The following is a 144,179-nucleotide window of genomic DNA, read 5'->3' on the forward strand; positions in this document are numbered from 1 at the left end:
CACCTCTCCAGGCCTGGGGACTCGTGGCGCGGAGCCCAGGTTAAACCAGGATCGTTGAGCACCTGGCAGCCGCTGAGCCCCGCGTCTCGCCTTTGCAGAGGGGCGTCTCTTCATCTCGGACCAGAGCCGGAAGAAGGACCTCTCCGACCGGCCGCCGCCGGGTGAGTGAGCGAGGGAGGAGGAGGCCGGTGCGGCGACTCACAGCAGGACCCAGCGGGCGGGGCGCGCGTCCCAAGACAGCGGCTCCCCTCCGGGAGGGACGCAACTCCAGGGACGCCCTGGGAGAGAGTCAGCCAGGGCCGAGCTTAAGCTGGCGGCCGCGGCTCCCTGCACTATTGGGCGGCTGAGGCTGGAGCTGAGGTTCCCGAAGATAAACAACTCGGTCTCCGCTGTTCGACCGCCCTCTGGCCTCCCGGTGTGCGGAGGTCCCGGGGGAGTTATCCAGGGACAGGCCAGGCCTGGGGGTTCGCCTTCCAGGAGTAAAGGAGGGCGAGCGAGAACGGTACAACTGCCCCTAAAATGTACCTCCCCGTTTATGCCAAAACCTTTAAACGGTTTCCTCTTAAATGTTTTTGTTGTTATTAAAGTAGTGATTTACCTGGAAACTTCAAATGTATGCCCCTATTACATTACTAGAAGGGCTATAAAGCAGTTAAAAACCAGAAATTGTTAACAGGTAGGGGCCATTAAGAATAGGGCCAGGGACTGTTATGTGCCTTACGCGTGGCCAGGCATGTAAATTATTATTTCAAACAGCTTTGGACGGAATGAAAGAGGAAGTAGCCCAGGCTCCCAGGAGTATCCATTACATCTCAATGTTTCTGCCCAGACATCCAATTTTAAGCTCTGAAGGGTGAAATTATTCGGAGTTCTTTACCTTAATTTACCCTCCTTTTGTGAAATTCTCTGTAGAGTTTAAAATCTCTTCCATACCTGTAATACACACCGTAACCAATTGTAAGTAACATCCACGGGAATTATAAAATGTTTAAATTCCTGAAAATCAGTCTTGTGTGTGTGTGTTGGGGGGGGTGATTTGCTAAGGGATCAAAAATCTATTTCATAAAGGTTTTTCTATTTAGAGCATATCGGAACAGGAATATTAGAATGCTAATAGAATCTGTATATACTTTTGTTTCTCCAGAGAGACGCAGCCCAAATCCCCAAGTACTAACTCTTCCAGAAGCAGCAGCTCTGCTCTTGGCTTCCTTGCAGAAACCACAAGAAGGTACAAGTACAGTGACCTCTTTCAGCTGCAGGACAGGGAAGCTTTAATTACTTTTGGGATTCTGTGTTGAATACAACAAACTTGCTTTTATTCAGATTTTTAAATATAATTAATAGTTGCCCCCGGCTCCAGAAACTCAGACAGGTTTATTATATAAACACTAGTACATTTCTCATTAAAGCGAGTCCCCAGGAACATAAAAACATTTTCTTGATGACACTGGGGAATTTCCTATTAATTTCATAATCCAGAGCCTATTGTAACCTTATTTCACTTAGAACCAAATGACTGAACCAAATGAAATTGCTGAAAATGACTTATTTTTATTTGCAAATATAGCAATATTATATGGTACATCCTAATAGATATGGACCAGTTCTGGTTCTAAGCCTGTGTGATTTTCATTATACAGTTTTTTCTATATGAAGATTAGGTGTACTTTTCAAATAGAGACACTCTGTCCACGGGGCACTGAAACCACTAGTTGAATTAAAGCATCTTGGTAATAGATAAGCCAGTGCTTTGGAGTATGTAGCAGACAGGGTTCAAATCCTGGTTCTGCTGCTTTACTAGCTGGATGATCCTGAGTCTTAGTATCATTATTGGTAAAATGGAATAACGATACCCATGTGCTTGATTGCTATGAGAGCCGATTGAAACAGGGCACATAATTTGAATTACTATTAACAATAGAGGTCATCAAAGCATAATAAACAGACCTAGAGTTTTCTCTCTCAAAATTGTAGTGATGCCATATTGTGACATAATTTAAATGTTTAAATATTTTAAAAATATATAGTAGGTGGTCTGGTGGTCAAAGCACAGGTTGCTGCTGGCCTAGTGCTCTGAGACTTATGCTAATGGAGAAGAGATATATATCCTCGGTGCCTAGTATTGAAGGGGCCATGCAGGGAGAAGAGAGCAAAGGGTACTTTCTGGCTTCAGGCTTATGGTTTTCTTGTGAAAAAGATACCGATGAGAAGCAAATGCAAGACAGTGGCATTGGGGGGTCCTCTGAATTCAGAGCAAGGCCAGGGCAGCTGTGGGTGGGGAGAGGGGATTATATGCACTTATGCCTGCGAGGAGCCGGCTGCTGGAAGGCAGACAAGAAAGTAGATTAGGGGAAGCAGGAATGAGAATGACCTTTGTAGCAAAAAGATAGGGTGAGGAGCACCTGGGTGGCTCAGTCAGTTAAGCGTCTGCCTTCAGCTTAGGTCATGATCCAGGGGTCCCTGGGATCAGCCCTGCTCAGCAGGGAGTCTGCTTCTCCCTCTGCCCCTCCCACCACTTGTGCTTTCGTGGGCGCTCTCTCTCAAATAAATAAATAAAATCTCTAAAAAAAAAAAGATAGGGCGAGCAGTCAGTGGAATAGCAAAACGCAGGAGGCGTGGTTATGTTAGAGCTAGGACTATGATTACCTGTTATAATCACTACTACTACCTGGAGCTAATAGTTGTTGAGGGCTTACACAATACAGGGGGTCAGGCACTGTTCTCAGCATGTGATATGCATTAATACATTTAACCCTTGTAGTGACCCTGGGAGGTGAGCACAGTATTATCCACACCCCAGGCGAGGAAACAGAGGCACAGAAAAATGAAGTAGCTTGTCCACTATTACATAGCAGGTACCTACTGGAACTGGAATGAAGAATGAAGGTAATTTACTCTTGAGAATCAGTAAGATGCCCTCTGGATTGGCAGCAGAGCGATGACATGGTGAAGGAGGATGGATCTGATCGTGGCACAGAGAGTAACATTAAGAACTGTAACAATAGCTACAATATAGGAAGGTCAGATATGAATGTGCATTTTTCTAGCCCAGAAAACTGAACCTTCATGAGGTGTATTTACTTTCCTAAGGTCACGCTGTTGGTAAGAAGTGATGTTGGGATTTTAACTCAGGTCCACGTGACTCTGCAGCGCTCTTCATTATGCCATGCCAGCTCTCAAATGCATTGTGTCCAAGAGGAAAGACCCATGGAGGGGAATTAGGGAGAAGCCAAGGAACATGACAGGAAACCACAGGAGTGAGGAGATGATGTACAGTTAGTCAGTGGGAATCGATGGGAGGCTCAACTCTGAGGGATCCTGGAGGGAAGAATAAATAACATGGATAGCTATTTGCTGAAGGGAATAAAAGGAAATCCAGAGTCAAGCACATTTTGAAATGATGATGCTGGTGATGAGTGAACATTTCTGTGGATATAATTAAGGTTCATTTTGAGATAACAGAAATGGTCCAGTGAGTAAAAGTGTGTAGGTCAGTGGTTCTCAACTATCCATCTATGGACGGGTTCCATCCGAGTTAACTGGAGAGCTTGCTCAAAATACAGATTTCTCAGCCTTAGACCCAGAAATTCTGATTCTGTGAAAGTTGAATGAGCCTCAGAATCTGTATCCTTAAGAAGTTCCCCCAAATGATTCTGATGATCAGTCAGATTTGGGAACAACTGGAAATTCAGAGCCAGTTAATAAAGCTTAAATTGTGAAAATGGAAGTCTCTTCTAGGCCTCAGATATAGCAGGAGAAAGGCAGATGATAAAGGATTCACCTTAGAGAATACCTAGAGATAGAGGGAAAGGGAAGACAGTCCTATCAGTGAAGGGACATTTCAAGGAGAAAGCAGCAATGTAAGAGGAGAACCAGAATAACAGCATATCCAGTAATCAAGGGTGGAAAGTTTTAAGAAAGGCATGATTAAAGCATCAAATGTAGCAGAATGGTTAATGAGAGAACAGAAATCAGCAGGAAAGGAAGATCGTGTTGGCTTTGAGGGGTCATTGAACAGCAGTTCACAGGATTTCCGCTCAGCTCCTGCTCGGTGATACTATTTGCTCCTGCCATGCCCCTTCTGAAGCCTTGTTGAGAGGGAATATGGGACAAGAAGAAAGCGAGTACTAGCCAGCATGGCTCTCAGAACTCTTGCAATGAAAAGGTGAGAAATAGTTGGTAATGGGTGGAGGATGCTACAGCCAAGGTGATATTTTCTAAATTCAACACTTGGCACCCCTACTGTTTGTTGAAATGAGTAGGAGGAGAGTGCTGGTGAAGTTGGATCGAAAGAGAAGTTTTAGATTTGGTTGCTGGGAAGATGTGTGGAGCCAGAAAGGAAAGAAAAAAAAAAAAAGGTGAGCTAGAATGGAAAGGGAGGAGCTAATTTTAAAGAGGGGAAGAAGGATTTTCATTAGCCACTTTAGGGAAGGCTCCAGAAAACCAATATTGCACTATATGTTAACTAACTAAAATTTAAATTAAAAAAAAAAAGAAACTTTAGGGAAGAGTGTGTGATTATAGGTCCCAATTTCAAGTCTTTTTGTGGAAAATAAATGTAATTTTTTAATCATTGAAGTTTCCAGAGTAGCTTGTTTCTGATGATGAAATAAGGAAACAGTATCTTACTAGTTTAAATTGATGGAAAAGTATTTAATTTCCATATGATATATTCATTACTAGCCACCTTTAACATTTTCATTCTAAAGTCCCTAAGTATTATTTGGTAGGCTCTTATTTTATATAGTGTGTTTTTATTTTAGTGACCAATGTACAAGGATGCCCTTCTTATTGAGTTTTTTTTTTCTTTAAAGAGCAACCCATCATCTGTCATATTCTAAAATGTGCTAGTAATTCAGGTTAAAATGTAACTCAGACATTCAAATTATATTGTAACTAGCTAAAGGAATGTGGTTTTATCTAGAGATAACCTTAGAGAAAGTTAGGAGAGGCATTTTCCTCCGGCAACTCCCTCTCCCTACCTTTGGTAGGTTTTAGCTCTTCTACCCATTGTTACAGTCCCAAGAACCTGCTATCATCTGACTCCTTAGCCACTTTGTCCTGGAAGTGATACCTCACGCTCTAAAGTTTTCCAATCCCATGCAGCTAACAAGTATCCCTTCCTTTTGTCTCATTTGTTCCCCAGGCCTAGTCTAGCTCAGCTAATAAGAGAATATGTGCAAAAGTGTTCCAGTGTCATCTTTCCCAAGTAACATGCATTGTTAACAGGAAACATGGAGGCAGTACCTTGATGCAACTGAACGGTTCTAATGGTGGATATTTAAGATATGATGAGACACACTTAGAGCAAGACAATATGGCCTTTTCAGATTTCTACCAAACATACCACGTTATAGTTTTATTCATTCTGGAGAGTCAGATGTGAAATGTGAGTTCCCCTATGTATCTTGAGCTGAGGAGGAAGATTTTTAAACCAAATCAATCGAAGCACACTTTTTTGGATTCTCAGTAGCAAAGTGCAGTAGTTAACATAATTTAGGAAACTAAATGTTTATTTCTGGAAGTTCTCTTCATCTTATCTTTTCCCCTTTTAAAATGCAGAGAAGTGTGTTTATTTTATGCACCTTTTTTTTCTTACAGCTGGAGAAGAAAACTTTGATCAAACCAGAGTCCTAGAAGACAGTCTACTAAACTGGTGAAAATAGACCAACTCACATTTGAATACAGTTCCATTCCTGCTGAAAACATAAAGCATGTAAATAAAGCCCTTGGACCCTTTTTACTTCCATTGTAATGTTAGGAACATGCATAACCAATTTTATTCTTTCCAGAAGTAAAGGTAATATAGGGTTCTTAGCTGGGGACACCATGGCCTTCTTTCATTGCTTCAGGTCCTGTTTAGGTCACCTTGTGTCTTACTCCCATTCGTAATTATAAGGCTAGAGACTCTTTAGAGTGTGCTTTCTATTTGTTATAACAAGTATCCATCTTAATCTAGTGAGTTTTAGTTGTTGGCTTTTTCATTCCTTTACCCCTTGCATTGTCTTGCACTCAGCAGTGAATCTCCCTCTCCTTTTCTGCCTTTTTCCCATCTCCATGGGGGGTGAGGGGAGAAGCATGGCAGGATGGGAAAGAGCAGAGTGTGTTCTCTGAGTAGTTCATCTTGGAGATGGAAGTCGTTAAGAAGGGAAGAAGGAGGGAGGTGACTGGGAAGAAGCCCGTGATAAGAACACTTCACTGTAGTTGCTAAAGGGGGGAGAGGGCGGATCTGTGAGGCTGGTAGAAGGTTCCTTAGTGGGGCGCTCCCCTTTGTGCTCTTTGGGGATGTCCCTGAATTCAGGGGGTTACTGGTAAATAAGCAGATGGAGACACTCTGCTCCTGTGTACATTGTACAAAAGGAACAAACCAGTTTTTCAGAGGCAACTCATGTTCCACAGCTAAACAGACTCAAAGACTCTGCTTACTCTAACTGACTAGAGCTCTCGGCTTTATTATACATTAAAACGTTAGATAAAGGTGCCCTGATAACATCAGTACTCGGTGATATGCCTCATCTGCTCCTTCTGAAGACTTTTAAGACTATCTGAAAACACACACACACACACACACACACACACACACACACACACTCATCCACAGTGGGCATAATAACCTATTTATTCGGAGTTACAATATGATCAACATGTTAATTTTTTTGACCTAAGTAGTTGAGAGTTGTTACTGATAAATGTCATAAGTGGAAAATATTGTTAATTCTTACTGTCATCAGTATATAGCCATTATTCAGTAGCTAAAGGATATCTTTATGTGAATGTATTGGTACTTAGGAGTTACAATTTCACTGTGTTATGAAGTCAGAACCCTGCTTATAAGATTTGTCTGTATCTTGTATCATAATTGAATAATGAAACTATATTCAAGTAATTGTCACACTGATCTCTTCCAAAAAATAATATGCTAGCATTAAAAAATATGTGGTATCATAATAGGCACTTGTCATTTATTATGATTTGATTTAAGTGGATTTTCTAGATAGTGCATATGTCCCATTTGTTGAGATTTTACTCCTCTGACATAGAGGTGTACATACTGGCTATTCAAACCTTATGCTCATTCCAAGACTGTTTTAAAACCCCAACACATGAAACAATTCTTCCCACAACTAAATAGAACAATCTCAAGTCTTTCACACTAAAACAGAGTTTTTAAAAACCTTTTAAGTGACCAACAACTATTAAAATCATTCAGTATCATATTGGAAGACTATTAGTATTGTATATAATACCAAGTATTATAGGTGCTTGAATTCCTTGAATGTTGTTCTGCCATACAGATGTGCTGATTAACATAGTAGTTGCAGGCCGCCTGGGTGGCTCAGTTGGTTAAGCATCTGCCTTCGACTCAGGTCATGATCTCAGGTCCTGTAATTGAGTCCCGTATCTGGCTCCCTGCTCAGCGGGGAGTCTGCTTCTCCCTCTCCCTCTGCCCCTCCCCCCACTCATTCTTTCTCTCTCTCCCCTTTCTCAAATAAAAAAAAAAAAATCCTAAAACAACAGCAACAACAACAAAAAGCATAGTAGTTGCATACAGTCCCCTTTGCCTGGCTGCTGTAACATTCTGTCTCTCTTGGGATATCTTTGCAATTCTCTTTATTTCTATATTTTTCAAAATTGAAATGAACAAAAGATGTTCACACTGTATGGCTTGTATTTTAAAACTGGGAAATACCCCCCTGCCAGGCAAACCCACGTACTTGAGTATCGCTACCTCAGGTGGGACTTTGCAGCCCCTTCGAGCACAGCTCCTGGAGCCTTCCCCTCTTTGGGTGGGAATCCTTCCTCCCCTGTGGCTATCTGCCTTCCAGCTTGGGCTCTCAATCACTCTTTGTTTCCCTGGGTTTCCCCAGTGGATACCTTCTCTCTCCCGACAGCACCATTATGACCCCAAGAGAGGAGAGAAGGCAGAGGCCCCTGCCTGTTAAAATCAGCCTCCAACTGGGCGCCTGGGTGGCTCAGATGGTTGGGCATCTGCCTTCGGCTCGGGTCGTGATCCCGGGGTCCTGGAATCGAATCCCACATCGGGCTCCCTGCTCCTTGGGAGCCTGCTTCTCCCTCTGCCTCTCTCTCTCTCTCTGTCTCTCATGAATAAATAAATAAAATCTTAAAAAAAAATCAGCCTCCAACTAACATTTCCACTTTATCTGGTTATGAGAAATGAAAGTCTGTATCCTATCCACCTTGAGTTACATTGTTTTGCTTCAGCCTCAGGAAAAAGGGAAGTTGGGAATGTAACCAGTTGGTCCCATCCTACTGGACTATGAATTCCTTTAGTAAGAGCTTATTTCTAGGGCGCCTCGGTGGCTCAGTTGGTTAAGCAACTGCCTTCGGCTCTGGTCATGATCCTGGAGTCCCTGCATTGAGTCCTGCATCAGGCTCCTTCTGACCCTAACCCCTCTCATGTGCTCTCTCTCTCATTCTCTCTCTCTCAAATAAATAAATAAAATCTTTTAAAAAAAGATGAGTTTATTTCTAATATGATCTGATCCTTATAATCACCATGTGAAGCCAGCACTTGTATTCCCCACGTGACTTCACAGAAGTGTATCCTCACCCTTTGGACCTCCCCAAGTGCCTTTGACCAGTCCCTCTCCTGAGTCCTCCTTGTGCCCTGGGAAACTATTAGCAGAACACTTGTAACATTTTATCTTCTCATCAGTATATGTAAAACCAGCTCTGTTCACCCTAACTCTTAACATGGAAGACAGGGTGGGACAATGCATAAAAGTCTTCGGTCAGCTGGTCAGGCACACATTAACTATTTTCTATAGTTCCTATACTCCAACTTATGCAAATATACATTCTTTAAAAACATCCTTTTTTTGTAACTATATTTCTCCCAGTGAGACCATTCATTTGTGCAGCTACTGTGTATAAGGCACTGTGCTAGAAACAGAGTCATCTACTAAGGATCTTTATCTGTTGCTCCTCACCCGGCTTCGTCAGTCTTGGGGAAGGATGAAGAAAGGACTGGAGCAAGGGGATGGAGTCCAGTGGCAGCAGCTGTCTGAATGGAGAAGCGAGTGCAGGGCAGAAACCTGCCACTCAAAACCAGGTGTTTACAGGTCTGTGAATTTTGATGTAGCTCTTTCATTTGTACTTTGTTGCAGTCAGATGGTATAGTGCAGATGGTAACATCTTCCCATCATTAAGTTGATATGTATCAGTTAATATGTATCAGGATCTGGATTTAAGATAGATTTTTTTTCTTATGGATTTTGATTGTGTGCAAAGCTAGATAGAAAATTCATGGTTCTGAATCATGTGAAACATGAACATAATCATTGAAGACAGAATTATTTAAAATATGTACGTAGTGCACGTTCAGGGCTCAGATCAGGATCCTTTGCAGGGAAAATGGGAGACTTGTTTGGTAGATATGGCAGCTGTATAAATACTAAGCACAGGATTATGGTGATGATAATTTAAAAATAAACACTAGCAAATGAAAATTCTTATTGCTTAAGCTAATATTTTAAAACCATTTCTGGTCTTCCTCCTTTAATGGACATTCTTCCTCGTGCCTAAATTTACTGGGGAAAAGGAGTAGGGGAAAATAACTTGGATTTTATTAGACATTCCAAATTGCCACTCACTTAATCTTCTCCCCTTCGTAGGCAGAGAATAAATCCCGTTGTAACACTTAAAAGAAGAAAATGGAATTTGTAGCATTTTCATTTCTTTAGATAATCACTCTTACTCTGTTCTTACTACATTAGCTCTGCTCAACAAGCGTGGAATTCAGTTCTTGTATTCATCATGCAGCTTTTTATTCCCACGAGGAACACGGCCCAGAGAAAATGGCGACTTGATATTTAACCGATCCCTTTCAGCTTCCTCTTCCTCATTGTATCGCCCATCCTCTTCTTCGTCTTCCACATCACTGCCTTGAGGACTAGAGACCTGAGACCCTGAAGGGGAAGGTGGAACTGAAGAAGGCCTGGGGTATTTAAATCCTTCAGTCTGCCAAAGACAAAAATAAGTCACAAACATTATAATGATATAAACACTTTGCATGTGCATTTAATACAAAACAGTTGCATATATTTGTGGTCTGTTCGTGGGCTATTATTATTTTTGATTCCTTTTGATTCTGGTACCACCAAATTCAAGAGAGATTTGTTAAGTAAATAGCTTTCTTTTCTTATGCACTGAAATGTGCCAGGTGCTATATGTATTTATGTATGTGTATATATATATGTGTATATATATATAAAATCTTATTTAATCCTTGTAACAACACCAATAAATGTGTTTTTCCCATTTATAGGTGAACATTGAGGGTTAGAGAGACCAGATGACTTGCCCAAGGTCATGCAGGATGTAAGTGGTAGAGCAAAGATTTGTACCAGGGCTGTGATCGCTCCCTAGCCTTTAACATCAACTGTCATGTTACACTGCTGATAATGTCAGTCCCTATGTCACTTTGCGGATTTGCTCAACAAAATTACAGAACATGGGTGTCGTGGACATGCCATGGACAGCCACCATTAGAAAGAATCCTGGAAGCCAGGCCACTCTGAAATTCCACCAGTTACTTTTATTTCAGTACATGAGCAAATGTCACTAGGTTTTAATCAAATTGCCCTTCTACCTAAGATTCACTGAGATAACTCATTTGATCAATGAACGCTAAGCACAATTATGGGTCAGGCACCAAAATGCCACTGAGGAAACAAAGAAGAAAAACATGACTCTTGCCCTTCGAGAGAGCACATGTTTGACTGGGGAGGACGGTTGTATAAAATAGTTGCAGCACTTGTCACTCTGTATTTCAACTACTCGTGTTCATTATTATCATGTCATACCTATACAATCATTTCAACGTTCAGATATTTGGCCTGAAAGCAATAAAAAAATAAATTAAAAAAACGGGGCTGATTCATGCACTTAGGACCTGGCTCAGAGTAGGAGTTCAATACTTAGTAATTGAATCATTTGAATAAATGGATGAATACAGCTTGATGAATAAGACCTTGAATTAACATCAAGTTGAGCAACTGCCTCTAAACAAGCTAAGCCATTAATCCTGTTAAAATCCTGAGCGTAAAAGTTGGAATTTATATTCTGAAAGGTTTTCAAAACCCTGTCACCTTCTGCATGAGCAAATTTTACCTCGGGCTAACTTTTGAGATCTGTTTCCCTTGACACTTGATATAGATGGAATATAAGTTGTGCAAAATTGATTATGGTAAAAGGGACTCCTGATTAGGAAATCACATCTGAACTCAGAGATTTATAAATACTCGATGAGGATCTACAGCTTTTGGGAATCCCTGAATTGGATGACTCTCGTACTTGTGCATATTCCTCGTGGAGGCCATGGACGCTGCTGATCTGGGAGATTTACATGAGATCTTGGCTCCCTGGGGCATGAAACTACTAAGCTAAGATAGATCTCATACCTAATGATAGGGATTTCATCTTCTTGCACCCAAGCTTTCGCCTGGTGGGCGGGCGGGGGGGGGGGGGGAAGGGCGGACAAAGAAGTGTGGCTTTTGGACCGCTGTGTAGACTGCTGTAAGGACTGATCCCACTGAAGAGAAATGTCTGATGCTGTCCTACTTCAAGCTGTGTTTCCTATCTTATATCCTTCTAAGTGAATGTGATGCCAAGTAGCCAATGCTCGTCTCATGAATATAAATGTCTAAGAGAGCTTCAGAAGAAGACTCCCTGCTGGGCACTGCTGACTGGTACATAAAGAGTCATCCAGTCCAATTCCTCCCGTGGTTCCTGAATTCACTCTATGTTACTGTTGCCAAGTAGTTACCTGTTATTTAAACATTTCCTCAGAGAGTGAATTCACCTGCTGTTAAAGCAGGCCAGTTCATTTTTCAGTAACTCCCAAAAGAATGGGTGTCTAACACAGAGGTTTCAAGTACTAAGGCAGGGAGAGTTTTAATGTGGAAGTGCTTCTCCAGTGACATGAATTAGCTGATCATCGGCTCATCTGCTAAATAAGGCTAACTCGGAATCAAGGGCTTTGACTTGGTTTGCCTTGTCGGTTCCTCTATTCCTTGCTTTAAGGCAACATTATGAAAAAGCATAAAAGTTTCCGTCCTTAACTAATTCTAAATTAAAAAATATTGGTAGGACTTACCATACACAAGAAATTTAGATTTCAAAATAAATACATAATACATAAAATACTTACCGTTGGTGGTGATGTAGGCTCCATATGGAATTTATCTGGAAAAGCTTTGCTTAAGGTCAGGTACCTGGCATGCTGATAATACTATGATAGAAAAACCAATTCACGGTTTAAAAAATATTATATATCACAAGAACCATGTTATTATATAAAATCTTATTCTCCTAGTAAAGTGGCAGAACCTATTCACCCTAAATTTAAGAATCAGAAAAAAAACTGATGGTTTACAGTTATTATTTTCCAGTTAATAAGTAAAGAAATACTACAAAAAGTGGAACCGAAAAGCCATACTGGCCTTACTGAAAACTCTGAATTGTGTGCTAAAACACTGGCTTCATGCTACAGAGAAGCAGTATGATATGGGGAAAATGGGGTACCTGAGTAATTAGACAAGCTGGACCTAAGTCCTGCTTGAGACCTTAGATAAGAAACAACTTCTGGGGCACCTGAGTGGCTCAGTGGGTTGAGCATCTGCCTTCGGCTCAGATCATGATCCCGGAGTCCTGAGATCGAGTGCCGCATCATCAGGCTCCCTGCTCAATGGGGGTCTGCGTCTCCTTCTGCCCCTCCCCCGGCTCGTGTTCTCTCTCTCTCTCTCTCAAATAAATAAGTAAACAAAATCTTAAAAAAAGAGAGAGACATAACTTCTAAGAGCCTTATCATTCTGCTTTCATTGTAAAATATAGACAGGACAATGAATCACTCAGGGTTGTGATGAGCACTGTCATTAGTGTGTGTAGCCGCTCGGCAAATGGCAGCATCTATCATTTGTCAGGGAGAATTTAGTGGCATCTAAGCAGATACATGATGTGAAGGCAAAGTCAGCTTATTTTTTATTAAATCATCCAGTACTAAGATATATAGAAGTCTGGGTATTTAAAAACCTATTGCATAATTGAAAGGAGGTATTTCCTGTACTTGTCATTTGAAAACAATATTATTCCCACTCCCACTGTACTTAAGGAATATGGTCACATTATTGCTTAGAGTCAAGCAAAATGGAAATGTTTCTTTAGATGTTTTCCTCATATTCATGAACCAATAGCTGAAATGCATCAAGTTAAGCACTGACAATAGACTAACTAGAAAGATCCCAGCTAGATCCTGACAGACTTGCTGTTATAAGCTCAAACTAAATATGAAAATTTGGGGGTAGGACTTTGCCAGCTCATTTTAAGTAAAAAAAGTACATGAAAACATCGCTTGAGATTTCAACAATTATGGTACAGGGTTGACTTTGCAGATGATGACTAGAATCTATATTTTTATAGCCCAGTGGGATTTTCTTTCTTTCTTTCTTTTTTTTTAAAGTAGTCTCCACACTCAGCACAGCTTGAAAGGCAGGGCTCGAACTCATGACCCCAAGATCAAGACCTGAACTGAGATCAACAGTCAGATGCCCAACCAAATGAACCACCCAGGGGCCCCAGTCTAGTGGGATTTCTAAAGCAGTTCTCTCCATCCCAAACTTAACTTACTCTGCCCAAGTATCTCCAATCCAGAAGATCAGAGAGCCTCTCAGTTCGGTTTCTCTGAATAATTCTTTGGCGGCGGGACTGTTTGCAAAATCCATAGAGAAACTGAGTCAGCTGATTGCAGGAATCATCCGGAGAGCGGAACCTCCTGTCAACAATGTAAATACCTGAGGAGCACAAAAGCCAAAGCACGGGTAAACATAGGGCTACCTTAGAATGTTTCTTCTCCCATTCCTTAGGTTCCATCACAGACCACCACACGTAGTACCTGCCCCCTGACTCCCCTGCTGCCTCTGTTTTATCTTTCCCCTTCCAAGGCTGTATTTCTTCTGTGATCTCCTCCTAAGGGTTTACAACTGTCACTAACACACAGGCAACACGATGGATCTTGTTAAAAAAATTTGGCAGTAGAGGGATACCGTGGATCAGTGATTCTCCCCGGGACTGCTCACTAACCACAATCTCTGGGGTAAGACCTGGGGATCAGTGATTTTAGGCTCCCCAGTGTTCCCACCATGCAGCCCCGACTGAGAACCAGAGCACTAGCCTGAAGAAAGGGAACAGTGATGAGGAGACCATAGAAGACCAGGAAATTGGCAATGTGTAGGCAGACAATCCATCCCATCTCGCTTTTCTTGCTGCTAGGCAACACAGACAGAGATGGTGGTATGCAAATTCTTCTGCCATCTTCAACAATTTAAGTGAATTTTGCTAACTTGGCGCAGACCTTTAAAATAATGACGCTGACTACTCTATATACTCTAAGGCCTTAGTTACTGTAACATCAATATATGTAATATCAATAGCATTTTTATCTTTTCTATGAACCACATAATTAAATCTACTTTTAATTAAACAAGAAGTATAAACATTACTTTAATCATCAGGATAGCTTTAAAGTTAGGCTCTCTAAAGACCCTGTGTTTGGTTAGAGGTTACTTCTCCCTGCATTGGGTGAATGATGAAAAACCTCACCATAAGCAGTAGGATCAGCCACGTGCTCCTGCATGAAACAGCCAAAGCCGGAAAGGTTGCTTGTCACACTGGGGATACCCATCACAGTGCATTCAGCTGCCAGGGGAAATAGACAAAGGCTTGGCTTCAGACCACCTTCTATATCCTCTTATGCATACGGAAGGGGGAAAAGCCCAAGCTGGCCTAGTAGTAGTGATATTTATTTTGTATCAGGCACAGTACTAAGCTCTTTACATGTATTAACTCATTTAATCTTCTCAAGAACCACGTGAACTAAGACTGACATTATCTCCATCTTACAGATGAAGAAATTGAGGCACAGAGAGGTTAGATAATTTGCCCAATGTCACAAAGCCAGGGAATGGGGTAGAGTTGGGATTTGAAGCAGGTGCCCAGCTCCAGGGCTCCTGTTTGGAACTGCTACTCTACCCTGTCTCTCTCATTCTGGCTGGTTTTGTTTTTTTGCTCCATTCTAAGCTGTGTCGCTAAGTCTGTGGTGAGTTTGTGGGTTTTGGACATGAGCAACTCCTCCCATCAGATGACTCTCGCTTGCCACAAATCCCTCCAATTCCCCAAGTGTCCATTGTACCCATACCTCCCCCGTCTTCTTCCCCCATCTATTCAAAACCTGTTTTTCATAAAATAGTGGATATGTTTCTTTTAAGAAGTATTACCTCTCACAAGGATGTCTACATTTTTCACAAGGAATTCATATTTGATTATGGAATTAATCTTGGTTGGCTAGTGGGGGTGGGTTAAAAAAAAGATTTCACCACTAATCAAGAAGTAATGCAGTTTATTTCTCCAGCTGTTCTGAAACTGTTCCAAAAACAGAAATGGAAGGAAAACTTCCAAACTCATTGTATGAGGCCACCATTACCTTGATCCCAAAACCAGACAAAGACCCCATCAAAAAAGAGAATTATAGACCAACATCCTTGATGAACACAGATGCAAAAATTCTCACCAAAATACTAGCTAATAGGATACAACAGTACATTAAAAGGATTATTCACCACGACCAAGTGGGATTTATCCCTGGGCTGCAAGGATGGTTCAACATCTGCAAATCAATCAATGTGATACAATACGCTAATAAAAGAAAGAACAAGAACCATATGATCCTCTCAATAGATGCAGAAAAAGCATTTGACAAAGTACAGCATCCATTCTTGATTAAAACTCTTCAGAGTATATGGATAGAGGGTACATACCTCAATATCGTAAAAGCCATCTATGAAAAACCCACAGCAAATATCATTCTCAATGGGGAAACACTGAGAGCTTTCCCCCTAAGGTCAGGAACACGGCAGGGATGTCCACTCTCACCACTGCTATTCAGCATAGTACTAGAAGTCCTACCCACAGCAATCAGACAACAAAAAGAAATAAAAGGCATCTGAATCAGCAAGAAGAAGTCAAACTCTCACTCTCTGCAGATGATATGATACTTTATCATACTTTTGGGTGGACAACCCAAGAGACTCCACCCCAAAACTGCTAGAACTCATACAGGAATTCAGTAAAGTAGCAGGATATAAAATCAATGCACAGAAATCAATGGCATTCCTATACACCAACAAGACAGAAGAGAGAGAAATTAAGGAGTCCATCCCATTTACAATTGCACCCAAAACCATAAGATTCCTAGGAATAAATCTAACCAAAGAGACAAAAGATCTGTACTCAGAAAACTATAAAATACTCAAAAAAGAAATTGCGGAAGACACAAAGAAGTGGAAAAATGTTCCATGCTCATGGATTGGAAGAACAAACATTGTGAAGATGTCAATGCTACCTAGAGCAACCTACACATTTAATGCAATCCCTATCAAAATACCATCCACTTTTTTCAAAGAAATGGAACAAATAATCCTAAAATTTGTATGGAACCAGAAAAGACCCTGAATAGCCAGAGGAATGTTGAAAAAGAAAAGCAAATCCAGTGGCATCACAATTCCGGACTTCCAGCTCTATTACAAAGTTGTAATCATCAAGACAGTATGGTACTGGCACAAAAACAGACACATAGATCAATGGAACAGAATAGAGAGCCCAGAAATGGACCCTCAACTCTATGGTCAACTAATCTTCGACAAAGCAGGAAAGAATGTCCAGTGGAAAAAAGACAGTCTCTTCAACAAATGATTTTGGGAAAATTGGACAGCCACATGCAAAAGAATGAAACTGGAACATTTCCTTACACCACACACAAAAATAGACTCAAAATGGATGAAAGACCTCAATGTGAACAAGAGTCCATTAAAATCCTAGAAGAGAACACAGGCAGCAACATCTTTGACCTCAGCTGCAGCAACTTCTTCCTAGAAACAGCACCAAAGGCAAGGAAAGCAAGGGCAAAAATGAACTATTGGGACTTCATCAAAATAAAAAGCTTTTGCACAGCAAAAGAAACAGTCAACAAAACCAAAAGACAACCGACAGAATGGGAGAAGATATTTGCAAATGACATATCAGATAAAGGGCTAGTATCCAAAATCTATAAAGAACTTATCAAACTCAACACCCAAAGAACAAATGATCCAATCAAGAAATGGGCAGAAGATATGAACAGACATTTTTCCAAAGAAGACATCCAAATGGCCAACAGACACATGAAAAAGTGCTCCACATCGCTCGGCATCAGGGAAATCCAAATCAAAACCTCAATGAGATACCACCTCACACCAGTCAGAATGGCTAAAATTCACAAGTCAAGAAACAACAGATGTTGGCGAGGATGCGGAGAAAGGGGAATTCCCCTCCTACACTGTTGGTGGGAATGCAAGCTGGTGCAGCCACTCTGGAAAACAGTATGGAGGTTCCTCAAAAAGTTGATAATAGAGCTACCGTACGACCCAGCATTGCACTACTGGGTATTTACCCCAAAGATACAAATGTAGTGATCCTAAGGGGTGTGTGCACCCCGATGTTTATAGCAGCAATGTCCACAATAGCCAAACTATGGAAAGAGCCAAGATGTCCATCGACAGATGAATGGATAAAGAAGATGTGGTATATATATGCAATGGAATATTATGCAGCCATCAAAAAACCATGAAATCTTGCCATTTGCAATGACGCAGATGGAACTAGAGGGTATTATACTAAGTGAAATAAGTCAACCAGAGAAAGACATGTATCATATGACCTCACTGATATGAGGAATTCTTAATCTCAGGAAACAAACTGAGGGTTGCTGGAGTGGTGAGGGGTAGGAGGGATGGGGTGGCTGGGTGATAGACATTGGGGAGGGTATGTGCTATGGTGAGCGCTGTGAATTGTGTAAGACTGATGAATCACAGACCTGTGCCTCTGAAACAAATAATACATTATATGTTAAAAAAAATAAGATAGTAGGAAGGGAAAAATGAAAGGGGGAAGATCGGAGGGGGAGATGAACCATGAGAGACTATGGACTCTGAGAAACAAACTGGGGGTTCAAGAGGGGAGGGGGGTAGGGGATGGGTTAGCCTGGTGACGGGTATTAAAGAGGGCACGTTCTGCGTGGAGCACTGGGTGTTATACGCAAACAATGAATCATGGAACACTGCATCAAAACAAATGATGTAATATATGGTGATTAACCTAACAATAAAAAATTAAAAAAAAACAACTAATGATGTAATATATGGTGATTAATGTAATAAAATAAAATTTAAAAAAAAGAAGTAATGCAGTTTAGACAGTGGCCTTTTCTTCTGCTCTGCAAGTATTGCCTCGTGGTTTATCTCTAGAGAGATGTGGTTTCCTAATTTTTAGAGGGAGTGGTGGAGGAGAAAATAGGAAAGGGATTCTTGACCCACATGAAAATCTAATGTAAACCTGGAACTCCTCCCCAGAAAAATTCTTATGCATATATGTATAAAGAATTTTGCCTACAATTCCATGGAAGTTCACAGAACCTTATTTTTATTAAATACTCATTAAAATACATGTAATGAAGTGCTAGGTACCCATAATCTCTGCAAATTTTCATTGAATGAATTTAATGGAATAAGTACTTATAATCATTGGATTTTCTCAAAACACAGCCTTAAATGAATATTTTCTGCAGTGTGTTAAACTTAGTATCAAATAAAGAGTTATTTTTAAAAAATTAGAATTATCTAATATGCTAACACCAAACTTAAACCTCTAGGGGTCTTGTTATTTCTGTAACTACAGGTTAGGTGAAGAGTGGCCAACCTCCTCTGGTTAGTTCAAAACAGAGAATGACTCATTCTCAAACTTCTTTTTCTATCCACTTATCTTTTATAATAGTTTTGCTGATCTTTATTTTAAAATACTAGATGTATCTCCTCTATCATTTTGGCTTAAGTTTATCTTTGTCCTTTAAAATGATGTTTGGTGGAAAGTCTGCTGTAAGTTATAGAACATTCTCTTTACCCAATGTAAAGGATTTCCCACATCCCTCAGTCACTCAGACTTTGGCTTTGTGCTTCTCTATTTTTGAAACTTCTTTGATAATAAATTGTGTTACTTACTGGAAATAATAGGAACAAAAGTCAATAACAAAATGTTAAGTTCATCAGTGAAATATGCATTTTATGTATCTTAAAAGATAGATACTCAATTATAAACAATTTCAGATAATATGTGGGTACCTCATAAGTAAGAAGACACCATCTTTACAAAAGTGACAACTGACACCCATAACAATTTTTAGAACTACAAAAGAGATAGCTGGAAGAGTTAGATCAATAGCTTTTCTATGTCATGTTTCAAGAGGAGATAATATTTTATCTATTTTCCCCAGAGGTTTTAATAATTTTACAGCTGCTGGCAAATTATTCTTGGTGGAACCCAGAATGATAGAATAGGACCTTATGTCAAAAAAAGGCAGAGATTTCATGTTGCTCCTTATGTAAAGATACTACTTATATAGAATTTTAAATTCTATATTGAAATTCTGGGATCAGAATACAAAGACTAGAAAAATTCTTCCTCTTCATAATTCAACCATGATCTCCCTAACCTTGACCGATGCCACCCCTTGGTTGGACAATGATGACATTGAGATCAGAAAGCAAAATTTATTAATTATGCATAAAAATGTTTTCTGAACCTTTTCTTTTAAAATTATGAATGGAATTATATTTAAATAAAGAGGAAAATCTCTATTAATATGAGATGGAAAAGTTAGTATTATATACGTTCCATTGGCATTTATTTAAAGTATTTGTTTCCTTTTTAATTAGGCATTTCAGTACAAATACAAATCGATTGCTCTTGATACTAATGACAAACATGCTCATAGGGGACAAAAAAGAAAAATAGGTAGTGCATCTGGGAATCCACCAACGGGGAGGAAAAAAAAAAAGGCAGATGAAGAGGTGGAGGATCTGAATGGAATGATGTCAGGGTCATAATACCTATCACCGAACTGACATTTTATCTTAAAAGTACCTCTTTTTTGAGTGACGAGGGTGTGAAGAAGACTTTTCACTGTACACCTTCTTATACTCTTTGTTTCCTTAACTATGTGAATGTGTTACCTATTAAAAATTAAGTACATCCATTAATTTAAAAAAATTCTGAAATATGTTTTAGAGAACACTTTTGCTGGACCATTGTTTCTCATCTTAAACCTACTTGCACTCAGTTTCTCCTTTATATGAATAGTTGGGAGTGGTAGAGATAACTCAATAATACATAATCTTTATAACACATTCTTTTTCTTTGTCATACAGTATATTATTATAATTTAACCTTAGTAGAAATTACATATCAGCTTTGAATATTATATCCATGTGCATAAAATAGTAGATTAATAAAAAATTAAAACATTCCACAATCTATACATGCCACATACCTGGAGTATAACCCCACGGTTCATAGTATGATGGAAATACTCCAAGATGACAACCTCGGACAAACTCTTCATAATCCATGGGTAATAAGGGGCTGGTGGACGATAGAAACTCTGGGTGCAAAATTACCTAAAAAAGGAAAATTCTAATGAGAAAAAAAGAAAAGAAGAAATTACAGCAAAACTCTCCTACATTTCGGTATTTTGATACTGTAGAAGCCTTGTGTTCTAGATTCAGGGAGAGAGAGAGGAGAAAAAAAGAAAAAGAAATAAGCTTGGGTGCTTTTTTCTCTCACTCCATTCTGTGTAAGTATCTACTCTGTGGACTAACTTTCTCTCAGGTTCCAAGGCCTGGATTGGAGGAAAGGGAGTTAATATGACCATTTTTGTTCTCATGCTAAACTACATCCTTCAACCCAGATTGTTATCGAAAATAAAGGTATTTTTTTAAAGATCTTATTTTTCAAGTAATTTCTACACCCAACGTGGGGCTCAAACTCACAACCCTGAGATCAAGAGTCACATGCTCTGGGCACCTGGGTGGCTCAGTCCGTTAAGCATCTGCCTTCAGCTCAGGTCGTGATCCCAGGGTCCTGGGATGGAGCCCCGCATCAGGCTCTCTGCTCAGTAGGGAGTCTGCTTCTCCCTCTGCCTCCCGCTCCCCATGTTTGTGTGCTCTCTCTCTCTTTCTCTCTGTCAAATAAATAAATCTTAGCAAAAAAAAAATGTCACATGCTCTACCAACTGAGCCAACCAGGCATCCCAACAATAAAGGTTTTATTTTGTTTCCTAATGGCTGACTGCTGTCTTATTTCTCAGTTTGCTCCTACCTGGAGGAGGAAAGATGGGAGCTATGTAACTGGCTGCCCTCCTTTGCGCCAGACACAGGTTAGCCCAGGGAAATGGAACTAAGGGACAGAGATGTACTAGGAATCTCATCTAGATTAGATCAGACTAGAAACCTTCATCCAAGTTACTATCCTCTCTCACCTGGAGGTAATCACCTCCTAACCTAGCTCCCTGCTTCTATTCTGCCAAGGTCTCTACTCAGTACGACTAGAGTGAAAATTTAAAAGTGCCAGGTACTCCCCTGCTCAAAATCCTTCAGTGGCTTCCCATTTCACTCAGAGTAAAAGCCAAAGTATTTATGATGGCCTTTAAGCAGTGGTGTTCTGGTACATGTTTAAGAATGAAAAACCAAGATATAAGAATATATTTGTACATAAATTTACTATACATTTTACTGGTATAAAGAATGTATAGCAGATGGCGGAGGAGTAGGAGACCTGGATTTCGTCTGGTCTCAGGAATTCAGCTGAATAGGGACCAAACCATTCTGAACACCTACGAACTCAACGGGAGATCGAAGATAAGAAGAGTAACAACACTCTGAACGGAAAAGCGACCACTTTCTGGAAGGTAGGACATGCGGAGAAGTGAATCCGAGGCGATATTCGGGAGGATAGACGGCGGGGGAGGGGGCCTCCGTGGGCCGCTTCTGGCAAGTGATAGAGCCGTGCGCGAAGCACAAAATCGGGACTTTTAGAAGCCGGCTCCGCTGAGGGACGTCGCTCCAGGGGCTAAGCTGGGGGTGGAAACCTCTTGGGACAGTGTGGTCTCAGGACCCTCGGGGTCACAGAAAGACCGAGGGTGACTGAGTGCAGCAGAGCTCCCAGGTATCGGAGCGGAGAAGCCGGCTACAGAGACGGAGCCGAGGCGCGGGCTCTCAGCTCGGGGTTGCCATAAACTGTGATCCGCGGCCCAGTCAGGCTACTGCTCCTCCAGCAGGGACCCAACAAGCGGCAGAGCCGGGGAGACTCTCCTTCCTCCCAAAGGGAGGAGCGGCGCAGGAGCGCACCGCAGGGATCTGCTGGGTTTGGAGACTCCACGCGGGGTCGGGTGCCAGAGATAGAAACGCTTGATCACAGGCCGGGTGAGCACGGAGTGCGGCCAGAGACCGGGGAGACGGGAGTGACTGCTTTTCTCTGGGGGCATACTGAGGAGCGGGGCCCCAAGTTCTCAGCTCCTCCGGGCAGAGATTGGGAGGCCACCATTTTCACCCTGGTCCTCCAAAACTATACCAAGAGCTTGCAGGGAACAAAAGCTCCTGAGAGCAAACAGGAGCAGCTTGCTTAGCCTGGACACACAAGGGCGGGGCAATTCAGCCACCGGCAAAGACATCTAGGAACCACAGCAACAGGGCCCTCCCCCAGAAGATCAGCACGAACAGCCAGCAAGCCAAGACCAAGTTTACCGATCAAGGAGAATGGGAGAACTCCAGCGCTAGGGGAATACTGCACATAGAATTCATGGCTTTTTTACCATAATTCATTAGTTTTTCAAAGTTAATTTTTTAACTTTTTTTTGAATTTTTCTTTTTCCCTTTTTCAAACAACATCTTATCAATCCCTTTTTTAAGAAAACATTTTTTATTATTCATTTTTAGAGTCATATTTTTATCCCTTCATAGTAGTTACCCTTATTTTTGGCATATATATATAAGTTGTTCTCTCTTTAAATTTTTGAGATACAATTTCTTCTAACAGATCAAAATATACCCTAAATCACTAGTGTATGGCTTTGTTCTAGTCTCCTGCCTGATCACATTCTCTCCCTTTTTTTTTCTTTTTTTTCTTTTTTCTTTTTCTTTTTAAATCTTCTTCTTTCTTTTTAAAAACAACTTCTTATCTTATCAATTCCTTCTATAAAATCTTTTATAATTTTCATCTTTACAGTCATCTGCCATCCCTTCATTGTATCAACCCTTATTTTGTACATATATAAGTCTTTCTTCCTTTAAAATTTTAGCAACCACTTTCTTCTAACAGACCAAAATATGCCCAAAAGCTAGTGTGTGGCATTGATCTATGCACTAGCCTGATCATATTTGATCATATTCTGTTTTTTTTTGTTTTGTTCTGTTTTTGTTTGTTTTTTTTTTTTTTTCCTTTTTTTTCTCTTCTTTCTTTCCCTTTCTTGTCCCTTGGTTTCAGGTCTTTTCTGATTTGTATAGAGTATATTTGCTGGAGACATTGTTAACCTGTTAGCATTCTGTTCTCTCATTCATCTGTTCTTCTCTGGACAATATGACAAGATGAAAAAAATCACCTCAGCAAAAAGAACAAGAGGTAGTACTGTCTGCCAGGGACCTACTCAATACTGACATTAGTACGATGTCGGACCTAGAGATCAGAATCATGACTTTAAAGATACTAGCTGGGCTTGAAAAAAGTGTGGAAGTTATCAGAGAAACCCTTCCTGGAGAAATAAAAGAACTAAAATCTAACCAAGTCGAAATCAAAAAGGCTATTAATGAGGTGCAATAAAAAATGGGGGCACTAACTGCTAGGATAAATGAGGCAGAAGAAAGAATCAGCAATATAAAAGACCAAATGATGGAAAATAAGCTGAGAAAAAGGCAGATAAACAACTACAGGATCACGAGGGCAGAATTCGAAAGATAAGCGATAGGATAAGACGAAACAACATTAGAATAATTGGGATCCCAGAAGAAGAAGAAAGAGAGAGAGGGGCAGAAGGTATATTGGAGCAAATAATAGCAGAGAACTTCCCTAATGTGGGGAAGGAAACAGGTCAAAATCCAGGAGGCACAGAGAACCCCTCTCAAAATCAATAAAAATAGGTCAACACCCCGACATCTAATAGTAAAACTTATGAGTCTCAGAGACAAAGAGAAAATCCTGAAAGCAACTCGGGAGAAGAGATATGTAACCTACAATGGTAGAAATATTAAATTGGCAACAGACCTATCCACAGAGACCTGGCAGGCCAGAAAGGACTGGCATGATATCTTCAGAGCACTAAATGAGAAAAATATGCAGCCAAGAATACTATATCCAGCTAGGCTCTCATTGAAAATAGAAGGAGAGAGAAAAACTTCCAGGACAAACAAAAACTAAAGGAATTTGCAAACACGAAACCAGCCCTACAAGAAATATTGAAAGAGGTCCTCTAAGCAAAAAGAGAGCCTAAAAGCAGCATAGATCAGAAAGGAGCACAGACAATATACAGTAACAGTCACCTTACAGGCAATACAATGGCACTAAATTCATACTTTTCACTAGTTACCCTGAATGTATATGGGCTCAATGCCCCAATCAAAAGACACAGGCTATCAGATTGGATTAAAAAACAAGATCCATCAATATGCTGTCTGCAAGAGACTCATTTTAGACCCAAAGACACCCCCAGATTGAAAGTGAGGGGGTGGAAAACCATTTGCTATGCTAATGGACAACAAAAGAAAGCTGGGGTGGCAATCCTTATATCAGACAAATTAGATTTTAAAACAAAGACTGTAATAAGAGATGAAGAAGGACACTATATCCTACTTAAAGGGTCTCTCCAACAAGAAGATTTAACAATTGTAAATATCTATGCCCCTAACGTGGGAGCAGCCAAGTATATAAGGCAATTAACAACAAAAGCAAAGAAACACATTGACAACAATACAATAATAGTGGGGGACTTTAACACCCCCCTAACTGAAATGGACAGATCATCTAAGCAAAAGATCAACAAGGAAATAAAGACTTTAGATGAAACACTGGACCAAATGGACTTTACAGACATATTCAGAACATTCCATCCCAAAGCAACGGAATACACATTCTTCTCTAGTGCCCATGGAACATTCTCCAGAATTGATCACATCCTAGGTCACAAATCAGGTCTCAACCGGTACCAAAAGATTGGGATTATTCCCTGCATATTTTCAGACCACAGTGCTTTGAAACTAGAACTCAATCACAAGAGGAAAGTCGGAAAGAACTCAAATACATGGAGGGTAAAGAGCATCCTACTAAAGAATGAATGGGTCAACCAGGAAATTAAAAAAGAATTAAAAAAATTCATGGAAACCAATGAAAATGAAAACACAACTGTTCAAAATCTTTGGGATACAGCAAAGGCGGTCCTGAGAGAAAAGTATATAGCAATACAAGCCTTTCTCAAGAAACAAGAAAGGTCTCAAATACACAACCTAACCCTACACCTAAAGGAGCTGGAGAAAGAACAGCAAATAAAAGCCTAAACCCAGCAGGAGAAGAGAAATAATAAAGATCAGAGCAGAAATCAATGAAATAGAAACCAAAAGAACAGTAGAACAGATCAACGAAACTAGGAGGTGGGTCTTTGAAAGAATTAACAAGATTGATAAACCCCTGGCCAGACTTACCACAAAGAAAAGAGAAATGACCCAAATCAACAAAATCATGAATGAAAGAGGAGAGATCACAACCAACACCAAAGAAATACAAACAATTATAAGAACATATTATGAGCAACTCTATGCCAGCGAATTAGATAACCTGGAAGAAATGGGTGCATTCCTAGAGATGTATCAACTACCAAAATTGAACCAGGAAGAAATAGAAAACCTGAACAGACCTATAACCACTAAGGAAATTGAAGCAGTCACTGAAAATCTCCCAACAAACAAAAGCCCAGGGCCAGATGGCTTCCCAGGGGAATTCTACCAAACATTTAAAGAAGAATTAATACCTTTTCTCCTGAAACTGTTCCAAAAAATAGAAATGGAAGGAAAACTTCCAAACTCATTTTATGAGGCCACCATTACCTTGATCCCCAAACCAGACAAAGACCCCATCAAAAAGGAGAATTACAGACCAATATCCTTGATGAATATGGATGCAAAAATTCTCACCAAAATACTAGCCAATAGGATCCTACAGTACATTAAAAGGATTATTCACCATGACCAAGTGGGATTTATCCCTGGGCTGCAAGGATGGTTCAACATCCGCAAATCGTCAATGTGATACAATACATTAACAAAAGAAAGAACAAGAATCATATGATCCTCTCAATAGATGCAGAAAAAGCATTTGACAAAGTACAGCATCCTTTCTTGATCAAAACTCTTCAGAGTATAGGGATAGAGGGTACATACCTCAATATCCTAAAAGCCATCTATGAAAAACCTACAGCAAATACCATTCTCAATGGGGAAAAGCTGAGAGCTTTTCCCCTAAGGTCAGGAACGCGGCAGGGATGTGCACTCTCACCACTGCTATTCAACATAGTATTAGAAGTCCTAGCCACAGCAATCAGACAAAAAAAAGAAATCAAAGGCATCCAAATCGGCAGAGAGGAAGTCAAACTCTCACTCTTTGCAGATGATATGATACTTTATGTGGAAAATCCAAAAGACTCCACCCCAAAACTGCTAGAACTCATACAGGAATTCAGTAAAGTAGCAGGATATAAAATCAATGCACAGAAATCAGTGGCATTCCTATACACCAAGAACAAGACAGAAGAGAGACAAATCAAGGAGTCGATCCCATTTACAATTGCACCCAAATCCATAAGATACCTAGGAATAAATTTAACCAAAGAGGCAAAGGATCTGTACTCAGAAAACTATAAAATACTCATGAAAGAAATTGAAGAAGACACAAAGAAGTGGAAAAACGTTCCATGCTCATGGATTGGAAGAACAAACATTGTGAAGATGTCAGTGCTACCTAGAGCAATCTACACATTCAATGCAATCCCCATCAAAATACCAACCACCTTTTTCGAAGAAATGGAACAAATAATCCTAAAATTTGTATGGAACCAGAAGAGACCCCGAATAGCCAGAGGAATACTGAAAAAGAAAAGCAAAGCTGGCGGCATCACAATTCCGGACTTCCAGCTCTATTCCAAAGCTGTCATCATCAAGACAGTATGGTACTGGCACAAAAACAGACACACAGATCAATGGAACAGAATAGAGAGCCCAGAAATGGACCCTCAACTCTATGGTCAACTAATCTTCGACAAAGCAGGAAAGAATGTCCAATGGAAAAAAGACAGTCTCTTCAACAAATGGTGTTGGGAAAATTGGACAGCCACATGCAGAAGAATGAAACTGGACCATTTCCTTACACCACACACAAAAATAGACTCCAAATGGTTGAAAGACCTAAACGTGAGACAGGAGTCTATCAAAATCCTAAAGGAGAACACAGGCAGCAACCTCTTCGACCTCAGCCACAGCAACTTCTTCCTAGAAACATCGCCAAAGGCAAGGAAAGCAAGGGCAAAAATGAACTATTGGGATTTCATCAAGATAAAAAGCTTTTGCACAGCAAAAGAAACAGTCAACAAAACCAAAAGATAACCGACAGAATGGGAGAAAATATTTGCAAATGACATATCAGATAAAGGGCTAGTATCCAAAATCTATAAAGAACTTATCAAACTCAACACCCAAAGAACAAATGATCCAATCAAGAAATGGACAGAAGACATGAACAGACATTTTTCCAAAGAAGACATCCAAATGGCCAACAGACACATGAAAAAGTGCTCCACATCGCTCGGCATCAGGGAAATCCAAATCAAAACCTCAATGAGATACCACCTCACACCCGTCAGAATGGCTAAAATTAACAAGTCAGGAAATGACAGATGTTCGCGGGGATGTGGAGAAAGGGGAACCCTCCTACACTGTTGATGGGAATGCAAGCCAGTGCAGCCACTCTGGAAAACAGTATGGAGGTTCCTCAAACAGTTGAAAATAGAGCTACCATATGATCCAGCAATTGCACTACTGGGTATTTACCCCAAAGATACAAATGTAGGGATCTGAAGGGGTACGTGTGCCCCAATGTTTATAGCAGCAATGTCCACAATAGCCAAACTGTGGAAAGAGCCAAGATGTCCATCGACAGATGAATGGATAAAGAAGATGTGGTATATATATACAATGGAATATTATGCAGCCATCAAAAGGAATAAGATCTTGCCATTTGCAACGACGTGGATGGAACTGGAGGGTGTTATGCTGAGTGAAATAAGTCAATCAGAGAAAGACATGTATCACATGACCTCACTGATATGAGGAATTCTTAATCTCAGGAAACAAACTGAGGGTTGCTGGAGTGGTGGGGGGTGGGAGGCATTGGGTGGCTGGGTGACAGACATTGGGGAGGGTATGTGCTATGGTGAGCACTGTGAATTGTACAAGACTGATGAATCATGGATCTGTACTTCTGAAACAAATAATGCAATATATGTTAAGAAAAAAAAAAGAAGAAGATAGCAGGAGGGGAAGAATGAAAGGGGGGAATCAGAGGGGGAGACGAACCATGAGAGACGATGGACTCTGAAAAACAAACTGAGGGTTCTAGAGGGGAGGGGGGTGGGGGGATGGGTTAGCCTGGTGATGGGTATTAAAGAGGGCATGTTCTGCGTGGAGCACTGGGTGTTATGCACAAACAATGAATCATGGAACACTACATCAAAAACTAATGATGTGATGTATGGTGATTAACATAACAATAAAAAATTATTTAAAAAATAAATAAATAAAATGGCACCCTGTGCAAAGTGACAGCCCTGACCCCTGTCACTCCTCATCCCTTTCTTGTTTCTTTTCTTCCACAACAGCTATTACCATCTGATCTACTGTCCTCACTTGGTGACTTTATTTGTCCATTTTCGCCCTACCAGTATGTAAGTTCCATGAAGACAGGGACTTCTGTTTTGTTCATTGCTGTATCTCCAGTACCTAGAATAGTGCCTGGTACTCGTTGGTGCGTAATAAATATTGATTCAATGAAAAAAAAAAGAATGTATAGCATACAATTTCCAAATAATAAAAAATGTACACACAAAAACCTGCACACAGATGTTTGTATCAGCTTTATTCATAATTGATAAAACTTGGGAGCAATCAAGATAACCTTTAATAGATGAGCAAATAAACTGTCCAGACAATGGAATATTATTCAATGCTAAGGAGAAATGAGCTATCAAGCCATGAAAAGACATGGAAAAAAATTAAATGTACATTACTAAGTGAAAAAAGCCAATCTGAAAGGCCACACACTATATGATAATTCCAACTATATGATATTCTGGAAAAGGCAGAACTATGAAGCCAGAAAAAAGATCGGTGCTTGGATGAGGGCAGGGTTGACTAAGCAGAGTACAAAGAATATTAGGGCAGTGAAACTATTCTGTATGATTTTGTAATGATGGATACATGTCATTATACATTCATCAAAAGTCACAGAAGGTAAAGCACCAAGAGCATAACTTAATGTAAACTGAATCTTGGTGGATAATAATGTGTCAATGTAGGTTCATCAATTGTAACAAATATAAGATCCTGGTATGATATGTGGACAGTGGGGGAGGCTGTGTATGTGTGTGGGCAGGGGTATGTGGGAACTCTCTGTACTTTCTGCTCAACTTTGCTGTGAACCTAAAACTTCTCTAAAGAATGAAGTCCAATAAAATATGTGTAATACACTCCTTATTATAAATTCTAGATGGTTAAATACTCCCACGTGCTTTTGTTGACTTTTGCAAAAATCCTGTATTCAGAACCAACTTATGGTTTCAACTGATGAACCAAATGTAGTTATGAAGTGACTTCTTTCCTGAGTTCGATATTAGCTTTTGAATATGGAAAAAATATTTCCTCATATTTTTGTGCCACTCACAATTTTGTGTGATGACTGTAGACACAACCCTTCTAAGTTTAATCTGTATTGTTCATATTTCTCTACCACCTTCTTAAGTCAAGACAATCGATACACAATTAATTAATCAAGCCATGATGTGTAGTGTTCACCTATTTTCACTCTCTAGATACTCCCCCTATGGTCGGTTTCAAGCTACCAATGTGATGTCACTGAACTGGAGATGGGGAAGGCAATAGCACACCATTATAGAATATTTCCACCACAGGTGGGTACAATAGCCATAAATAGCTTCAAGTGCATAGATCATCATAAAATGTAGTAAACGATTAGGACGTGATGAGTTTGAGCATTACCTTTCATTTTAATATAATTGATTTATATTTTAAGTTGATATAATTTAATTTTTAAAAAATAGCTATTTTTAAAACTGGCTCACCTTCTGAAACAAATAATGCAATATATGTTAAGAAAAAAAGAAGAAGAAGAAGATAGCAGGAGGGGAAAAATGAAGGGGAGTAAGTCGGAGGGGGAGACGAACCATGAGAGACGATGGACTCTGAAAAACAAACTGAGGGTTCTAGAGGGGAGGGAGTGGGGGGATCGGTTAGCCTGGTGATGGGTATTAAGGAGAGCACATTCTGTGTGGAGCACTGGGTGTTATGCACAAACAATGAATCATGGAACACTACATCAAAAACTAATGATGTAATGTATGGTGATTAACATAACAATTAAAAAATGGGAAAAAAACTGGCTCACAAAATTTCTGAGAATTTAGCACTTGGTTCTCATGCACTGGTATGAGCTAGTACTGAGACTGCACTGCCTGTAATGTTATGCAAAGGCAGAGACAAGAGAGAGAATGGCTATCATTGGGAAGGTGTGATTAGAACGGCTACTTAAGTGGTCACCTGGATGAAAGAATTCTCCAATTTCTCCTATTTATTGAAGTTTTTCTTGAACCATTATTAGGTAATTTGTCAGCCTCTCCCCATAGTTAGTAGTTATTAAAAATAAATAAAATCTGATGTAAAAGCATTGGGATTATATATATATGTAATATATATATAGTATATACTATATAGTATTTATATTGTACACATATAAATAATATACATCATATACATACATATATAACATACATAATATATGATATATAGTACATATTTATGCTGTATATATTAGGTATTATATGCCATAATATATAATATGTTATTATATATTATATAGTATATGCCATATAATATACATATAAAAATATATATTATTTATATTGTATATAAATATAATGTAACATATATAATAAAAGAATAAGTGTATATTTTTCCAAAGAGGTTACTTTGAAGAAAAACCCTAATTTGGATATATAACAACAATGATAACAGTTGTAGGATACTTTATATATTATAAATAATGTTCTCATATATTATTTCATTTAATCCTAGCAACATCATGACATTCTCATTACTGTAATTTTAGAAATAAATTATAAATATTATAAATAAAATATATACATTAGTTCCATGTCAGGAGATCTACAAATGGGACCTAGGTTAAACCTAAGCAATAAAATGGTAAAATATCCAAAAGTAGTACCTAAAAATGATAGTTCAATCACAATCACAAATCCCAAAATAAAAATAAAACATTTTCCTCCATAGAACATGATTTGAGTCCTTATTGTGTGCAAAGTCGTGCATGAGGAAAAGAAACAAAGACGCAGATCCTGTGTCCAGACAATCATCAAATCAGCAGACCACTGTACTCCTGGCAGATATCAGCAAACAGGGATTCGAAACTCATTGTCCTACTTTGGCATTTCTGAGCCTGGGAAAATCTGTACTCTCCAAAGCCCATTTTGGAACATGAAAATATCATGGCTCATTCCTTTTGTTTCCAGCCAAACAGAATGACAGCATAACTAAATACTAATGCAGCTGCTCTGGGCCCTGAACAGCCAATGACGGAGGCCCCGGGCAGAGGAAGGGATGTTAGAGGTCAGCCCAAGGTTACCGGGAGGATTAAATGAGATCCTGTATACAAAAGCCCCCAGCAAAGCACCTGGCTCACAGCAGGCACTGGATCAGTAGGGAAAAAAAACAAAACAAAACAAAAAACAAATAAAAACCAAAACGTTGTCTAACCACATTTATCCTGTGAGGGAATTAAGATCCCAGGCAGTTAATTTACTTTCACAGAGTACTGGCACAGGGTCAAGACTTGGAGTCTGCACTGTAGGTTTTTCTCAGAACACCCACTGCCGAGGCAGAATTGATGATAACTTCAAATTCAAAATAATCTGCAACGTTTCCTGAATCAAGTGTTGCATTCATATAAAGCACTCATCTGATGGGAGAATCAACATTGTGAAGATGTCAATGCTACCTAGAGCAATCTACACATTCAATGCAATCCCCATCAAAATACCATCCACTTTTTTCAAAGAAATGGAACAAATAATCCTAAAATTTGTATGGAACCAGAAAAGACCCAGAATAGCCAGAGGAATACTGAAAAAGAAAAGCAAAGCTGGCGGCATCACAATTCCAGACTTCCAGCTCTATTCCAAAGCTGTCATCATCAAGACAGTATGGTACTGGCACAAAAACAGACACATAGATCAATGGAACAGAATCGAGAGCCCAGAAATGGACCCTCAACGCTATGGTCAACTTATTTTTGACAAAGCAGGAAAGAATGTCCAATGGCAAAAAGACAGTCTCTTCAACAAATGGTGTTGGGAAAATTGGACAGCCACATGCAGAAGAATGAAACTGAACCATTTCCTTACACCACACACAAAAATAGACTCCAAATGGTTGAAAGACCTAAACGTGAGAGAGGAGTCCATCCAAATCCTAAAGGAGAACACAGGTAGCAACCTTTTCGACCTTAGCCGCAGCAACTTCTTCCTAGAAACATCGCCAAAGGCACGGGAAGCCAGGGCAAAAATGAACTATTGGGATTTCATCAAGATAAAAAGCTTTTGCACAGCAAAAGAAACAGTCCACAAAACCAAAAGACAACCGACAGAATGGGAGAAAATATTTGCAAATGACATATCAGATAAAGGGCTAGTATCCAAAATCTATAAATATCTTATCAAACTCAACACCCAAAGAACAAATAATCCAATCAAGAAATGGGCAGAAGACATGAACAGACATTTCTCCAAAGAAGACATCCAAATGGCCAACAGGCACATGAAAAAGTGCTCCACATCGCTCGGCATCAGGGAAATCCAAATCAAAACTTCAATGAGATACCACCTCACACCCGTCAGAATGGCTAAAATTAACAAGTCAGGGAACGACAGATGTTGGCGGGGATGTGGAGAAAGGGGAACCCTCCTACACTGTTGGTGGGAATGCAAGCTGGTGCAACCACTCTGGAAAACTGTATGGAGGTTCCTCAAACAGTTGAAATTAGAGCTACCGTTCGATCCAGCAATTGCACTACTGGGTATTTACCACAAAGATACAAATGTAGGGACCCGAAGGGGTACGTGTGCCCCAATGTTTATAGCAGCAATGTCCACAATAGCCAAACTGTGGAAAGAGCCAAGATGCCCATCGACAGATGAATGGATAAAGAAGATGTGGTATATATACACAATGGAATATTATGCAGCCATCAAAAGGAATGAGATCTTGCCATTTGCAACGACGTGGATGGAACTGGAGGGTGTTATGCTGAGTGAAATAAGTCAATCAGAGAAAGACATGTATCACATGACCTCACTGATATGAGGAATTCTTAATCTCAGGAAACAAACTGAGTGTTACTGGAGTGGTTAGGGGTGGGAGGGATGGGGTGGCTGGGTGATAGACATTGGGGAGGGTATGTGCTACGGTGAGCGCTGTGAATTGTGCAAGACTGTTGAATCACAGATCTGTACTTCGGAAACAAATAACGCAACATATTTTAAGAAAAAAGAAAAAGAAGAAGATAACAGGAGAGGAAGAAAAGGGGAGTATGTCAGAGGGGGAGACGAACCATGAGAGATGATGGACTCTGAAAAACAAACTGAGGGTTCTAGAGGGGAGGGGGGTAGGGGGATGGGTTAGCCTGGTGATGGGTATTGAGGAGGGCACGTTCTGCATGGAGCACTGGGTGTTATGAACAAACAATGAACCATGGAACACTGCACCAAAAACTAATGATGTAATATATGGTGATTAACATAACAATAAAAAAATTAAAAAAAAAGCACTCATCCGAGAGTTAAGAACCACTGTATAGAGTTCTGTAAATATGCAGGTGATCAAATGAGTACTCACATTAGCACAGGGCCTGAGTCAGTGTTAAGCTTTTAAAGGATACTATTTATAAATAAAATACCTAATTATGAGTTGACCAAAATTTATCTCAGTGCTTTGAGAGTATATTGCTATGAAGGGGCTATTCTTTTATTTCTTGTGCGTGTGTTTGCTTCATGATAATAACCAATGAAAGTCTCAAACTATTCATGAGTTTATCTATATAAACATAATTTGTATGAGACAAACTTCCTTCTCCATTCACTCTACAGAAGCTATGTGCTTTTATATTTCTGTGTCTTTTTATCTACTTCTGCCGGCTCTCTGTATGATGAACTGTTATCCACATGATAAACTCCTGCTCATCAGTCAAGATCTAGCTAACATGTCATCCTTTTATAAAACATTATCAAATTCTCCAGGCAAAGATAAATCCTCCATTTTCTACTCTCGTCATACCCTATTTGCACCTCTCTTCTGAAAGTTACTGGGCACCATCATCTGCTACATACCCAGCTAAGTACAGATAAGAGCTGACATTTATCATGCACTTGCCACGTGCCACATACTGCACTAACTGCAGCATCTATTACTTATTTAAGCCTCACAACAATTCTGTGAGTGTGCGCCTATTTTGCCACCATTTTACAGATGAGAAGACTGAGGTAGATTAAGTAAATTTGCAAATTGATTAAGTGGCAGAGATTTAAAGGCAGACAAGGGATCTCGATTGACAGCCCCAACTGCTTCCCCTCTGGAGAAACTACAGCAGCTGCTCTAGCCTATAGACCCAGCAGAGATGGGTACTAGTGCCAACTCATTTCTGCACAACCAGTGACTCTTTTAATGGGCAACTTTTGGTTGGAAAATCCCTACTCCGACTAATAGGAATCCCTATTAAAATTCTTGCATGCAATTGCTCATAGAATAAGGCACCCATCTGCCTACCAACCTGAAACTGTTTGGTAAGTGAACAAATCACATGAAAGTAAAATATAAAGGGAAGGTTTAGATATAGGGAAATGATGTGTGTGGTAATGCTAATATATTTAAAATAAGTCACAGTAAACCACAATTCAACCCCCCCCACACACAGAGGCATCTTTTGTATTAAGAAAGGAAGCATTGGAAAATTATTCAGAATCTGTGTTAGCTATAGATTAATTGTACTGTTGAAAACTAAACTTTCTGGCACACACAGAAGTGCACATGTTTCTGTGTGTGTGTGTGTGTGTATGTTTCTTTCCCCTAGCTGACCAGCCATGTTAGTGGTCTGCTTTTCCCTTTATGAGTCACTACATAGCGCTGCTAGGTGTGTATATTTTTAATGCATTTGCTAATTTTTATTAATTCTAGTTTTTGTTAATGAAATTTGACTTTCTGTAAAAAAAAAAAGGTTGAGAGGTGTTTAGAACTGGCTGCAGTCTGTGGGTCTTCCCTCCTCACCCTTCCTTCCCCCTCTTTCCACCGCATCGGACTACCCCTCCCCACCTGCTTTCACTTTCAATCTCTATCCTGCACAGGCATTTTCACCAATAAGTGTTTTCACATCTAATCCTGTCTCGGTGTCTGCTTCTCAGAGAATGGAATGTGAGAAAATTTATATGAGACACGACTGCTGCCTCAAAGAACTCACAGTCTCACCGGAGGAATGGACATACATATTTTAAAAATACAAATAACTCAGTGTGATGATTCCTATATTTGTGGTAGATATAAAGCATCTTGAGAATGCAGATAAGAAAGTGATTGCCCTGTCTGGAGTAGATGAATGCATGTTGGACAAACAAAAGGAAAAAAAGACTTCTAGGTTGGATCCCAAAGAAGCTGTTAGAATGGCTGAGATAGGGGCACTTCAGAAAGAATAACAACAGCAAAGACACAGAGGGATGAAGTGTTTAACACTTAGGAAATAATGTACTTGTCCTTTCCTGAAAAATGGCTTCACTGTTATCATATTAACACACACACACACACACACACACACACACACACACACACACACACACACACATCAGCAAAGCATACTTTGTTCAGAGCTCCCAATTTCAGGGGACCTTCCAGACTCAGTCTTCCCGAGACCAAAGGAAGCATGAACCACAGTCATGGCTCCACATCCCCTGTTCAGTCTATATTTATTTTATATATCGTGTGCCAGGCACCCGACAGATCCTCAGAGGAAGAGCCACAGGTTTAAATATAAGTGTGACAAAGTTGTGTAAAACAGAAAGCTACAGGAAAATAATAGGCTTTCCTTCTGTCACTATTTCCTTTCTGAGAGAAAAAAAAATTGAGAAGGACTGGTCTAAACTACATGAAAATGAAGTCAAATTAGCGCTGATAAACTCTGAAGTGAGGTAAGTTCCTGCAGATCCAATTGTGCTGATCCAATTGTGTGCCTTTGGGAGATACATCCCTGCATTTCCAGGGAAAAATCTGTAGCCTGCCTATAATGTGATGTGTGCTAGCGGTAAAAATTTTGGAAATGCAAAAACACAAATGAGAAAATAAAAGTCACCCATAATTCTATGGCACAGGGAAATATACACACATATGTGTGTGTCTATGTACACACTCATGCATGTGTGTGTAGAACATGTTTAAAATGGATGGGATAACACCACATGGAACATTTTATAAACAGCTTGTATCAGTTAATTCTGTACTATGAGCTGTTGCTATCTGCTACCATGAAAATTTTTCCTGCCTTGATTTCTGAGATATTTTTCTCTTCTAATTCTTGCTCTTTTCTTGCACTGACTTTTCCTCCTCTAATCTCCTCTTAAATCTTGAGGTTTTCTTGGGTCAACACTTTTTCTCTGCTCATTCAGCCTGGTCTTCCAGCATGGCAAGGTCGTCATTCCCAGGTATCCCCTGCTGCCCCTCCACTGATAGCTCACTATTAAGCCCTGTTTTCTAAGTACCCGTGAAACATCTTAACTTGAATAGCTCACATGTAACTCAAACACAATCTCCCAAGAACTGAACTCAATTCTTGATGCAATCCTCAAGCCAACTCTGATAAAGTCTTTCCTTAGTTTTTTAGAAAGTATTGACTAAATACTGAAGCCAGAAGGCTATCGTCCTTGCCTTCTCCCTCTTTTTCCCTCCCAATGACCATTGGTTACGAAGTATGATGTTTTCTATATACAACCACCTCTTCCATTATTCCGTCCTCTCTAGCGCTTCCGGCGTGGCCTTTGTAAGGGCCCCTTATCATCTCTCTCCTGTCCTGTGGCAGGAGATCCCTAACTTGTCTCCCTCCACCACATCCACTCATGCCTATATCAAGGAGTGAATGCAAGGTAAGGAATGAATTTACAAATAGACTATTTTTTTTCAAGAGATTTTGCAGAGAAGAATAGAAAAGACCAAAACATTTAAAAACATCAAGAGAAGACCAGGTTAAGGCAAAGTTTGTTTGCTTTCTAATGTGAGAAAATTTAAGGAATATCTGTAGACAGCAAGGCAAGGAGCTAGTAAACCTGCAGTATAAGGGAAGTTTAACAGGGTAAGTTTCCCAAGCATGTCGGAGGGAATGAGATCCCACAGCAATCCCCAGAACCCAAAGGAAAATAGGGAAGAATAGGTCAAAATCTATATTTGAGAGGCACTGAAGGAGTTTATACATTGAATTCTCAAGTCATCTGCTAAAGGTGAAAAAAGGAAGAAAAAGTGGGACCTTTGAAAAGATTGGTAAAAGCTTGTGACAACCTGATCTTGAATACTGGTGAATGGGATTGAGTAGAGATAAGCAACTGTCTACATGTTCAACATTGCGTCCCACACTTAGCACTGTGCCTGAACATAGTACTCCCTCAGTACACATCAGAGAGACTAAGCTCCACAGTGGCAGAAACCAGGTCTTAATAAAAAAAACTCACACTGTACTTAATCATTTAGAAACTCAAGCATCAAAAGAATGAATTGGTCTATAGAAAATTCCTTAAAAAAAATCATTAGCCATATTCTCTGAAACTGGAAGCTTCTCATATTATTCCCCTAAAGTTGAACTTTATCAGGAAGAAACAAAGACAATTCATTTTCATCTCAGAGATTCACTAATTAAAGTAATTCTTAGAATATGTTTGTATCATAAATATTAGGCAATTTCCCTATTCTTACTGATAATATTGTACAATGTTAAGAATGATACTAAAATAGTCATTAAATTTTAATTACCCAAGACAGGAAACAGAATTAATTTTTTTAGGAATATCATTTGAAATAGTTCTGAAACATGTCAAAACAAATACGGAAGACTTCTAATAAATTCTGAAAAAGTATATTCTATGTCATTTTGAAGTGCTTTGTGTAAACAATTAGTTCTACCTTGACTCTGTCCGTGCGGCTGTTGAAAAGTCCTATCCGTCTAATGGTGCTGAGGATGGGATCAGTGGAGTCATCAATCATGTTGTGAGTGGTCACTGGAGGCAAAGACTGTCGCTGAAGTCACAGAGGAAAGAAAATGTCAATTGTGGAAAGAATTAATAAGTGTGACTAATTTCAACAATAGGTTATTGGCAACATGTCATCCAACCGTTATGCCTTCCATCTTTTGGATGACACTAATGATGATGACTAAGTTTTGTGTGGGTTTCAGAGGAGGATAATGGCTTGAAGAACTTCCTTTGGATATTATGAACATGTGATACTTTTGTTTCTCACTTGCAGCCACTACGTGAAAGGCCTAGACTTCTTGATTGCTCTTAGGACCTATTTGGAATGAAGGTGTCCTGAAATTGTGACTTAAGATGAACTCCTCTCCTGGATCCTTCTAGCAGGGCTGTCCTCTGATGGTGCCTAATGCCTCACTGTTACGACAAGATGTCAGTGCATGCCTATCTTCCCTTTTTTCAATAAGTCCACTCAACTGAGAAACATTCACCTTTTCTTGATCGTGACTCAAAATGCTATGCTTTTCGAAAATTTGGGGGACTATTTTGTTGTCATTGCAATATACAGAGTTTTTCAAATGGATATGTTGGTTCCAAAGGAACTTTTTAAGTGGATACAAGATAAGTTTCTTGAAATTTTTTTAAGGAGCCCTGAAAAGCACTCAAAAGAAAATAAGCCAAGTTTTCATTTAGGTGAATGCATAAGAAAGACTTTTCTAGCTTTTGGGTTCACACATTTCCCAAACTAGTCCATTCCAATAAATTAAAATATTGGTCTAAATTGTTTTTAACAATCTTGGGAAGTGTTGGGCACTCTTTTCTTTATTACCTGGGTTGAAAAGATGGCTCTTTTCATAATTGTTACATCATCTCGATCCAAAATCTTGTCCATGTCAGGAATTTCTCCTCTGTGGGCAAAACAATGTTAATAAGAAAAATAAAAATAACAGGCACTAATTCAATGCTTCCTAGGTGTCAGTGTTCCAAGCACTTTAAAAATAAATATAAAGCAAACATGGTTTCCTGATGACGCTCATAGACAAATTCCTAGAGCATGAAGAAGTTTGATAAAAGAACAATTTTGATAGCATAAAAGAAGTTAAAATTCATTTCTAAAGCATTAATGTTGACCATCAGAAGGACACTTTCATTATATTTTGCCTACTCTTGAGTACTACATTCCGAAGTGGCCATAACTGTCCATCTCATCTATAAGTTGATATTTTTACTCGTTAAAGGAAATGATGCATGCCTGCCACCATCAGTCAGGAGACAACACAGCTTTCTCTTCATATTCTAACAAAATCCATATATTTTATATATATTTTTATTCTTTTATAATATATTTTGATTTAATTATTTAGATTTTATTTTATACATTTATATATTTCATTTATTTTATTATGTATTTAAATGTTTATTAAACATAAATATAGGTTACTTAACATTACTTAATGTTAATATTTTAATTTAATATATAAGTAAATATATGTATTTAATATATATTTTGACTTAAAAAATCTCATGAAATTTCCCTCAGTTTCACATTGATATATTAACTCTTAATGAGAGTCCCATTGAATTAGAGCCTATTTGCATATGGGAATATATTCTCATTTGTACAACCTGTTTATAAGTATTCATCAGATGAAGGATAAAACAAAACCCGTTCCCATGATATAATATTACTACTAATAATAATGATGAATATAATATAATTCAAAGGCTACTAATTCCTTTGTATTTGGAACAAAAGAAAAATCAGGATAGTGTATAAGTTGTTGAATTCGAATAGTGAAACCCTAAAATGTTTGAAGTGTTATGTACTCCCAGCACCTACCGTAACAATGCATCATAGAGTTTCCTCCCAAATTTTTCCTTCACAGAATGTGCAATGTCCCTGTATGAATTGAAAGATTTATAATTTAAACAGTGTCACAATTCAAAATCTTTGTTTGCCATGGCCATGCTGATGTTTTGTCAAGTGCATCCTTTGAAATTATGGGTCTCTTTTGTGGAATCTCTTCTACTGTTTTTCCTAGTTGCCAATTTAGCTTGAGTTCAAACCTTCAGAGCTGAGGCAGCAGAACACCCTGAGCGGCTCACAGAGTTTAACATTTTTTTGCTTGATGATTTTCAGGTGAGGGTGGAGGGTAGGGCAGGGCAGTGGATGGAAGTATAGATGTAACAAGATGGCGAATTCATTGGTGATTGTTGAAGCTGGGCTATGGGCATGGAGGGGGTCATTATACTAATCTCTTTACTTTGGCATTCATTTTTAAATTTTCACAATAAAATTAAAAATAAATTCAACCCATCTTTAAAGATTTCCACAGACGTTTTTTTTCCTTCCATGGTGGCTCATTCCAAAGTTTTTATAGTAACACAGTTTGATAGGCACTACATAATCTGACATAGTAGCCTATGAGAAGAGAACCCAGTAGCATTTGTGCTAAAATAATCTTTTTTTAAAAAGATTTTTTATTTCTTCGTTTGTGAGAGAAAGAGAGGGCAGGAACAGGGGGGAGGGTCAGAGGGAGAGGGAGAAACAGACTCCCTGCAGAGCAGGGAGCCCAAACTGGAGGGTTGATCCCAGAAGCCCAGGATCATGACCTGAGCTGAAGGCAGAAGCTTAACCAACTGAGCCACCCAGGCACCCCTTGTGCTATAATAATCTTAAAGAAAAAACAGTTTAAGGAGCTATATCAGAAATTATGCATGTTAAAAAAATCTCTTGACACTTATTGAGAACATTCACAAGATATGAGATTACCATAGCTGTTTCCGCACTGCCTGGCCTTTCAGTGTTTCCACATTGAAATTATTTGTCTTGGCAGGCATGATGAAAAACACCACCACTGTGACGTCACTTTTATGCATCTAATGAGGGATTAGGAAACACAAGTTAACTACCAAAGGTAAAAGAAAACATCAACAGATGGACCTTAAACTTAAAAAAAAAATGTTTTAAATTACCTTTAGATAAAAGGAATACTTATTTATGATTCACAGAGAAATTAAACCCACCTTTCTGAAGCTTAACTCAGAAATATTAAATAAATCTGGCTTTCAGTCAAGATCTGTTGATTAACAATTTGAAAATTCAGACATAAAATATTTTCCTTAAGCAGCTAAAATACATAGCAATTGCTAGTGACATCACAGTGCTTTTCTGGGGTTAAAAAAAAAGTCACATGAATGTGAGCTAATGTTACAAGGCCAAAATTAGCTCTTTAAAATTTCAGATTGGAAAATTCATGGGGGTTTACTTTTGTTTTATTCTATTTTTTCTAGTTTAGTCACATTGATTTGCATAAATAGATTATTTACACTTTTCTGTTAAATGTCTTACCATAATGCCACATTTTGGTTTTTTAGTCCTAAAGTACAGGAACAAGCATGTGCTCAGCCCCTCTGGTGTGTCAGGCACTGTGCCGGACACTTTGAATGCATAATTTAATCCAATCCTCATAAAAACCATGAACAATAGATATCACTCTCTTCATTTTACTAATTGAAAGAGTGGCATGAGAGTTTCAATATTTTGTCTGAGATCCTATAACAGGTTATTGGCAGAGCTGAGATTCAAACTGGTGTTTTTTGATCCTATACTCTGTTTTCTTTTCCTCTTCCCTAGCACATCCCAGAAGGAAATGACATATCCAAACCGCTGTGAGAATGGGAGCATAAACTCACTTAAAACCATGCACATATGAATGTTTGTATATTCTGGAAATGAATATATCCTAAATGTGGGCACCGCATACTTATAGCCCCCTCAAGGGTCTGACATTCTATTAAAATAATCTATAGAGGTCATAGAATAGGAAACTAACTCCAGGAGTAGCCAATGTGCTATGAAAGAATAAATGTACTATATGAAAGAGAATGCTTTCTTTTAATTTCTCCAGGTATTGTAATGATCTTTGATGTCTAGAATAGCAATTGGCTTTTTCTTCATACTTAAAGATAAAGTGACTATTTAATAAATGTATAGATAAATTGATTAATATCCCTAAACATGATATATGTTTGATATAACTTTGAGTCCATCTATAAAAGCTTGTTGAATAGATACATACCAGGAAATATTATGGAATAAGATTATTCCTGCCTATTAAAGAATAATCTATGTGGTCTTCAGTCCTATTTTACAGAGTTGGGTTTTTATTAATGTATTATTTCCTTATTAAGTGGTATCAGTAAATCTTTTAGTGTACTTGGTGTGATGTCTGCTCTAAGGCAAAAATAAATCTATGTCCAAGGAAAAAAATTAACTGGAGAACAGTACAAGCTCAGGAAAGTTTAGGTTGTCTTGGTATCTCAGTAAGATTGAAATTTTACACTGGTCTCCTGTAGCTTACTGTTATTTATTTTATACTTTTACATGATAGGATTAGAATATAAGCCAATAACTTTAATCACTAGCTATTCCATGGTACCATTTTGCATAGCTGCTTCTATTGGCACAGGTTTTATTGCTGGCTTAATTGGGAACCTATATTAAGTCCCACCTTCCTGAGCAGAAACTGATTCCACATGGAAGCGGGAACCTGCTTTCCCCTCCTTTTTTCCATGTGGTGGGACACCTCCTGGTTTCATAGCTTAAGACTCTTATTAATCTCGGGGAGGAGACATGGCTGGTGAGTAGGGAGAGGAATAGTGTTTGTGTGTGTCTACCCCTTGTACAGAGAGCAACTGGTTGGTTGCCAGCTGTGTGGTAGAGGCTCCTCTGAAGGCCTTCTTTGGTTGGGGGAGCACAGCAAAGTGATGAGCTAGCTAGGTCTAATAGCAAGGTTCAATATCAGGAAACCTATGGGTGCCATATACCAAGCCACATCTTTCATTACAGTCTTTATTGGTTTTATTTTATTTTTTATTTTTTAGATTTTATTTATTTATTTGAGAGAGAGAGAGAGGGACAGAGCGGGGTGCGGGGCTGAGAGAGAAGCAGAATCCCCGCTGAGCAGGGAGCCTGATGAGGGGCTCAATCCCGGGAGTCGGGGATCATGACCTGAGCCGAAGGCAGAACCTCAACCGACTGAGCCACCCAGATGCCCCTCAGTCTTTATCGGTTTTAAAAATGGCAAATTTTGTTCTCCATTTGCTTGATTTCTTCATATTTATCTTTCAACTGGTTAACTCTTGGGACAGGGAAAGGAATGTTTAATGTCATCTTAGGAAAGTATAATGTCATCTTAAAACAGAACACAATAAGCTTGTGGCTCTCTTAACAAAATACCAGATAACAGACAGATACACAAGTGAACAACATGGTGGTCCCAATATGTAAATTGAAAAGCTGGAGCCATTTTCAGAATAAGGTTGTCATTTTAAGTATTCACAATCACATATCTGTTGGATACTTCTTAAGAAGCCAGAAAGTTCTTTACTTCCCACAGAAGGAAGTCCGCCTATTATTGCATGGTGTTCTACAGCGTTCTTACCCTCAGCAGAAAATTTAGCCTGGATAAGGCTTCTAGGAAGATGTCAGCTCCTTTGTTGGAAAACTCATATCTCCCAGCAATGAAAAGGAACAAAGTCTTTTCAAGATCAAAGTCCAGATGACTAAAACAAAACAAAACAGTTTCAAATGAAATAATGCAACAGCAACAAAATATACAAATAAATTCTGTTAAAGTTCAAAGGGGGCTGGGAAAGATAAACATTTACTATAACAATTTTGTTTTTCCTATGCTATAGGTCCCTAAGACACATGTCATTTTTTTTTTTAAATAAAGAAGAGCATACCCATAGAAATGACCTCGAACAAAATCCTGGATCCTGGCCTTGTACATGGCGTGTAGATTTTGAAACTCATGTACCGCTGAAAATTTCTTAACATTCAAGCCATTTGGAGTAACCACATCTGGAAAAGCAAAAAAAAAATCATCACAAAAATCTTCTTTTGAGAGAGGGTACCATTGTAGAAAAATAGTGTGTTTAAATATATAAAATTAGATGTCCCTTAACATTTCTAGTTTCTATCATAGAACTGAAAATTCATAAAACATCACAATCAATTCTTGAAATGGGAAATTAGGAGTGAGTGACCAAAATAACATTAACTAGTAAAGTGAAACATCTAATTAAAAGCACTAAGAATGATTATTATAGTTTTCATTTATAGATGGCTTACTATTGCTCTGAATGCTCTAAACACTTTATAATGTAACTCATTTAATCCTTCCAAGAAGCAATGGAGTAGGTGTTCTTATCTGCATTTTCAGAGGCAGAAACTGAGGCCCAGAGTTGTTAAGGAATCTGTCGGAGAACACAAGTATCAGTAGGAGTAGAATCCATGCAGTCGCCTCCACATGTTGTGTCTTTAGCCATGTTGTGCAAGAAACTACCTCTTAGCATCTTAATTGGCCAAGCATGTGGGAAATGTAGTATTTGGAAAATTGGAAAGGCAGTCCTTTATTTCTAATTCCCAGAAGTTTTTACTCAAGCAGGAAGACATTTTGGTCTTCCAGAATAATTATTAGTCTGTGACAAGATAGAGACTCCTCAGGGTACAAGATGGGAACTACCTAGTGACTTGAATACATGGGTTGCTGCATTTAGTAGCAGCAAAAACAAATGAAATTTAAAAAAAGAAGCTATGTCAAAAAAAATTTAACACATGGCAATGGAGATTTGAGCTAGAATTATAAGTATGCCATCATTTTGAAGGATATTTTATAATTAACAAGCTATCTTTTGAAATGGTTCCACAAAATCAACAAAGGCTTCTTGGTCATTTCTCATAAAAACAACAACAACAAAGTGCTGGTTCTTCTGATTTTTTACTAAGTAATTGGGCAAATTCTGTACTCCACAGCAGAGTCAATTTTAGGTTGCCAAGGTTTCTAGTGAAAGCCCTCATATGAATAATTCCTACAGTGTGATCAGGATAGTAGACAATCCCCCCTTACAATATATTTCCCTTTCCATAACATTATATAGTACTTACTTTGTTCTAGACTCTAGTGTCTTTGATAAATACCTAATTTAATTTTTATAAAACCATATAAAGTAACTTATGTTTCTATCCCCATTTTATAAGTGAAGAAACTGACCTGTAGAGAAGTTATTTGCCCAAGATCAAGTAACTACAAAGTAAAAGAGGTAGCATTTAAAACTAACCCAGCCTGGAGGGGCCTGGATGGTTCAGCTGGCTAAGCTTTGGACTCTTGATTTCAGCTCAGGTCTTAATCTCAGGGCCATGAGATTGAGCATGCCTCGGGCTCCATGCTCAGCTCAGAGTCTACTTGAGATTCTGTCTCTCTCTCTGATGCTCCACCTGCCCACCCCCCCACCCCGGCCTCTGCACTCTCTCTCTAAAATAAAATAAAAAAATTAATAGAATGGAATAGAATAGAATAGAATAATAAATAAAATAAAATAAAATAAAATAACAGGCAGCCTGGCTCTGAGGTCTATACCTTTATCCACTATGACAGTCAGTTGTCTTGTCCAAAAAGGTATAGAAGCCAAGAATGTATATTAATATCACTTTATTATGACTTTAATTCCTCTGGAATTTTTCCAGTGTTTCAGAAATGAGGCTATATTTGGCAGCAGGAGGAAAGATAAGATTGTGTAGACATTTGATAGGATAGTAGTCTCAAGAGAAAGTTTTATTTTAGAATGGGAAAAAAACAAAGAATTTTTGTAAGCACAGAAAAGGATACAGTAGACAAGAAACAAGAAAGATGTAAAAAGAAATAGCATATTGATGGAGTAAACTTCTGTAAGGGGCATGGCAGTGAGAATCCAAGAGAACTTTAGGGAATACTTCAAAAGACAAAAGAAGAACATAGGATCTTTATGCTGCCCTTATTCAAATTTCTTGGATTCTTCCTCTTTTTTTAACTACCTAGCACCTTGAAATACCTCCTTCAGATATCCAACTAGTATCTGGAAGAAAGACAAAGACAAGATCACAGGGATTAAAGAAGAGAATATATTCATTAGGACTGTTTGGTAGCAAATAACAGACCCAGTGCTAACACCAGGTAAGTAGGTACTAACACTGGCTTACCTATAATAATGAGGAATTTATTCATGGGATGCTAGAGTGTCTCATAGCAAAGGTTTAGCTGGGCTTCAAGAATTAGTTTAAACCATTAATTTAAATCACTGTGGAGAATCTAGAGTTCTCTCAGTCTGTTTCCATTTTTCATTGTACTTCATTGTAGTTTAGCCTTCTTTTTAAAAAATTTTTCAAAAGATTTTACTTATTTGAGAGAATGTGTGTGTGTGTATGTGTGCATGAGCAGGGGAGGGGCAGAGGGAGAGAGAGAATTTCAAGCAGACTCCCCACTGAGCAGGGAACCCCACCAGGAGATCTCACAACCCTGAGATCATGACAGCTGAAATCAAGAGTAGGCAACTTAACCGACTGAGGCCACCCAGGCGCCCCTAGTTTAGCCTTCTTTGCATCCCATGCAACATAAAAGAAAAATGGACAGTGCCAACAGCTGCAAAGCTGACATACCTATCCTTAATGAGTGCATCCATAAAGATTCATCTGTTTAGTCTCCCTCTTGTGGGAGCATTCTGATTGGCTGGTTTATGCCAGGTATCTACTTCTGGGCCAATCAGCTCTGGCCAGATGATAGGGTCATGTTTTATGAACAGGCCTCTCAGCATTGCAACCTCTGGATGGGTCTGGGGATAGTTCCCAGAAAAGCTTTCAAAGTCTTCGGAGAAGTAAAACAATAGGTTTCTACTAAACAGGACCAATGAGGCAATGTCGTTAAGATGTAGGACTGGGATAGTCTCGTATGAATTTCTTATATTTTCTGAACTTTCATTTCCTTAAAATAGAAAAGTTAACTTGCTTACATACACCAGGTCACTGTGACAACCCTAGGGCGTAGGCTCATTTCTAGCATAGCCCATTTATTCACCAAGCACAGATTGAACACTTCTATGTTCTGGATATACCTTAGGGTTGGTGTTACCACAAAGTTACCGACATTGAAAAGTAAAATACGTGTAAAGATTTGGGTGGTAATAGTGAATGCAAGTTTTCCTCTATTATTTTATGCTTTTTTGTTTCAAACAAAAGTTTTAGACTCTAATGTCATTTAGGACTGAAAGGTGGACAGCAAACTCAGAGATATTAATTACCAGGCTTCCTCTTCAGCACATGTTCTGCTTCTATTGCTGTTATTTCGGATACTGTGGTGAACACATGAGCACAATGGACAGAGGCCCGCTCCATGCAATACCGGTGGTAAATCTGCCTTTCCCCAGCCTCTTTGTCTATGTTAAACTGTTAACAAAAAAAAAAAAAAAGAAAAGAAAGAAAAAGCAAATCACATATACATTTGATATACTTTTGCTCATACAATTGACCCTTGACCAACATGGGGGTTAGGGGGACCGACCCTCTGTGTAATCAGAAATCCATATTTAGGGTGCCTGGGTGGCTCAGATGGTGAAGCATCTGCCATCGGCTCAGGTCATGATCCCAGAGTCCCGGGATCAAGTCCCGCATTGGGCTGACTGCTCAGCGGGGAGCTTGCTTCTCCCTCTGCCTCTCTCTCTCTTTCTCTCTGTCTTTTATGAATAAATAAATAAAATCTTTAAAAAAAAAAAGAAATCCGTATTTAACTTTTGACTCCCCCAACACTTAACTACTAATAGCCTACTGTTGACCAGAAGCCTTACCAATGACAAAAACAGTTGATTAACACATATTTTGTATATTATGTGTATACTATATACTGTATTTTTATAATAAAGTAAGCTAGAGAAAAGAAAATGCTAGTAAGAAAATCATAAGGAAAAGAAAACACATTTATAGGACTGTACTGTATTTATCAAAAAAATCCATGTATAGAGGTGCCTGGGTAGCTCAGTCATTAAGCGTCTGCTTTCGGCTCAGAACATGATCTCAGGGTCAAGGGATCAAGCCCTGCATCGGGCTCCCTGCTCCATGGGAGGCCTGCTTCTCCATCTCCCACTCCCCCTGCTTGTGTTCCCTCTCTCACTGTGTCTCTCTCTGTCAAATAAATAAATAAAATCTTTAAAAAAGAAAAATCCATGTATAAGTGGACCCATGTACTTCAAACTTGTGTTGTTCAAGGATCAACTGTACTGATCCTTCTACACAAGCAAAACAAAATCACATATTATTCACATTGTTTTTCCTCAGTGCTGTGTAAAGGCTTATGACCACAAAAAAGTAATAATTTGTTATTAAACCTATTACTAAAATGCACAGCTACTCATGCTTTATTTTATTTTATTATGTTTTGCTATTCACCATACATTACATCATTAGTTTTTGATGTAGTGGTTCCATGACTCATTGTTTGCGTATAACACCCAGTGCTCCACTCAATATGTACCCTCTTTAATACCCATTACCAGGCTAACCCACCCCCCCACCTGCCTCCCCTCTAGAACCCTCAGTTTGTTTCTCAGAGTCCATCGTCTCACATGGTTTGTCTCCCCTTCCGATTCCCCCCCTTCATTTTTCCTTTCCTACTATCTTCTTCTTTTTGTAACATATAATGTATGATTTGTTTCAGAGGTACAGGTCTGTGATTCAACAGTCTTACACAATTCACAGTGCTCACCATAGCACACAATCTCCCCAATGTCTATCACCCAGCCACCCCATCCCTCCCACCCCCCACCACTCCAGAAACCCTGTTTGTTTCCTGAGATTAAGAATTCCTCATAACAGTGAGGCCATATGATACATGTCTTTCTCTGATTGACTTATTTCGCTCAGCATAATACCCTCCAGTTCCAACTACGTTGTTGCAAATGGCAAGATTTCATGGTTTTCTGATGGCTGCATAATATTCCATTGTATATATATACCACATCTTCTTTATACATTCATCTGTCGATGGACATCTTGGCTCTTTCCATAGTTTGGCTATTGTGGACATTGCTGCTATAAACATCGGGGTGCACGTACACCTTCGGAACCCTACATTTTTATCTTTGGGGTAAATACCCAGGAGTGCAATTGCTGGGTCATATGGGAGCTCTATTTTCAACTTTTTGAGGAACCTCCATACTGTTTTCCAGAGTGGCTGCACTGGCTTACATTCCCACCAACAGTGTAGGAGGGTTAGCCTTTTTCCACATCCTCGCCAACATCTGTCATTTCCTGACTTGTTAATTGTAGCCACTCTGACTGGTGTGAGGTGGTATCTCATTGAGATTTTGATTTGGATTTCCCTGATGCTGAGCGATGTTGAGCACTTTTTCATGTGTCTGTTGGCCATTTGGATGTCTTCTTTGGAAAAATGTCTGTTCATGTCTTCTGCCCATTTCTTGATTGGATCATTTGTTCTTTGGGTGTTGAGTTTGATAAGTTCTTTATAGATTTTGGATACTAGCCCTTTATCTGATATGTCATTTGCAAATATCTTCTCCCATTCTGTCGGTTAGCTTTTGGTTTTGTTGACTGTTTCTTTTGCTGTGCAAAAGCTTTTTATCTTGATGAACTCCCAATAGTTCATTTTTGCCCTTGCTTTCCTTGCCTTTGGTGATGTTTCTAGGAAGAAGTTGCTGTGGCTGAGGTCGAAGAGGTTGCTGCCTGTGTTCTCCTTTAGGATTTTGATGGACTCCTGTCTCACATTGAGGTATTTCAACCATTTGGAGTCTATTTTTGTGTGTGGTGTAAGGACATGGTCCAGTTTCATTCTTCTGCACCTGGCTGTCCAATTTTCCCAAAATCATTTGTTGAAGAGACTGTCTTTTTTCCATTGGACATTCTTTCCTGCTTTGTCAAAGATTAGTTGACCATAGAGTTGAGGGTCCATTTCTGGGCTCTCTATTCTGTTCCACTGATCTATGTGTCTGTTTTTATGCCAGTAACATACTGTCTTGATGATTACAGCTTTGTAATAGAGCTTGAAATCTGGAATTGTGATGCCACCGGTTTTGCTTTTCTTTTTCAACACTCCTCTGGCTATTCGGGGTCTTTTCTGGTTCCATACAAATTTTAGGATTATTTGTTCCATTTCTTTGAAAAAAGTTGATGGTATTTTGATAGGGATTGTGTTAAATGTGTAGATTGCTGTAGGTAGCATTGACATCTTCACAATATTTGTTCTTCCAAACCATGAGCATAGAACGTTTTTCCACTTCTTTGTGTGTTCCACAATTTCTTTCATGAGTATTTTATAGTTTTCTGAGTACAGATTTTTTGCCTCTTTGGTTAGATTTATTCCTAGGTATCTTATGGTTTTGGGTGCAATTGTAAATGGGATGGACTCCTTAATTTCTCTTTCTTATGTCTTGTTGTTGGTGTATATAAATGCCACTGATTTCTGTGCATTGATTTTATATCCTGCCACTTTATTGAATTCCTGTATGAGTTCTAGCAGTTTTGGGGCGGAGTCTTTTGGGTTTTCCACATAAAGTATCATATCACCTGCAAAGAGTGAGAGTTTGACTTCTTTGCCAATTCGGATGCCTTTTATTTCTTTTTGTTTTCTGATTGCTGTGGCTAGGACTTCTAGTACTATGCTGAATAGCAGTGGTGATAGTGGACATCCCTGCCGTGTTCCTGACCTTAGGGGGAAAGTTCTCAGTTTTTCCCCATTGAGAATGATACTCGCTGTGTGTTTTTCATAGATGGCTTTTATGATATTGAGGTATGTACCCTCTATCCATATACTCTGAAGAGTTTTAATCAAGAATGGATGCTGTACTTTGCCAAATGCTTTTTTTGCATCTATTGAGAGGATCATATGGTTCTTGTTCTTTCTTTTATTAATGTATTGTATCACATTGATTGTTTTGCGGATGTTGAACCAACCTTGCAGCCCAGGGATAAATCCCACTTGGTTGTGGTGAATAATCCTTTTACTGTACTGTTGGATCCTATTGGCTAGTATTTTGGTGAGAATTTTTGCATCCATGTTCATCAAGGATATTCGTCTATAATTCTCCTTTTTGATGGGGTCTTTGTCTGGTTTGGGAATCAAGGTAATGGTGGTCTCATAAAACGAGTTTGGAAGTTTTCCTTCCATTTCTATTTTTTGTAACAGTTTCAGAAGGATAGGTATTTATTCTTCTTTAAATGTTTGGTAGAATTCCCCGGAAGCCATCTGGCCCGGGCTTTTGTTTGTTGGGAGATTTTGATTACTGCTTCAATTTCCTTAGTGGTTATAGGTCTGTTCGGGTATTCTATTTCTTCCTGGTTCAGTTTTGGTAGTTGATACATCTCTAGGAATTCATCCATTTGGTAGTTGATACATCTCTAGGAATGCATCCATTTCTTCCAGATTATCTAATTTGCTGGCATATAGATGCTCATAATATGTTCTTATAATTGTTTGTATTTCTTTGGTGTTGATTGTGATCTCTCCTCTTTCATTCATGATTTTATTTATTTGGGTCCTTTCTCTTTTCTTTTTGATAAGTCTGGTCAGGGGTTTAGCAATCATATTAATTCTTTCAAAGAACCATCTCCTAGTTTCGTTGATCTGTTCTACTGTCTTTTGATTTCTATTTCATTGATTTCTGCTCTAATCTTTATTATTTTTCTTTTCCTGCCGGGTTTAGGCTTTCTTTGCTGTTCTTTCTCCAGCTCCTTTAGGTGTAGGGTTAGGTTGTGTATTTGAGACCTTTCTTGTTTCTTGAGAAAGGCTTGTATTGCTATATACTTTCCTCTTAGGACCGCCTTTGCTGCATCCCAAAGATTTTGAACAGTTGTGTTTTCATTTTCATTGGTTTCCATGAATTTTTTAAATTCTTCTTTAATTTCCTGGTTGACCCATTCATTCTTTAGTAGGATGCTCTTTAGTCTCCATGTATTTGAGTTCTTTCCAACTTTCTTCTTGTAATTGAGTTCTAGTTTCAAAGCATTGTGGTCTGAAAATATGCAGGGAATGATCCCAATCTTTTGGTACCTGTTGAGACCTGACTTGTAACCTAGGATGTGATCTATTCTGGAGAATATTCCATGGGCACTAGAGAAGAATGTGTATTCTGTTGCTTTGGGATGGAATGTTCTGAATATATCTGTGAAGTCCATTTGGTCCAGTGTATCATTTAGTCTTTATTTCCTTGTTGATCTTTTGCTTAGATGGGTTGTCCATTTCAGTGAGGGGGGGTGTTAAAGTCCCCCACTATTATTGTATTGTAGATGTGTTTCTTTGCTTTTGTTATTAATTGCCTTATATACTTGGCTGCTCCCATGTTAGGGGCATAGATATTTACAATTGTTAGATCTTCTTGTTGGAGAGACCCTTTAAGTAGGATATAGTGGCCTTCCTCATCTCTTATTACAGTCTTTCTTTTAAAATCTAATTTGTCTGATATAAGGATTGCCACCCCAGCTTTCTTTTGGTGTCCATTAGCATGGAAAATGGTTTTTCACCCCCTCACTTTCAATCTGGAGGTGTCTTTGGGTCTAAAATGAGTCTCTTGCAGACAGCATATCAATGGGTCTTGTTTTTTAATCCAATCTGATAGCCTATGTCTCTTGTTGGGGCATTTAGCCCATTTACATTCAGGGTAACTATTGAAAGATATGAATTTAGTGCCATTGTATTGCTTGTAAGGTGACTGTTACTGTATATTGTCTCTGTTCCTTTCTGGTCTATGCTGCTTTTAGGCTCTCTCTTTGCTTAGAAGACCCCTTTCAATATTTCTTGTAGGGCTGGTTTCCTGTTTGCAAATTCCTTTAGTTTTTGTTTGTCCTGGAAGCTTTTTATGTCTCCTTCTATTTTCAATGAGAGCCTAGCTGGATATAGTATTCTTGGCTGCATATTTTTCTCATTTAGTGCTCTGAATATATCATGCCAGTCCTTTCTGGCCTGCCAGGTTTCTGTGGATAGGTCTGTTGCCAATGTAATGTTTCTACCATTGTAGGTTACGGATCTCTTCTCCTGAGCTGCTTTCAGGATTTTCTCTGTCTCTGAGACTCGTAAGTTTTACTATTAGATGTCAGGGTGTTGACCTATTTTTATTGATTTTGAGGAGGGTTCTCTGTGCCTCCTGGATTTTGATGCCTGTTTCCTTCCCCAAATTAGGGAAGTTCTCTGCTATAATTTGCTCCAATATACCTTCTGCCCCTCTCTCTCTTTCTTCTCCTTCTGGGATCCCAATTATTCTAATATTGTTTCATCTTATGATATCACTTATCTCTCGATTCTGCCCTCGTGATCCAGTAGTTGTTTATCTCTCTTTTTGTCAGCGTCCTTATTTTCCATCATTTGGTCTTCTATATCACTAATTCTCTCTTCTGCCTCATTTATCCTAGCAGTTAGAGCCTCCATTTTTGATTTCACCTCATTAATAGCCTTTTTGATTTCAACTTGGTTAGATTTTAGTTCTTTTATTTCTCCAGAAAGGGTTTCTCTAATATCTTCCATGCTTTTTTCAAGCCCAGCTAGTATTTTTAAAATCATCATTCTGAACTCTAGTTCTGACATCTTACTAATGTCCGTATTGATTAGGTCCCTGGCAGTCGGTACTGCCTATCGTTCTTTTTGTTGATGTGATTTTTTCCATCCTGTCATTTTGTCCAGAGGACAACAGATGAATGAGAGAACAAAATGCTAACAGGGTAACAATGACCCCAGAACAATATACACTAAACAAATCAGAAGAGACCTGAAACTGGGGGAAAAGAAAGGGAAAGAAAGAAAAAAGATAAAAGAAAAAAGATTAAAAAAAAAAGAATATGATCAAATATGATCCAGCTGGTGCATAGATCAGTGCCACACACTAGATTTTGGGCATATTTTGGTCTGTTAGACAAAAGTGCCTCCCAAAGTTTTAAAGAAAAAAAAAACATATATGTACAAAAATAAGGGTAAATACAATGAATGGAATATGATTATAAAAATGAAAATTATAAAAGATTTTATAAAAGGAGTTAATAAGAAAAGAAGCTGGCTGAAAAAAGAAAGAAGAGGAATTGAAAAAGAAAAAAAGGGGGGGCAGAGAATGTGATCAGGCAGGAGACTAGAACAAAGTCATATACTAGAGATTTAGGGTATATTCTGGTCTGTTAGAAAAAACTGTATCCCAAAATTTTAAAGAGAGAACAACTTATATATATACCAAAAATAAGGTTAACTACTATGAAGGGATAGAATATGACTCTAAAAATGAAAAATAAAAAAGATTTTTTAAAAAGGGATTGATAGGGGCACCTGGGTGGCTCAGTTGGTTAAGCAACTGCCTTCAGCTCAGGTCATGATCCTGGAGTCCCGGGATCGAGTCCCGCATCGGGCTCCGTGCTCAGCAGGGAGTCTGCTTCTCCCTCTGACCCTCTTCCCTCTTGTGCTCTCTATCTCTCATTCTCTCTCTCTCAAATAAATAAATAAAATCTTTAAAAAAAAAGGGATTGATAAGATGTTGGTTGAAAATGGAAAAAGAAAAATTAAAAAAAATAGAAAAAGAAAATTTAAAAAATTAACTTTGAAAGACTAAAGAATCAGGGGGGAAAAAGCCAAGAATTCTATGTGCTGTATTCTCCTAGCTCTGAGGTTTTGCCATTCTCATTGATCAGTAAACTTGGTCTTGGCTGGCTATTCTTGCCCATCTTCTGGGGGAGGGGCCTGTTGCCGTGCTTCCCAAATGTCTTTGCCGGAGGCGGAATTGCCCTGCCCTTGCCATCCGGGCTAAGTGATCTGCTCGGGTTTGCTCTCAGGAGCTTTTGTTCCCTGAAAGCTTTCCATACAGCTTTTGGAGAACAAGAGTGAAAATTGCAGCCTCCCAATCTCCGCCCCGGAGGAGCCGAGAACTCAGAGCCCCACTCCTCAGTGTGCCCCCAGAGAAAAGCAGTCAGTCACTCCCGTCTCCCCAGTCTCCAGCCGCACTCCATGCTCACCCAGCCTGTGATCTGAGCATTTCTATCTCTGGCACCCGACCCCTTGTGGAGTCTCCAAACCCAGCAGAACCCTGTGGTGTGCTCCCGCGCCGCTCCTCCTGTGGGAGAGAGGGGAGTCTCCCCGGATCTGCTGCTTGTTGGGTCCCTGCTGGAGGAGCAGTGGCCCAACTGTGTCACCGATCACAGTTTATGGCAACCCCGAGCTGTGAGCCTGCACTTCGGCTCCGTCTCTGCAGCCGACTTCCCTGCTCCAATACCTGGGAGCTCTGCCACACTCAGGCACCCCCAGTCTTTCTGTGACCCCGAGGGTCCTGAGACCACACTGTCCCACGAGGGTCCCACCCCCCACTTAGCCACTGGAGCAATGTCCCTCAGTGGAGCCGACTTCTAAAAGTTCCGATTTTGTGCTCTGCGGCTCTATCACTTGCCAGAAGCAGTGGACAGAGGCCCCCTCCCCTGCCATCTATCTTCTCAAATATTGCCTTGGATTCACTTCTCCAAACATCCTAACTTCCAGAAAGTGGTCGCTTCTCTGTTCAGAGAGTTGTTGCTACTCTCCTCTTCGATCTCCTGTTGAGTTCGTAGGTGTTCAGAATGGTTTGATCCCTATCCAGCTGAATTCCTGGGACCAGACGAAATTTAGGTCTCCTACTCCTCCACCATCTTGCTTCTCGCTCCCCCCCACTGCTACTCATGCTTTAAAAAGTATTGTTCAACCAAAAACTAATGATGTAATATATGGTGATTAACATAACAATAAAAAAATAAAAAAAAAAAAAGTATTGTTCAGGGACACCTGGGTGGCTCAGTCGGTTAAACGTCTGCCTTGGGCTTGGGTCATGATCCCAGGGTTCCAGGATCGAATTCCACATCAGGTTCCTTGATCAATGAGGAGCCTGCTTCTCCCTCTGCCTGCCGCTCCGCCTGCTTGTGCTCTCTCTCTCCCACGCTCCCTCTCTGGCAGAAAAATAAATAAAATCTTTTAAAAAAAGGTATTTTTCACTTCATTTCTGCTTCTAAACTGCTATTTAATCCCCTAAGTAAATTTTTCTACTTTGCTATAATTACTAGAATTCATAATTTTTTGGTATTTTAATTATATTTACTCACCTTACATCTTACAAATATTGAGCTAATTCCTTTCCCCATGGTCCTTATCATATTTTCTCCATAAACAAAGAAACAAAACTGACATTAAGCTCAATACTGAAAATAAGGATAATTATTATCACTCCTAATTCACTTAAAAGATACCCGACAAAGAGAAGAGACAAATGCTTTTCCAGGGTTGTATAACTCTCACAAATGTATAATTTCAAGGGAGTGTACAGTTACTTTAACTGGATGGTGTGTTAGATTGTGCAATCATCCATTATTCTGGGTATCTTAACTTAAAAAAAAAACTTTAAAAACCAACATGCCAAGCACCAATCAATTAGTTGGCTACAGTTGTGGGCTTTTGCCATTTTGCTTAGTTGCTGAATATTGTTATCTCTCACATAGCTGTAGATTAAACTAGCAGTGTTTAAGAGAGAAAAGTATATAAAGTTTTTGGCATTATATTAGCAGGATGCTTTCCATAATAAAGATTATTAGAATCTCAACACTATGCATCGGGCTCTCTTCTAAGCACATATCATATTTAATCCTCATAAACCACTGAGGCTTGTATTTTGTCTTCAGTTCATGGAGGGGAAAATTGAAGCTTGTAGAAGTTAGGACACTTGCCCGAGATCACATTCCTATTAAGTGTCTTAGCACCCTGAACTGATCCCAGATTAGTCCGACTCCAAGCTTGTGCACTCTCCTGCTTTTATATCCTTTAGACTCCAGCTCCACTAACAAGTCAGTCCCAATAATTACTGAGCCATATAGGGGAAAATACTGAAAAACACTCATTAGATGATTCTAAAGATTACAACAAAGAAAGTCCTAAGGCATTCTTTCTTGACAGTAATAGTTGTAATATTTCTCTGAAAATGTTCGAAGCAGGGCTCTATATGGCATTCTTGGATCAGCTGAAGTTTTCCTAAAAGCTTTATTTGGCTGGTATTTATTCAACCAAATCTCTCATTCAACCAACATTTGTTTGTTTCTGTGGCCTTCAACGAGCTTATAAATTAGTGAGAAAACAGGTTAAAATTAGGCAGAAATGAGTAAGTGCCTGAGGAAGGCATAGGATCAGAGAGGGACTGATTCACTGGCTGAGAATAGGGAAACGTATCTCATACTATGCAAGTGTTCGTATTGTCATTATCACCTCCAGAGCGTAAGATTTTCAAGGGCAAGGACCATGACTTATTAACTTTTGTACCTCCAAATTGGATTGGATAAATAAAATGGCATTTGGACTGGGACATGAAAGTTTAATTTGGGGAAAGCCTATTTGGATTGAAAAATTAGCTGCTCTAAAGAACACATATATTAAGTCAAATAGCATGTGCAGGAAATCACATCTGATGTGACTATAGGATAATAAGATGATAGACAAGGCTAGAAAGTTGGCCTTTGTCCTACGTACAATGGAAAGCACCGAAGGGGTTCATTTAAACATATGGTAAAGACAGCCTATACTTAGGAAAGATATCTCTGGAAAAAGTATGAAATGTTTCCTATGTTACTGAACTTTTGTGAAGATTAAATGAGATAACACACGTCAGATGTTTAGAAAAGTGCCTGGCACTGTAACTTTAGCTATTGTTACTACTATTGCTGTTGTGGTTATTGCAGAGAGTAATAAAATTTCATATATGGGATGACATTTAACATCTGGACATTTAGAGATAAGAAGACAGGATTTCTAAATGAGAAAACCAAGTATGAAGATATTTAAGGGGAGGACAGCAGAGGCCTGGAGAACCCATGAAAAGTCTCCATGAAGACAGGCATGTGCCTTTTCCTGGTCTCATGGGGCCCCTTACTTCCCAGACTGCTGTATGCATGGCCACACCTGTGGTTTACAGCAACCCTAAGTGTTTATACAGGTTGTCCACTTTCCCACATGTATGTGATAGTCTGTTAAAAATCTCTGTCTGGGGGGTGCCTGGGTGGCTCAAGTTGATTAACCATCTGCCTTCGGCTCAGGTCATGATCTCAGGGTCCTGAGATGGAACCCCATCTGGCTCCCTGCTCAGTGGGGAGTCTGCTTCTCCTTCTCCCTCTGCCCCTCCCCACCCCCGTTTGCGCGCTCCCTCACTCTTGCTCTCTCTCTCTCTCAAATGAATAAATAAAACCTTTAAAAAAACTATAAAATCTCTGTCCAGTAATTCCAACATCTAGGACATATCTGGCCCTGGTTGTTTTGACAATGGATCTTACTTTCCTACATTTTCATGTATCTCATTACTTTTTGTTGAATTCAGTAAAACATGTACAAAAGAACAAAAATGAGGCAAAGTATATATTAGTCAATAAAGCACAATCCAGTGACAGAGGAGGATTACCCTATGACTAAAGGTTATGAGCTCAAAACTTGGTCAGATGAAAGAGTTAAAATCCATCAAGCAATCGTGTATGGGTTCCTTCACAGTTTTTTCATCCCAGACAGCACTGTCCTTACATTTCCACCCAGGAGACCTTGAAGCCATCAAGGAAAAAGAGGCCAAAGCATAAGAAAATCAATGGCCTTCTTTTTTTTATTAAAGCAGTAGTTATGTAACCATTATAGTTGAGGGGAAAATCAATCAATGGCTGGACCCATAGAATGAATTTGGAAATATCTTCCTGAAGGGGCGCCCGGGTGGCTGAGTCAGTCAAGGGTCCGACTGTTGGTTTCGGCTCAGGTCAGGATCTCGGGGTTGTGGGATTGAGCCCTGTGTGGAGGCCCTGTATGGAACCCCTCACGGAGCCCTGCTTTGAGCTCCTCATTGGTCTCCTCGCTCAGCAGGGACTCGGCTTCCCCTCCCCCTGCTTGCACTCTCACTCTCTCTCTCTCTCTTTCAAATAAATAAATAAATAAATAAAATCTTTAAAAAATATCTTCTTGGAGAGTCTCAGAAGATTCATACCCTGGTTGAAAATGGTTGAAATGCTATTTTAGTTAACAAATTTAACTAAAAACTTAAACCAACATCAAAGTCCTGTGAATTGGCTATTAACCAAACACGTTTTCAGTTGGCAACTAGTATTTGAGTAAAATAATTCTACTCTTTCTATTTTTATAAAAGTCGGATACTTTAATTCTTGTTCCTATTCTTCCCCTATGTTTATTTGCCTGAGCCAGAGCATTACCCCCACATCAGCCAGAGCGTTACCCCTACATTACTCCCACATTAACAACTGATTCCGGGTCTTGCATCAGAGACCAAATTATGACTCATTTCTTATGTTAAACTTTTGAAAACTTTTCATGCTTATAACTTCTTATTATATGACATCCAGATTCTAAACCTACTGTAAGCATAGAGTGGGGGGATCTGCTGTAGAAAATGATTACGGGGAGGGGGGCCTGGGTGGCTCAGTCCTTAAGCGTCTGCCTTCGGCTCAGATCATGATCCCAGGGTCCCGTGATCGAGCCCCGCATCAGGCTCCCTGTTCCATGGGAAGCCTACTTCTCCCTCTCCCACTCCCCCTGCTTGTGTTCCCACTCTCGCTGTGTCTGTCTCTGTCAAATAAATAAATAAAATCTTTAAAAAAAAAGAAAATTATTCTGGGGGCCTTTTCTGTGAAAAATGATTATGAGTTTCACGCAAAATCTAGTTCTTAACTACTTGTGATCTACTAGTCACTCTGCTGGGCAGGATATTTTACTAGAAAGATGGGCTGGGGCCGACTAAGCTCACATATTTCAATGAGTGAAGAGCTTTAAGCTGGGGAGATGCATTTTGAGGATAGTATGATATAAATACTGACCTTCTATCCAAAGAATAAAATTGTAATATGTAACTATACACTATAACCATTTGTTACTTAAAAACAACTTTTAATATGTGATGAATTTTATTAGTTGTTTTTATTAGTTGTTACTATATAATGGTCTTAGATATTCTGAAGTAAAATATTTGATATGCCTCTCCAATATATTCTCTTTCACAAAAATCAAAGTCTGCTCTTTTCTGGGACACAAGGTTGCTGAGCTATCACAGATCACTAGTTTGCCCTTATTAGTCTACCATTATCATATACCGTTAGGAAATTTCCTTGATCTGATTTCTGAATTCCTTGGTGACTTTATTTTAAAGGTAAATCTTATGTTTACAGTGTGACCTTTAGGTTAGGCTGACCTTTTTACAGGAAAGCTCTCTTTAGGACCACACACTGCTTTGCAAATGTTAAAGTTTGTCAGAAAGAACTTTCCTGCACTCAAAGTGTCTTCAGAATTGTAGGACAGCTTTCCACTATCATTATCTAAATGTTCATGTATTACAAACACTCTGTCTCTCTCTCTCTCTCTCACACACACACACGCACATATTCTGTTTCTAGAATCTTTTTTAAACTGGGAAAGTCTTTAGAAATCAACTTTCCAACTTCCTAATTTTCCTGACAGTAAATGGAACCCTAAAATGCTAGGTTGATTTGATTGGCAGTATAGATACCAAATCTGTAAAACCCTGACGTTCGGGTACTCAAATGCTTTGTTGATATTACTGATATGATGATACAAACGATATATTTTTATTAATCTGATTTAACTGTCAGCAAATAAAAGAAAAAGTCAAAACTGAATGTCTTTGGTCATAGAGTTGGGCAGTCTTCTAAGATAAGGAAACCCAAATGTTTGGTACCCAAGGACCCACATCCCTGTTTTAAATAGCTGTCTTACTCGACCCCCACACCGACTCCACCTACACCTCGTGGAGTTACAGGAGAAATCTGACCATTTATTCACTTGAAGGAGAGAGGGAGCCGCATAGGGCAAGTTGTATGCCTAGATTGGTCTGCAGCTGCCGCTCACGGCGGTGTGTGGACCCAGCATCCTCACAGTGTTTCCTCTTCTTCAGGATACACAGGAGTCCAAGCCTCTCACACCCGCTTATGCCTCTTCGGATCTTGGATCTATTGTTCCAAAGCAGACACGCATCTGCCCTGTCACCACTATGCTCTACTGCACTCTGACAAAGTTAAACGGCAGCAACTCTCTGTCACCTCAGGGGAGGCTTTGTCATGAATATTGATTAGTTAAAAGGGCATTTCTGCCATCTGGCTGGCAGATGAAATGTAAAGATCAATACTTCTCATCCTTCAGCTTCAAGGATGAGAAAAGAAAGGTGGTGAGGGCGAGGAAGGAGGGAGAACTATTTACCTTATCGAGATGGTTGTAGAAATCAATGTTTGCTGCACAGAGATACCTCCCAAGCAGTGTGGCGTGAGTGGTAAATATTGTAGCGATGGGAAGTTTCCGAGCTCGAGAAAGGATCAGTCCAGTTCCCGCCTGCCATTCATGGAATTGGGCAATGACATGTTTCGCATCTGCATGATCTGTCACCTACATCAGAAAAGAAGCATTTAGAACAGTTGTTGGTAAAGCTTGATCTTGATCGTGGCCCACAGCTTAAGGAAAGTTACCGTTCATGCCTGTAAATTTTAGCAAAATCTAAAGAGAGATAAGCATGAAGTATGCAGATTTAGCAAGCAGAATTGTTTTATAGGACTTAGTTGCATGTTCATAAAGCCCATATATTTGTATGGCATAATCCTCCCTTTCAGGAATGGATCAGATTTACTTTTGTATCTACAGAGGGGCCTCATAGAACAAATGCACACTAGGCACTCCATAAATATTCTTCAAATGGATGAATGAATAATAGCAATAATATCCTTGAAGATATCTCTGAGCAGCTGAATCAATGGGGACTACCCACTTACAAGCTTCTTTTGAAATAAACAATCCATGACTTCATGTTTTAAGTCAGTCTTATTTGGATCTTCTGTAATTGGAGCCAAAAGCACTTTAACATTATTTTAAGAATATGGAACTGGACAGAAGGACATGAATAACTTGCTTGGAAGCAAGTCCTAATTTAGTAACATGCTGAGGACCCAGGTCTAATCCCAGTCTAGTTCTAAAACTAGGCAGGGCATCAGTTTCCTTGCCTTAAAGTTACCTTGTTTCACCCTTACAGAAATTTAATATTTACATTCCACTCCCCTTATGACTGCCTGTTTCCTCAGTGGGGGAGTAGAATTGATCATGCAAAACACGTGCATTCAAGGAGACTGAGCAGAAGACTGGGAAATTGCAAGTTCACCCAAGAAGACAGTTCTCACACTTGGAGGACATCAGCATCACCTGGAAGTCTGGTCACGCGCAGATACCATGGTCCCCATCACCAGGTAATCTAATTCTGGGCTAGGGACAAGAGTTTGCATGTCTTACAAGTTTGCAGGCGATGCTGCTGCTGGTGGTCCGTGGAAATACTCTTTGAAAACCATTGACTTAGTCTAGGACCTTTGTAGTTTAAAGTACTCGTTCTTCAAAAAGTTCCTCATGGTAATTAACAGGTGCACAGATTGGTGGCAGCCAAGTGGTGACTGCAGAAACAGGGCTTGCCCAGCAGCCTTGGATTTTTGTCAATGTCTTTATTTACCCTTTGAATCAAAGAAAATTTCTGTTTCTGTAATAGCTTTACTTTAGAGAACACTGGGGCTATCACTTTCTTGCTTCTCTCCTCTAGTTTCCTTTAACAGAAAAGATGAAAGCGCGTGCGCGCGCACGCGCGCGCACACACACACACACACACACACACACACACACACACACACACACAGGCTGGCCTCAGCCCTGAGGGCCCTCGCTCAGACAGGCAGTTTACTGAGGAAGAATTGGTTCCACCAACTGATGCTAAAACAAGACTGCTTATTGTCATTAGGTCAGATCTCGTCAGCACCCTCACCCTGTTCTCCTAATTCTGTCACCAACACAAAGCAATGGTACTGTCCCTCCACCTTCCCCTTCACTTCAAGGCAGCCTTTCATGGCTATTGGAATACGACTTTATCAGTAAGAAAGGCTGGTCAAGGGGATGCGCTGCCAACATACAGTTCTATGATTTGTCCTTAGACTATCCCCCCCACTTGGCTAAGGATGCTCTTCCTTCACCTTCTGATTTTTAAGTCAGGCATAATCATTTTGAGGTAATGCAAGGAATGCAAAGAAACCCTCCTTTGAGAACTGAGAGTGCAGGCTTGGTTCATTTCACAAGGATTGATATCTAATGCTTTTGGGGTATTTTGGGGTTTGGGGGGTTGTTTTTTGGGGGGATATTTCACTGCTACAGATCCTCAGCAACTGCCGAGACCACTTCAGCCCTTAGAAAATGATGAAAATATCTAAAAGCCACTGCAGTTGCCCAAGTACTCATGCATAAACAAAACCAAGTATTTCAAGCTATTTTCTATTGCCATAAGTCTAGAATTCAGGTACACAGTGCATGATGTATACTGTTTTTTTGCTTGTATATATATTACCATCTAGTATCAGGCAATATAATTGGTTGTTTTATACACATCATTCTATTTAAATCTGACATGAGGTATATATTAATAAGCATGATTGTTAACCTGTTCCAAAAGCTAGGATTTAGTTAGAGAAAGGCTGAACATTTTCTCAGATTCTTTTGAAATGTATTAGGACAATCATAATAGCATCATCTCATTTAGCGTAATCTAAAAATCATGGGACCATTGCTGAGCACAGAGCACAATTATGCTCCTCTTCTGTTGCATGACTATACAAAAAACTGTACCTCTTTTAAGAACCAGGCAGTCAAAGATCCGAATATTAGCATATCATTTGCTTCCCGGTCATGGTAAGGTATGCCAACATTGCATGCTTCCCAGAGGTCACCCTTCCACCTGTCCAGGTTCCAAGCAGAATAGCCTATGTCAAAGAGCACCACGTAAGGACTCCCTTCTATCAGCCATCTTCCAAAGTGCACCTGCCATATAAAGAACACAGAGCTTTGCAGTAATACCAGGCAATGCAAGGGAGAAAATGGTATTTGTGCTTAGAATATTTAAACTTTATTTAGAACTCAACAGCAGACTATTCAAGCTATATAGGAAACTGTAGTGGTAACACAAACCATCTGATATTTGAGCCTGAACATGGAATGGGCTTGCATCCCTTCATCTAAACCTCCAAGTTCTTATCCTTCATTAAATTTGGTCATTTAAAAATAAAGTATCTAGATCATGTAATCTCCGTCCTTTTTTTTTTTTATTTGAGAGAAAGAGTGAGAGAATGAGAGAGAGCACAAGCAGGGGGCAGAGGGAGAGGGAGAAGCAGGCTCCTGGCCGAGCAGGGAGCCCGACGCGGGAATTGATCCAGGACCCTGGGATCATGACCTGAGCCAAAGGTGGATGCTTAGCCTACTGAGCCACCCAGGCACCCCAATCTCTGTCCTTCTGTTTCTCATTCCCCTCCTGTGAACTTGAGCTCATGGTTTTAGGATTTAATATCATGGTCTATGTTTTTATGATAGAGTCATAAGATGAACTGCTCTGTATCTTTAATTTGTAGTTGGATATAATGTCTAGAGTGTCATTTATTTTACTTTATACAACAGGACTTCGTATAATATTTCACGCTAGAAAAATTTGTTTCTATAAACAAATGTATATGATTTCTCTCATTCCTCCTATCAAAAAAAAAAAAAGTGACACAAAGTGTTTCCCAACATGGTTGTTGCCGGGTGTCTTAACTAAATATATTGCCCAAGATACTTTATCTCTTTAATCTAGCAGCTCAAAGTCTAACCCTGTTACATTCTTCAAATTGAATTCTTTTATTCCTGTTTTATCTTGTACAAGTTTTAATGTATTAGCTATCTCATTTTTTCCCAATTGTAGTTATATAATCACTTGTATATCCAAATTTCAACTTTCTTTTTGACCTCTATTTTTCTATAGTAACTTATCACTCTTTTGTCCTGACTTTTATTTTAGATTTATTCTCCAATTACATGGTATGCAACTCCATAAATTACTTCAAACACTTCTTGGAAGTTGGCAAAAGCTGAGAGCCTCTCATAGGGCATCCAGACCTCTCTAATAAACTGAATATGTCCACATTGCTTAGTTATTGACACTGTGACTCTACCCAAGGTTGAATTTGGGGAGCTTGAAAGCCCATATAATCATCATTCTCTTCCACAGGACTCAGAAATGCATGGTGATATCTCTCCCATCTAGCTTTGGACAACTCTGAAAGACCCCCATTATCTGTTGGTTGCTTCCACTGTAATTAGTATTTATCATGGTACTCTTCTCTTTTCAGACTGAATTTTCCTTTTCAATTGTTTTCTCTTTAGGACTTTCATTGATTTATGTATTCATTCAATGAATAGTTACTGACTGCCTAATATATGACATATGATACAGTGAGCTGAGATCACTAGAGAATGTAAGCTAGCTTGTTTTGACTTTCAGTGAGTTCTTGGCTCTGACATGGAAACATCTTACATCAGAAATCCATTTAGAACCTTGAGACCAGTCAGACCATTATGCTTTTCATCTCCCTCTTCTTTCATGAGAGCTTCAAATGCAAGCCCCTTCCAAAGTCTCACTCTTTCATTCCAATAGTACAACATGCATCCCTCTTTCACTTTCCTATGTTCTCTCTGCTACAGTCACTATGATAGATTTCCCTGTTGCCTTCTGGGACCTCAAGTTCCTTTCATTTAAAACTTCTGCATCTTAAGCCTTGCATAGCCCTTGTAGACCCTGATACTCACATGGGCATCTCCATAAGGGCCTTTAGTTTTTTCACCCCCAGAAACTATATTCCTGGGATGAGTATGAATGAAGTTTGGATTTTTTAAAATCACACTGGAACTTATTATTTGTGTATAAAGACATTTTTGAAATTTATGTTATCCAAATACACTACCTTTCCCTGTTCTATTAATCATCTGGCTACTTTTCCACTTTTTTCTGGGCAACTTCAAAATCCAAGTTTTTATCCTACACACTTAACCTCATATTTTTCTGACTTTATTGACTTCAAAGAACTTCATGTCCTTGGCATTCCAGCTACACAAGCTCATGGCTGCATTGTTATCCTTGTCAAAACCCAAACTGTTCCTTCTCTGAAATATTCAGCCTGAGCATTTTGTTACTTGACTACATCTATACCTCCACTTCCCTCACTCTGTTTCTCCCAGCATATATATTCCTTTTTTTCTCATCAAGACCTCCAGTTTCTGGAACCCTCCATTTTTTCCTACATCATCACTTCCTTTCTGGCTTTGCTTCCTTTCCTACCCATTTCAGACACAACTGTCCATCAATTCAACCATTAATTCAGTCAGTCACATAATCATACTTAATTATCCTTTTTCTTCATAGAAGAAACTTCTATGCCACAACTTCTGGACTCTTTTCCTCACCATTCACTCATTCCTCAATCTGATTTAACTCTCTTCTCCCTTGAGGCTGTATTTGGCAAGATTACCATGAATGACCTGAATATTGCTAAACCCAACTGACTTTGGTTAAATTCTTTCATTGACTTAATCCCTCCTTCATACTAGAAACTCTCTCCTCTCTTGTTTTGACCTATTGCTATTGTGATGGCAACAGATTAAGCCACAAACCTAGTGGCTTAAAAAAACACAAATTTGTGATCTTTCAGGTTTGGGAGTCGGTAATCTGAAATGGGTCTTTGGGGTTAAAATCAGCATGTTGGCAGAGTCACAGTCCATCTGTAGCCTCTAGCGGAATCTGTTTCCTGGTCTTTTCCAGCTTCTAAAGGTAACCTGCATTCCTTGGCTTGTGGCCTCTTCCTCCATCTTCAAGGCTCATCAGCCCAACCTCTGCTTCCATTGGCACATCTTCTTTCTAATTCTAACTCTACTGCCTCTCTTTTATAAGGACCCCAGTGATTACATTGGGCCCACCTAGATAATCCAGGATAATCTCCCCACCTCATGATCCAAATCTACAAAATCCTTTTGTTATATAAGCTAACATACTCACAGGTTCTGAGGATTAGGATTTGCACACCCTTGGTTCTACATCATTAGCTGTATTTGTACATGTGTAACCTCTGAGTTTTGTTTTTTTGTTTGTTTGTTTTTTTAATGTAGATGTTCTAACATGTTGACATTCCCAAAGGTTTGGCTCAAAACATTTGCTCTTAGTCTATAAACTTCTGCTTAACACTGTTATCAACACCTATAATGTCAACTACAATTTAAACACAAATGACTTTCCCCCAAACATCTTTATCCTCTACCTTCTGCTGAGCTCCAAACCTATTATCCTATTAGACATTTCCCAATGGATTTCACAAGGTGCCTCAAATGTAACCTATTTACAATCAAATTCATCATCTTTCTCACAAACCTGCTCCTTTTCCCTAAGTAGATAGTCTCCTGTGTGTTCATGTAAATGGTGGTCTGTTCTCCCATAACAGGTTACTAGTGTTGCTGAGTGAAGTGTCAGTCTGTCCCTTACCTGGCAGCCATGTTTATTCATTGTGTCCACTGCCCTTCTAACAGCATCATTTATAGGTTCACACTGTTCCACCTGAGTCTTCATATTATGCTCAAAATATGGGCCAATCAGAAAATAATTGTCTCCCCATTCGTCTGCTGTGGTTTTGGCCTTTGTCTGAATCACAGTATAGATGCCACCAACTGTTAAAAAGAAAAGGTTCCATTTATCATTCAGGTTAGTATTTCATTGTAAGTGATGAAGGCATGGAAATGAGTTCTCATTTTTAAATTAGCATTTAGGATTTATCAAGCACAAGGGTTTATTTAACTTTCTAAAAGAAATTTTCTAAAGGACACTAATAAATAGTTACTATTTGGTTCAATTCATGCATATTTTAAAGCCTTTTCTGGGTGCATTTCATAGAGCAGCAGGTTGGCGGCAGCCAAGAAATACAAACATTTCAAGGAAATCTGAAGAGATGATCGGAATAAAGCAGAACTTGGCCTAAAGCTCTATCTACACTGAAGTGTCAACATTGGTTCCAACAGCCACTGTCAGGACACACACCCTCAGCAACTGTAGTTACCTTTTACCCCTTCTCCTACACTGCTCCAAGATGGGGGCTAGGGTATGTCCAAGTAACAGCCACTGCGGAAATTATGAGTGAGTCTCTCAGGCTTAAGAGCCACTTGCCTTGGAAGGTACCCAACAAGGTACCTTTTGACAAGGGAGAAGAGGTGATAGGTTTTGAGGGGGGATGCTTGGCCCAACCCTCAAGTCAAGCCCAATGACTCACATACAAATTTTCATGTGCTCTTTCATTTTCCCCTCTGGCATTGCTGTCATGACTACTAAAACACAGAACCAAAAAATATGTACACTCTTGGAATATATGTATATTTTTGGATCAGCATGTCTACATCTAGAAAATTGTTCAGGGAAATGAGAGTGCCAAAAGTTATGTGTATTAGGATATTTATGGAAGCATTATAATGGTGAAAAATTGGGAACAACTTAAACTGAACTAGTTAACTCAATCTGTCTAAGGTTCAATTAGCTCATCTGTTCAGCAGGGATAAAATATTACTTAGCTTGGGGGCAAAGGGCAGGTTGTAGCAGCAGTTCAAAAACTAGGGCTGGGGGCACCTGGGCGGCTCGGTCGGTTAAGTGTCTGTCTTGGGCTCAGGTCATGATCCCGAGGTCCTGCGATCGAGCCCCACATCAGGCTTCCAGCTCAGCAGTAAGCCTGCTTCTCCCTCTCCTCCCTGCTTCTGCTCTCTCTCACTACCTCTGTCTCTCTCTCAAATAAATAAATAAAATCCTAAAAAAAAAAAAAAACAAACCCAGGGCTCATTGAAAAGGTAGTATTTGAGTAAGTACATAAAAGGGTGAAGAAATTAGGCCAGCAGCTATTATAGAGAAGAACTTTTTAGGCAAAGAGTAGAGTTAGAGCCAAGGCCCTAAGTTGAGAGCACTGCATGCAAGGAGAGAGTAATGGGCATTCAAAAGAAAAGGTTTGAGATGCAACAACTAAGCAGGAGGAATAGGAAGGACCGAGGGGAAGAAGACCTTCAGTAAATTTAGGCAGGATATCTTGTGCTGGCTCTAACCAATCATCTTGAGAATATGAAAGCAGTCTTAATCAATTTCTTGAGTAATACTCTGTCCATGAACTATAGGTGAGGAAACAATTCAGGAAATGCTGTGTGAAATCCCAGAGCCAACACAGATCCTGACACCAATCTTCAGCTCTATTTTCTAGTGATTTTATTACTTGTATATTTTTTTAAAAAGGTTCCTATTTTTACTTCAGTTTTTCCAGAGTTATTTCAATTCATCAGGATATAGGGTTCGATAGCAATTGAATCACTTAAATTGTTTCAGTAATTTAGACTTTAAATGATAAATTTTATCAAGAGTCACAATCTATGGCCAAAAGGTAATATTTACCATCTGCAAATTTTTCTTTAAGCCTGAACCACTCAAAATATACTTTTTGGTAAACTGCCTTTTAAGAGATGAGACACAAAATGCAAATGTTGGTACTGTTGTATAAATACCAACAGGATTCATTAATTCATAAAAGGGTAGAGCTAATATAACTCCCAACATGTAATTATTACATGCGAACAATTTTCACATAAGCCTACATAAACTTATTGTCTTTAAGATCTTCATCTCTAAGAAAAGACTTTGTGACTGTAGAAAATTTAAAGAAACTTAAAACTGTCACTTGAACAAAGAAAAATAAGGATGTTCAATCACAACTCAGATGGTAGGTGATGAGAATAGCATGGGATATGAAGATGATCTGTAAGCCCTGCATGTAGAGACTTCCAGAAAGGACCAGGACAGACATGATTCACTTATCCAATCAATAATGAATCTGAGGCTACATAAATCGATGCCAGCATCAAGTATGCCTGAATATTTCTCCAAATTCCAGAAAATGTTATGAACTGTCAAAACTATTTGTTGAGGAAAACAAATTTAGAGGAAAAATTTGCAAGAACAACTAAAATTTTTTTCTTTAAAATGTATGAGTCACATCTTAGCAACATATTTAGATATATATAAGCTTTATTCACACTATCCATAAAAAAGCAAAATTTTCAAATAATTTCTTCTGTAGACTTATTTCCTTCACCTTCATCTTATCAAGGAGCTAAGCTATTGGGTTCTGATGGCACACATTTATTTTTGCCTTATTCACATTTCTATTCTTTTTTTTTAGTGGAGCTAAAATTTTTTATTATTATACTACATATTTTTATTATTATATTATGAAGTATAGTTGACATAAAATGTTATATTAGTTTCAGGTGTACAACATCAGGATGAATTCAACAATACTATACATTACTCAGTGCTCTCAACATAAGTGTAGTCACCATACAACAGTATTATAATATTACTGACGATATTCCCTATGCTGTACTTTCCATTTTCATGACTTATTTATTTTATGACTTCTTAATCTACATTTCTGTTCTTAAAGCTCTCTTTTATTTGCAACTATGTAGCTTGCCCAGAGATCTTAGGACATCCTTGTTTGTTAGACTATGTGTTTCAAGTTCAAATACACTAGGGCAAATGCAAACATGTTTTTATTTGCTAAAGGGCGAAAAGGAGAAGAGAAATTCTTTACTCAAAAAGAATGATTAGATGTGGGCATTGAAATGCAAAATTAAACATGGTTAGTTAATTTGCTGCTTCTTTTTCCCATTTGAGGCCTCCAACCTTGATAGAAATAGTCACCAAGTAGCCTTAGAGTGTTCATAAATACTATGGATATGCTATTTCAGGAATAAAAACGTAAAATTCAAAAAAAATCATCAATCCTATATTGGTTGAGACCTAATGGTAAATTAATCATTTCCCCTTAGACTTCTTCATGTACAGTCTCTCCGTGGGGAGGTCATCTTACCACTATTTCATACGCTCAAGCTCCATTTTAGTTTCTCTCTGTCCTCCCCATGTTTGTATACCAACTACTTTCCCTCAGCTTTTACTTTGTCCAGATACCACATTTACCCCCAAACTCCTCTCCTGGCCTGCTAATTATAGGTGACTGTGATGGCATAGAAAGAAATAGGGTCATTCCTATTTTCAAATTTGGAGTATAAGCCTGAGGTTCCCCAACACATATTTTTTAATGAATTTTTACCAGTGTAGGTCATTGAATTTGGACTTACCCTTCACTTTCAAACATGTACTTTGTAGTTTATTGATCTATATTTTCCTGAAACAACATGGGAGCTATCTTTCGTGTGAGGGCAAAGTATCAGGCCTTTCATAAGAAAGAAAAGATGAAGTCCCATGTCATATGCCATGGAGATAGCTAAAATCCCAAGTTCTCATCTAGAAACATGGCTGATATTGCTAAAATCGGGATTCCAAAGCAGTACGGAATGTGGACACCAGCCAAAATAAAACTGTACACACACACACACACACACACACATTGCATATTATTATGCTATATATATATTATATATAATAAGGATATATAGTTAACCCTTGAACAATGTGGTGGTTAGAGGTGCCAACCCCCCATGCAGTCAAAAATCTAACTATAACTTTTTTTAAGATTTTATTTATTTGAGAGAGAGAGACAGTGACAGAGACAGCAAGAGAGAACACAAGCGGAAAGGAGGGGTAAAGCAGGCTTCTGCCGAGCAGGGAGCCTGACGTGGGCCTCGATCCCAGGACCCTGCGATCGTGACCTGAGCCGAAGGCAGACGCTTAACTGACTGAGCCACCTGGCACCGCCTAACTATAACTTTTGAGTCCCCAAAAACTTCACTACTAATAGCCTGTTGACCTGAAACCTTACTAATAACATAAACAATTAACACGTTTGTAGGCTATATGTATTTTATACTTTCTTCTTACAATAAAACAAGCTAGGAAAAGAAAATGTTATTCAAAAAAATCATAAGGCAGACAAAATACATTTATAGTACAGTATTTATTGAAAAAAATCCGTATATAAGTGGATCCATGCACTTCAAAATTGTATTGTTCAAGGATCAAGTGTACTTTATAAAAACTGGGAGAATTGTCTACAGCCATCGCACCCTGAACGTGCCTGATCTCATCGTCACTACTTTTAAAAATGCTTAAAAGTTACAGAATTGGGAAGTTATATGACTTCAGTTTGCAGAGCTACTAATCTGGCCCTCTAGTCTCAAGATAACAGCTGCAGAATGGGGGTAGTCATTCTATAGTTAGACATCATTCTTTGAGACAGCAAACCTGATAGGAAAGAGGAAATGTTAGTGATGACCATGGTCAACAAATGTTTATGTGTCCAGAGCTTTGCTGGGTCTGTGGCTCAAAATAAAGGGTCTGTAGTCTTGGGCAGTGGGAGATGATATGCTTAAAGCAAGCCTGTAGCCACCCCCCACATTGATTGTACCACAATGGTAACTCCAAATGTTCTAGACAGGAAGGGCTCAGACATGGTAATCTGGATGAAAAGGAAGTGAGGATACTAGGGCTCATCTTGAAGCTATGTGTGTGCCAAACGTGATTTTTGCATGGGTTGTGTTTCATGTGGTGGGGCTCGGGGTGCCATTGACATGGCCACGGCGTATCCGCGCCAGGCAAAGGAACCTCACCCTTACTTACTGTAATCCTGATCCGTATCTTTTTTCCCCTCTCTGCTTTTGCACTTAAAAATAGAATCATGGAATTGCTCAAAGTGAAAGGCAGTATGAAAACAAATGATTCAACTTCCTCATTTGATGAATACGTTTTATGAAGAAATAATAATAAGCTAACACCTACAGAGCATTTACTAAGTGCTAGGCCCTGTTCTAAGTGATTTACAGCTGGTATTACTTTTAGTTTTCACAACACCATTATAGCTAGGTGTTATTATTGTCTTTATTTTTTTAAATAGGGAAACTAAGGCACAGAGAGGCTATGCGACCAATCCAGCATCACACAGGTAATGATGGAGTTGGGATTCCAATCCAGGAAGTCTGACTCAAGAGTCCACAGGCTGTGGACAGCAAGACTATAAGTAACTGTCTGGAACAACATATTGATGGATTTTTTTAAAGATTTTATTTATTTATTTGACAGAGAGAGAGAGATAGGGAGAGCAGGAACATAAGCAGGGGAAGTGGGAGAGGGAGAAGCAGGCTTCCTGCTGAGCAGGGAGCCCGATGTGGGGCTCGATCCCAGGACCCTGGGATCATGACCTGAGCCGAAGGCAGACTTAACCGACTGAGCCACCCAGGTGCCCCCATACTGATGGATTTTTGAAAGAGGTGGGTGGGAGGGACAGAGGAAGAAGATGAGCAATATCACAGAAAGATCAATATCTTTAGGTCTTGGGGAAGGTGGAATCCTTTCTATTCTGCCCTAAAGAAAAGCCATCTGGGAAACAATACTTAGCGTAAATAGCTTTTTTATTTTGGCTCTTGGCACTTCTGATTAACGAAAAGGAACCCAGAGTCTAGGGAACTTGAGAGCAGCAGTTCTCACATCAGTCATGGAGGCTTTTGGAAATCTAATGAAAGCATTCAGTCCTCTTCTCCAAAAGAGGACTTACACATACCATTTTCAGATACAATTTTAAAGGTTTACAAACTCCTTGAAGCCCACTTTTATCAAGATCCCACCTTCAGAACCTCTGCCTCAGAATAGCAGACTCGCAGTTATGATCTGTTTCTACCACACCATTCTGACCGTAGTTTTCGGCATTTTTCCATGTGCCGCTCACACCGTGTGATCGAGAGCTGCGGTGTCCAGTTGGAGAAGAAAGTAGAAGTATTATATATATTATCTTACATGCTGGCCTCGAGCTAAAATGGATTGTTTTTTTGTGTTTTGTGCAAATATTTTTTAAAGATTTTATTTATTTATTTATTTGACAGAGAAAGAGAGAGAGCGCGCAAGCAGTGGGAGAGGGAGAGGGAGAAGCAGGCTTCCCGCGGAGCAGGGAGCCCGATGTGGGGCTCGATCCCAGGACCCTGGGATCATGACCTGAGCTGAAGGCAGACGCTTAACTGACTGAGCCACCCAGGCACCCCTAAAATGCATTGGTTTTATTAATTTTGTTTTTTAAAGAGAGAGTGAGAGCACGCGAAAGCGTGTGTGGTTAGGGGAGGGGCAGAGGGAGAAGGAGAGAGAGAACCCCAAGCAGGCTCCAGGCCCAGCACTCAGCCCAATGTGGGGCTAGATCTCACCACCCTGAGATCATGACCTGTGCTGAAATCAAGAGTTGGATGCCTAACCAACTGAGTCACCCAGGTGCCCCTGTTTTTAGTAAATTTTTTAAAAGCATTCATTCAGTGACTACATTTCAGAATTGTTCACACGTATTAAATAAGCAATCATTACTTGTGACAATTTTCATTAAAGTTTTTTTTTAATAATTTCAGATATCCTCAACATAATAATTGGTCCATAGTCTACTATGATTTGGGCATGTCTGTGCAGAAGGAATGATTGTAGTGAGGCCCAAAGAAAGGAGAAAGTGAAACTTTTTGTTTCTAACATTTGAGAAAACTTTCCTTCCTAGGCCATGCCACAGTCTCTAACTTGTCTGTTACTTTCCTGCTATTCTCTCGCCCAATTAGCCGTAGCGGTTTTCAAAAACATACCTGACCGCTTAGCACTTTCCACTACTTAGAACTTCCCATCGTTAACCATAAACTTCATAAACTTCCCCCTGCTGGTCCCTTCCATCTGCTCTCAAGCCTCCAGTCTTTTCCCCTCTCTAAGCTTCCCTCAGATCTTTGAACAGAGTACACTCTCTCACCTCTGCCTCTTGGCACATAGCACTCCCTCACAAAGAACACTGTCCCCTCCTTATCCCTCCTCCTTCATTCCTACCCAGTGGCTATTCATCCTCCAGGTGTCAGCTCAACTGTCTCTTCCTTACAGAGGTGTTTGTCCCTAACCCAGATTTAGGTAGAAACCTTTCATACCCCACACCCAATGTATAATCTTTTTTTTTTTTAATTCAGTTAATCAACATAGAGTGTATTATTAGTTTCAGGGGTAGAGTTTAGTGATTCATCAGTTGCATATAATACCCAGTGCTCATCACATCCCGTGCCCTCCTTAATGCCCATCACCCAGTTATCCCCTGCCCCCACTCACCGCCCCTCCAGCAACCCTCAGTTTGTTTCCTGTCGTTAAGAGTCTCTTATGGGTTCTCAATGTATAGTCTTAGAGCCCCTTGTTCTCTTATTCTTATTGTCATCACATTTGACTATAATTGCTTGTTCAATGTCTACTTGCACGTTTGTAAATTTTGGAAGACTGGGAATCAATTCCGTATTAAGTTCAATCTTCTTCATTTCCCAGTGCCTGACACCTAATAAACACTTGATGAATCTTTATTGAATAATAAATGAAGAGCAATGATAAATGGATAAATGAATAAAAGCAATAAATGCCAAGGGTAATATGAACAAGTAGGAAGTGTTATATTGAAGTCTGAGAATTAATATCCAGTAATTTAACTGTGACTTTCTCATTTGTTATATTTTACACAAATCTATTTTTCACTGGCAAAATTCTGGCAGAAAGGGATTTTTTTTTTCCTGTAAGAAATCTTTTGTTTTCTTAGGTATGAATAGATTTCCTTGCTTGCCACAAAACATCATAAGATAGCTGGATTATAGTACATTAATTTCATTCATGAAAAAACTTGATATTCAGCTAGTTTAAAGAATGTTTTTACAAAGTCTTAGAAATTTAGAACAAGTCCTGTGTTCTTTCATCTAAAGGACATTTCCTTAGGCAATGATTTTAATTTTTAATTCTTGTATGGTAGTGAAAAAGAGAAGTGGCCTTGAAGAAGACCTAAATGCTAGTCCCAACCCTTCCATTTGCTTGATCATTTAATGCCGTAGGCATCCATTTCATCTCTGAAATAGAGGAGTTGGATTCTAAGATGCCTCCTATTACTGCCATGAACTGCAGGGAGGTAAAAGTTCAAAGTAAATTAAAAAAAAAAACTATATATATAGTGTCGTTTTATTGTCAGGGATGAACACAGCAATTGTCCATTTATATGAAAATTTCTAAAATATCCGACTGTAATAAGTATTAAAATAAAGACATGTTGGAGATGATGTCAGCTGGGTAAATCATATTGTGGTTCCCTTCTCCACACACAAAAAAATTTCCTTTCCCTTGTATGGGAAATGAAAGAAAATAGGTTTCAAAGGCAGTGAGGGCTGAAAACAAAATGTATTCATTCCTTCATTCCAAAGGAAAAAAATCCATTGAGCATTTTCTGAGCACCAGTCCCCGTTCTAGGCCCTAAGATCAGGCTGCACGGCACCAGGATGGAAGTTCCATGGGATAACATGTTCACAGTGTGTTCCTAGCGCCGGACACAGTGCTCCATTAATGTTTGCTAAATGGAGAGAAAAGGAGGAAAGAAGGAAGAAGGACTCTGTTCAGGTACTGGAACTCACACACTCCTCTGAACTGACTCCCAGTGCTAAAGAATCCCCCCAGTTTTTCCACCAACAAGCTACATCTGTAGAGAGAAACCTTCTTTCAAGTCATAGTCTGGGAATCTATGAATAATAAAGATGACTCTATTCCTGGGAACTTTGGGCATATTTAAACACCCTAGAAAAAAGCACCTTAGGAACAGCACTTCATAAAACACTTCTCCATAATAAGGTTTCTGCTCTCTTTGGGGCTTCCACCTCACTAAACTACAGAGAGGAAGACTGCTTTGTTCTCTCACATTCCTTCCGGCATTTCTATATAAGTAGGATTGATTTTTCACTTTTGATTTCAAGATTTTATGAATTTTATAAAAGAGATTTAATTAATTTTGTGAATTTATACACATGAGAACTCCGAACACTTAGCATAAGGTGAAAATCAGAACTGATGCCAAGTACAATTCCTCTAAGTTTGAAATATTCTCATTCTTCTTAATAGGAGCTCGACATAATGCCTTCTGCGCAGCTACTAAGTTAAAACTGTAATTCCAAGCTCGTTGTGAATTATTAGCAATATTATTAAGTATTTCATATAATCTTTAACAGTGCATGGCTTAAAGACTTGTCGTTGGTCTCGCTTGCATATGGTTCTCCTTAAAATAAAGTTGAGAGAAATCATAAAACCAAAAAAGGAAATAATAGCTTTTTATTCCTGTGTTGTCATAACCTGCGTTTCAGATTTTAGCTTAAATGCACATTCCCTGGCAATGACTAATATTTTCAACATTCTCTCGCTCCAAAACACAGCCCCATCTAATTTATCCTTGCCTGTTGAAATAGACAAGGTGAAATGTAACTGAAACTTACATTCAGCTTGAATATTTCCCTCACTCCCTGTCAATTCATTCTCACTAGGGTCACTTGTGAAATCAGAATCTACATTATTCAGCAGTCTGGCAAATAGCCACCTTCCAGGGTAGTACAAACCTTTATTGGTTACTTCCCAAGCAACTTCAAAAAGCAGTAAATCCTCCACAGGAAGTTCTTCAACTTCCCACTGAGGAAGCCCACTCAGGGATGTCACAGATAGAGATCGGCCTCGGAGCATTCTTTTTCCAGTCGTCTGAAACTTTTTTCAATCTTTTTTTCAATAAACTGTGATCCCAGGAGCGGTGTGCTGACAGCTGCCCAGATTCAGGGTGGAAGGTCTCAGGCTTGGGGAGCTTCTCATAGGTATAAACCAGTCAAATGAAATCTCACGTGCTTCCCAGAGAACTCTCAGTTTAAGGAGGAATTTTCGGCTCCTCTTTACAGTCTTTTTGGGCAGGTCCGGTGAGGACAGTATCTCCAATCAGTATTGACCTGACCAATTCAATCACACATAAAATCTTCGGGTTCGGGGCTTAGGCAAGCACCCCTTCAGATGGTGGAATCCTCATAGGCTGAGCATGACACAAATCCAGACCTTTAGCCCTTGTCCTTTTGACCAAACTCCTAGACTCCTACAGTCATCAGTGCTTATTTCATCACTTCCAAAGTGATCCAAGATTAACAATTCCCCTTATCTTAATAAGGGGAAACTTATTTGCAAACTTATTTGCAGACCACTTTAGATTACATGAAGAATTCACTGGGACCGTTTCTATGCTTTAAATCCTTTTAGATTTCCTAAGTATGCTTTTGATTCCTGTTTCTAGAACATTAAAATAATTATTCCTAGTTATTATAGTCTACATTTATAATCTAAATTTTAATGTTAGGCATAGATCTTGGTTCCTTTCCTCTTAATTACTTTTCTTAAAAATTTCCGTATGAAAAAGTATAAATCCCAGTGTGTCTTTGGGTATAACATACAAAGAATGTAATTTTCTCTGATCAATGATGATTAAAAAGTAAAAAACTGTTTTCAAAAGTTTAATCAGATCACCTGAGGATTGTTTCACTCACTCCCACTCTCATTACTCTGACTTTTTGAAATTCCTGGTCCTCAATTCTCCTTTGAGGTTTTTGCCTCAAGTACCAGCATTCTCAAGGACACATCATCTCCTAATGACCCTTCAAAGTAGACTTATGTAACTCTTTTGATCCTATAATTCCTAACATGAGGACACCTTTACCAATTCTTTTCAATAATGAATGCCATTTTCAAAATTGCTCCTTCAGTCAAGAAGAGTGAAGTAAATGGAACCATATGAAATACGTCCACGGAATATACCTTCATCTATCCATGTTATGTGGGTGAATTCTATTCTTTCCTGTGTGTGTTTGTGTGTGTGTGTGAGAGAGAGAGAGACAGAGAGAGAGAGACAGAGAGCGAGAGAGAGAGAGAAAGAAAGAGAAAAAGAGAAAGGCAGTAATTTCTGCAATAAGATTTGGAGGGGAATCAGAAAAAGTTCTTTGTTTTCCATATTCCTGAATATTCTCCTCTAAGATTTGTGCTAAAAACACAAATTGATGAGCTGGGAATAGAAAAAGAATAGTCATTCAGACAGAAAGGCAAGTGAAGTTTCTCCAAGATGGGAGAAGGACTCTCCAAAGTCCTGATCCCTAATGTCACACTCACACTAACATTTTATCATTCAGTGAAAATGAGGTGAGAGGTCAATTAAGGAAAAATGAAGACCTGTATTTGGGTTCCTTGGTAATTCCAGCAGAGGTCACTAGATACATTTAGAAAACCACACATTTGCTTCGGGACAGTGTGTAATCTTCTTGTAAATCTTTAGGATATTGAAGGCTTGATTAGCCTGCACCTGCATATCCAGAAAGGGTCAGTTAATGTCTTTACAGGACACCTACTATGTGTTGCTACTCTGGAAATGGAAAGTATTTTAATAAACAGTACACAAGTGCTTGCCTTCATGTGGACAGGAAGACATTCATCATGGAAACAAATAAACATTATTTCAGGTGCTGCTGTCTCTGAAGAAGAAAAGCTGTGGAGTGGTGGTGCCATTCAGTGGGATGGGCCCTTAGCTGGGGAGTGCTGGGAAGATCATTCTGAGAAAATTATATTTGAATTGAGACATAAAGGATGAGTAAGAGGCAACCCTGAAGGTCTGCAGGAAAAGGAACCGTGGCACCTTGTTGGTGGGAATGCAAACTGGTGTAGCCACTATGGAAACCAGTATGGAGGTTCTCCAAAAATTAAAAATAGTACTACAATGTGATCCAGCAATTCTGCTTCTGGGTATTTAGCTGAAGGAAATGAAAGCACTAACTCAAAAAGACATCTGCATTCCTGTGTTCCTTGCGGTATTATTTGCAACAGCCAAGACTAAAGATGTGTTTGCAGGATTTGGATGTGCATGATATGAACATTTAACTTCTGGAAGTGCAATTATATCTGCTAGACAAAGAGAAAATAGAAAGAACAAGAGAGAACAATTTAAATAGCTTGCGAGAATCCATGTAATGAGGAGAGAGGTTGCTCCAGATGAGGAGGAACTAGGAAACGGCATTTTCTACATTTGGTCTTTCCATAGTCTGAGTATCTCACTGGCTGAATGTGCCTGAGGGTTTTTTTTTTTTAAGATTTTATTTATTTGTTTGAGGGAGAGAGAGAGAGAGCAAGAACGAGCGGGGGGAGGGGCAGAGGGAGAGAGAGAGAGAGAGCAGACTCCCTGCTGAGCAGGGAGCCCAACAGGGGCTCCATCCCAAGACCAGGAGATCAGAGATCATGACCTGAGCCAAAGGCAATCGCTTAACTGACTGAGCCATGCAGGCACCCCTGTACCTGAGGTTTGATATACATTTTCCCATTTGTATGATGGCTATAGATCCTAACCTCAGGAAAAATGTCTCCAATATACTCTACACAAAAGATGGTTAACAACTTGCACTAGAGTAATAGCAGTGAGATTAGAGAGATGTGGATAACGGGATATGTGTAAAAATTGGCACAACTTGGAATTGATGGGGTATGGAAAAGTAAGGGTAGTTAGGTACCTACCAAACAAGGCAGGTGTCATGTAGTGTACTAATGTAAGAAAGGGGGGAAGAATGGATTTATTTGAGAGATTAGATAATGACTTCAATTCTAGACACGGTGAGTTTGGGATACCAGCCAGATGCAGAAAGTTATAGATATTTCTGCCTACTCAGAAGCTCAGATGAGAAGTCTGGGACGTGGCTGGTAACTGAAGCCACGGGAGTAGTGAGATCTCAGGAAGAGGGGAGTGCAGAGTGGGTAGGATAGACTGACCTGGAAGCGTAGGGTAGATTGCTCCAGAAAGTTCAACTTTTATGGTAAAGTCAACAATATGGTGCTCTGGGTTTTACTTGGTACGTACAATACTGCACAAAAGGTACAATTATTTCTCAAAAAGGGAGATTTCACATAAAATTTTGGTTCTCTATTTTTTTCTTGAAAGCAAAATCTAAATCCTGTTTTCCTACCTTCATGGTAACAATCTGCTGGAACTGGGTAAATCTGTCCTTTTAGCTGACACCATAGTCACCTTAGCCTCATGGGGCTACTTCACTCATTTACACTGTCACATCTCTAGAAACACAGGAATCTTAATTTTTGATTTAATTTTTTTTCTGTGCCCATTTGGAGTTGATGATCAGGAAGTAGCCAAAGAAGGAAGAAATAATTATCCTTAAAAAAAAAAAAGAAATAATTATCCTTAAATTAACATTGTATCTAAATGGACAATTCCCACCCATCATATTGAAGATAATGAGAGGGATTTTTGACCTCGACTGTTGAGATTATTTTAGAGGCAGCATAAATGGAGTCTTACTCAGACACCCAGGGCTTGTTTTTGGAATAGACCTTTTGCTTTACTGGGCCCTCTTCTCTGGTTTTATTTTTAAACTCTTCTTTCACTGAGTAGAGTATAAAAGATGAAGAGATTCAGAAGAGTAGCTTTAGCCCCTGTGAATAAAGAGGGAAAGAAAGAGTTTTTGAGCAAGAGAGAAGGCAGAGATATCTCTCTGGAAAGAGTTAGTCACCCTGAGAAGTTCAATCACATTTTATGATGTTTTTGTCAATGCACACCCGTCCTCCATTTTCCCATTAAATTTTCAATAAAATCAATATGACCATTTTTTTAAATCAGTTAAGGGACACCTGAATGGCTCAGTCAGTTAAGTGTCTGCCTTTGGCTCAGGTCATGATCCCAGGGTCCTGCAATCTAGTCCAGCATCAGGCTCCCTGCTCAGCAGGGAGTCTGCTTCTCCCTCTCCCTCCGCCCCTCCCCCCTGCTCATGCACGTGCTCTCTCTCTCAAGTAAATAAATAAAAAATCTTTTTAAAAAAATCAGTTAAAATATTAGAATCTGAAGGAAAGGTGTGTGAAGATGAGAGCAAAATCTGCCAAGAGCAGAAGCCAAATGCTGTATGTTTACCAGAAGGTTGTTAGAGAGGTAGCATAGTGAAATGGTTAAAAATAAGGGCTTTGGAGTTGGGCTCATCTCAGTGAGAATTGGACTGTTTACTAGCTTGTAACATAGGGGTGATAGATGTTGTAAGGTTTAGAGAAGAGAATGTATGCATGTCCCTCCTACAGTGTCTTCCAAATCCTATTTCTCAGATTGCAATGTAGACGTGTGAGGTTGACTAATGGCAGCCCAGCTCAAGGTGCTAACCTGCCTCCTGCCTTGGTCTCAACTCATAAGACCATTAACTGGCTGTCATTAAACTCCCTTTTCTCCAACCTCTATTTAGATGCAGGGACACTGGTGTAGAGGTTAGAATATCAAATATAGGCTTACTTTTCTGATATTCTCCCCCACATTCAGGATGTAAAATATTGCCAAATATTTTTACATAGTGATTTTTATATTAAACACAGGTATACCATGCAGAAGCTTATCAGACACATATATATATAAATGCCAAATATGACAAGGATAACAAGTCAAATAATGTATGTGGTGGTGTTAAACTATTTTCCTTCCAAAATGGTGTCATGGAAATAGTTAATTTAGTAATATTTGCTTGTTTTTTTTTAATATAAGGAAAGAAACTCTAATGGTAGTAGGGCCATTGCACTAAATCAGTTTCTGTTGGGTTACCGTCAATGTTCGCCAGATGTCCCCTTGAGATCATGTATTTTTCTATTTAGCTCTATCAACCTCATAAATCTCCATTTTTGTGTGTAGAAGGCATAAAAGCTTGTTCTCATTCAACACAAATCCTGGATGTGATGGTGTCAGCACAAAAGGAAAAGTCATAATAGTCCTAGACATCAGCTAGCCCTATTATAAACACAATTCTGTGGGAAAACCAGATTGTAAAATTTAAGATTAGATTATATTCGCATTTAAAGTTTTTTATTTTTTTAAAGATTTTTATTTATTTATTCATGAGAGACAGAGAGAGAGAGAGGCAGAGGGAGAAGCAGACTCCCAAGGAGCAGGGAGTCTGATGCGGGACTCGATCCCAGGACTCCGGGATCATGACCTGATCCGAAGGCAGACGCTTAACCATCTGAGCCACCCAGGCGCCCACACATTTAAAGTTTTTAAAAAATCAGATCTTTCACAAGACCAATTTAGGGTTATTTCTCAAGTGCCACACTTGGAAGAGAAGTATTACTTTGTGTAGTGGGCAATTCCACTTGCACATTGACTAGAAAACAAATTGTTCTTGTAACACTGAAGTGGTTCCCAAGGAATGCCATTAATAATATGAACAAGTTTTTAAAGATTTTATTTATTTATTTATTTATTGAGAGAGACCACGTGTATGGAGTGGGGGAGGGCAGAGGAAGAGGGAGAGAGAATCTCAAGCAGTCTCCACACTGAACATGGAGCCTGACTCAGGGCTGGATCCCACGACCCTGAGATCATGACCTGACCTGAAATCAAGAATCGGACACCCAACCGACTGAGACACCCAGGTGCCCCATAATATGAAAAGCTTTAAACATTTCACTGAAGCATAATCTATACAGCAAAAACAAATGATAATTCCATTATTAATTTCTAGTTTCCTCTTTGCAAGAAATGCTGAAAGCCCTTAGCTAGCTGTGGCTGAGAGAAAAGTCTTATCATTTCTGCATCTTCTTTTGAGATGTCCAAGTTTTTTTGTTTTGTTTTTGTTTTTTTTTTAAAGATTTTTACTTATTTATTTGACAGAGAGAGAGATAGCGAGAGCAGGAACACAAGCAGGGGGAGTGGGAGAGGGAGAAGCAGGCTCCCCGCGGAGCAGGGAGGCCGATGCGGGGCTCGATCCCAGGACCCTGGGATCATGACCTGGGCTGAAGGCAGACGCTTAACGACTGAGCCACCCCGGTGCCCTTGAGATGCCCAAGTTTTACTGAAGCTTTCCCTAATGTTCCTTGGCAATCTGTCTCATGATAACTCTCTAGTGGGGGTCACTACATCTCAAGAGCCCATTTCTCTCTGCTGCCTCTGTTGCCACCATGGTCCAAGTCACCCTCATTTATAACCTGTTAACTGCCTCAGCCTTCTTAATCCTCCTAATGAGGCTCTCCACATTACCCTGGCTCTTCCTCCTGCCGCAAACACACACAATCCATTTTCTATGCAGTAGCTAGAGTGATCATCTTAACAGGAAACTGGGTGTTCCTAGTGTACTTTAAATGTCTCATCTAATTCTATTGCACTAGGATAAATCCACCACCACCAAAACAACCACCCTCCCCTCAAACCTTTCACTCCACCAAAACAAAAACAAAAGCATCAGTTCATTCAGATTCTGTTTGGAGTTCAAGTAGCTTCATATTGTGAAGGACAGGTATTGTTATGATTTTGTCTCTCCACCCAGGAATATAAAGTATGTCTGTGTTCAAGCCTTTTCATTAGTAAATTTCATAACATAAAATTATTTTATTATACTTTATAATAGTAATTTTATAATTTTTTATGTGAGATTTTACTTTTATTTTACTTTTCTCATTTAATTTACTTGTGTATTTTAAAGCTTTTATCATTAGTGTGATATGTGAAGTGAGATTTTTTTTATTTCCATTTTGAATATTTCTAGTATAAAAGAAAGCCATTGATGTTTATATAGTTATCTTCTATCTTCTATCTATCTGCCATCTTATTATATTGTCTTATTAGCACTGATAGGCTTTTAAATATTGTTTCTTGGATTTTTTTTAGGTAGGCAGTCAGCTAAAAATAGTAATTCTTTCCCAGTATTTATAGCCCATTTCATTTTTGTTTGGTTGCAATAGTTAGAATATACCAAACATTGCCAAATAACAATGACAAGCATCTATAATGTTTCCCTGACTTTAATGTAATGTCATTAAAATAGTCATAGTATTTTAATACAATATTTGCTATTGACCTCTGAAATACAGCCTTTCTCATGCCCAGTAAATTTTCTTAATTTTGTCCTTTCTTTTTACTTTATCAGTTCTACTTCTTTGCTTCCATTTGTTAATTTCAGATACAGAGTTTTATTTTAAAGAATCTCCTGAGTTTTGTTTACCATCATCGGTCTCCCACATTAACCTGTAAGCAGATAGGAACCCTGTCTGTGTGTCGTGGTCACTTCTCTATCTCTGCACCTGGTGAATCACCTGACATACTATAAGCACTCCGGAAATAGCTCCTGAAATAATGGATGAATGATAGTGTCTCCATAGCTTCCTAACAAGGTTGCTACTAATTCTTTATTGCCCAAGGAAAAGTTTCTTATGTAATTTTAATATGTGTGCTCTGTGATATCTGGGCAGCTGTTTGTGATTTTTGCTCTTTTGGTGTTCAACATTCCTTGGCAAAAATGATGTTCTTTTGTTTTTAATCACTTGTTGAAGGAAAAATAATTTCCTCTTTGGGTTCTGACGTAGAAAAAAAAATTCTCCCACTGGGCAAAAGCACAGTCCTTTTTTGTAGATTGGTCCTAGTTTAGAGCTTAACAATTTCATGCCTCTGAATGATTCGTTCTACATCAGTTTCAGCCAGGTTTGAAGGCAATAGATATCATTTCTGAGAGTCGTTCTTGACTCCTCCTCTTCTCTATCCACAGCCCCATCCCCAATGTTTGGGAGCATTAAACATTCCTAGAGAACTTGCATGTGTCAGCCAGTGTGCTAGATGCTCTATGTCTTTTAAGTGTTTTGTTCTCACGATAATCCTGGGGGATGGGAAATACCAATATGTTTGCCCATTTTACAGAAGTGAAAAATCAAGGCTAAAGGTTTAAAGTCAAAGAGCCAACCAGTGTCAGAGCCAGCATTCACATCAGGCAGCCTGGCTCTAGAATCACCCCTGACTGCTATGGCCTAACCACGGCTTGTTGCTCTGAGTGCTATCAATGTAGCCTCTGTTCCTCTACTTCGCCATCACCACCCGAGGCTAAGTTACAATCATCTCTTATAATGGTTTCCAGGATCCACTCTTGCCACTTGAAAACTATAGTGCTTTTTGAAAATAAAAATCTGATCAAGTCATACTCAAACTCAAAAAAAAATTCAGATCCTAAACCTAGTTTCCAGGATTTTGCAGAATATAGTAAATGTGTGCTTCTGCAACAATTTCTTTCTTTTTCTTTTTTTTAAACTCTCTCTCTCTCTTTTTTTTCCTCTGAGCCCCAACCACACGGGCTTTCTTTCAGGTGCTTGAATAAGCCATGACCCTTTCCACCTCATAGCCTTTGTACATGCTGTGCCCTCTTCCTGGAATGCTCTGCTTGTCTTTCACCATCAGATCCAATGTACCTGTCCACGAGGGAAGTTTCTGTGTTTCCCAGAATAGGGCAGATTCCTCTGTTAAAAGTTCTTGTGAGTATCCTGCAATTTTCCTTCGTCATACTTAATGAAATTTGTAATTATATGTGTCTAGTTGTATAATTATTTGATTCGTGTCTTTTTCCCCACTAGGGTTCATGTGTGTTGCCTTCCGTTCTTTGTCAAGAGCCTGTCACAGTGCCTGGTACCTAAATGCTCAATCAAAATTAATGACTAGATTCATGAATGCATATCTGTTTCTGGAGACACAGACAGAACTTTTCATATTTAGGCACTTAAAAGCAAGATTAGGCAAGTTTCAGTCATCAGGCATGAGTAAAATGTTGAAATGTCACATTTGCAAAAATCCTGAGGGTTTCTTCTAGGGAAAAGATGAAAGATTTGGAAACGATTAAGTGAAGGATAAAAAGAGGAAGGGAAAGAACAATGTGGAGACACATCCAAGGCTTTCTAACCCAGCCCTACCAGGGAAGAAAGTTGAAAGCACTTTTCAGGACCAGGAGCTCTGCCTTCCCGGGGAAAATCCCTCCTTCCAGAAATGGTGTATTTCTTTCCTGCGTCAAGCGTGTCCATACATACTAATATCATGGCGGTCAGTTCTCAGGTTAAGGAATCGAGGAAAGGAGGGGAGAGATTCTTTGTCTTTTATAAAATATATTTACGTCAATGAATATCTTTTTTAGACAGTTTAATAAGTACATTAAACCCCAAAACCCTGAAAGATTGTAACTACTCAAATAGCCTAAATATTGTTAGCATTCTCTGTAGATTTCGAGACGCTCGGTGGGTTGCACCACTACAAATTCCCCTAGTGAACATCTCTGTTGGAAGTTGGCCCCTGCCGCTGGCTTCTGTCTCCTCATCTAACACTCAGCACCAGGGATCCGATGCTCCAGCGACACCAGGCTGCATTTCAAAGCCCCCACACAATGCTGTGACCTCCCCCTCTTCCTGCGCTGATACTGTCCCCTCTGGCAGGCAGAGTCTGTCGGCTGCTCATTCTGCACTTGGCCAACTCTTCCGTTATCCTCTAGGTGGCACTAGACCAACCTTTTCTTAGGCTCCAGTTTCCTAGGTTACAGTAGATAGTCCTCCTTAATAACCCCTGCGTGTTCTCTGCCTGCATTTGTCATAGGGCATGTTATAACAATTTTCTGTTTGCATCTGTTTCTTCTCAAGAAGCCTGTCAAAAGTGGAATTGTCCTGTTTTCATCTCTGATTCCTAGTCTCTAGCATAATATCTGGAGCATAATAGTAAGTCTAGAGGTTTTGCTTGCTGTGGGCTTTTATGCAGTTTTATTTACTTATGATATACATTTCTTACACACTATTTCAAATGGTTCACAATAATACATACAATAACAAGTAGATAGCAGGGAGCCCGATTCAGGTCATGATCTCCTGGTTGTGGGACTGTGGGATTGACCAGGGTAGGGCTCTTTGCTGAGCACGAGATTTGCTTCAGATTCTCTTTTCTTCTCCCTCTGGCCCTCCCCCCACACCACTAGCTTGTGCATGCACACTCTTTCTTTCAAAGAAAGAAAATCTTTTAAAAAAAATAAAAATAAAAGGGTTTTATGTGTCTAAATATATTTTATTATTAAAATTCAAATAACCTTACTATTTATTATATGGGTTGCAGCATGGAGGAAAGTGTTTAAGTGACATTTAATTTTAAAATGAGACGTGACTATGGGTGTCTGGGTGGTTCAGTCAGTTAAGTGTCCAACTCTTGATTTTGGCTCAGGTCATGATCTCAGGGTTGTAAGATTCAGCGCTGAGTGGGGCTCTGCACTGAGTGTGTAGCCTGCTTAAGATTCTTTCTCTTTCTCCCTCTCCCCTGACCTCTAAAAAAATAAATAAATAAAATAAAATGAGATGTAAATATATTACTCAGTTTACAACGTGTTCAAAATTAACATACAGAAAAAATGTTTTCTTATGGATCTTTCATAAATATAATATTCAAGTATAAAATAGGTCTTTTAACCTAAAAAATTGTTCTGTTAATATGCAGTTGAACTAACTTTCATGAAAAGCCTGCTTGTGTCAAGCATTGTCTTAGCATACTTTTTCTCCCATCCCCTCACACTATTATCAGGGAAAGAAACAAAGTGTAATAAATCTTTAAATCTTAAGTAAGCTCATGGTGTCGCCTTGCAGAGCCCTTGGCCAATATATGTGTTATTTTTGTCTACTGTTAAAAATATCCTGTGCATTGTTCTTAGAATTATGTAGCTGATTAGAAAGGACCATTTAAATCTTTGTCATAAATTGAAAGCACCAGCTGCCTGGTCTCAGGTGGGAGTCACAATTTCCAGGCAGCCTTCTAGTTCCTCATTGCTAAGAGGACTTGCCCGGCAACTGTGAGTGTTTTGTAATGCGAGTGGCAAATACCATGTCGCTAGAACAAACAAGAGATAACCTGAGAAGTGAGTTGTCATCACTGTCTGATTCTTTTTTCCCTTGGGAAAAAAATTCCATGTTCTTTAACCCTTCAAAACCTCAGGGTTTTCTCTATTTCTTAGAGCGTTGTTTTCATCCCAAACCAGATTCAGAATGATCTCATCACCTATATGCCTGTTCTCTGATCCCTAGGAATGCAATTTCTTGGTTGTTTTAAAATAAGCTAAATTAAATCTGTCTTCTAGGATGTAAGAATTTGTTTTCCCTTTATATCAGCCAGTTAAATCTATCGGTTTTAACATTGTAAAGTCTGTCCTCTATCATCTGAGCAAGAAGTAACACAGTGTATTTAAAAAGAATAGTTCTTTCATCATTAGCTCCTATGGGTTTCAAGTTAATAATCTAGAAATAAGGAAACACATGTCTCAATGTTAGATTCAGATTACCCTGAAACACAGTGTATATTCAGAAACAACCTGTTCTGGGGGCTTGAAAAGGGACACAGAATTTACTTCTTATAATAATTCTTATTATGTGTTATACAATGAAAATATTTTATATAGTGTAACATTTAATAGAATCTCAAACTTTCTCAAGAGAAAATAATGAGATCTTGAGAAAGTTTTATGAAATCTGACTTCTGTAAACAGTAGTAAATAGCTCTTATAATCTAATGACCTGATTGGCATGGGTTGCTTTAGTTTGTGATGTGGATTTCTCCTATTAGGTGAAAAATTGTTATGTCAGTATACCTTTTTTTAAAAAAAGGATTTTATTTATTTATTTGAGAAAGAGAGAGCGAGCATGAGTTGGGGGGGTAGGGAAAGAGGGAGAGGGAGAAGCAGACTCCCCATTGAGCAGGGAGCCTGGGGAAGGGCTCAATGCCATGACCCCGGGATCATAACCTGAGCTGAAGGCAGATGTTTAATCAGCTGAGCCACCCAGGCTCCCTGGTCAGTATACTTTTAACTTGTGCTTATCATGTAAGAAGTTGAGAATTTTTTTTCAAGTGTGCTTCCTTTTTAAATGAGATGTCGATTCATGTCCCGTTGATTGTTTTTCTGTGGCATTTAAAAAATTCCATTTCTAAGAAGTCCTTACAGGGAGAGTCACCCTCTGCCTGTGTTGTGAATTGATATTTTCCTTCCAGGTTATTGTTGCCTTTTGACTTTTCTTGTGTTGTTTGTCCAGGCAGGCAGTTCTTTTTTTCTGTGGTTGAATTGAACCAGTCTTTTCTTTAACAACTCCGGATTTGGAGACTTAGAAGGGTCCTTCCAGGTTCAAAGTAATAAAGGAATGTACTGTATATTTTTTTTTTACAACTTACATATTTTTTCTTTTTTCATTTTAAGTTTTGATTTATTTAAAAACTGCTCTGGTTTAAGGTGTGAGGCATGTTCAACATTTTTTTTTTTTCGGTCATGCCGTTGGGTTATTCATAATTCTTTCTACTCATCTCAACTTCTTTCCTGAATCATCCCCGAAAGGTGTCTTTGAGGCCAACAAGATTTACTGTTCAGAGCTGTCATGGCACTTGGGATTTTACCACTGTACTGTTGTATTATGATAATAATGTACCTGTGTAGGGTTTTATAATTTATTTTTAAGTTTATTTATTTAAGTAATCCCTGCACCCAACCTGGGGCTCGAACTCACAACCCAGAGATCAAGAGTCACATGCTTCTCCGACTAAGCCAGTCAGGAGCCCTGGTTTTATAATTTATAAAGTCATCTTCTACATGTACTCTCATTTATATATTTATTCACTACATTTTGAAGTAAAGAATCTGACATTCAGATCACAGGGATTAGGAGAAGGGCCGTGACTCTGCAAGTGTAACGTTTGGACACAGGCGTAGTTCCGTGTCCAATACTCAGCGTACATCTGTTGTGTTACTGCACTTCTAAAGGTTTGATTTTCCTGAAGACATGGGCTATGTCTTCTGACGTTCCACAGCAACTAGAAGAGTTATTTATACCAAACACTCAATAAACATCTGCTTATTGGCTAATCTACTGTGTTATGACTTCCCCTGTATTAATTCTCTGCTTAATTTTGTTCACATAAACCTGTTTGCTCTAAAACTAGATGCAAGGTTCCTACTTTCCTTTGATCTCAAAGTTTTCTAAAGTGATGACTAGTGTTTCTATGTGGGAGTTTCAGTAACAGGAATCAAATTGAACCAGATTCTAGGACGGAAAATGTCGTGGTTTTCCCCTCAGAAGGTCTGCATTTGACCCAAGAACCTTCACTAAGGCAGAATCCAGATAAAACTGAAAGCATTTATTACGTAGCTGCTGGGGGACGGTAATGCCAGGTAACAAAATGGGGTCATGGAAAGGATTAGAAATTATGTGTCAAGACTGGAAGGCATTTATTGTTCTTTTCACCTAGTACATATTTCACCCAGTGGTAATATGATGATCAGAACTTACATTTCTGCTGGGACCCATCCCCTCCACTTCTCTCAGTTAATGGGCTTTGGCTCCAGAAAAAAGAAGTCATTAGTCAATGAGAGCACTGCACCTTCCAGGCCTAGGAGATGGTCCAGGGATGTGCATTTCATCACTGAAATGCAATAAGATGCAATAAGATGCAATGAATATTTTTCTGGAGTTTCTAGGAAAGCAGTGGGTACAGTTCTCTACTAGAGCTGAACACAAGAGCTGAACACGGAGTTGCTGTGGACAATTCACCACAGAACCTGATAATCCAAATATACAGAAGAGACAAGAATTAAGCAGAGAGTTAGAGAAAAACTTGACAATCTTGGTGACATTTCTTCTGTTGTTTCTCAACATAGTCTTGCTTACTGTCAGTTCTACTTCCAGGCTTTTCAGTGAGGTACACCAATAAATTCTCCCTCTTTTTTGTTTTCTTTGTTGCAGCCAGTTTGAAGGAGTACCAACCAATAGGTTCACAAAGTAACTTGGTTGCGTTTAGGCAAATCAGATTAGTACTTGGGTCCCAGTTTCTCCTCTGTAAAAAAGCTTGGACCGAGGATACTTCCCATGTAAAAATTATATGGGATAACATTTCCTTTTTGAGTACACTGTGTCAGTCCCAAACGCTGTTATATTTGCATTTAGCATATTGACCTATGGACTATCTGAATCCATGTATTAACTACTTAGGTATTACTCTATTCCCAGAGAATGTTAATGGTTTCATTTTCCAAGTTACGCCAGGGAACAAGAAAATAACTAAGGCGGCCCAAATGAATATGTGAGGGCTCAGTTTTTTTCTTGATTTGACAGCACCTTGGCTTATTATTGTTATTCATGTCTATCTCAACTAGACAAAAGGTTATTTGCCAACAGGTACTCTACCTATGGTTGATTGTTCCCAGTAAAGTCTCACAGAGTGTGTCACTAAGAAGGAGCTTTGGCTAGCCGAGATAGATGGCCAAAATAACAGTGCTAGGAGTGTATGTCCTTCTAATGTAAAAGCAACATACAGCTGGTATAACAGCTCCATGAAAACCAAGGACCCAGACTTCTTCCAGCTCTTGGCTCTGCATCCCAACAGTTTTGCTTTTCTGCTCTTGGTCCATGACAGTTGATAAATTTGAGATTATGGTCTTTCCATTCTCTTGGCATTAAAATGTCTATATTTGTCTGTACGATAATAAGAATATAGTTATTTTTTTCCTCCACATACTTATTTGGCAAAATAAAAAGTTGGCAAACTTATGTTGAGATCCTCTACCTCACCCAACACACGTACTCATTCCCCATCCCTGACAAAGTAAACTTTACCCCCAGTGTGGGGCTGGAACTCACAACCCCCCGATCAAGAGACACACGCTCCACTGACTGAGCCAGCCAGGTGTCCCATGAAGTTTAAAAACTTTTAAACTGGACCCTGAAGTCCAAGGTTGGAAACTACTGGCTTATTGTGAATTCAGCATTCACATAGATGCTGGAACAATGAATAACTTTTGCAGGAGTGCTGACAACACTGACTCCATTTTTGGCCCTCCATCTTGTTCCTGTTCGCTCAATGACCTCTCTTGGGGCTACACATTCCAGGCCCCTTAGAGATTGATATATATACCTCAGAAATGCCCGCCAAGTCCAGAATGGGGGAGGCTTGTTTTGGTCTCCCACGAATCTCTTGGAGATAAGAGAGTCTTTCCTCTTCCTGAAGCACAGGTGGTGCTGAGAGATCTAATTAAAGGTTAGCTGCCAGTTAGGTGTATGTGAACTCTTTGATCTTACTCCAGTGCTCTTCTGTATCTCCCCTTGCTCTACAAAGTCAGAGGACTAAGGTCTGAATTTTGCAGAGAATAGCTACGCAGCTGCTATGGATCATCCTCTGCCTTACCCCGTCAGTCAGTTACCCTGAATAAAACTAAACTGTATGGAGTCACTTACTTCATGTTCTGGCCTCAAAGTAACTTCTCAGTTTGGAGAATACTTTACTTCTCCCTCGCTTTCTAAAACCTTCCTGCTTACATCTAGGTATGATCCTTATGCGAAGATTGAGTCAATTTGGAAATGGGACTAAGAAAGGTACTTGACACCTGTCTTTGTCTCCCTTTCTATAATACAGAATACCTTCATAACATAACATGCTGGAACGTTAAACGATGATTTTGCTATTTTATAAACCCTAAAGATAGAAAAATGTAACAGTAACTAACATTTACTGCAATGTAGTACACTGTGCTTAAGATCAGGGAGGGATTAAGAAGCTACAATATCCAAGTTGAATCCCAACTCTGCTACTTTAGTAGCTGCGTGACCTGGATGTACCTATGTTTCAGTTTCCTTACCTATACAATGAGGATGCAAATACTTTAGAGCAGTGATTTTGCTCCCCCGGGGGACATTTGGCATGTCTGCAGACATCTGTGTTTGACACAACTAGGGGGAGGGGTGTGTTACCGGCATCTAATGGGTCCACGTTAGGGATGCTGCTAAACTCATATGCTGCACAGCAGTCCAGAATCATTCAGCCCCAAATGCCAAGAGCATCAAGTTTGACAAACACTTCCTCTTAAGATAGTCCGGGTGATTTAAATGAGTTAATAGTATGTAAAGCCTTGAAACAGTAAGCACTATCTAAGTGTTAGTTACTATTATGACTAAGCATTGTGCTATGAGTTTTATATTTTTTCATTTAATTTACACAACACTCGTCAAAGAGGTTCCCTTGTTATCACTGTTCCATAGGTAAGAAAATTGAGGCCTGGGAGTAGCTAAGTAGGTAGCTTGCCCCAACTCAGTTAATCAGTGATTGAAACTGCACTGAAACCCAGGTTTATCTGACAATTCCCACACTTTCAACACTACCTAAGCTGACCCCTAAATATTATATGTAAGTTGGAAACTGTTAAGGGAAGTCTGCCTTAAGTTCCCCTCTTAACTCGAGGTTGTCCCAGTAACCTGGATCTGGATAATTCAGCCCTAACTTTTTATTTTTCTTCATTATCAAGAGGAACTAACTCCAACAATGTTAATTTCAATTTTAGAAAACCCGTTCTTCCTTTTTAAGAATTAAAATGGACTTCCTTATAAATGCCATCCATTGCCTCTAGTTCCATCTTTAGTTGCAGCCTTAAAATGTAAACCACAGAATTTTTAAGGGAGTGAAACGCTTTGTACATTAGAATGGTGGAAATATGTGATGCTACATTTGTTCAAAGCCATGGAATATACATCACCAAGAGTGAACCCTGACATAAACTATGGACTTTGGGTGATAATGTTGTCTCATGGATTGTAACAAATGTACCATCTGGTGAATGACATTGAAACCATCAGGTGTGGGGCAAGTGGTGTATGGGAAATCACTGCACCTTCCTCTCAATTGTGTTGTAAACCTAAAATTGCTCTAAAAAATTACATCTTTAAAAATAAAAGGGTAATCATATTCTCCGGACAATAGTAAAATCATGGCATATACTGTGACAAAGAATGTTTGTGCTGTTTGGACGGACGAATATAGAAAATGGAATATAGACAGAATTTAGGGCATTTTATGAGGGGGGAGAATTATTTGAAATATTGACTGAAATCTTTGAGAAGTCCACTAAAGAAGGAGTCCCGGAAATAGAAGCACACTGCAATAGTTAATTTTATTTGTTCAAGGGCTCATATTGCAAGCATTAAACCAAGCATGGGCTTTGATTTTGTGAGCCCAGATTTACCTATTTAGGAAGATAAAAGCAAACTGTGATCCATGTATATGGATGAAAAACTAAAGGCTCACAGTTAATCACATCATAGTTTTAAATTTCTACAGCCTAGAAGCCAGAAGTCACAGATCTTTTAGGTCTTTCTGGATGTCCCACAAGGTATCTGCACTTTTCTTGAGCTGGGCAACCTCATCATCCTTCAGCTTCTGGTTGATCACACTGGTTAAGCCCCGAGCGTTCAGGATACATGGAAGGCTCAGGAAGACTTCGTTCTCAATGCCATACATCCCCTGACAGAACAAGACAAACAATTAGATTAAGAAATGAAATCACAGGGGCATCTGGGTGGCTCGGTCAGTTAAGTGTCTGCCTTTAGCTCAGGTCATGATCCCAGGGGGTCCTGGGATCGAGCCCCACATCGGGCTCCCTGCTCAGCGGGGAGCCTGCTTCTCCCTCTGCCACTCCCTCTGCTTGTGCTCACTTGCTCTCTCATAAATAAATAAATAAATCTTAAAAAAAAGAGAAAGAAATGAAATCATAGTAAGAATGATCACAGATCACATGTTTAAACAGAAAGACATGTAGGATATATAGTAAGCACAAACTCATTCTTTAATTTTCAACACATACAGGCCCATATTTTCCAAATACTTACATTCTGAATTTGATTTTATACATAAATATGCAAATTCTATGTATAAAATTTTGAAAAGTAAGTATGGCAAAAATTGGATAACTGCTCTTAAAAAAGAGAGAGAAAGAAATGAAATCATGGTAAGAATGATCTGAGATCATGACCAGAGCTGAAACCAAGAGTCGGATGCTTAACTTACTGCACCACCCAGGGTGGAAATTTTTAAGAGTAGTGAGTTTTTTATTGAACTTATTGACACATTTCTCCCTGGATATACTTTAATAAAATTTACTATCTAAGTTTTCAAATTAAATTGTACTACAATGTGTTTCTTAATGGGCTGCTTCTCATGAAATCCTAAATTTTTAAAAATTCTTTAGTTTAGCAGGAATTTCAGGGGTAGCCGTCCAACTAGTCTGGAATAAGTAGTTGGAAGCCACTCAAAGGCAAGATTTCTGGAACATCCAAGAGTTGCTAAAAAAAAAAAATATAATTTCCAAAACACTTTACCAGTTTCTATAAAGCAATTAATTTATTCACAGGGTCAATTTAACCATACAACTAATTGGATTATTTAATTATATTAAACAAGTTACTTTAATATATTTTTCAAACCTTTTTTATTTTTTATTTATTTTTTTAAGTTATACTCTTTTTTTTTAAGATTTAATTTATTTATTTTTCAGAGACAGAGAGATCACAGCAGGGGGAGGGGCAGGCAGAGGGAGAAACAGGCTTCCCGCTGAGCAGGGAACCCAATGCAGGGCTCGATCCCAGGATCCTGGGATCATGACCTGGGCCGAAGGCAGATGCTTAACTGACTGAGCCACCCAGGTGACCCCAAACTTTCTTAAAAAGTGTATTTATTTTTAGTAATCTCTACACCCAAAGTGGGGCTCGAGCTCATGACCCTGAGATCAAGAGTCACATGTTCTACCTCCTGAGCCAGCCAGGCACCCGTATTTTTTCAACTTTTAATTCCAAAATTTTTGCACATACACGAAAGCAGAGATAAACAAATTCCAAAGATGCACTCCAAGACTGAGCAGTTATCCAATTTTTGCCATACTTACTTTTTAAAATTTTGCTATAGTATTTAAAAAAACAAAAACAAGAACACCTGACATCACACTTTATCAAATACTTCTATATCTTTCTCTTTTGCATGTTTCTTTTAATCTGCATTTTCCCCTTACATTTTCACCCGTGACATTGACTTAATGGAAAATCAGTTATCTTATACAATGTTTTAATACAATCTTAATTTTATTGAAAATAATGAATTTCTACGTAATTATCATAGCTTTTTCTTTTAAAGATTTTATTTATTTGAGAGAGAGCACACACGTGAGAGGGGAGCCTGACTGGGGCTCGATCGCAGGATTCCAAGATCATAACCCGAGCTGAAGGCAGACACTTAACTGACTGAGCCACCCAGGTGCCCCTATTTCATAGCTTTTAAACTGAACTAAATTTACTAAGGTATCAAGTACTGCATCAAAGACAATCTATAGAATAATATCCCAACTTGAAATAAAACTATTAGGCTTAATCAAATATATATTTTGAAAATGTGTCAAAAAAGACTCAAGAGTTAATATTTAATTTGCCACAGAATACAAGGGAGAAAAGAGAGAAGTTTCCACAAAACTTTGAGATTCAGAAAAAAGTAGGCTGAGACCCTCTTGTCCTTCTTTAAATCTATTCAAAGAATAGAATACTAGAAATTATATTTGTAACAGTTTACCTTACCTTCACCATTGTTGACACTGGATGAATCCTGGATAGATTTTTCAACATGGATTCAATGAGATCAGCCACACTTAATCCAATAGCCCAGTTGGTATATCCTTTTAGCTTGATGACTTCGTAGGCACTAAGGAAAGAAAAAAATCATAAAAGAGATCATTGAAATCAGACTCAATAGTTACTGAAACTGAACTCTTCGGGTTTGACTTATACTATCTTGTTAAACTGTGTGCTGTTCAGTAAGCCTTTCTTATCTCAGTGTCCTTTTGTAAAATGAGGATAGCAATGGTATCTATTTTATAAGCTTGTTAAATGAGTTAACATATATGTAAAACATTTAGAATTGGAAACACTACCCAGTAGGCTCTATATGAATGCTGTGATAAATTTAAATAGATTATTGAGGGGCCCCTGGGTGGTGCAGTAGGTTAAGCGTCCGACTCTTGGTTTCAGCTCTGGTCACGATCTCAGGGTCTTGAGATCAAGACCTGCGCTGGGCTCCGAGCTCAGCAAGTCTGCTGGAGTTTCTCTCTCTCCCTCTGCCCCTCCCCATGCTCACTCTCTCTCTAAAATAAATAAACAAATCTTAAGACAAAATAGCTTATTATATGCATGAATATTTATAAAGTCAGTGGTAAAAACATACTTTTTTCCAACCAATCTTCAAATTCATTAACATGAGTATTTCCAAAGTTATTAATGAAATCAGGAAGCAATGAAAAAAGAAGGATCTTCACATTTTAAGGACAAAATATACCTTGATTTTGAGGTCCCATTTACTACTGTCACCTAAAATACAATGACCAACTAACCTAACAGCAGAGTGAAGACGGTACCTTGCATGTCAATTTTCTGAACACAAATTTTATGCCTTGAAACCCACAAAGGCCCTGGTCCTTAAGAGGCAGCAGGAGTAACCAAAATGAGAATTTAGGAAATTGGGATTTAATGCAATCACTGGCTAGAAGACCCTGGGCACGTTGCATTACCTGAGTGAGTCCCAGTTTTCTCATTTGTAAAATAAAGGGATTAATTAATGAAATGCTAAGGACCCTTTCACATTTTTAAACAATCTTTTCCTCCATGCACAGGTCAAATTCCAGGAAAACAACAACAACAAAAAAACCATTACATTTAAACTAAGCAAAACAATTCCATGTTTGAGAAAGTCTTAGAACAATTCTCTGCAAATAATAGCTGATGTTTATGGAATGCTCACCAGCATTGTGTCTGTGTTTTCACTCAATTTTTACAATAATTCTATTATCACATGACTGAGATTCAACTTAAAAGTTAATTGGCTTCTGTAAGTGCCAGTGTCATGATTTGAATTCAAGCCCATATTCTTTACTCTATTCCACGACACCTTATTTTATAAGCATGAAGGTCACAGGAAAAAGTGAAAAAGAGTGAAAAGGAAAAAAGAAGAGGGCAACATCTTTAGTTGGGTGTGGAAAGGTATATACAGCACAGCTTTAACACTTTTAGCAATCAATCCGCAAGTACTCATTTTAGGCAATTATGAGACTAAAAGTGTCCAGGTTCTAGGCAAGTCAACCTTATTTATCAGTAAGAGCCAATGTGAAAGCCTTTCTCACTTGTTAATTCCATGTTTTGGTCCTGTTCCCTATACAATAGGACTTTTCCAGAAAAACATTTGCTTTCCCTATCGGGGACTTATATGGTAGCTTTGACCAATAAAGTTAGTCTTGTTTGCTTCAGAAGAGAACAGCTGCATGTTTACTACATATTTTTTAAAATATTTTATTTATTTATTTATTTATTTGAGAGTGAAAGAGAACAAGCGAGAGCATGAGCTCAGGGAGAGGCAAATGGAGAGGGAGACGCAGACTCCCCACTGAGCGAGGAGCCTGATGTGGGGCTCGATCCCAGGACCCTGAGGTTATGACCTGAGCTGCAGGCAGATGCTTACCGGACTGAGCCACCCAGGCGCCCCGCATGTTTACTATATTAAGAGCTTACCTGAGCAAGCAGTCATGGAAATTGTTGACAATATTATCTAGATAAAACTAATCATCTTAAGCCCCCTTCCACTTACCTTTCCACAACCATCTTATGCACTTCCTTCCAATTTTCACTGTCGTTGTCTGTTCCCATTTCTGGATTCAGTTCCTGAAGAGAAACGCCTGCCACATTCACTCCACTCCACACAGCCACTGGAGAAAAAGGATAAACGTGTCATGTATTTCTGACATGATTTTAAAGAATCTTTTATTCTGTTAGTTCAGATTTCACCTCCTTGAGGCAAGTTACTGAGTACGCACTGGAGCTGCTCCGAAGACAACTGACCCAGTCTACTTTCCCCCAAAGGCTGACACGTGCTTTCAAACAGCCACACCGCTGACATTTTACCTTTCAACCATTTTGGTGCCCAATCAAATTGTTGTGTCACACAGAGAATATCAAATTCTTTGCCTCCCACTAGGTTTGTGAAATCACAAGGGCTTCTAGTTCTGGACTATCTTAAACTTTTGATTTGAGAAATTTTTCACTTCACTCCTCATTTTTCTTATATAAAGCCCTTTCTTCTGGAGTGAGGTTAAAAAAATCATAATAATATAAAATAAAGAAAAAAATTCTAGGGTAAGGCCCAAATATACTCCAGTTATCTCTTTTCATTCCCCAAGTCCAGTCTACCTCTCGAAACAAACCCCATGTAGTAACTACAGTGAATTTTTCTGGTCTTAGCTGGATTGAATATTTCCTTCCAAGAATGCCTCCAGAGACACAGCAAAGGTGTTCTCTAACACCGACTATGTCTTTTGGAGGGCTTGATGCATCCAAACACCCTTACTTATTCTTAATACCTTCTAACCCAGCCAAAAGTATGTATTGAAGATGCAGGTATACAAAAATGAATAAGGACATGTTCTGTGCTGTGGATGAGTTCAGAATTTACTGGAAAAAACAGGCAAAGGACACTAAAGCAATAGGATGAGCTACTACAGAGATATGGAGGAAGCATAATAAAACCCAAATTAAGAATTTACTTAAATTAGGGGCAAAGGGGTATCAGGAAGGGCTACAAAAAAATAGGCATTTGAATTGGACCTTGACATATAAGTATGGCTTTTGTAAAGTATGGACCTTTAGAGAAGAGCATTGTAAACTCAGCAAATAGGAGCAAAAGCATGGGGTAAAGCCTAGTATGGCTAAAACCGGCTATGAAGGGCAAAGCTGCCCATGGCCAAATAAGACTCTCTTCTAAGTCCACAACTTTTGAGAATTCAGGCTAACTGTTGAGAAAACTACAGTACTCTCATGGCTTTTGATAAAACTATGAAATCTACATAATCATGCCAGGGTTGAGCTCGGTTTCATTCTCTTTTATTTCATGTACACAATACAGGTCAATGTGGAAATAGGAAAAACAGTGTTTTGGAAAAAAATGACACAGTGATGAGTGAATAGAAGACTGGATAGGAGTCAGAAGACACGATTCTAGTTGTAGTTGTGCCACTAATTAGCTCAAGGATCTTTAACAAGCCACTAGCCACTATGCCTGCTTTGCCTCATTTTTTTCTTGATTATAATGCAAGCCTTAAACTAGAGGACATGTAATATCACCTCCAAATCTGTGGTTCTAATAACTGTACCATTGTAATAACTAGCATTGACTGAACTTTTGCTGCACACTAGACATTGAGTTTTTTATATAGGACATAAATTCAAACAAATCCTTGGATATTAGGAACTCTTGAATGATGTGACACAATATGCCTGAAAAAAAATTCGCATTATTCTATAAAATAGCACAGATGCAATAGTTGTAAGACCAAAGTCTTATACAACAGCAAACTCTTTACTAAAATCATATTACACACTCTCATTAAAATCAAAAGAATATTTACACCTAAACCTTTTAGGGGAAAAAAAACAGCTCCTTGCATATAGGGCAGATATGAATTTAGTAAAATAAAAATTATCGCTATTATTAAAGTGTTCTGGATAATTACAGTTTTACACCATTAGCCTATTCAATGTATTTTCGTTTAACAAATAGGCTTAAGAGTTATAAGATACAATCAGAATTGTTCATAAATTTTTTACATAAAATTGTTTGGAACAGAAATATTAATTTATTTTTTAAAAATTTCTTTAAAGTTTATTTTTTTTTTTAGTAATCTCTACACCCAACATGGGGCTTGAACTCATGACCACAAGATCAAGAGGTGCATGCTCTTCTTACTGAGCCAGCCAGGTGCACCATGGAACAGAAAAATTAACTTAAATGAAAAGAGAGACATTAACTTAAATAAATGGTGTTTTAACTGTTTCTTTTTTTTTTTAAAGATTTTATTAATTTATGTGAGAGAGAGAGAGTAGGGGGGTGGAGCAGAGAGGGAGAAGCAGACTCCCTGCTGAGCACAGAGCCCGACACGGGGCTCCATCCCATAATGATCCCTGAGATCATGACCTGAGCCGAAAATCAAGAATCGGATGATTAATCAACTGACCTACCAGGCGCCCCTTAACTGTTTTAAAACAAAGTATTATAAAAGAAATAGAAGTGCAATATAACTTCAATGTTGGTCTTTTTACAATGATTAATTTATGTCCAACAATTCTATTTAAATTCCTAAAGAAAATATTTGAGATATTTTCCAAATGGTCCCTTACTACTTAAATGATTGATAGTTATTAATGTTTTATTAAAAATAAGATTTCTGTGCTCGCTTCGGCAGCACATATATTAAAAATCAGATTTCATTTATTTTATCTTTTTTTTTTTTTAAATAGGCTCCATGGTCCAATATGGGGCTTTAACTCAAAATCCTGAGATTAAGAGTCAGATAGATGCCGTACCATCTGAGCCAGCCAGGTGCCCCCAAATCAGAGTTCATTTAAAGCAAGATTTGTTTTACACTACAGAATAGTAGATACTGGTTATGTGAAACCTTTTGCTACCCAATTTATTCCCACTTCAATAAACATGATGGATATAATACCTATGTTCCCTGGAAAGACCTAGAAGCAGAGATATACCAGGAGCATGAGCACACCTATGTCCAGATCTTGGTTTCTAAACACCATTCCCCTTAGAAAGAAACAGGGCTCATTGGAGAAAGAGATGCTCTAGTGCAGGGAAATGGGACGGATAACACCAATATGGCACACTTTATTGTCCCAGAGACCAGGGCTCAAGAAATGCTGGGACATGTCAAAAAGACACAGGAGCCAGTTTGGAGAGCTTGTTACTTGCCAAATCTGGGACAATTTCTGCATTACAAAGATGGTAAAAGAACATTTGTGGAATAAAATAAAAATCTGAGTGCACATTGATATAAATGAATACATAAATGAGGAAGAGAACGCTTTCTTTTATAATGGAATACAATAAATACAGAAGAAATGACTGAATATTGTGTCTGACAACTAACATAGTAATAATTTACTTAATCAAGAATTATCAATGGATACTAAACTTAGTAGGCAAAAACTTGGTGGGGACTATATACATATTTACCTAGTCACTATCAAAGTATTCTCCCCCAAATTGCTTATTTGTAATGTGAAGTATGTGAAAATAATGTAAAATGAAAAAAATTCAGAATGACAAGAATAATACTATAAGTACCCATTAGAATATTATGGTTTTTTTTCCTTACCACTTGAATCGCCATGTTCTCCCAAAATCCATCCATGGCAGCTGCTGGGATGAATGCCAAGTTTTTCAGCCATGAGATAGCGAAATCTAGCAGAATCCAGATTACACCCACTTCCAATTACACGGTGCTTGGGTAGTCCACTTAGTTTCCAGGTAACATATGTGAGAATATCCACTAAAACGTTTAGAAATAATATATGTAAGTAAATCAAAACTGATTTCACCTGCTGTGTCAATTAGCAGGTGCCCTAGCTTCCTCCTCCCCAACTTTTCCAGTCTGAGATGTAGCCATTAAGATGTGAATACTCTGACTTTACACAGTTCAGAGATTATGGAGGTAAGAGAACCCATGGTCGCATAAATTCCTTCTGACTGTAATGTTCCATGACGGTAATGACTATCATCATAACCCAAAAGCCCTGGGTTACTAAATTACTAAGGCATACTACTATAAAATTTTCCTAGGCACAACATACTATTCAGTAAGCAACTGTGGTAATACAAGGGACTTACACTTTGTAGTATTTAATGAAAGGACCTCTATGATAGAACCTTTATTCTGGTGTGGCACGCCCTGAGACTTCAAAGAGTAAAACCTGCTGGGCTAGACAGAATCACAGCACCTATAGGCTAAGCCATCAAAAGGAGAAAATGTGCACACAAGGAAGGCAAGATGTTAATCTCGCAGTCTCCACCTCCACACATATATAGACACTGGTTAAGGTATTTTAAGGTCCTTTTGGACTGGGTATTATAAACCTCTTCCTTGGCAACTTTGATTCAGTGGGCGTGACTCCCTGGGGAGTTGAGACTTTGAAGCTACACCTGGAAAGTTGTATAATGAGCTAATGTCTGTCTGTCTCAGGCACGGGATGCAGCAACTTCCTATAGGCCAGTTATTTGTCACTCTTGCTCCAAATCTATTTGCCACTCTGTATTTACAATAAGTTTTATATACAAGACTGAGCTATTTAGTAACCCCCAATCCAGGATTGCAGAGAATAATACTAAAATAATCTGTCCTTGCTGGCTCTCAATTCTCAATATTCTATAAACTATAAGGATCCCCCTGGTTCTGATTCACAATCTTTCTCTATGTGAAGTGTCAGAGACCGTCAGTTTTACCACTTTATCAATGTATCTACTATGCTCACCAATAGTCTGTTTAGTGGCAAATTATAGACAAAGAAGTGTGAAATAGAGAGTGAAGTCTGACATTTTGGTTAAATAATGCAACTCTTTCTAACCAGAAGCTTTAATGTTTATTCTGCAAATGTTGATTTAGCAAAAAAGCAACTTTTAAGTTCTAACATTTGGCATTAGCATGTTATTTGTCCATCAATAGTCTATTTCTATCTTCCAAATTGGACTGATTAATGGCTTTTAGACTACTCTCATATTCAACCCCTAGAATACACTTTTTGGCCAACAGAAGATCAAAAATGCTAAAATGTTTCTTACAAATTGAAGCTACATTTAAATGTTTCATTACACATTCCAGGATAATCTTCCTAGAAAATTTAAAAAGCTTCTAGGCTCTACAACAAACTGATGAAACAAACAGTTGCAACTGTTTTATATATAACTCTTCTCACATTTTTAAACATTCGGCCCAGGACTCTGCCATTTGTTTTGCAAACACCACTCTTTTGCGGCCAATAACAGAAGATACGAGAATTGCTTCTGCTAGTAAATCCTAGAACAGAATCTTTAAAAGCCAAACAACAAAATAAAACAGATACCCTAAACATTTAACCTCATAGGAGCGAACCTTAAAACAATTCTTGTTAATACAATACCTGGGTTGGAAACCACAATTATGATACAATCAGGACTGTACTTGACTATCTGCGGAATAATGAATTTGAAGACATTAACATTCCTCTGCACCAGATTGAGCCGGCTCTCTCCTTCCTGCTGGCGGACTCCTGCAGTCACCACCACAATCTTAGAATTGGCAGTCACAGAGTAATCTTGAAGGAGGGGGGCAGAAACAGGTACTTTAATACAACTCTTCATCAAAATATATTATCTATAGTTGAAAACAGAGCTACCATAAAATCCAGCAATTGCACTACTGAGTATTTACCCCAAAGATACAAACGTAGGGATCCAAAAGGGTACGTGCACCCCAGTGTTTATAACAGCAATGTCCACAATAGTCAAACTATGGAAAGAGCCAAGATGTCCATCAACAGATGAATGGATAAAGAAGATGTGGTATATATCTACAATGGAATATTATGCAGCCATCAAAAGGAATGAGATCTTGCCATTTGCAAAGATGTGGATGGAACTGGAGGGTATTATGCTGAGTGAAATAAATCAATCAGGGAAAGACATGTATCATACGATCTCACTGATATGAGGAATTCTTAATCTCAGGAAACAAACTGAGGGTTGCTGGAGTGGTGGGGGTGGGAGGGATGGGGTGGCTGGGTGATAGACATTGGGGAGGGTATGTGCTATGGTGAGCGCTGTGAAATGTGTAAGACTGTTGAATCACAGATCTGTACTTCTGAAACAAAATACATTATATGTTAAAAAGAAAAAAAAGAAGATAGCAGGAGGGGAAGAATGAAGGGGAGTAAATTGGAGGGGGAGATGAACCATGAGAGACAATGGACTCTGAGAAACAAACTGAGGGTTCTAGAGGGGAGAGGGGTGCAGGGGATGGGTTAACCTGGTGATGGGTATTAAAGAGGGCACGTTCTTCATGGAGCACTGGGTGTTATATGCAAATAATGAATCATGGAACACTACATCAAAAACTAATGATGTAATGTATGGTGATTAACATAACATAATAATAAAAAATATATATATATTATCTATGATATGCTCCAAAAACCTAAACATCCATAAGCTTCTAGAACTTATGAAAGTATTATATACAAGAACTACTTATGTAAGAATTACGTACGCAAGAATTCCATTATTATAATTATAAGGCTTTGAAGTATAACGCTCTTCTCAAGAGAAATGGCTTCTTCCTTTTTGAGTTACACAGAACTAATCCAACCATGAAACTAGCTCAAAGAATGGACCAAGGAAATAAAGAGGGCCCTTTCTGGCTAAGAAATTCAAAATGCTATTGACTTTAGAATATTCGATTGCTAGTAATTTGATAAAACACAGTGAGTCCAAAGTCCAGCAGGGACCCCTCCAACAAAAAAAAGGACTTAAGGACACTTTTGGGCTTATGTTAATCCAATCTATGAAGGGGAAGGAAGGCAAAGAAGTGTTTATTCTTGGCTGGAAACGGATTTCTAATTTCTAATACTCAGTATTGTAAGGAAGCCTATTCACTTTTAGCAGTTGAGTTTCTCTGGAGAATATTTTTTCCTCAAGGAAGTGTGTCACTTCCCAAAATATAGATATTATGACCTGATGTGATCATCAGATGCAACAGCTATGGATGAGTCACATAATAAACTGTATTGCAAGGGACTTTTGATAGTTATTTGTACCTTTTATTAGTTTCCTCCCCATACCATGGGGAAAACCTACCTCTCATAGGTTTGCTGTGAAATGAGGTAAAATGTGAGATTCAAAAATTTCCTAGTACCCAGAATGCTAATAATTCAATGAATAACAGCCAGTAGCAGGAGGAGAAATTATTTTGAGGTCCACATTTCTATCTTTAGACATAGATTACCTGCTATGATGGTAGTATCACTGCATAAATGTGCTCATCCAGAACACAGACAGCTAGAGTATGAATTTTATTTAGCTTCTTTATTGCACTCAAATTACTTTGTGCAAATATTTTTTGGAGTCTAAAACATTCCTGTTCTCAGACACATGTAAACAAGCATTATGATGCAATTTCCTAAAGTATTATGTGTCAAATGTGTGGAAGTCACATGGGAAGTTTACATGGAGGTAATATTTGCATTTGTCCTCAAGGATGAATTGGAGGGAGAAGGAAAGAAAAACTGTCAATATTAGATTCACCAGGATGGAAGACTAATTTTATATCAGAGCAAGGGCATCTACTATTAGATCACTCTGGGCATGAAATGTAACTACCTTTATCTGCCACAATTTTAGGTGTTTGAAGAAATAAGCTCCCATGTTGCAGATCCATCATTTCTCCTTTGAGTTTATCTTCTAAAACATCCACAAGGGCAAGTTCATCAGCCAGAGACTAGAAATACAAGAACGGGGGTTAGTACCCTAAGCCACTCTAGCACACCTCAGCTCACAACCCAACACAGAGACCCTTTATGTATGTATGTATGTATGTATGTATGTATGTACTTAAACACAGGGCTTAAACTCATGACTCTGAGATCAGGACCTGAGATGAGACCTGAGTTGGGATTGAGCCACCCAGACGCCCCCTAAACAGAGACCCTTTTAAAATGGCTAAGCACCAAGTGTTAAAAACCTTGAGAATTTTACCATGGAGTTAGATGGGCTCTTTAAACTGCATAAGAAAGTCTTGAATGAACTATTAGTATTTAACACACTATTTTTCTAAATTTCACCTTCTAGTACTCAACTAGGATTCAATGATCATGATACAAATCACTTTAAGAGTATGTAGACAAAGATTCTTCATGAAACCCACAGTTCAATAGTGGTCTCAGGATATACATAAGTCTTCCCATGAATGAGGGGTGGTGGACTCACCCAGACCCAGAATCCACCTTGGGCAGTGTCCATCCCTGAAATCACCTCCAGTTTGGAGGGTTTTTCAGAGGGCAGATTTGGTTTAAACCATCAATAGATTGAGCAAATAGTGGGATCTGAAGCCTGAATGCCTCAGGTTGGATTGAGCCAACTTGCATGTCTTGATGGGGGAAAAGAAGGGGTATCCTATGGATGGTGGGGTCCAGGACTAGCAGATTTTCCTGTGATCCACCCAAGTCTCTGAGCACTCTTGTTTTCTATTGCAGTTGTCATCCTCTGCCACTCATTCAAAATAAAGGTCTAAATCAACAAATGTACTATTTAATCTTGATCTAGAGTCATAATTTAACATATCCTACAAAATGTTTTGTATGTAACATGTCTTATTTTTGTATGTTCTCTATATCTCTACATGAAGAGTGGGAGAAAACAAAGCCTTTACAGTCATATACAGTACTCTCTTTAGCAAGTATTTGAACTTTTCTTGTAAAAATAAGGGAGGGGGGATAGGTTGTCAGTCTAGACGCATCCAAACAATCTTTCAGCTTTGAAATTCCGTTATCTTACAGAAACACATTATTTTGCAAAATTTATAAAAAGTAGTTATCCCTCTCACTGAAATTTCACTAGAGGCCTTGCCTTTACTGTTTTTAGGGTTATTAGCAAAATAATTAGCTAAATAGGATATATCAATACGGAAGCCCACTTAAAAATGAGGATACCTCCTCTAAGGATAGTGTGATCAGCTATATAGGAGAGGCTTGTTGATAGGAAAAGGGTAGGTAATTAGGTTCAGAGGCACTTTGAAGGAAATGGTAGAGTAGCTAGGGTGTAACAGGATGGATCTCGAAGGCACGGACCAGCAGAGGGAGAAGCCAGTAAGAAAACCTGACCTACTTTAGTTTGCCAGCCAAAGCAGATCCCGTTCCCTGTGGGAGCCAAGAGATGAGCACTGTCCAGACCTTGAATCCCCCAGTGGCTTGCTAGTCTCAAGAAGTGAGTTATAATAGGCTTGCCTGTGAGTTTCTGAGACTCAAGCCTCCAAATGTGCTCTCACTTCCAAGCAACAGATTTACTTGCAAACTTCTGCAATGACCATTTTGTGAGTTGGGGATTACTTAGCAACTGTTTCCTCATTTCCACACATATCAAATACTGGCATTAACTTCTATAAGTTTAATTTAAAAACATGTTTTGATACTTTTTAAATGGTATTGTTCCTCTGCAGCCTCTGACAAGATCACACAAACCTTATTTGTGTTTTTTAAACCCTAGGTTAGGGGCGCCTGGGTGGCTCAGTCGGTCAAGCATCTGCCCTCAGCCCAGATCATCATCTTTGGGTCCTGGGATCGAGCCCCACATCGGGCTCCCTGCTCAGTGGGGAGCCTGCTTCTCCCTCTCCCTCTGCTGCTCCCCCTGCTTGTGCTCTCTCTCCTGCTGTCAAATAAATAAATAAAATCTTTATAAAAAATAAACCCTAGATTAGTACACTATAACTTAACAATAGCCATCACATTCTGTCAAGGTACTGAGCACTAGGAATATCACTTTTATTTTAGTCATAAAACATGTGTGCTGCTAAAGTCAGCACAGCAAAGCAATTTTGGGCTTAAGTGGAAAAGGATGTCACAGGATCTGAGATCCCGTCTTTTGTTTCAGCCAGTGGGTGTGGAGAATTGGCTGACAAGTGCATCCTCAGCTGGCAAGGAAGGAAGAGATCCAACACTTGAAAAAATTAATTGTAGCACTGAATTTAGCTGCATCTGCACAACTGAATATCCTCCAAGTGTGGAGGCAGGCAACACAGAAGATGTATGACTAAGTGTCAGCACTGTTGTTTGACTGAAATAAATCTCCTTTGGTATTCCTACGCAGGTTTCCCCCGCTATCCTAAAGTAGAATGTTCCTATCAAACCTTTTGCAAGCAGCAATGGCATAAAGCAGAAGCAGCAATTACCATTAATTTATATGGGAAATTTTTGAAAATTCTCAGATCCCAATAACCTCTCTTAGGCTTTTCTTTCTTTTTTCAAATAGTATTATGTTTTTAATTTCAAATTCCACATGTTCACTCCTGATACCATAGGAAAGCAAAATGACTTTTTTCTTAAGATTTTATTTATTTATTTGACAGAGAGAGTGCACAAGCAGCGGGAGTAGGAGAGGGAGAAGCAGGCTTCCTGCTGAGCAGCAAGCCCGATGTGGGGCTCGATTCCAGGATCCTGGAATCGTGACCTGAGCCAAAGGCAGACGCTTAACTGACTGAACCACCCAGGTGCCCCTCTCTTAGGCTTTTCTGATACCTTAAGACACAGCTTGCTAACAGATGCACAAAATAAACTGAGGTAAAGCACAGATGCTTACGCAGGTCAAAGCTCCTGCAGCCTCATGCTGAGATGCTGAGCATGTGCGGTTACCTCCTGGGGAAGGAGTCTGGTGGGGCCCCTCCCACTGCTTGGGGTGTGTGCTGCCTCCATAACAAAATAAACTCTGGCTGCGTTTTGCTTTTTACCCTTTTGAGGTAAAAGGGAAAATCCTCTTGGGATTTCTTTTGGCTAGCGAAATAGCTACTTATCGGGGGCTTCAGTAAAAGCAAAGTGGCGGAACATGAGCTTTCAAAAAGCAGGTGTTTATATATACCTGTATTGTATATATACCTGATTGTATTGAATACCTGTATTGTAAAGCCTGTGAATCCACTTACCCTGTAAACATACTCAAAGTAGTTTGAAACAGCAAGGCTTAAGGTCAGGTAGAAGGCAAAAACATCACTGTTGAACCTGACCACTTGTTTAACATACAACAAAAATATCTTTTAATCTGAAGTCCTACGTGGACCAGAGGTGGCCCTATTTGCCTCCTGACCCTCTTAGCCAATAAATTACTACCACCAATGCCTTAGCATTGGATCGTTGCATTTTTATATCCAAGTGTTTCATCTGCATGAAATTTTGTGGGAGGAAAATGTGTAACTCTTTCCAAATAATGAACTAAACAGATAAGCACCTTTGATGTGCAGAATGCCACTTCTATCATATTATTAAATACTGTTTGGGCCTTTTTCTGGGCTACAGTCCATTTTATTAATCTGTCAATTCTTATACAAAGACGAAATTTTAATTACATCCTACTTTTAAGCCAAGGCCTGCACGGCTAAAACTACTTCACAGTTGGTTTGTAATTACACTGCTCTGAAGAGCCTTCTTAGGCTGTGCCTCTACCACAAGAATGTGACTAGTTGACCTGAGTGAGGACAGAGACTCAAAGGCAGCAGGACACAGAGGCCAATGGTTTATGATAACATCAGAGCCCCCTCTTCACAGCCAAAATGCAGAGCCTGTGACGGGTAGCAGGGCAGGAGTCATACCTGGCAATAGAAGCCACGAGAAAGGAAAAGCTATCATCAAAACCTGACAAAAAATAAGTGATTATTAGGAATAGCAGAAGCATTTATTTATTAACATACACTTATTACTAAATGCACCAGACATTATTCTACTAATTAGGAACATAGTCATTAACAAATTTGGCAAAGTCCCTTCTCTCATGGAATGTCCCAGAAAGGGAATAGGAATTAAGCGAACCATTTAAGATGATTTTTGACAGCGGCAGTGCTACAAAGACCATAAGGCAGGGTGACGTTAAAGTTCCCAGGAAGGAAGTTTACTTGGACGGTCAGCGACTGTCCGCCTCCAAAGCCATGATACGAAAAAGGAAGAAGTCAGCTCTGACAGTCTAGGGTAGAACGTTCCAGGTGAAAGAAAAATGTTAAGGAAAAGGGTTTTAAGCAGACATGAGCTAGGTATTTTGGAGGAGGGCAGATGGTAAACGATAAAGTCAGAGACGGTAAAGGTGCTGCTGGTACTATGTGAGTGGCGCCCCCTGGAGTTGCACACTGCACCGCCTTGCTCTGACACAGGCAGGAGGCGTCTGTGACGTCTCAGATTTTGATGTACACATACAGTCTATGTGTCCCATGAAACTACTGGAAAGTTTAAGGACAGGAGCTAGAGTTTTTATCGAAGCTTACGACAGTTCATCTGAAGGCAATGAGGCTGGGGAGAGTGAGCAAGAGAAGCAAAAGGTAATTGAGTTTTTCTAGTGATGGGACATTGTATAGGGGGCCTCAGTTGCCTTCTCCGGCCTGGGAAAGGTGTGGGCCTCCTCAACCTCTCTCTCTGATGCCCCAGTTTGGCTCACTTCCTGGGGAGAAAGCAATGTGTACTCCCTCTAAAGCATACCAGTCCATGATGGACTCAAAGACTGGATCAGGAACTTAGTAGCTCTATGTGATCTTTACCCAGTGGCTTAACCTTTCTAGTCTGTTTCTTTCCAACAGTAATATACAGACGACAATACCCCACCAGTTTTTGGAAAGGAGTAAATGCAGTAATACGTAAATACCCAACAGAGTAGAGCACTGTTATCTTCCTTCCTCTATGAAACTAATAGGGTTTATAATCCCCAAACATTAAAAACAATTTTGAAGCACTTTAATCTTCACCCATTAAAATAAGATTTAAACATTTTTAATTAGTACAATAGTCTTTGAGCAAAGCAGTCATTCCCTCATGGCATCTAAATTGGAAGATTCCTACTGTGTTAGCAGCAGGGTCTGTTCTCTCAAGCACCTGAATTGGGCCAAAGTATTACATAACACGAGTGCAGCCGCAAGTTTATTTACCGAAGACGATTTTAAGTTAACAATGAAAACCAGAGGTACTCCTTAGAGTCATGATAAATTAGATGTACTTTCCTGAAATGTCTGAATTTTGAGATTAGCAGGAGGAAAGAACTATCTTTAGCTAGTATTTCACTAATACCTTGATATTTTTTAACTGCCTAGATACTAGTTTGGAATAAAAAGACACTGGAGCCAGTATAGTTAAGAGTCCAGAGCCTGGGTTCAAAATACAGCTTTACAGGGGCACCTCACTGGCTCAGGAGGTAGAGCATGCAACGTTGATCTTGGGGTTGAGAGTTTGAGCCCCTCATTGGGGGTAAAATTTACTTTAAAAAAATTTAAAAACAAAATACAGCTCTACTACTGTGGCTGTATGACTGTGGGCAGTCTGCTTAATCTCTTCATACCTCAGCCACCTCATCTGAAAACAGGATATGAGCACTTCCCATTCTGAGGCTGTTGTTAAAATGAAGGCTTTTATTAAAACACTTCCACCGTGGTATACATTCAATAAATGTTTTAAAAGAAATGTTAAGCAGGAGTATTTTTCGTTTTCATTGGCATGAAGTGATTACTTGAATTCCCTGTGATTTGGGAAACAGCTATTATAAATAAGCACCTAGTCAATACGAGCTAGAAAAAAAATGCAAGACTAAAAGCTTCATTGGTGTGTACTACGTATTTTAGTTGATTTCTCTGATAGCTTTTTCTCAGTAAAGACTTAAAATTTGCTTGATAATTTAAGCTTTGCAAACAGAAACATATCCGGCGAGGCATTTATTCAGGCAGCCTTCGGATATGGCACAAAGGGACAGTGTCCTCTACTGAAGGCAAAGCAGCAATTTTTTTAGGGGGGCAGGGTTCCCACATTTAAGGCAGCCTCTCAAAAGATCAAGGAATCAATTCAGTGAGGTAAATAATAAAGGGCCTCTTTCCTCAAAAGTCCTTGGAGACTAAAAAAACTGATGGCCTGACCTACATGGGGTATAAACAGAAGGCAAGCCGGAAGTCTGTGGAGGTATACAGAAAAAAAGTCTGCAGGAGTGGAAGGTGCTAGCAGCATGACATCAATGTCAAATCTCCCGATGCTGAGAACTGCGCTGATTATGCGAGAATTTATGTCCGATTAGGAAATGGACTCTGAAGGACTTAGGTCATTTCCACAACCTCGCAGAGCCCTTGTGCAGATTATTTATTAACTATAGAGGGTAAAGGGAACTTTGCAGTGGGGAAATTCTGCACTCATCACTTCAACCCAGGGCGTCTTGGGCACTACCTGGAATAAGAAAAAGTTGAACATCATGTGCCTCTACTGTGATGCCATCGCCTAGTCATAACCCCACCCCAACATTTAACCTGAAACTAATCACAAGGAAACATCAGACCAACATAAATTGAGGGACATTCTACATAACTGACTTGCACCCTACAAAAATGTCGATGACGTGAGAGACAAAGAAAGCTGAGTAACAGCTCCAGATTAAAGAAGAATGAAAGAGACATGACAAGTATATAAAAGATATGATTCTGGATTGGGGTGGAAACAGATATAAGAAACTATAAAACAGGTGGGAGAATTTTAACTCTAGGTACTGTATATTAGATATTAGTATTATATCAATGTTAACTTCCCCAAGTGTAGTAATTCTATTGTGGTCATATAGGGAGAGTGTTCTCGTAAATACCTGCTCATGTACTTAAAGGTGAAGTGTCATGATGTCTATAACTTATTTAAAATTATTGTTCAGGAAACGGGGCACCTGGGTTGGCTCAGTCAGTTAGGTGCCTTCCGCTCAGGTCATGATCTCAGGGTCCCGGGATCGAGTCCCGAATAAAGCTTCCTGCTCAACAGGCAGTCCACTTCTCGCTCTCCCTCTGCCCCTCCCCACTACTTGTGTGCTCTCTCTCTTACTCTCATGCGTGCACATGCGCGCATGCTCTCTCTCTAATAAATAAATAAAATCTTTAAAAAAATAAACTTGTTCAGGAAAAAAAAATCTTTTAAAGATACAATAAAATCCCGGTGTGCCTAAAGAGATTGTATACATAAACTGGAATTATCATGTCTGGTGTTCTTGAAATGTACCTTTCCCAGAATGCTGATGGCACATGCCATACCAACTTGTCCAACACCCACTACAGTGATCTTATTGTTTGGGATGGTTGCCTCTTCTTCTGCAACTGGTGCAATCAGTTTTTCCTTAAGAGTTGCCATTGTGCCCTGCAAGAAAAGAATCAAAACCTTATACAAACACCCACATATAAAACCCAAAGAGAATAATCCATAAAATGTTACTGTTGCAATTTTGAATGACAGCACAGTTGAAAATGAGCCTAATGATATTCTCCAGCACAAAATATATTTTAAAGAACCAGGTAACCCACTTAATGGAGAATTTAATTTAAACAAAAACTTCCACGAAGCCATTAGAATTTGGGTTCTTCTCTTCAGCCTAGGATTCTGTGTAGTATTTAACAAATTATAACAATTTTGTCTTGTGGCTCTTCATTTACTGGCCAAAAGACATGAATATTTACATGTAGATTAGCCCACTTTTTCCCATTCCCTTCATAAAGAACTTATATGTAACTATGCAAACTAAATTAGAGCCCTGTACTAACCCATATTTAAGCTCAGTTTAAAAGAGTTAATAGCCAGTTATGAATATAATTTCTACTACTAATGATTATCACTCTTTGAAGACAGGGACTGGTTCTTCTACTTTAAGTCTTACTTAAAACCGGTTACAGTGTACTGGACATATAATGCATACTTCTTAAATACGGTGACATGAAAATGGTGATGAATGTTGATGCAAAATCTTCAGAAATATTACTCTAGATTCCATTTAGTGTACCCTGGAAGCTAACTGGAAGGTGGGCATGCACTTAATACATTTTCCTTTCAGGGAGTCACATTAGAGGAATATCAACCTTTGAATCAGCTTCTTTCCAGCCATTAAAAAAAAAAAAAAAAGGAAGAAAAGAAAACCTGTTGGAAAACATTCCATATACTAACACCAAATTTATCTGTGCCATCAGATAATCAGGTACATTTTCTCGATAACTAAAATGGCAAGAGTTACTGAATTATGAAAGAACCTTCATAATTCCATGGCAATTTTGTACACAAAATAGACTGTCCTGCCTTAAACAGAGAGGGTACAGGTCATAATTAAGCCCTCTTCCTATTTAAGTATCACTTATAATTGTCACCCATTATTATTTTAGTTTTCCCTTTACTTTTTATACCTATTTCAAACTGTGCCCTGCTTTCTAGTCTTTTTGTTTCTCATTTGCAATGGACTAAGTAACAGAAGTTTACTAGTTTAGTAACTGTATATGTTAAGTAAGAGTTTGGAAGGCTCCAAATTGGAATAAAGTACTTGAATTTAGACACAACTATGTAACAACTATTTTGTTCTATAGCTATTTTTCCACCAAAAAATACCGCCCCCCCCAAATGTAGGAACTAAATTTAGAGATGACTTTGCAGAGTACATCTGCAGTCTTCTCACATGCTAAAGAAAAAAATGGGCAGCCTGGTGCAACAGCCTCCACAAATGGCCCGACAAAGAAATTCACACACATCCTGCATTCTGAGCAGAATCAGAAGACCGCAGAGATACAAACTGCATATTTTTTCTCCATTAAGTCTATTTTCGTTAGCTGGTTTAAGATCCTTATAGACAGAATTCAATAAGCAGTGGAAAACAAAAATCCAGAAATGGTCGCTATATACACATTAGTCGTTCAGACAGACCTTCTAAAGTAATTTTGGAACCTTCAGAAACCACAGTTAGAGGCTCAAGCCGGTACATATTTTCTTTCAGATCTTGATGGAGGAAAGAGCTTAAAATTTTTTTTTCCTTAATAGAGTTATAAGAAATTAGGAAAAAATGTTTTCTATTATATATGCAGGACTGTGCCTCGATCCGAGTGTTGGCTGCAGGGGAAAAGACTGGAAAACAGGGTCAAAATCTCCGATTCTTGGTCCTTTCCATCCCCCTCAGGCCCAGCGCCCCCGCCTGGGGGAAGGGAGAGAGATTCCCCCGCCTCCCTGCGGATGTAAATCGTTAGAAATGAGCCAATGAACCAGGGCCTTAAGTTCCGGAACAAAGACCCTCTTTGCAGACTACCCCCCCGATTTTCACCTTGTAAAAAGCCAGGTTTTGCCATCTGATTCCTCCACTAACCAAGTGTCAGCTCTCCGGCTCTCCGCGGCCCCCTCTCCCCAGGCCCTAATTGCTGCTGGGGTCGCTCGCCGCCCACAGGCCACCATTCTCAGCAGGCTGCCCGAGGCGAGAGCAGCCGGTCACAAGGGAGGGCAGCCACCGTAGCTCTCCCGGGAGAAGGTCTCTAGGGAAAATTCCAGACCTTCCTTACTCTCAATACCGAAGGCTGGCCAAGTAAACAAGGCACCTGAAGCATCAAGAAAAGAGGCCAGAAAAGAACAGGGCTGTATCCGGGCAAAACTGGAGTGCAAGGCCAAACCTGCAGATCATCCGTTACCCGCATCCCCGCAAAAGCAGGGGCACTTGTCCATTACCCTGGAAGTAGATTCCAACACCCAGGCTCGAGTCCTGCCAGCACTCACACGGTACTCGGTTTCCTCTCCCGCCCCTAGTTCCTCAATTCCTCAAGCACGTGTCCGGGGTCCCGCCAGCAGGCATGGGGGGGAGGGGGGGCTGAGGTGATGCGGCCGCCATAAACCCATCAAGGACATGCAAAACCCCGGGTTTAGCTGCAAATACAAGTCTCCCCCCTGATACAGCACAGGCTGGAGGCAAGCTCCGTGGCGGGGAGGACAAGGCCTGGGGCGCAGTGGCAGCCCCTTCGCTCCGCCTTCGGTTCCCCCAGAAGAGGACACGGCCTGCCTCCCCAAACCCTGGGAGTGAGTCAAGGCCCGAGTCCGGATGCTCGGGGCTAAAGGCCCCAGAAAGCAGAAGTCCTTCTTGGTCCTTTCCCCAGTGTTGCTACGCAAGGACTCCCCTACACGTTGCCCCCGGGTGCCCACGAACCCGGATTCAGGGGCCTGGGCTGAAACCTACCAGAGAGAACCCGCGGGGAGAGTCGCGCGAAGAAGACAATGTTAGCTGCGTGTGTCTCCTCGGGCGCAGGATCTGCAAGGAGAGAGGAGGAGGCGGGGCCCACCCACTCCGCAGCCTCTTAGCTTCCTCTATTGTGATTGGAAACCCGATCACTGCCTACCCCTCCCCTCGGCTCGCTCAATCCCCTTCAAGGACAAGGGCTCAAGTGTGCACACGCTCTCTCCCTCCACACAAGAGGAGGTCACCTTCTGAAGGCAAAGGGTGTCTCAGCTCTACAGCCTGTCTCCGCTTACAGACTTCGACACAGAGGCCCCGTTATTTCTAAAACTTGCCCAGCTTTGACTGTTTTGGACTCTCATGCTGTCGTTTGGATATATTTAGTCCAAATAGAAATAAATTTTATTTTGCATTCCAGGTCAGCTTTAGAGGACCACTGTTCTTCGCCGAGATGTTGGTGGCATGTTACCTTGGAATAGTACTGGTGCTTCTGAATGTTTTGAAAAATAAAACTGAACTTTCAATTTTCACCATCTTGTTTATAAAGTTCATTTGGTACCACAATGACTCCCCCCCCACCTTAATTCAGGAAATACCCATTGATTTTCTACTAGTTGTCTGACAAGATCAATGAGGCCTAGTGCCTGCCTTTTGAAGTTCCTCTACAAATCTGTATGCTCTCAAAGGGCAGGCTTTCCCCTCAAGGAAAGATAATGGGGTAAGATGCATTCGTTTTCTCTGTCAGTCTCTGAGCAACTCCAAGGCTGAAAGGTATCATTCACCTGTGTGTTTTTAACACCCAGCCCAGTGCCTCCTACAATAAGGTGTTGGCCAATGAATGATTCAGCAGTGGGAGGCATCCTGAAGACTCAGCTTCATTGTGCTGTGTGTTTGTTTTAATTAAAATGCTTTCAGGAAGAATAAACACCTTGGATGTGAAAAGGAAGTTTTTTGTGTTTGTTTTTATGTAAATGGTCATTAATCCTATAATTGCTGCTTTCATTTCATTTTTGTGCCAGGCATTGAAGGTACAAAGCTGAATATAACACTATTTCCACCCCCCCCCCGCCGCCCCGCCCATGCTCCCAGTTCAAAAGAAACAAGTAGGCAAATACTTTTAATTAGAATACAATGCGATAGGTGGTAATAGAGATTTGCTTAAGATACAATAAAAATTCAGAGACAAGCCACTAAGAAAGGGGTGTGTCTAGAGGAATTGAAAAACCTCAAACTTTCCAGGATTATAGTGACCTGTTCCTGGGGACTTTGAAGGACCCGGAAGATACAGTCCAGTTACACATTGAAACTCAGATGCTAAGGAAGAGTTTGGTGGATAATCTCAAAAGCATTGCATTCAACTTGAACCCAAGTTTGAAGCAGGACTCAAGAAGCACCCTAGAAAGACCTCTTTCTCATCTACTTTCCAACACAATCTATATGTCCTGTAGACTTCTAAGCATCTCCCTATTTTCCCCCCTTCTTGCTATCCCTATTACTGTGTGTCGGGTGGAGAGGAAGGGGGACAGAAAAATATAAGAAGAGGTCTCTATTTCTTCCCTCTACTCTCATCTTCACTCCCTCCACAATCAGTTACTAATCTGATTGATCCAAGTGAGTTCTCCAGTATGCAACTCTAACACCAGGACAGTACATAGTGCCAGTCTCAAATATTTTTGAGAATTGTATGCCCAAGCAACTTATTTTTGAAGTACAAAGTGTGAAAAACAATTTTATACATGCAGTGATTCAGACAATATACTCCCCTGATGGGGTTCAGGACATGCTACCCCAAAATAATGGCAACTTGACATACTGAATATCAAGAAGTTTGACATAACAGCAAAAATAGGAAGGTCACTTGGACCTCCCTCCATCCTTGCTTTTCTTCCCAAAAGACCTAAATCTCCTACATGAAAGGTACCTTCTCTGTGCCAGGAGGGAGACATTCTTATCACTAGAGCCAGGGAATTTGGGCCAAGAAATCTGGTTCAACAACTCTGTTAAGCTAACCTTTATCTTCCTAGTTACTTCTTCCCCACTTACTACCCCTAGCTCAAACCTCTTTGTCTTGTCAAATTCTTCACAAATTCATTGGTTCTTTGGCTAAAAGGTATAAAAGGTTCCTGCTCTGGTTACTTCTTCTGGTCTTCATTCTTTTGGGAAGGCTCTCATGTATGTGTAAAACATTTAGTAAAATTTGCATGCTTTTCTCCTGTTAATCTGCCTCTAACTTTTCAGACCTAGCCAGGGACCCTAAGAGGGTTGAAGAAAACTTTTTCCTTCCCTGTGCCCCATACCATCCCATTCTTTAAGAAATCGTTTGGAAGCTATGCCTGGACTCATTGAAAAATGAACAAAATTAGGAATCCAAGAAAGGGGGGAGTTATGGCAACATAGGCATCGTGGTATGATAAGAAATAGATTGGGTCTTCATCTGGTTCCCAGCACAGAACTCCTAAAATCCTTGTAACTTCCTAAATGGTAGGAGTATCTTCTATTCATAGCAAGCCCTTTCCAGCATTCCTGAGTTTATGCTAATGAGGTGATTTAGTGAGAGGTCCCTAGGGAGCCTCAGGATGGGGCTGGTCTCCAAAAAGACGAGGTGATCAGAGAGATAGAACTTTCAGCTCACCCACCAACCTCTGGGATGGAGATTGGAGACTAAAGCTCTAAAAAACACTCTTGAACAAGATTTGATTAGGTTCTGGGTTGGCAAACATGCTGAGAGGGCAGTGCACCTCAGTTCCATCGGGACAGAAACTCCTGTGCTTTGGGTCCTTCCCGATCTCACCCTATGGACCTCTTCATCTGGCTGTTCGTCTATATCCTTTACAATATCCTTTATAATAAATGGATAATCTTGTAAGTAAGTGTTTCTCTGAGTTCTGTGAGCCACTCTAGCAAAGTTAATCCACTCCGAGGATGGAGTCATGGGAACCTCTGATTTATAGCCAGTCAGTCGGAAGCACAGGTGACTTGCGATTGGCATCTGAAGTAGGCAGGGGAGGGCAGTCTTGTGAGACTGAGCCCTTAACCTGTGGGATCTGATGCTATTTCTAGGTAGATAGTGTCAGGAATGAGTTACTTTGCAGGCTACCTGGTCAGCATCTGTTGAGAACTGGAGAATTGCCTGGTGGTATGGATAAAAGAGTCAGTAAATGCTAAACAAATTCATTTACAGATAAAACTAAATAGTTCCCTGAAATTTGGTTATAATGCTGAATGCAAAAGTCAAAGAACCATCAAAACAGATTATTTCTTCCAAAAATATTTGAGACATATGTGACAAGTACTGTTTCAGGGGTCAAGATGGACAAGATGCCCTCTAAAGGAAAGCATATATCATAGGTAATAAACAAGTTAATAAAAATGATAGGATAAAGAATGTAAACATATTAATATACAATTACTCTGTCTGCACTTTTCCTACCTGCGGGCCTTTGGGAATAGTACTTATGTGCCATGATAAACCTCCTGCAAAGGGTAGAGTGCTTTGCTTCTATAATAAGTTACCCCAAAATGCTGGTCTTGTCTTGTTTTTCCTTTCCTTTCCTTTCCTTTCTTTTCCTTTTCTCTTCTTTCTTTCTTTCTTTTTCTTTCTTTCTTCTTTCCTTCCTTCCTTCCTTCCTTCCTTCCTTCCTTCCTTCCTTCCTTCCTTCCTTCCTTTCTTTCTTTCTTTCTTTCTTTCTTTCTTTCTTTCTTTCTTTCTTTCTTTCTTTCTTTCTTTCTTCTTTCTTTCTTTCTTTCTTTGTTCTTCCTTCCTTCTTTCTTTTTCTTTCTTTCTTTCTTTCTTTCTTTCTTTCTTTCTTTCTTTCTTTCTTTCTTTCTTTCTTTCTTTCTTTCTTTCTTTCTTTCTTCCTTCCTTCCTTCCTTCCTTCCTTCCTTCCTTCCTTCCTTCCTTCCTTCCTTTCTTCTTTTTCTTTTTCTTTCTTTCTTTATCTTGTGCCTTTAAAAAAATTATCTCCTGTTGTCAGATTGTCAACTTTTAAAACCACATTCATGGAACTTTGAAATGGAATAGGAGTCCTGCTCTGACATAATCTAATCCAAATGAATATCCAGAGTTTGAGTGCCTGACCTCATATTACTCTGTGAGTTAACAATAGAACCAGAACTAGTTTTGATCTTGCTGCTGTGTGCCTGTGGGAATTCTTTTAATTAGTTTTCTGTCTTTGTTGTTCTGTGGTTATAAAACCAGACTAGCTAATCTTATTAAAACTGTAAATTCCTCCCTTATTCATCTTTATATCTCCAGGTAATATAGTATCTGACAAGATACTCTTGTCTCTCCCAGAAACATATTAAATGTGGGACACAATATGAGCAAATAAACTCTATGTGTTAGGATTTTTGAGGCCATCCTTTGGTTCATAGATTCATATTACCACCCCCCCCTTTTTTTTGCCATTGTCCTTTATTTCCTAACTCTTACGTATGTTTCAGGCAGCAGAGTTTCCTTGAAGCTGAGTTCTGGTGGAGGAATTATTACTCAAGTTGAAACTACAATAGCAATATTTGCTTATAAATGAAGAGCTGATATTGGTAGGTATCTTTAATTATAACAACAACAAAAAAACGAGGCCTAGGAGAGAAACCAATTATTGGTGGAGAAAGAAGAGCAGTGAAGATTTAATGTCTTGGAAAGCAAAATAATTAGATTTCATTGTCTAGGTGTTCACTGGATAGCTACAACTTAGAGTACCTTTTCTGTGTACATATTAGCTATTCCTTTTTTTTTTTTTAAAGATTTTATCTATTTATTTGACAGCAAGAGAGACAGTGAGAGAGGGAACACAAGCAGGGGGAGTGGGAGAGGGAGAAGCAGGCTTCCCACGGAGCAGGGAGCCTGATGTGGGGCTCGATCACGGGACCCTGGGATCATGACCTGAGCCGGAGGCAGTCACTTAACCAACTGAGCCACCCAGGCGCCCCTAGATAGTCCTTTTCAAAGGGAGGTAATGACATCCTGAGTTACACTAGGAGTTTTGAAATGACCCACAGTGGAGTGAGGAGGATATGGGTTAGTTTGTGCTAAGCGGTATGGGGACCCTAGTGTGCCTGAAAGATAGGTGTCTAGAAATAACGTTCTTAGTAACAAATTCCTGAGCTCAAATCAAAGAATGTGCATGGAATTTTTTTTTAAAGATTTATTTATTTATTTATTTATTCGAGAGAGAGAGAGAGAGAATGAGAGAGCATGTGGGGGTGGGGGGCAGAGGGAGAGGAAGAGAATCTCAAACAGACTCTTGCTGACTGGGAGCCCCTAGCTCATGGGGCTCCATCCCATGACTTTGAGATCTTGACCTGAGCCAAAACGAAGGGTCCTTCGCTCAACTGACTGAGCCCAGGTGCCTCTGTGCATGGATTTTTATTTCTCTTGTCCTCGGAGGCTGTTTTCTCTGGGTGTTTGAAAAACAGCAGTGGATAACTCTTGGACTAATATGTCCCACTCAGGAAAAAAATGCCATTTTGCTCTCTCTTACTGCGGGGGGATCTGTCCTCTTAGGGTGATATTGAGGAGAAAATGTTCACACACAGTGAATTATAAAACAGATTAGAGTTCACAGTTTTTGTCTGAAGGTGAACTTCAGGCAGGCCAGCTCCAGCAGAGCCAATCAGAAAGCAGAACTGTCCTATCCCTTTCGGTGAGGTGTCCTTAAGGTAGGCAGGGCACCACTTCTGGGAACAGAAGTGCCCATCCCCCACACCCTCAGGACATTACAAAGATCTCTGTTGTGTGAAGTCCTCTGAGGAGCATGGGTAGTTCCCGTTCCTAGAACTGTGGCCAAGTGTTTTCTTTAGTAGCTTCAAATACTTCTCTTATTTTAGAGACCCTCAAGAAGATTAGTAGTTTTCCTGTGCTCTGGCCCTGAACGTTTCAAAATACTTTTTTTTTTTTAAGATTTCATTTTTAAGTGATTTCTACACCAATGTGGAGCTCAGACTTAACAACCCTGAGATGAAGAGTCGCATGCTGTACTGACTGAGCCAGGCAGGCGCCTCTCAAATGCTCACTTTCTCTCTTTAGCAAATACAAGATTAAGAATCAAATAGAGTGAACATGCTTACAATAAAATAGTTTCTCCTTTTCTCTCAAATCCATTCTGGATCCTCAAAGCAACCATTTATGCTTCCTGACTTCTTGAGTTATAGCTTAAAGCCCAGGAAAGTATTATCACTGAGTTTTGTTTTGTTTTGTTTTTTTAATTTTAAGTAAGCTCTCTACCCAACGTGGAGCTTGAACTCACAACCTTGAGATCAAGAGTCACATGCTGTACTGACTGAGCCAGCCAGGTGCCCCAGGAATCTGTTTTATATCATAGAAAACCTTTCAGGGATGCCTGGGTGGCTCAGTGGGTTAGCGTTTGCCTTCCGCTCAGGTCATGATCTCAGGGTCCTGGGATTGAGCTCTGCGGTGTCAGCCTCCCTGCTCAGGGGGGAGCCTGCTTCTCCTTCTCTCTGTCCCTCCCCCCCTTGCTCGCGCCCGTGCTCCCTCACTCTCTCTCTCAAATAGATAAATAAAAGCTTTTTTTAAAAAAAGAAAATATTTCAATTATTATACTAAGTGCCAGGCATGTAATAAATCGATAGGGTGTACATGTGCCTTTACAAGAAGTAATAACATGTAATACTTATTTTACTGTATTATTTTTGTGTTTTATATTTGTATTATTTGTTGCAATACTTGTATTAACTGAACCATCATTTCAGGCCTGTAAGGCACCCTTATGATCCTCATTTTCCAGATGAGGAAACTGAGGTACAGAGTGTTAATTCTCTGCCCAAGATCACACACGTAGTGAGCAAACTGTGTTAAAATTTGAGGATCATTCCTAAAAAAAACAGGTTTATACATGTTTGTTTCCTTTTTAAAAATATTGCAAGAAGTCAGGGAGGTTACTAACTATCCAGTCATTCGGAAATATGATTTATTTAACTATTCCTGTATTTTGATTATACTTTTTACTGGGATAAATAACATTGCATAAATACCCTTGTACGAAGTTATCATCTGTATTTTTTATTCCTTCCTTAGGATCTCTGAAGGGGAAATGACTGGGCATATGAGCAAATTTCCAGAACTGTACCCTTTTATGCTCCCCTAGCCATGTGTCTTACCTAATGTTTTATTTTTGTCAGTTTATTGGATGAAAGTGGTACTTCGTTCTAAATTTATATGACTTTGATTATTGGTAAAGATATATACCTCATACTTTTTAAATATTTACAGAACACTTGCTTTTTTTTTCTTTACTTTCCATTATCTGCTCATCTACTGAGTAGATACTTGTTTTGTTTTTTTACTTAGCAACTATTCACCTTACTTGTGCAGTCAGGGGTTTTCTGTTCTTCTCTCACCTCTTTCTCCCCTTGGATACATTGTAACTTCTGGAGAGAAGAACCCGCCTGAAATTAGAGCCAGCCAAGAGAAATAAGAACTGGGTGGAAGGCAGGCAAGAGAAAAACCAAATGATGGTATTGGAGCTTCTTCTGGACTTTTTCAGGTAAGGAAATCACTGACCACAGAAAGAAAGGGTCCTCATTGATATGATTCTTTTGTCCATTTTTAAATCTCAGTGTCATTTTTTGTTTCAAAACCAAAATATTAAAAGTATAAGGAATTTTAAAAAAACTTTTTATTTTGAAATAATTTTAGACTCAGAAAAAGTTGCAAAAATTGTTATGTACCCATCACTTCAGCTTCCTCCAATAATAACACCTTGGCCACTGTACACTATTAAAACCAAGAAATTGACATTAGTACACAAGTACATATAAATTAAACTATGAACTTTACTCAGATTTCACTAGTTTTTTTATGCATCGGATTTTTTTGTTGTTGTTGTTTAATATATATACTTCTTGGGCACCTGGGTGGTTAAGTGTCTGCCTCTGGCTCAGGTCATGATCCAGGGGTCCTGGAATCGAGTCCTGCTCTGCGGGGAGCCTGCTTCTCCCTCTCCTTCTCCCTCTGCCTGTCTCTCTCTCTCTTCCTCTGTCTCTCATGAATAAATAAATAAAATCTTAAAAAAAATAAATATATATACTTCTTTAAACATACACTTCTTTTAGATATATTTATCTATATTGAACAATTCGTGCAACATGCAAAGATCATTTTTCTAACAAGAAACTAAATATTACAGATACTTAAAATATATTGAGCACTCTGTAGGTTTTTAGGCAGTGCCAATGGACTCAGGAATTTCTTTCACTTTTAGAATAGAAAATGTTGCGGAGAACATATGCCTCAGGCATTTTGGCTGTGAACTGTGTGTTTAAGTTAGTTATTATGTCCTGCTCATTACTGAAGGCAGGTTAAAATGTGATTTCCTGCAGTGTTCTTGTGTGCCACAAAAGAATTTGTTTCTATCCACCATCCATCACCAGCACTGGAAATCAGTTAATGGGTTTCTGAAAGCCATTCCTCTACAGCTGTGTTTATCCTTCACTCCAAATACTCTTTGGTATTTCCTAAGCAAAAATATGACAAGTAACACTTTTCTGTCTGCATTTGAAAAAAAAAATCCTTTTTTAAGTATCTCATTTTGTTTTCTCTGATCTTAACCTATAGGAGAAAAAGAAAACAAAAGGAACAACAATGAGGGGCACCTGGCTGGCTCAGTTGGGTGAGCGTGCCACTCTTGATCTTGGGGTTGTTAGTTCAAACCCCATGTTGAGCATGGAGTTTACTTAAAAAATAAATAAATAAAAGAAATTTTAAAGAAAGGAACAATGATGAAAAAAAACGAATCAAGAGAAATTACAGAAAAGCAGAGAGGTGGATCAAAAGCAACTGCTAAATTCCAGAATCTTGATGTTGTTCATTAAATGAAAATGGGTACTAACTGGTGAGAGGAACATTAGGGACCTAATAACTTCTTGAGACCTGCTGTGTGCTAGATGCTATACTGGTGTTTTAAATGGCTCATTTTAACCTTGACAGTATATTCAATAGTGTATTGATGCTATCGACCTTAAGACAACTGTCTAATAGTATTTAATGAAGAAACGTGACAATCTAATGAAGCAACAGAATCATTTGTAAAGCCCCAGGCAGAAGAAAGCATCAGTCAATTTCTGGCTAATTAAGTGATATTGTTGCCGGGTTAGAATGGAATGGTCAAGAAAGAATTCTTTAGACATTGTATGGTGCAACTTAGTAAGTTTATTTGAGTAGCACAGGGACAGATCTGTGGGCAGAAAGAGCTACACTTTTTGTTGTATGAAGCTGGTGGTTATCTGCTTAGGGCCTAAGGGGGAGGGGACATATAGGGAGTATTAGATTATAAATGTCTTCTTCCTATTTCTATTTCTATTCATAAAACTTCCTTTGCAAGATTTCTATGGTGCTTATCATTCAGTTCAATATTAACTATTGGTGATATATGCAGGCTAGTCATGAAACCCTTTAAGAATGCATTAACCACCACATATTTGATCCTTCTCTGAACTATGCAGGCTATCAGTAAGCCATCTGGGCTAAAGGTAAACATTTTTCTGCTTCTATCCCCCATCAATACCATACTGTCAGGTCATCTCATTTCAATTCCCTTAATTTTATTCTATAAATTGTCTATGATTTTAGAAAGAATTGAAAATATATAGAAATATACAAACTAGGAGGCAAAAGTCCTCAGTTTCTCCATCCCCCATTCTCCTCCTTACAGGTAATCACCCTTAACAATTTTTTTTGAAGATTTTATTTATTTATTTGACAGAGAGAGACACAGCAAGAGAGGGAACACAAGCAGTGGGAGTGAGAGAGGGAGAAGCAGGCTTTCCGCTGAGCAGGGAGCCCGATGTGGGGCTCGATGTGGGGCTTGATGTGGGGCTCGATCCCAGGACCCTGGGATCACGACCTGAGCTGAAGGCAGATGCTTAACGCCTGAGCCACCCAGGTGCCCCCACCCTTAACAATTTAATATGTGTCCTTTCTGCCTCCCTATCTTAAAAGGTATACTAACTCAGCATATTTTGCCTTATAATTTTTCAACTTTATAATTATGCAAACGTGGTAAGCATTCAGTAGAAATCGCACTTCAATTTTTGAATTTTGAGCTTTTCCCACGCTAGCAGTGTGTGGCACGATCTCTCTCATGATGCTGGGCAGTGGCACATGATCACAAGGGTAAACAACCAATATATTTAGCAACCATTCTGAGCCCATACAACCATTGTGTTTTTACTTTCAGGACAGTATTCAGTAAACTGCATGTGATATTCAACACTCTATTATAAAATAGGTTTGTATTAGATGATTTTGCACAACCATAGGCTAACATGAGTGTTCTGAGCACATTTAAGGTGAGGCTAAGCTATGATGTTCAGTAGATTAGGCATATTAAATGCATTTTTGACTTTTGATATTTTAAATTTACCATGAGTTTATCAGGATGTAACCCCATCATAAGTGAAGGAAAAAAAATCTGTAGTTGAAATTTTTTAGTATACAATATGATTCTAATAAATTCCATTCCTTTTCAGAAGTAAGTTATTTATTATTTGTAATAATTGTTTTACTTTTAGCAAATTATACTTTCCAGTTTCAAATATTGAAAATCTTAGATTATCAGGAATAATTTATCATGATCATTTTTTTCTCTTACTTGTTTGGTATTTAACAAAAATTGTTAAAATTCATGGAGTGATTACTGATCTGGTACCTTACTTCTATCAACATATATTAACATGTTTATTTCTCATGACATTGCTTTAATCCATGTTTTATGATTTTCCCTATTTGTAAATTGGGGAATTTGAGGCACAGAGAGGTCAAATCAGCTGGCTAAGGACACAAAGCTGCTAAGTGGTGTGTTAAGCATCAGGCCCAGGAGGGTCTGAAATCATCAGTGCTAGTCTGTTTGACATAGTCCCGCAAGTCAGCTTTTTTATTCCCTCTGCTTCAGTTTGCATAGTTTTATGTTGTTTTCTAATTTTCTGAAATTTTCTTCCGTAGTTTCTAATCTGCTTTTCAAGTCCAACCAGTATATTAATATTTTTCCTTTACATCTTCTTGAGTGTTTCTGCATGTAAGTATGTGTGTGGGTGTGTTTGTGTGTGTGTAAAGTTCAACCATCTGTCATTTCTGTCTTCTGTTTGTATTGATTGATTTTCCCCCCTACTTAGAGGTTACCATCCCCTGCTTCTTCCCATATCTAGCAATGTTTTTTGGATGCTGGAGATTATAATTGTGAATGTTATCATGGTAAAGTGTCTAGATTTTGTTGCTTTCTATAAAGAGTGTTGAAGTTTGGAAAGCAGTTAAGTCACTTGTGGATCAGCTTGATCCTGTTGAGACTTGTTATTAAGCTCTGTTAGAACAATTCTAGAGTAATTTTCCTCTGTGGTTGGTTTACAGGTATTAATAAGGCGTTACACTTCTGGGGTATGCATGGAAATGCTGGGTCTTCAACAGGATCTCTATACAATTCAAATATCACCAAATTTCATTTGGGTTTTGGGAGTCATTAATTTTACATTTCCTTAGCAGTTTTCCTTTCCTGACATTATATCTTTTTTTTTAAGATTTTATTTATTTATTATTTGAGATAAAGAGAGAGCATGAGCAGGGTGGGTGGTGAGGGGCAGAAGGAGAAGGAGAAGCAGGTTCCCCACAGAGCAGGGAGTCCGATACGGGGCTGGATCCCAGGACCCTGGGGTCATGACCTGAGCCGAAGGCAGTCGCTTAACCAACAGAGCCACCCAGGTGCCCCCGCTGACATCTTATGTGTGTCCCACATGTTCCACAGGTGCCTCAACTTCCCTGAATGCCAATCCCCATCTCTTCCACTCACTGAGGCTTCAGGGCTCTGCTTGAACTCTTTCTACTTACGTTATAGCCCCAGAAATGCTTGCAGAAGAAAGTTAGGGCAACTCCATGGCTCATCTTCTTTCCTGATATTCAGAAATTACATTTTTGACGTGTCTGTTTTCCAATGTCTAAAAACTGTTGTTTCTCTTGTTTTGTTTAGTTTTCTAGTTGTTTACATTTGCAAGTCCAGTATCATTTTACTCTATTATGGTCCCATATCCACTTCATAGGCAAGTGCTGAGGAGAATTCTCAATTTCTTACTGTATTAGAATAAAATAGGTACTTCAAAGGGTTAAGGTATGGGCGGATACTCATGGCATTGTATATTTAGAGGCATTTTGGAAGGGGATGCCTGGGTGGCTCCATCGGTTAAGCATCTGATTCTTGATTTCGGCACAGGTCGTGATCTCAAGGTTGTGAGATTGAGCCCCCATGGGCTCTGCGATCAGCTCGGAGTCTGCTTGGGAGTCTCTCTCTCTCTCTTCCCCTTCTGCCCCTCGCCCCAGCTCGTGCATGTGCTCTCTTTCTCTAAAATAAATAAATCTTTTTATAAACGTCTTTAAAAAGAAGCATTTTAGAAGATTTTGAATTCTCAATGGGTAACGGGTGGTGTTGAAGAGTCTGTGTATTTAATGAATATCCAAGTGACTCTGATACACAGGTTTCTATAGCACACATTTTGTGGAAAATGGTTCTAAACCTCTAAACAGTCTCAGAGCTTACCTTTGACTCCCTAATTGCACCTCCTTTACTCCTGAAAGAAAGCACATACAGCTCAACGCCAAATTCTTTGATCAAGGTGATAGGCAAGTGTAGGAGGCAATAAGGGTGATGATCACAGGTGTCCATTCTCACATCGACGGGCTTGAATCCAGGCTCTCCATCATCGGGTATGTCAAAGAGAACAGGCAGAGTAATTTTTCTGGAGCTTTCTCATCTGTAAAATGGACATTAAAATGGCGCAGGATTGTGAAGGCTATGCCCTATAACGGCAACCAGTAGAGAACTAATAATCCAGGATCTATAATCTTTGAAGTCTTTTCTTAACCCAAACAGAGGCAAGTGTCCTCTTATTGCTTCCTTTCCCCCCTGTGCATAGACCACGTGGGCAGCAGCTCTGGTGCACCTGTGCGTGTGCAAGGCGCGGTCTCCAATACTGCGACACTCTGTCTCCTTATACCGTCAGGTAGAGTCCGTTAATTTATCTGTGAACTGCAGACTTGTAGAGACCCATCGTTCATCCCTTCTCAGTGCCTAAAACAATTTAAGACATATTGTAGAAAATAACTTAATGATGTATTTTTACTTTTTTAGAAAAGATTTATATATTTATTTGAGAGAGAGAGAGAGCATGAGTGCGGGGGGGGGGCAGAGGGAGAAGCAGGTTCCCCAATGAGCGGGAAGCCTATATGGGGCTCGATCCCAGGACCCCAGGATCATGACCTGAGCCAGAGACAGATCCTTAACCAACTGAGCCACCCAGGCGCCCGGTGTTTACTTTTAAATAGATGAATGAATGAAAATTATCTGAAAACATGGAAGTCTCGGACCCTCTTGCTCCGCCTGCTTTTTTTCCCCTCTTCTTTCCTCCTTCATCTTCATCTTTGTCTTCAACTGTGGCTTTGTCTTCATCTTTGAAGTGTTTTAGCAAGCCTCCCCTGTTGCACTCCTGACCTTGCTTTCTAGGCACAGGTTGTGAGCAAGTCTGGCAGTAGATGTTTACAGGGCTTTCAAAATCGCCCCAAGCTCAAGTGGATGATTTACATATCAGGGCAACCTGAGATGGATGTCTCCACTTCGAATGTTCCACCAGCAGGAGGAAAGGTCATCTTAGGGCATACTGTTAGAGTTACAGTTGCACCAAGATGGGGGCCTGTAAGAGGACAGAACAAGAACCTGTATTGTTCATTGTGATACCCCCACACTCCTGGCACACAGTGACCACTCAATAAATATTTGATAGATACATTTTTTTTTTTTTTTTGTATCTCTAACTGTGCTATTAACACTTTCTTGAATCCTTGTCTTTACAGTATCCTTTGGGGCTGGCTTTTCTAGTGCATATCAGTGTAATTTAAAGTGTCTACAATGCAAAATTCGCCTTTACTTTGATGTTTTAAAATCAACCATTATTAATTCATCACTGCTATGGACTGAATGTTTGTATCCCTCCAAAATTCACACACTGAAACTTAATCCCCAGTATGGCATTTGGAGGTGGGGCCCTTGGGAGGGCATGAGCTTGGAGCCCCTCATGAATGGGATCTGTGTTCTTAATAAAGACACCCCAGAGAACTCCTTGCCCCTTCTGCCATGTGAGGACACAGAGACAAGATGGCAGCCGTCTATGGATCAGGGTGTGGGCTCTCACCGGAACTGGATCTGCCAGAGTCTTGATCTTAGATTCCCAGGCTTCAAAACTGTGAGAAATAAGTTTCTCTTGTTTATAAGCTACCCAGTCTATGGTGTTCTCTTATGGCAACCCAAACTGACTACGATAATCCTTAACTGGTCCTTCTTAAGTCTGGTTATTAGCTCTCCTTGCATCTGTCCTTGATATTGGTGCTCCCCAGGATTCAGTTTGACATCAGAATGTCACTGCCCTCTACCCATGCTGCTTCGGCTATTAGCATCATTCTGGTGACATCAACAATTCCTTATCTGTGATCTTCATCTCTTGCCCAGACCTCTCTCTGGGACTCAGACCTCTATTTCCAGCTATCTCCTGGATAGATTTGTCTGGAAACTTTCCAGTCACCTCAGAATCAGCCTGTCCACGAAAGGCCTCCAGTGCATGCTGTTCTTGCCTTTCAGCAGTTGTCAGAGATTGAGAATATTTTAGCCACAAGCAAATTCTTTCTCTTGAATGTATGTCTTAAAATGTAATGGAAAATATTTTTATAAGCCTGGACTATGAATCCTGCTTATAGTGGTTGCTTTTGGGAGGGAATTGAGTGACTGGGGTGGGGTGGGAAGAAAAGTCACCTTTCACCGTGTATTTTTTGGTAGCTTTTAAAATTTTATACTATATATATCTATTTAGGGAATAATAATGAAAAGTGTAATGAAAAGAATGAGAAATATTTAGTATAAAAATTCACTTATCAAAAACTGACGCTCACCGAGAAGGAGCTGCACCATTCCTTTTCAAAGTACGCTTTGCTGAGAGAGAGAAGAAGGGATAATTTATTCATGGGTGCATGCTCTTTTAAAACAAGCCTGTTCAAAGGCAGTGATATTGTTTCAAGTTCTTCTGAAAACAAGTTCAAGGGTGTCTAAACTTGAAGCGCTTTCTCATTTATTCAAAAACATTTCTGAGTTCCAGCCACTGTGTTGAGACCTGAGGACACAAAGTTAAATCACTCGTAGTTTCTGGGCTCGAATTGCTGCAAGTCTAGAGATCAGGAAATGATGTGCTAATGAGCAGGGGGTGTTGGGGGCTTCTGGCTTCGCTGGGGAACAGAAGGTTTAGGTGTGCGGGGAAGGCTTCCTGAAAAATGGAGGTCTGTACTCACTCCTAAGATTGAGATGAATACAAACTAAGGGTTGCTGGAGTGGAAGGGGTGGGAAGGATGGGGTGGCTGGGTGACGGACACTGGGGAGGGTATGTGCTATGGTGAGCGCTGTGAATTGTGTAAGACTGATGAATCACAGACCTGTACCCCTGAAACAAATAATATATTATATGTTAATAATTAAAAAAAAAAAACCCTTCAGCTCAACTTTAGGAAAGAAGGGAGTGGAATGATTCGGGGCAAAGACGCTGAGACATAAAATGGTAGAGTGTAAGCTAGGGAGTAACAAGTGACTGAGTCACGGGAGCACAAAGTACAGGGTAGCTAAATTATGACTTTAGACACAGCGTCTTCCTTAACCTAATTCAGGAACTCAAGCTGTGTGTCTGTGTTTGAACCAGGGATTATCCTCCTTCCTAACATTCCCTATTTCCTGAAAAGTTTTTGGTTTCCTTTTTACACTGCCTAAAATTGTATCCATTGATATAAGGCTTCCTAACCTTTTAGCAGACCCGTACAATCTCTGAAATTTTCTATAAAATTGTATATCTACGCACCTGTCCATTTTTCTGAGGGAGAAAGGCCAGGTATCTCATTGGCAGTTTACAAATGGGTCGTTCTCTTTCTTTCTTTGACAATTTCTCTCTCTCACACACACACACTCTACTCAAAATGTAAATACTGATTTAGTTATAAGCTTTTAAAAAGATAACTCTGGAAGTGTTGAAAGAACTCTCAGACATTTATTCCAGCAGTTTCCAAATGTTGGGCAACCTTTGGCAGTGGCTGAACACCACTTCGCCCATTGGAAGTAAATTTCTGGCAGCTCCATCTTGGGTGGTTAGGGCTTCCCAGGTGCACAGATGGTACCGTTTTTTACCTTGTAGCCTCTGCCCAAACACATGTAAACCCTTTACTCTAAAGGTGCTTGGGGGATACAGCTACGTGCGTGATCCCACAGAAGCTCCGTCATGGTTACCCAGCCACAGACCCTCCCAGCTGCCTGGAACTTTCCCGAGCAACTACTTCCTGTCTGGTTATGTGTGGGCTGCACAAACAGCCTGTTAGCCAATACTTATGAGTAAATAGGGAATCTTAGGGGAAAAGTGTACCACATAAATTAGGTCAAAAGTTTACTTCTTTCCTGCCTAGACCACATTCAGTTTCTTTCAATGCTATTTTTTAAAAAGCACTTTTTGTTGGTTTGCTTTTTGTTAGTTTGAGAAAAAAAAAGTAACAGAATTATTTCTAATGGGAGATTGGATTTTTTCTCCCTAACATGGTGCATGTACAGGGAAGGAGAAATGAGAAGGTGTATGAGAAGGACAGATGCATTGTCCGAGAGAGGTCAAGAGCACAATCATTTCCTAAATTAATTGATTCTTACGTTCTGCCTTTGATAAGCCAGTTAATCATGTCCGAGCACTTCAAGTTTACTATGATTCTATTTGTCCTGAAATGAAACCGACAGAAAGAAAATAGTACAATGGATAGTTTAATTGTAAAAGATACTTTATTAAAGAAGACTATAACGGACTTCCATCATAATGAACCAACATATTTTTCTGCTTTGGTAAAATCTTCCTTTCCTCTTCGCTTGCCTGTACTTATGACACAGCCTTTGTATTATATTATCAATTTAATTTTCTTTTCCCTTCCAAAACACCCCAAGAATGAATGATCATTTCATTGATTATATTCATTTCTGATGTATATTTTTCTTTTGGTAGAGCATAGTGATTAAGAACTGGATCTTTTACTGAAGTAAGAGAAATCACATTATGAGTATCAATTTTGCTATTAACTGTGTGGACTTAAAAAGTCATCTTCTCTGTAATATTCAATTCCCCTTATCTAAAAATTAGGAAATGAGAGGACATAACTCTTAAGGTCGTTGTGAGAATCACATAAATAAATGGAGATGAAGTGCAATCATTATTTAGTTACATTTATTATGCTTGTGATTATGCTTCTGCTACAAATATGCCACATGATTTCCACATTTTTGCATTAGATGTGACTGGTGTTAAAAGTCAGGGTAGTGGTGACAGGGGTTGTAAAAAAAAGGGGTCTTGATGGGGCCGTGGTTCTGATAACGTTCAGACTGTACATGTAGGTTTTGGCAGCACAGGTATGTTTACTTTGTGAGACTTTATCATCGGTATGGCTGTGATTGGCACACTTTTCTGTATTGCAGTCACAAATTTGCACAAAAAACAGCAACAAGAGAAAAAGGAAGATGTGACTCTTATGCACTTTGATTCAAAGTGCCTTATAAACATAAATTTTGCTCTTTGGAGGAAACCCCGAATCTGAAAGGATTGCAAATTCTAAAGATATTTAATATGAGAAATGGAATTGGCCACAGATGACTCTTTGGATATATAAAAAATCTCAGAAGAGTTCTTAATGTATATTGAAAAAATATTGAATTGAAAAATTGCAGGACAAACATATATAAAATATACATTATGGGAAAATATTGGTTTCATAAGTTCTGAGAAAATGTATAGGGAAGACCCAGAAGGGGAACATAGAATTAGGAAAGAATGATGCCTACAGAATGTTTTTTGAAGAGCATTTTGAAGCAAGGTAGGTACATGGGTTGAGAAAGAATGAAGCAAGGCATTTTTTTAATAGGAAGAATGCAAGTAAAGTATGGAGGTGGGAACAACAGCAATGTGCACAGAAAGGCAAAGGGTTTGTAGACTGTATTGAGGGACAAGTTGCAGATAGGAACTGTTGAAGGTGGAGGAGTTTGTAAAAAGGCCTGTTAGGGAAATGTATGAATTCTGTTTGTTACTAGGCAAAGCATAAGCATTCTTAATGATTCTTGTGCAATGTCAACAGAACTTGACTCTGTATTTCACACATTGCTTTGGAATTTGAGACACAATACAAAATCATAGCCATATAAATGCCACTCTGTAGTGCATATACCACTTCTTTCTTTCTCTTTTTTAACTTGAAGTATAATTAACATCCAATGTTATATTAGTTTCAGGTATACTGTATAATGATTCAGCAATTCTATACATTACTCAGTGCTCTTTGTTCACCAAGAGGGGTGTGCTCTTAATTCCCTTTACTATTTTATTCATCCCCCACCTACCTCCCCTCTGACAACTACCAGTTTGTTCTCTGTATCTAAGAGTCTGTTTTTGTTTGTCTCTTTTTTCTATGTTTGTTTGTTCATTTTGTTTTTTAAATTCCATATATGACTGAAATCACATGATGGCTCTCTTTCTTTGACTTTTTTTACTTAGCATTATACCCTCTAGGTCCATCCATGTTGTCACAAATGGCAAGATCTCATTCTTTGTTATGACTGAGTAATATTCCACTGTGTGTGTGTGTGTGTGTGTGTGTGTGTGTGTGTGTGTACCACATCTTTATCCATTCATCTATGGATGGACACTTGGGTTGCCTCCATATCTTGGTTACTGTAAATAATGCTGCAATAAATATATGGATGCATACAGCCTTTCAAATTAATGTTCTTGTTTACTTTGGGTAAATTCCTAATAGTTATTGGAATACTTTTTTTGTTTTTATTTATTGGACTACAATTGATTATTACTCAGGTGTAAGAAAGAATGAAATCTTGCCATTTGCAACAACATGGATGGCCCTAGGGGGTATAATGCTAAGTGAAATAAGTCAGTCAGAGAAAGACAAATACCATAATATTTCACTCACATGTGGAATTTAAGAAACAGAACAAATGAACCAACAAAGGAAAAGAAAGACAAAAAAAAACCAGACTCTTAAACAAAATGGTGGTTGCCAGGGGCACCTGGGGGACTCAGTCAGTTAGATGTCTGGCTTTGGTTCAGGTCATGACCCTAGGGTCATGGGATGGAGCCCCATGTAGGGCTCCCTGCTCAGCAGTGAGTCTGCTTCTCCCTGTGCCCCTCCCCCTGGCTCATGCCCTCTCCCCCTCTCTCTCTCAAATAAATAAATAAAATCTTAAAAAAAAATGGTAGCTGCCATTAGGGAGGTGGGTGGGGGGATGGGTGAAATGAATAAAGGGGGTTAAGTGTACACTTATGGTGATGAGCACTGAGTAATGTATAGAATTATTGGATCATTATACTGTACACCTGAAACTAATATAAAACTGTATGTTAATTATACTTTAATTAAAAATAAATAAATGCATAACTAACTAACTAAATACCACTGTGTAGCATAGCCCATAAAATTCCAGGGATGTAATTGGTATTTGGAACAATTTCAAGCACCTTACACAGAATTGCCAAAGTAAGATTAGCTGAATTTACTGTAGCTTATCAAAGCCAGTGTTCTTTATCTGCAAATTGAAGGGTGAACCCAGAATTAAACAATTATCTGTAAAAAGTTAATGCTTTAGCTTCTGAACCTTTCTAAGGACAACAAATAAGTGGAAATGCAAGTATGGGCCAAAGTTTAAAGACTTCCGTTGGACACCAGGTCTCTTGCCGCAAGAGCGGCAGTGAAGGTGTAGCTATCAGTGATGTTTTTAAACACTGCCACCTACTGGAAGTCCGCTGGAAACGCTGAACACAATGGTAAATGAGAACTCCCAACATTTTCTGTATTTCATCTTGCCGGCATTTATCTCTTTCTCTCCTTCCCATCAAATCAATCATGACTGGAAGCTAAAGGAACAGGAATATGTAGCAGCAGTGCTGATAATTTGTATTTTTCTGTTAATGTATTTTTTTATTTATGACCACTCTTAATAAGTTTAAAATTGTTGATGTTTTTCTTATCTTCTCGTTGGATGAACGAGTGCTAAGAAGATGAGTTTTAGAGCGAAGCAGATCTGATTCAACCAGAACTCTGCCACTTGCTACTTTTGTGGTTTTACATATGTTGCTCAGTCCTTCTAAACCTCAGCTTACTCATCTGTGAATTGGAACATTCTCAACATTACAACTAATATATGAAGTGCTACTAAATGGTAGGTTTTTAATAAATTGTGGTTATTTATAGAAACTCTGATAATAATAAATATAAGGACAAAGGTTTATAGGTTTAAGTCAGCTTTTATTGGGAAATTCATTTGGGATCTTAGACCAGGTTCCTTGTTTTTTTTTTTTGTTTTTGTTTTTTTTTTTAATAGCTTAAGCAAGGCCAATGTGCCTGGGAGCATTGACTGGGGAGCATCGGGGAGAAAGTACTGAGGAAGCGGCTATGAAGCAGTTATGATGTGCAAGAAACCTGTTGTTAATGGTTTTAAAGATCTTAAAGTTAACATCTTTTCCAGGAACCAGGTACAGGCAGCTAACACAGGCAACATTTCACTTTGGGCAAAAAGAAGACTTTTCTTCACTCTACGCCCAGAGAATACTTAACTTCCAACATGAGAGTTGTATTTTCCGTTCCCTGTTTATACAAAGGAATGATTAGGTGATGTCTTTAAACACCAACTCCTACCTTCTTCCCCAATCTCAATGACAAAACAAACAAACAATCAACCAACCTGAAAGTACAATATGCATTAAAAATATTTATCCATGTCCTTGTGTATGAGGAATGGATTCTCAACTTCTTTTTTGCAGGGGAGTGGAGGGGAGCAGAGCGAGAATCTCGAACAGGCTCCAGGCTCTATCTCACAACCCTGAGATATGACCTGAGCCAAAATCAAGAGTTGGATGCTTAATCAGCTGAGCCCCCCAGGCACACGTGGCGTCTCAGCTTCTACAAGGGGGGATGGCCACTCTATCAGCAGAGTGAATGTCCTTTAAGCCCATTGGGTTCACTTTTGTAGCTGCCCTCAGGTTCTTAGTTTATACAATCTAGATCTCATACCACCTTCTGTTAATTAAAAGCTCAGCTGATCAGAGGCACTAATGGTGAAGGTTTGTCTGAGGCAGATACCGGCACAAAGAGAAGCCAAAAGCTGAGAGTGGACAGAGGCATCAGGCAACACTAAAGCGTTAGGGCATTTCGGCTTTCAGGAGCTCAGGTCTCTGTTAGCATGTTTGCTATCATAGTTACCGAACAGATCCTACTCCCAGGTGTATTCTGGGAAGCTCCAGACTACATGGCAGCCTGACCATGTTTGGTCATCAGCTCTGGATGCAAAGGACTTTTAAATTTCTGTTGGGGTATTCTTCCTATTTTTATATAAGAATCTTCATCTTCATCATTATCTCCCTCCCTTTAAAGTTCATGACTGAGTCCAAACACTAGAAACAAGCAAAGATCAGAATTGTTCTAAAATATAACTTTTATGATCATCTATTTAGGACGATACACAATTGTAATGATGGAATGATATTTTGTTGCAGCATCTGGTTCATGGTGATGGGTGACGGCGGGTGAGAGCCGAGGAGCTTCGTCTGTGGACAGGGTAGGGTAGATGGAGTCAGTTCGTAGATATTGAAAAAGAAAATTAGCTAATAAGTTCGTCTATATTAATCACCTGGAGGAAGATAATAAACACGGTTATTTCATCTTCAGAGGAAATGGCATGAGTACTGAAGACAAGATTTAGAAAATTTTGCAGAAAATTTTAGAAAATCATTCCTTTGTATAAGGCATTCCTTTGTATAAGACAAGATTTAGAAAAAAGATTAGTCATGAGGAAGGTCTGGCTTGAAGTCATGGAGAGGAAAAAAAATGGAAATGTATATAGGAAGAGATGAGGAGCCAAAAACCATAAGTTGGGAGAAAATTAAATGCAGTGTGAAATGATGATTTGTTCTTCGTAATGTCTTTTTCAGAAGGAAAATATATTTTAACTTGTATTGCTTTTCTGACCGTCCAATTTCTGTAAAATTATTTTTTCATCGCCATTTCATGGACATTTTGGAGTATATAGTTTTCTCAGCTATAAAATGGGATGATGACATCTAGGACCTCGCAGAGATGTTGTGAGACTAAATTAGATCAGGTAAGAAAAAGCCCTTTGTAAATTGTAAAATCTTTTACTAGGCTTTAAAATCTTCTGTCTGATAAACATAGCCCATGATGAGACACTAAAAAAACTAATCGTGGTACAGATGACCTGGTGACATCGCTTTACTGCAGATTGTCCATTTTATTCATATTCCTGAGAGAGGTGACTGTGTCAACAGTCTGAATATTTTAAATTATTTTTTCACTTTGATTTCATACAGAGACCTATCTGACTTTCTCTCATGGGGTGAAACGGAATAATAGAAATGATTAATCTTTGGTTCTTAGTGTTGCCTCTTCAACAATGTAACAAAACCCAGAACACAGTGAATCCTGATAGAGATGTAGAGCAGTGGTGAGTTGTGAAATGGGAAAACAGGATTTAAAGTTCACTTTCAAAAAAGAAACAGTCCTCTCTTGATCTGAAGGAAATACCTTTATTTATTTATTTACTTTAAAAGATTTTATTCATTTATTTGACAGAACAAGAGAGAAAGAGAGCATAAGCAGTGGAAGCGGCAAAGGGAGAGGGAGAAGCAGGCCCACCACTGAGCAAGGAGCCTGATGCGGGACTCGATTCCAGGACCCTGGGATCATGACCTGAGCCGAAGGCAGACACTTAACTGACAGAGCCACCCAAGCGCCCCTGCAGGAAATATCTTTAATAAATACATCTTTTTCTTCATTATAACTCAGCTCTTTCTAATTAAAATAATCAGAAGGTCAGAACATTCTGGAAAGCAAATATTACATAAATTTAAGGTTAGAATTCAAATAAAGCATTTTACATATTAGCACTTAGTCTTTTTTTTTTAAGATTTTATTTATTTATTTGAGAGAGAGAGAATGAGAGATAGGGAGCACGAGAGGGAAGAGGGTCAGAGGGAGAAGAAGACTCCCCGCCGAGCAGGGAGCCCGATGCGGAACTCGATCCCGGGACTCCAGGATCATGACCTGAGCTGAAGGCAGTCGCTTAACCAACTGAGCCACCCAGGCGCCCCAGGACTTAGTCTTTGGACCATGGCAGTGATGCTGTAAAATGAAACATGAGTGTAATAATAAAAAAGACCCGTAGGCCATGAGTCAGGACAAGACCCCATATTACAGTCACTGCCTGGGCCTGCTCTAGGCTAGCCCACTTCACCTGGCCATACCTTGTTTGCTTTATCTGCTAAGCAAGGAGGGGTCACGAAGTCATCTCTCAGGCAAAGGCCCAGACTAAAATTTAGCAACTCTCTGATGGGCAGTTTCAATGGAATAGACAGTGGCAAAATTTTATGATTCTAAACTCTTACTGGTATTCCTTTAAAAATGCTAGATATCCCCACAGAAAGAGAAGTAAAATTAAAGCTATGATGACATGGCACTTTTCACACTCTGGAATGTGAAACATAAAGACCTTTGATATTATAGTGTGTTGGTGATGGCAAAGGGAACTGGGTGGACTTACATATTACTGGTAAGAGGGAGATTGGTTCATCTTTTAGGGGGCAAGTTGGCAACCCTAGTGTAAGTGCAAAACATGAGTGTCATTTCAGACAGCATTTCCATTTCTAGTAAGTACAAAGATTGTGCAAAAATTTAGACACGACCAAGATGTGCATCAATAGAGGACTGTTTATTTTATTTTAAACAGAAGACTGTTTAAATAAAGTAATACAATTCCGTATAATGGAATACCATTCAACCTCTGAAAGAACAAGCTAGTTTTATATGAGTGCACATGGAAAATCTCACTCATAAATGAAGTAAAGCAATTGATTCAACAGTGTGCTGTGTTTGTGAAACATGGTTATATACACGTGTGAATATGCACATGCTTGTGTCCAGGGGGACCAGTCAGAACAAGTGTCAGCCATTAGAATAGTAATATGAATACATATACCCATATCTCCCCTACTTACCCTCGTACTATTTATATCCCAAAGACACTCAAGCAACCGGTTTCAGTAGTTACCTCTGGGAACCTAGTGATTACCTAGGTGACAAAGAGTAGGGAGGAGACCCACTTTTCCACTGTTCACTTCTTTTTAATCAAGGACATTAATTATCTATTCAAAAAATAAAGTTATAGAACAAAAAATATATAAATGATTACGTGTTTTTATAACACATAATTTTATGTTTTTATTGTTCTATACTTTAAGCTTTATGATTTTATATTTTAAGTCTCTCTTCTGTTTTAGTGTCTTGATTATTCATTAATTTTAAAAAGATGAGTTTTTAAAAAGATATGTTCTGGTATAGCATTCATAATCTGATCATTTCATGGTACCTGGCATTGTGCGTTTTTTGTTAAGTGGGTCTATTTTTAATAAGTTCCTTTAATTTTGATGCCAGTGTTGCACAGATAAAGCTTCTCAGTTTCTATGAGCCAGCTTGCTTTATATGCCCTTAATTTATATGTATGGGATAAAGCAGACTTAATGGAATTCGTTCTTTGATACTGCCATTTTCTCGCAATATAAATTACCTCTTACCTTAGATGAAACAGAAACAGACTTGTCCATCTTTGAATTAAAGTGACTACTGTAGTGATGGCAAAGTGGACAGCAGCAGTTTTCTTCAGCTATTTTGTCCTGTTTAGAGAACTAAATTTTTGAGGATGAAATTTTTTTTATTGCCACAGTGTCACAAATTCTGTGGAGGAAATTCAAGTTCTGGCCTCTGGAGAAACTTGTCTCCATCCTTAGTTCTTGTTCACTAATCTTCTACGGACTCTGTCAACTTTGAAATGTGGTTCCCAGAGGTCTGGGAGGAAGGTTGTTGGTGAAAGAAGCTAGGAAAATCCTTTGCCTGACCTCTCAATGAATATCTCTGGATAACTGACTTCCCGAGAGAGAAAGAGAGAAAGAGACAGAGAGAGAGACCCTGTCTATGCTCAGAAACCATGCCTGTTTGCTCAGCATCGTGTCCCCTGAGACAAGCACAGGGCTTGGCAAACAGGAATGTAGGTTTTTGGATAAATGGGATGAAGGGTGTATGGGGTTGACAGTTCCCTGCCTTTTTATAATCTTTGAAAGTTTATTTATTTATATTTTTAGTAATCTCTACACCCAATGTGGGGCTCAAACTCACAACCCCAAGGTCAAGAGTCTCCCGCTCTTCTGACTGATTCAGCCAGGCGCCCCACCCCCTGGCTTTGTAAGGCAGCACAATGGTGGCCATCACAGATCTCCGAAACCTCCTGTCTCTTCACGATAAGGTTCTCTGACCTAATTGTAGCAGGGGAAATGACTTCCTTGCTCGTCACTTTTCTGAGAGTGCTCTCCCCTCTCATGCCTGGTACATTCTCCTTTCCAGGCACAGATCACATGCGGAGCTATTCTTGGGTTTTGGAACTATCAGCTCTTGCCAAGGTGTGTGGACTGCTGCAGAATGATAAAACTACCCGCATTCATGCACCTTCCTGTTGCAATGTGCCCTTTGTCTTATCCTGTTTATTTTATGGTCGGATTTCTACGACTGGCCCTGAATGCAGAAGTAGAATTTGTGTTGTGTCCTTACAAAGGAGTCCTTGGGGACAAAGAATATCACAAATTCGCAGTTGTTCTCCCCACTCCCACTTGTTTGTCCTCTTCTGCTTGATTGAAGCTTCTTCACCCTTAAGTATCTCAGATATCCCCAACTTTGCAGTCCCTGGTTCTGAAGCCAGCCTCCCCATCGGTCTACCTCAGCTCAGTTAGCTCCTCATAAAAACCACTGGGGCAGACAGTGCCTACAGAAGACCTCTAAAATTTTGTTAGCATTATATTCCATTCTCCTTTCCACATTGAATTGAACGAGAAAGAACTGTTATTCATCCATCATCCTGGTGTAGCTTAGCTTTAAAGGCATCGCCTACCCAGGCCATCAACCTCACCCTTGGGCTTGTTAATGCTGAGGTTTGGGGTCACTCAGAGGGTGCAAATATCAGTGCAAGTATGAGGAGATTTTGTTCGAAACTCAATTCTGTGGTCAATTGTTGATTTAAGCTGGCCTTGGGGTGCAAGATCTCCACAGAATAGAGGGCCTACAACAGGCTAAGAATACAGAATTGGTAGAAAAAGGACAAATGGAAAATCATTACTTCCTTTAGCTTCTTATATCTATGTTAAAGTTTTTCCTAATTTTGGGGAAATTCACTGCCATTATCTGTTCAAATACTTCTTCTGCTCCCTTCTCTCTAGACAAAGCGCTTGATATATTTACAGAAAAGAAATAAGGTCAGAGTCACTGGCACAAAATGAGCAAGGAGTGTGTAGTGAGATGAAACTGGAAAAGCGGGCATGGACCAGGTTATATAAGTCCTTGGTGGCTAATGGTAAGAATTCAGATTTTATTTTTACTTTTTATTGTAGAAAATTTCAAATACATACAAAACTAGAGAGAATTGTATAACTGTTTCCCATATACTCATTGCCAGTTTCAAACAACGGCCAATTCATGCTCAAACCTTTTCCCTTTATGCCCCTACTCACTCTCCTGCAATGCACCAGATCATTTTATAGCAATATCCAGACACAGTTTTTATTAATTAATATTTTGATATAATTTAAAGATAGGAACTCTCCTTCATGTAACCACAATACAATTATCACACCTGAAATATTAACAAGTATTCCTTAATATCATCAAGTGTTCTGTCAGTGTTCACATTTTCTCCAACGTGTCAGTTTATTTCAAAACAAAATTTTATTTAA

General features: G+C 39.2%; 3 protein-coding genes across 7 annotated transcripts in view; 1 reads left to right on the forward strand and 2 right to left on the reverse strand.

Moving 5' to 3' along the window:
• SPX (spexin hormone) overlaps nucleotides 1-6,096 on the forward strand; it is a 7,372-nt gene extending 1,276 nt beyond the window's left edge. The window contains exons 4-6 of the mRNA XM_028113192.2: nucleotides 99-161; nucleotides 1,145-1,228; nucleotides 5,602-6,096. Of these exons, the coding sequence (XP_027968993.1) occupies nucleotides 99-161; nucleotides 1,145-1,228; nucleotides 5,602-5,660 (206 nt within the window). The 3' untranslated portion in view covers nucleotides 5,661-6,096. The remainder of the gene's footprint in view (nucleotides 1-98; nucleotides 162-1,144; nucleotides 1,229-5,601) is intronic.
• A 3,663-nt stretch (nucleotides 6,097-9,759) lies between these two features.
• GYS2 (glycogen synthase 2) lies at nucleotides 9,760-77,779 on the reverse strand. Its single transcript, XM_028113268.2, has 16 exons — nucleotides 77,659-77,779; nucleotides 67,760-67,941; nucleotides 64,048-64,239; nucleotides 61,606-61,788; nucleotides 47,672-47,816; nucleotides 44,303-44,420; nucleotides 43,999-44,119; nucleotides 41,325-41,431; nucleotides 40,392-40,451; nucleotides 39,381-39,459; nucleotides 38,487-38,600; nucleotides 20,435-20,561; nucleotides 14,620-14,715; nucleotides 13,648-13,811; nucleotides 12,173-12,253; nucleotides 9,760-9,981 (listed from the first exon to the last, which is right to left on the reverse strand). The coding sequence occupies exons 1-16, from the start codon at nucleotides 77,777-77,779 to the stop codon at nucleotides 9,760-9,762; spliced, it is 2,112 nt and encodes a 703-aa protein (XP_027969069.1).
• Nucleotides 77,780-95,063: 17,284 nt separating this feature from the next.
• LDHB (lactate dehydrogenase B) lies at nucleotides 95,064-117,387 on the reverse strand. 5 transcript variants are annotated; one of them, XM_088025978.1, is made up of 7 exons: nucleotides 117,282-117,387; nucleotides 114,317-114,451; nucleotides 106,941-107,058; nucleotides 104,708-104,881; nucleotides 102,910-103,083; nucleotides 99,339-99,456; nucleotides 95,064-95,186 (listed from the first exon to the last, which is right to left on the reverse strand). In XM_088025978.1, the coding sequence occupies exons 2-7, from the start codon at nucleotides 114,443-114,445 to the stop codon at nucleotides 95,153-95,155; spliced, it is 747 nt and encodes a 248-aa protein (XP_087882104.1). In that variant the 5' UTR covers nucleotides 114,446-114,451; nucleotides 117,282-117,387; the 3' UTR covers nucleotides 95,064-95,152. The 5 variants fall into 5 exon arrangements, with proteins under 5 accessions (XP_087882104.1, XP_087882106.1, XP_087882105.1 ...); XM_088025980.1 differs by lacking the exon at nucleotides 117,282-117,387 and adding an exon at nucleotides 116,828-116,845; XM_088025979.1 differs by lacking the exon at nucleotides 117,282-117,387 and adding an exon at nucleotides 116,780-116,833.
• Between the last annotated feature and the right edge of the window lie 26,792 nt (nucleotides 117,388-144,179).

Source organism: Eumetopias jubatus, unplaced genomic scaffold (assembly GCF_037043125.1).
Source record: "Eumetopias jubatus isolate StellerSeaLion01/CBP00866 unplaced genomic scaffold, mEumJub1_p1.0 scaffold_8, whole genome shotgun sequence".
Taxonomy (NCBI): Eukaryota; Metazoa; Chordata; class Mammalia; order Carnivora; family Otariidae; genus Eumetopias; species Eumetopias jubatus.

What these genes read in the sequence shown, in the direction of transcription:
- GYS2 (XM_028113268.2), bottom strand. Translation starts at nt 77,779, where the DNA reads ATGCTCCGAGGCCGATCTCTATCTGTGACATCCCTGAGTGGGCTTCCT. An exon ending in CTCTATGATGCATTGTTACG is followed by an intron (nt 39,460 to 40,391) that starts GTAGGTGCTGGG and finishes TTTTGCCCACAG; the next exon opens with AGGAGAAATTCCTGACATGG. An exon ending in GAGCCATCTTTTCAACCCAG is followed by an intron (nt 38,601 to 39,380) that starts GTAATAAAGAAA and finishes CTGTGACTTCAG; the next exon opens with CGACAGTCTTTGCCTCCAGT.
- LDHB (XM_088025981.1), bottom strand. Translation starts at nt 114,445, where the DNA reads ATGGCAACTCTTAAGGAAAAACTGATTGCACCAGTTGCAGAAGAAGAG. An exon ending in AATTGTGGTTTCCAACCCAG is followed by an intron (nt 103,084 to 104,707) that starts GTATTGTATTAA and finishes TAAACGTTTTAG; the next exon opens with TGGATATTCTCACATATGTT. An exon ending in CATAAGATGGTTGTGGAAAG is followed by an intron (nt 97,407 to 99,338) that starts GTAAGTGGAAGG and finishes TTCTTTCCTTAG; the next exon opens with TGCCTACGAAGTCATCAAGC.